The sequence below is a fragment of the Meles meles genome, chromosome 20 (assembly GCF_922984935.1).
Source record: "Meles meles chromosome 20, mMelMel3.1 paternal haplotype, whole genome shotgun sequence".
NCBI classification, from domain to species: domain Eukaryota; kingdom Metazoa; phylum Chordata; class Mammalia; order Carnivora; family Mustelidae; genus Meles; species Meles meles.
In genome coordinates this window covers 46,164,697-46,308,875 of record NC_060085.1, presented here as the reverse complement: position 1 = coordinate 46,308,875, position 144,179 = coordinate 46,164,697, and the positions used below count along the sequence as shown (strand labels likewise).

General features: G+C 40.4%; 2 protein-coding genes across 9 annotated transcripts; one reads left to right on the top strand and one right to left on the bottom strand.

Annotated features, from left to right (window-relative positions):
• The first annotated feature begins 89,269 nt into the window (after positions 1-89,269).
• On the top strand, positions 89,270-113,306 carry CRBN (cereblon). Of its 6 annotated transcripts, none has more exons than XM_045990558.1 (13): positions 89,310-89,365; positions 90,391-90,479; positions 90,577-90,753; positions 93,579-93,688; positions 94,310-94,512; positions 95,393-95,542; positions 99,371-99,530; positions 107,516-107,578; positions 108,416-108,500; positions 109,267-109,382; positions 110,031-110,095; positions 110,757-110,888; positions 112,081-113,306. In XM_045990558.1, exons 4-13 carry the CDS (start codon positions 93,605-93,607, stop codon positions 112,259-112,261), a joined length of 1,239 nt encoding a protein of 412 aa, XP_045846514.1. In that variant the 5' UTR covers positions 89,310-89,365; positions 90,391-90,479; positions 90,577-90,753; positions 93,579-93,604; the 3' UTR covers positions 112,262-113,306. The 6 variants fall into 6 exon arrangements, with proteins under 6 accessions (XP_045846509.1, XP_045846510.1, XP_045846514.1 ...); XM_045990555.1 differs by having other exon boundaries at positions 93,576-93,688; XM_045990559.1 differs by having other exon boundaries at positions 89,334-89,365; positions 90,628-90,753; positions 93,576-93,688.
• Positions 113,307-114,503: 1,197 nt separating this feature from the next.
• On the bottom strand, positions 114,504-133,215 carry TRNT1 (tRNA nucleotidyl transferase 1). 3 transcript variants are annotated; one of them, XM_045990562.1, is made up of 9 exons: positions 133,135-133,152; positions 132,305-132,410; positions 131,936-132,111; positions 125,817-126,010; positions 122,065-122,203; positions 117,866-117,992; positions 116,303-116,496; positions 115,273-115,526; positions 114,504-115,092 (listed from the first exon to the last, which is right to left on the bottom strand). In XM_045990562.1, exons 3-9 carry the CDS (start codon positions 132,081-132,083, stop codon positions 114,838-114,840), a joined length of 1,311 nt encoding a protein of 436 aa, XP_045846518.1. In that variant the 5' UTR covers positions 132,084-132,111; positions 132,305-132,410; positions 133,135-133,152; the 3' UTR covers positions 114,504-114,837. The 3 variants fall into 3 exon arrangements, with proteins under 3 accessions (XP_045846518.1, XP_045846517.1, XP_045846516.1); XM_045990561.1 differs by lacking the exon at positions 132,305-132,410 and having other exon boundaries at positions 133,135-133,215; XM_045990560.1 differs by lacking the exon at positions 133,135-133,152 and having other exon boundaries at positions 132,305-133,081.
• Positions 133,216-144,179: the final 10,964 nt, after the last annotated feature.

Sequence of the window (144,179 nt, the reverse complement as noted above, 5' to 3'; positions counted from 1 at the left end):
GAACTTATATTTATTAAGCACTTACTGTGTGCCAGGTCTGAATGTCAATGCTGGGTCTACAGCAATTAATAGCACAGAGACCTTGCCCCAGTGCTTATATATTTTTTCCTAATGTTTTATTTAAATTCAATGTAATTAACATATACTGTATTATTAGTTTCAGAGGTAGAAGTCAATGATTCATTATAGATTCAGTTGCATATAACACAGAGTGCTCATTACTTCAAGGGCCCTCCTTAATGCCCATCACCCAGTTATACCTTCCCCCTACCCACCTCCCCTCCAGGAACCCTCAGTATCTTCCCTAGAGTTAATAGTCTCTTAGGTTTTCCTCCCTCTCTGTTTCCATCTTATTTTTCCTTCCCTTCCCCTACGTTCATCTGTTGTTTCTTAAATTCCACATATGAATGAAATCATATGGTGTTTGTCTTTCTCTGACTGACTTATTTTGCTTAGCATAATACCCTCTAGTTCCAACTGTTGCAAATGGCAAGATTTCATTCTTTTTGATGGCCGAGTAATATTCCTCTGTGTGTGTGTGTGTGTGTGTGTGTGTGTGTGTGTGTGTGTGTGTTTATCTGCTTATGCTCCTTATTTCCTATTACCAAATGGAAATGGACTTTTCAACTCCTTTGCCTTTATCCATTCTCCTGTCAGTGGACATTTGAGCTCTTTCCATGTTTTGGCTATTGTGAACATTCTTATACTGTTGGTGAGAATGCAAGCTGGTGCAGCCGCTCTGGAAAAATAGTATGGAAGTGCCTCAAAATGTTGAAAATAGAGCTACCCTATGTTCCGGCAATTGCACTACTGGGCATTCATCGAAAGGATAGAAACATAGTGATTAGAAGAGGCACATGCACCCCAATGTTCATAGCAGCAATGTCCACAATAGCCCAGTACTTATATTTTCACGGAGATATTTTAAAATTTACCCATTGATCAATTCAGGAGACCAGAGGAGCAAGAAACTCTCAGAACTAAGTACAGAAGGGAGAGACTCTGTTTACATTGAGTTGTTCTTCCCTCTCCCCCAGATAGCTGCTCTTTCTCATGTGGCATAAAAATTTGGGAAGTTGGGGTGCCTGGGTGGCTCAGTGGGTTAAAGCCTTGGCCTTCAGCTCAGGTCATGATCCCAGGATCCTGGGTTCGAGCCCCGCATCGGGCTCTCTGCTTGGCGGGGAGCCTGCTTCCTCCTCTCTCTCTGTCTGCCTCTCTGCCGGCTTGTGATCTCTGTCTGTCAAATAAATAAAATCTTTAAAAAAAAAATTTGGGAAGTTACATATAAGAAAAGGCAAAGGAGTTGAAAAGTCCATTTCTATTCAGCAATAGGAAATACAGAGTCTAAGCTGCTAAATGGTTTCCCTTAGCTGTTCTCATCCCACTGCCAATATGAATTTGAGCTCTTTCATTAATGTAGTCTGTTAATAGACAAGTCTTGGTCTTTGTGGTAGAGAAAAATTTGTAGTGTGAAATTTGGAAAATAGTTTGGAGATTCTCAGTCTCTGCAAAACGGATACATTCCATCACTAAATTGGAATAATTGCTGGGCTTTTGCAATTTCCCAAAAATATAACTTAATGGATAAAATTTTCTCAATTTTAAGCTTTTCTTTGCCAAAATTTTCAGCCTTTCTGCACCTGCTACTGCTCATCTGCTGGTGAGTGGTAGCTGATAACAAATCAAATGAATAAGTAGCAAGCAAAAGTTAAAGCAAACAGCCAATCACTCTTAATTCAACAGCATGTTTTTTATGGATGTGTGTTTGTAGTTATGATTTTATATTGTGACATACAATAGAGCCATATTTTCTGCCTGAAATTGTTCCTCGAATTAAATGTATCAATATTTCATGGTGTTCTATGAAGCATATAACAACTTCCAATAATTCTGTCCTTATGAACTTTATAAAAAAGATCATGAAAGTATTGTTTTTGGGAATTGTAAGACAGATATGGAAATCCCACCCTCTTGCATATATACCCTAGTAACTCCCAACCCCAGCTTAGTCAAACTGCCAGGAGAAGGAGGGGCAGAGTTGGGTCTCTCATCTCACATTCCCAGCACCATCTATATGGTGAAATCATGAGTGGGTACTGAGCCCTCCCAAGAGAGCAGGAATGGTTCCAGTAGGGTGCTCATTGGGCCATATTTTACTAGTGAGCAGGTGTCTTAGCTTGGACTGCTTCATAGCAGAACACCATAGACCCAGTGGCTTAAACAACAGACATTTACGTCTCAGAATACTGAAGGCTGAAAGACCCAACAAGAAGGTACAAGCCGAAACTCCTCACCCGCCCTCCTGGCTTGCAGACAGCTGTCTCTTCTTGTTGTGTCCTCCAGTTGCACAGAGATAGAAAATTGACTACTCTCTTCTTATAAAGAAATTAATCCCATCATGAAGACGTGACCTTCATGACTTCATCTAACCCTGATTATCTCCCAAAGGCCCCATCTCTGAATACTATCATTTTGGGGTCAGGGACTCAACAAAGGAGTCTGGGTCCATGCAACTGAAACCACAGCAGCACAACACCTGCACTTTGTCAGGTATGGCGCAGTGTCATGCAATGTCATGCAGTGTCATGCAATGTCATGCAATGGTGTCCCACTTCACTCTTCAGTTTCTATTCCCCATTCTGTGAGGACACTCTTCCCACCACTTTTTAACTTCTTTCGTATGATAAAGATCAGAAGCTTAGGGCCAAGGGCTTGGCCATACGTTCATGTTCCAATTTGGCTTTACCAAAAAGGTCGCCCATAGGAATTCAGTGTTTACCACATGACTAATAAGCTCTTACCTTATTCACTGTTCTATGAATTATTCTTCTTCAGATACAAGCTTCTCGCATTGACAGCCTAAAGGGAAAGAGGTAGCAAGGCAAGACATGTCTCCTGGAATTCTCGCTACCAACCATTTACTTGCTTCCCTACCAGATCAGATTGCATAACTATGCACCAGGCTGCGACCTCCGACCTCAATTCAGCTGTTTCTGTGCTCTGTGCTCTAGCAAACATAACCAGTGACCTCCTAATTATTCAATTCAGTAGGCTCCTTAGTCTCCTATATTATTTGAACTTTCTAGGTCATTTAGTGTAATGGGCCATTCCCTCGGTTAAACATTTGCTCCTTTCTTAATTTCCAACTCAGCCTTATCCATAGCATCTTCCTACTTTTATGACTACCAGCATTTGTTTACTGATTTCTCTTTATATTCCCTTTTAAGGCATTGCCCATAACTCCCATCTCTGCTCATTTTACCTGCTCCCTCTCTGTGCTCTTACCCAGACCCACACATTCATATGTCACCTATATACTGGTGGTTTCCAAACCACATCAGCAGGCCAGGTGTGTCCTTGAAGCTCCAGGCCACTTTTCCCACTTATCTACTAGCTGTCCCTAACTGGATATCCCACAGATACTCTAAAGTGAATGCTCCCCCCATGAAACCTGTCAACAGTTTACCTACCTTCCTCTAGAGTCCTTCTCTTACACTCTCGATGATGATATTAATGAAGATAGAGGAAGAGAAGAAGAAGGCAAATTATTATAAACACTGAACTCTAGCACATGTATGCTAAATCCGTGAGTTCTTACATCCGTTCTACAAGGTAAATGCTATTACTATCTTCATTTTGGAGATAAAGAAATGGAGACAGGAGAGAGAGAGAGAGAGAGAGAGAGAGATACTTGCCCAAATGTACTTAACTGGTATTGGCAGCTAAGTCAGGATTCAAACCCAGAGACAGTGGCTCTCAATACCCTCAATACCACCATGAATACCACTTCTCTTTATCTCAAAATATGATGCTGCCACCCAACCAGTCACCTGAGGATGAACCTAGATGCCTCCCTCTTCCTTCATATACCATCGGCCACTCCCAGGGATCTTTGCTTATGTGCTCAGTAGAGAGGGTTGTGGAGAAGGGAGAGAAAGGCCTTACCATTGTGCTAGAATTCTACAATATGGTAAATCTATGAACAAGCATTAAAAATTATTCATAAGTTTCTAAGATGTTCATATCCCAGTCTCGGATTTCATGTCCTATTTCTGAATATTGTTCAAATATTTATTCTACACAGCATGACTGACATAGGAAATGACATGAAATTCCATGAGAGTGGAATTCAGATTTTGTGCTTATGTAAAGTGAGATGAGTTATTCTCCTTCCAAGAAGCATTTTTTCCTTTGCCGAGAACATAGAACAAAGGATGGGGCCCTTTGGCAGGGCCTTCGGATTCCAGGTACTGTACAGATAGACTCAGTACAGTAGGGTTATATACAGATAACATTGCCTCATTAATAATATTTTTTGGTCCATAGATATTGGATTCCAGAAGGAACTTATTTGAACTAAAATATCCTCTACCTGAACAGTGTTCATAACGTGTCATAATTTTCAAATTGAATATTGAGAGCATGTTATAGATGTTGATTCTGCTAAGTAAATGTTATAGATAAGGAGGCAAAAGTATTTTAATTTGAAAGTTAGGATTGTAGTAGAGACTATTTCATAAAGTTTTCCCCAATATTTGGGAAACATAAACTAACATTACTATTCTGTCTTATAACCTGAGCAATTTTCCATCCAAGAAGTATTTGTTGAGCAAAGGCTCTATACCAGGTACCCAGGTACCAGGTACAAACACATAAGTAGTGGGACAAACATGAACTTTGCCTTCAAAATGCTGGAAGATAGAGTTAAAAGGAAAAAAAAAAGGAAGCAGAAAAATCAAATAATTCTGTCATAAAAAGATATCTGAAGGAAACAAAAAACAAGTCTAATATAAAACTATAATTCACAGGATCTCTCTAAGAGCAATCAAGGAAGACTTCTCTGAGGAGGTCATATGCCAACTGGATCCTGAAGGTTGAAAAGATATATTAACATTCATCCCCCCACATCCATCCACCACACCTCAGCCCTAGGAGTGGAATGAAACACTTGTCTTCTCTTTGCTCTATCCACTTCCATGTTTATCTTCCTAGTTCCATTTGAAATTCCATTTCCATTGGAAATACATAAGTTCCATTTCCATTGGAAATACATAATGTATTTCCCAGCAATAGATAAAGTCATCCCAAAACCCCAGGCCAAGTTCTGTTTACCAAAGTGCTCTTGCCACTGCTATCAAAATGATGGGACCCAATTAAAAAATGAATAATAATCTCAATAGACATTTCCCCAAAGAAGATATAAAAATGGCCACAAGGCACATGAAGGAAGTTCTACCTCGTTAGCCATCAGGGAAAGGCAAAAGCAAAATCACAGTGAGGTACCTCTTCACACCCACCAGGATGGCTTTAATCAAAGACATGTGTATTTTTCTGTGACATTCCTTTACCTTTAAAGAGAACTCTTTCTGCCTTTGTCCAAGAGGAAATTGCCATATATGTTGGCAACATGCTAGCTCTAACATTTAAATACAGTTTCTTTCCACATCTGGAAAAAAAAATGGCCTTTTCATTACCCTAAAGTGATTTTTTTTTCTCTCTCTCTCTCCTGCTCTCTCACCCACACACAACCACATACACACAAGTGCTACAGGTAATCACCTCACACTTTAGAATCACTAATCTAGCATGAATGGAGCCCAGACATGGGGCACGACAGACGTGAGGACTTATGGTTGACAGCCCCACAGAGTCCCCATGTACTGGTGGAGGAGTTTCACAAAGCAAAAAAAGATTCTCTTACTAGAAGGGAGATGGGAATACCTGCTGAGCAGACAAAACCCCAGCCCAGTACAGTGCCCATGGGAGACAGAATGTTCTACTGAGTTCTGGAGCAGAACCAGGCAGACCCACCCTCTGAGAGGGCTGACCAGCCTGGACTCCAGGGCCATCTACCTGGGACCGCCCCCTTGAAGGTGGCGCCATTGCCCTTTGACAGTCTCCACTACCTTTTAGGCTGTATCCTCCCTTTCCCTTCTGGAATCATTTCTCATCACAGGATAGTGGCAGACGCTTGGTGAACTGCAGTGCAAATGGAAAGCATCAGCCATGCTGCCATTTGAGAACAACTAAATCAGATATCACAATACACTCCATCAAACATTTTAAATGGCACCATGAAATGAGAGGTTTATGGCTCCAAAAGCACTTATGATACATCTACACTTGTTGCAAATTGTTGTTTTATGCAAAGAGTTTGTAATACCAGCTGCCATGTTGTATGAACCGCTCCCTCTGTATCTTCGACCCAAGTAGTTCGATCAGTTTCATTCTAATAAAAACAATGACTGTGCTGCCTGCCAAGTTAGTTGAAGAAGCCTTGAAAGATACATGTAAGAATAATTGCTTGAATCAGGTTTCTTTTGGTCCAAAAAATGCTTTGTCAGTCTGGTTGAAAAGACAATGTCTTTACATTATCCCCAAGGTCCAGATACATAGGAAAGAGTCAAGTGTTTATTCATGTCAGCCTTAAATATCTAAATCTTACTAGTTAAGTGCAGAGGTAGTTTTGGTTTTTAAAAATGAGCTCTTGCTGATTAACTGTAAGCTGTAGTACAGTGAGCCCAGCTGGTATTAGTAGTCAAGGAAAACAACCGTGCTAAGATGTGTTTTGTGATAGTAGGAGCCACATAGCGAATGTTTTTCGAGAGCCTAGAGTGTTTCCACTCTGTGCTCACAAAGAGGCATTTTACGAGCTAATTTGTGGAAGGAAGGGCCATTCTGAGTTGTTTAACTATCTACAGTCCTGAGAAATGAGGAAATAGGAAAACCAGTCTTTGTCAGGGAGAACTTCTTGCTGCTATTGGTAGCCAAAAGACTGAGATGTGTGACTAGTTTGGAGAAGCTAAGAAACAAAGCCTTAGGGGCTGTGCCAGAAGACAGGATGACCTCAAAGACATCATGCATGTGATAGGCCCAAATGTCATCTGGTTAAGGAAGGCTGAGCCACCTTGTGGGCCTTACATCATATTAGAGGGCAATGGTGGCCTCAGAAGGAAAGACACCGTCCCACATGACTTGTGAGGTTGAGCCACCAGAGTACGGAGTGGTCCTTCTCCATGTGGAATCTCTAAAGCTCCGCCTCTCAGGGGTCTTAATGATACTCCAATCCTTAGACTCTTGGGGCTGAGAGAACTGGACAAGGCTTACATAGATTCTGTAGGTGCGTGGGAGTCTGTCCTTTATAAAGCCCTATAGAGTTACAGAATACTTCCACTTGCATGGGCTCGTTTAATCCTGACAGAACCCCTGCAAGCTAATTGTTATCATCCACATTTTTCAGGTGAAACTAAGCCCCCAGAGAGAAAAACCATACACCAGCCTAATAGCAAAACCAAAACTGACAGCAACAGCATATATTCTAGGTCCTCTCCACCTGCCACTCCCCTCCTGGCATTTATCTCTGGGTCTAACTCTGTATTTCTTTTTCTCCCTTATTCACTCACCATCACTTCCTTCCACTTCTCTCTGTTTCCACTGCCTCTTCATTAGTTTGGACCACTGTTCCTGATTACTTGGATTTGAATATGGCCTCTGCATTGGTCCCCTACATTCATTATTGTCCCCTTACCCTCCACAGCAATCAATATTATCTTTCAAAAACCCAGATCTGATCATAATCCATTAATCTTGCCCTTTGAATTGAATGTAAACTCCTTCAAGATTTAGACCTTACAGCTATCTCTTACCTCCACCCCTGTCCCATTCTCTACTCCAGCCATACTGGAGCACTTTCAGCCAATCCCTGCTCATTATCATGTCCAGGACTTTGCATTCTTGAAATGATCACCTTTTCTTACTCTCTTCCTACCACCACGCCCCGCCATGTCCCTCCATGGGCACTTCACCTTGATACCCACTCATCATTTAGGTATTCCTTATATTCCCCCCCCCTTTATATGTCTTCCTTGATCTTCCTCAACTCTCCTGCTCTAGTATCCCATTGCATCTAACACTTTGGTAACACTACATTCTGTTGAATTTGTGTTTTGTATTCAGTAAGTGGCCCTTAGTTTCCATACGATACAAACAAAAATTTTCATGGTTATAAGAGTGTCAGTTTTCTTTCCATTGAACCTGAACAGTGCAGGAGTTTGAGAGCAGCCTTCCAATGAGGATTCACAGACCTGTGCTCCTTCTATCCTGTGGCTTGGCTGTCTTCCACAGTCATTGGAAACAGAGAGTAGAGAAATTAGAGCTAGTTCTTAACCTAGTCAGCTCAAAAGAGACACACATTACATCATTCACTTCGTATTGGCAGGAGCTTGTTATATGGCTCAACTCAGATGCAGAGGGGGTTGTGAAATATCCCTGGCTAGGCAGCTGCTTCCTGGCAGGAGAGCTACTCCATGGAAAAGGAGCATATATCTTTTGTTAACTGATAGTCTCTGCCATCACTATGTTCTTTGTCTTCCCTGATAGCCTGAAAGTAGGGGCTGTGTCCCTATCTCTATCTCCTAGACATATTTATGAAATTAATGATCAGACAGTTATCTATCTACTTATATGTATAGATAGATATAGATATATTTGTCAATACAGATCAATAACTTTAATATTTTATAATTCACAGACACTAGAAAATATATTATATAAATGTAGATAAAGTTGTGTACATTTTCTCCAGAAAAATTCAAATTCATGAAATTTTACCTATAATTTCATATCATATGTATCACAATATCACCTGTCCTCATTTAGAATGAAGCAAGACCCAGATGACCATCAAGCTCACTCATAAAATCTCTAGGGGGGTCTCAGACGCCATGTTAAGAACTATAGTGTAGGATACATTGTATAGCTGAACAAATTCTTTGCATCTTTCGTTGGCTAGTTGGTTGGTTGATTGGTTGGTTGGTTTGACCATAAGTTTTTATTCCTGGGAAATCCCACACGATTAAGTATTCCCTCCCCTATGTTCCCACAGCATTCCTTACCTTCCACTCTCAATGCTTACTGTATTTAGAAGGTGGTCTCCCACTTAAGTTGATTAACTCATGTTGAGTACCTCAAAGTACATATCACATAACAGGGTGCACCAAACATATCTTGAAAGGAATGAGCTAGATCAGTTGAGCGTCATCACTCTACAACATATGTTCTAAGGTAAATCAGCTCAACATCTGCCCTAGAGAGAAAACCCAACATAGCCCAGGAGTGACTGAGGGGACAGTTACATACCAGAGTGACTAATTCCCAGCTACAGGGGAAGGCGGGTTCCATCTGGAAAACAGATGGAATGTTCCCTTTTAGTTCTAAACATAAATTAAATTTCACTATCTGCCAAAATGGAAAGTTAACATTGATTTTGTGGGGTTTTTTCTCCTTCAGGAAGAAAAAAAAGCCATTTGTTTATGAAATAAAACTTCATGACAAATTTTTGTTCCATATTGTGATTATAACACCTAATTTCCTAATTAAACATGCTAATTGTGAGTTACCTCACATAACTACAAAGCACAGAAGTATAATTATCTAATAAAAAGCTTTTATGAAACTTTTGTGGGAAAGAAGGCTTGCTTGAGGAGACAGCTGCTTAGCAAGAACAAAAGTGTTGCCGTCCAGGGGTGCACTGTGTCTGAACTGCCAGTGGGTAGCAAATACAATTTGGCGCCATGTTTGAGCTTCTCAGGTTTTGAGTCTGAGAAATCCTCATTCTGTAACTGAGGGCATGGCAGGAAAGCCAGTGATGTGGTGAAAAGGAGAACTTCTGTGTGGACAAAACAGGATTCTGCTTACTTCCTGGTTGAGACTAGAATAGGTGAAAACCTTCTATGTGGTATTTCATTCTCACAAGATCATTTCCAGTGCCACCCCCACCCCACCCAGTCCACACTCAGAACTCCCCCATCATCATTACACATCTCAGGAGGGTCTTAAGGACTCCACCTTCCTGAGCTTTTATGAAGCAGAATCACAAGCAGGAAGCACATCAGAGGCAGGTGATAAGTGGTGGAACGGACCTCCAGAATAATGAATTGGGAGAAAAGGAGTAAGACTAGTGAATGTAGAGTCACTGAGCTCAGATTTAAAAGCGTTTGGTGACTTGGTGTGGGAATGAATTGGACAATGCAAGAAGGAGCTTGGGAGGAACCTTGCTGATCTGTATGAATGCGATTCCTTTGAAGTTTTTCAGAAGGCACAGGCAAGGACTAGGATTTTTTTTTTTTAATTTCCTTCATTGATAATTCTATGCTTTTAAGTTAGTGTGTGTGTGTGTGTGTGTGTGTGTGTGTACTAGGATTTTTTTTTAATTTCCTTCATTGATAATTCTATGCTTTTAAGTGTGTGTGTGTGTGTGTGTGTGTGTAAATTCCAGCTGTTTTTTTTTATCATAAATCATCATTATTACCACAATTAATACAACCACAATTATTTCCATGTCCTGAAAGACTTCAGATTCAAGCAGTCCCTTCCTGTTCTCTCAGCTCTTTTGGCTTGTCTTTTTTTCTTCCCCCCCTCAGCTCACCCCCATCAAATCAATCAAGTGGGCCTTTATCTTTCTACTCAGTAGTCTAAAGGTCAAGGCAAGTAAACACTTATGCTAAAGCATACAAAAGAAATTGATAGAAAGGTTGAAACTGTGTCATGTCAACAGACTGAGCTACAACCACTGTAATGGCCCATAATTATGCTCCTGTTACTCCCTACAAGATGCTGTGTGATCCTCTCATCAAACTGTGTGTTAAAAATATTATTTATGTGCAAAACTATCAGGTTCGATTGATTTTTCCATTTCAAGTTACGTATATAATTGAAGCTGTAGCCCAGTAGCCATGAATTAAGTTGCATCACATTAAAGTGACGGTAGATTTCATGGTGTGGTATGGAAGAGACTCTTTGATGGTACCTTGTCAAGATTTATCTCCTGGCTCTTCTCTCCTGTGAGGAAAAGACCAGCTAGGCCTGATGTTTCCCAGGCAGACTGGAATGATGGCGTGGTCTCGTTTATTTATTGTGGGAACTTAGAGACTCTATGATTCATTTTTCCAGAGTGGAATACAGCAGAAATTTCCCAAACCCTTACATAACCACAACATTGAGGATAACACAAGAGAATAAATAAAATCAACAGCTACCTCGGGCATTTTTCGTGGCGCAACCTGACCAGAAACAGTTTCTTCAGAGAGAATAGATAGCCTTATGTCTGGAAAATTCCACTTCATAGGTCAGAAAGGAACATTGTGAAGTGAATGTTATACAATATAGAAGAAAATACATTCATGATATCATACTACCTAGCTCATAGTGGATGATCCATGACGATTTGTTGGATGCTTTTTTTTTTTTTTTTTTTTTTTTTTTTTTTACTTAAACAAAGGTCCCTATTGGTGGTCATTGGTTTGGATTTTTTTTTCTTTTTTTTTTTTTAATTTATTTGTTTTTTCAACGTAACAGTATTCATTGTTTTTGCACAACACCCAGTGCTCCATGCAAAACGTGCCCTCCCTATTACCCACCACCTGTTCCCCCAACCTCCCACCCCTGACCCTTCAAAACCCTCAGGTTGTTTTTCAGAGTCCATAGTCTCTTATGGTTCGCCTCCCCTTCCAATTTTTTTTTTTTATAAACATATAATGTATTTTTATCCCCAGGGCTACAGGTCTGTGAATCGCCAGGTTTACACACTTCACAGCACTCACCATAGCACATACCCTCCCCAATGTCCATAACCCCCTCCCCCTCTCCCAACCCCACCTCCCCACAGGAACCCCCAGTTTGTTTTGTGAGATTAAGAGTCATTTATGGTTTGTCTCCCTCCCAATCCCATCTTGTTTCGTTTGGATTTTTTTTCAAGCTTTGTGCTTGTTTTGGTGAATTCCATATATAATTCCCTAATTTCATGGAAGAGGGGGAAATGTTGCCTTAGATGCCATGATGTGGAAAACACTCCTGGGTTTTGATTTTTACATTCACTTTCAAAAGCTTTTTATTTGAGGATAATTTTAGCCTCAGGAAAATGTTAGAAAAGTTGTACAGAGAGTTCCCACATACTCTCTAGTTGGCATCCCCTTGTGTTAACCTCTTCAAAAAAGAAAAGAAAAGAAAAGAAAAGAAAGAAAGAAAGATGATAAAAACTAAGAAATTAAACTTCTATAGTGTTAGCTAAACTGCAGAACTTTTTACATTTTACCAGTTTCCCACAAATGAACTTCTTCTGTTCCAGCATCCAATCTGTAATCCCAAATTGCCCTTAGTTGTCATGTTTTGTCAGTATTCCCCAATCTATGATGATTTCTTTGTCTTTCTTTGTGCTGACACTTTTGAAGAGTACTGGTCAGCTCTTTTGTAGAAAATCCCTCTATTTCTGTTTGTCTGCTGTTTTCCCATATTAAATTGGGAATATGCATTATTGGAAAAGATACCATAGATGTGATGTGCCTTTCTCTGTGTCAGATCTGGAGGTTGATATCATATCCACATGATGCCGTAGGATATCAACAGGTATTACAGGTGATGTTAACTTCAGTCACTTGTCTAAGATGATCTGCCAGAGTTCTCCACTGTTAAGTTTTTTTTTTCCCTTTGTAACTAATAAATATTTAGAGGAGATCCTTTGAAACTATGCAAATACTCTCTTTCTGCTTTAACTTTCACCCACCAATTTTAGCATCCATCAGTGGATCTTGCCAGAGGCAATTTTACTGTAGTGTTCTCAAGATGATTTTCTATTTAATTTCATTTACATTAATTGAAACTTTTCTGGGAAGAAAAGTTGTCATTTTTCCCTCAATTAGGTACGGCATTATGAGCTCATGGATATTTATTTTGTTCCTTGGGTTGTCATCTCGTGTTGTCATTTATATGCCCCCGTTCTTCTCACTCTGTTTTGGTTTTTGAGTACTTTCTCAGTCTCTGGCACTCCACACCGCTTCAGGTTCATCTTGCATTTTCCCTGCCCCAACCCTGAAGTTGACCGAGTCACCAAAAAGCCCTTGGTTAGTGTTATCAGTGGATGGTATGTAGAATGATACTATTGAAGTATCATGAACTCATTGTTTTTAACATTGTCCTTGCCAGACCAGAACTTTAGGAAGTCTCTGTTATGGACTGGATGTTTGCATCCCTCCAAAACTTGTATATTAAACTCCTACCCCTAACATTTATCATCATCATATCACGAACGTAATGGTAATAAAAGGGGTATTTGCGAGGTACTTAGGACATGAGAGTGGAGCCCCCATGAATGGAATTAGTGGAATTAGTGCCCTTATAAAAGAGATCCTAGAGAGTTCCCTCATCTCTTCTGCTATGTAAGGACACACCTAGAAGGCAGAGGCTATGAACCAGGAAGCAGGACCTCACCATATACCACATTTGCTAGCACCTTGATCTTGGTCTTCCCAGACTCGAGAGCTGCGAGAGCTAAATGTTTGTTGGTTAAGCCCCCTATCCCATAATATGTTGGTTATAGCAGCCCAAAACACCTAAGACAGTCCTCCATCCCAACCACTCCCATCCACCCATAAGACAAAAACACAGACCCTCAACCCCAAACACACAGAGCAGACTGACACATGGTCCTGTTTACTAAGAGCAGTATTTTTTTAATTCATCATCATTTCCATGGGGGCAATAACGAGACAACTTAGTTGCTAGCCTTAACCCTGGGGCAGAGCTAGGTCTTGGGAACATGCTGGGAATGTGGCAGGTGTAAGTAGAGCCATGGGGGGATCCACAGCAGCTTGAAGCTAAGGGTCAAGGACTCAGGACAGCAACAATATCTAACCAATAAGGCTGTTGCTGTATTTTAAGTAGTGGGAGAGCCATTGTGATAATGTATTTTATAATATGTATAATTATTATAAAACATTATCACAATTTGATACACACACACACACACATCTTGTGTTAATATATGTATTAGTTCATGAAACCATCTGAATTTCCTATGTAGTGAGAGCAGTGAAGATGCCTTTTGTTTTGTGAATGAGGTGGCTTTGGGAAAGAACCTGAGGATGGAGCTCAGTTACCAGTGCACTAAACACCTTGTTGGAGGATGGGAATTTTCAGTCCCACCCTCAGCCTCTAAGGAGAAGACAAGGGCTAGAGTGGGAATCAATCACCAATAGCCAATGAGTTAATCAATTATGACTATGTTATGAAGCCTCCATAAAAACACAAAGGACTGGGTTCAGTGAGCTTCCAGACTGGTGATCACTTGGAGCTTTGGGAAGAGGGCATGCGCAGGGAGGGCATGGAAGCTCCGTGTCCTTTCCCCTTACCTTGCTCTATGCATCTCTTCCATTTGGCGATTCAGAGTAATATCCTTTTATAATAAACAAGCCAACTAGTAAGTAAAATGTCTCTCTGAGTTCTGTGAGCCACTCTAGCAAATTAATCAAACATAAGGAGGGGTCATGGGAACCTGCAGTCCATAGCCAGTCAATCAGGACACCAGGGAACAACCTGGACTTCGTATTGGTGCGTTGTGTGTGCAGGTGCATGTGTGTCTGTCTGTTGGGAGGGAAAGTGGGTTTGCTTGTAGGACTGAGCCCTTAACCTGTCAAATCTGACTCTATTTCCAGGCAGATAGTGTAAAAACTAAGCTAAATAGTAGGACCAGCTGTTGTCCAAGAATTGACTGCATATACAGTAAAACCCTCTCCCCCACTGGAATTGGATAACAGAATTATCAGCCATACATGTACATAGCGGCGAATATCGTCCTTCTTTTTAGTTCCTTGTAGAGCCAGTCCTCTACAAACTGGATGCTAATCCTGACCAGTGATACTATGTATGAGTCAGTATAACTTTTTCACTGAGAGCCAGGACTCTGGAGTCAGCTTGACCTGCATTTGAATCCCATTTCTGCAGTGCACCATCTGGTAATCCTAATCAAGCTATTTGACCTCTCTGAGCCTCCATTTGCTCAGTAGAAACCGGGTAGTTGGGTTACAGACATTGGGGAGGGTATGTGCTATGATGACTGCTGTGGAGTGTGTAAGCCTGATGGTTCATAGACCTGTACCCCTGGAGCAAATAATACATTATATATTAATAAAAATAATTTATTAAAAAAAGAAAAGCAGCAATGAGAGCACCTACCTCAGCATTGTGCGCATGACAGAATCCATATTAAATACTCATCTTGGTGCCTGGCACAGAGTATGGTCAGCAAATGTTAACACTATTACCGGCAGTGCTATTATTACAAGTAATGATAATAGTAATAACAATAAAAACATAATGGTAGCCATCGTTTGAGCTATCATCGGGTTTTGGTTTTTCTAACCTCCACAGAACGAGCAAACATTTAGAGAATTATGCATGTTCCCTGCAAAAGTGGAGAGACTCAGGTCTGTGTCAAAGTGATACTGCAAAAATGAGATAAAGAGTTCTCCTTCTGGTCGTTAATTACCCTGCACATTCCACAGAACTGATGAAGTTTGCACAGAATGGTAAGATAATGACATTTTGTTTTACTTTGTCTTTATGAAGCCAGAAACAGTAATTGTGTAGGAGAAATTCGATCTCTGTCGGCATGATTAGGTAGCTTATTAATTAGTTTTAATGCTATAAATACCTTGGGCACAATTTTAATGTTTGTACCACCTGTAATTATATTCATAGAATACTGGAGGCAAAAATAATCTTCATGATCATTTAGTTTCGTAAACTTGCTTTGCACAAGAGAAAATTGAAACTCTGAAAAGTCAAGTGACTTTACCAAGGTCACACAGCAAGAGCGTATGTCTACCTCAGGATCTCAGTGCCTTCTGTCAGACACAAAATGCCATTCTGCAGATAATTGATTATACTTGCTACATAGAAGTGAAAATTTCGTCCTGACGACTAATCTCTAGCTAACTTTTGTGTTGTATCCCATGTTTTTAAGCAGGCAGCGTCTTTTTTTTTTTTTTTAAGATTTTATTTATTTATTTGACAGAGAGAGATCACAAGTAGGCAGAGAGGCAGGCAGAGAGAGTGAGAGGGAAGCAGGCCCCCCGCCGAGCAGAGAGCCCGATGCGGGACTCGATCCCAGGACCCTGAGATCATGACCTGAGCCAAAGGCAGTGGCTTAAACCACTGAGCCACCCAGGCGCCCCTTAAGTGGGCAACGTCTTAATGGGTAAGCAGAGAAAGATTGATAACAGGGATAACACTATCCTTTCAGTTCCCCTCCCTCAAATTCACTGATTTTATCATCAACATAGCCCTGTGATCACTGTAGTTAAGCTTCTGAATCTGAGATTTGGAATGATGAACTCTTCTTGTGGCAATCATAGAGGACTTTATAGAAAATGTGGTATCGGGGCGCCTGGGTGGCTCAGTGGGTTAAAGCCACTGCCTTTGCCTCAGGTCATGATCTCAGGGTCCCGGGATCGAGCCCCGCATCAGACTCTCTGCTCCATGGGGAGCCTATTTCCTCCTCTCTCTCTGCCTGCCTCTGCCTACTTGTGATCTCTGTCAAATAAATAAATAAAATCTTTAAAAAAAAAAGAAAATGTGGTATCTTAGCTCACTCTGCTATAACAGAATGTCAGAAACTGGGTGGGGGCTTCAAGAGTAAGCATTTATTGGGGCGCCTGGGTGGCTCAGTGGGTTAAAGCCTCTGCCTTCTACGCAGGTCATGATCCCAGGGTCCTGGGATCGAGCCCCACATCAGGCTCTCTGCTCAACAGGGAGCCTGCTTCCTCCTCCTCCTCTCTCTCTCTGCCTGCCTCTCTGCCTGCTTGTGATCTCTGTCTGTCAGATAAATAAATAAATAAAAATCTTTAAAAAAAAAAGAGTAAGCATTTATTTTGCATAGCTCTGGAGGCTGGAAGTCCAGGATCAGCGTGCTAGAGTGGTCGGGTTCTTGGTAATGGCCTTCTTCCAGGCTTGCAGATGGCTATCTTCTCATTGTATCGTCATATGGTAGAGAGAAAAAGAGAGGAAGCAATCTCTATTCTCTTCTTATTAAGGGCACTGATCCCATTCTTGAGGATTTTACCCTCAAGGCCCAATTACCTCCCAAAGGCCCAACCTCCTAATACCATCATATTGGGTGTCAAAAAAAAATTTTTTAAGATTTATTTTTTAATTTTAGAGAGAAAGAGAGGACATGAGGGAGAGAGAGAACCTCAAGCAGATGCCCTGCTGAGTGTGGAGCCAGACATGGGGCTCGATCTCACAACCCTGAGATCATGGCCTGAACCCAAACCAAGAGTCAGACACTCAACCAACTGAGTCACCCATGCACCCTAGGAGTTAGAATTTTAACACATGAATTTAAGGGAGACACAAACATTCAGTCCATAACACATGGCAGCTAAGCTGGGACTTGAAGGGTAAGTAGAATATTACCCATTGGACCAGAACAAAAAGGGGGAGACATTCCACATAAAGGAAACAGCGTGAACAACAAGTGATATATCAAGGTATTCATTAACAAGCTTCCTCTTGTGCCTTGTTTTTTAATGTATTAAATACTGCATGGGAGGTAAAGAATGATAAAGGTCTTTTTATTGGTTGTGGAATTTCAAAGGCTTATCAAACAGTTAATGAGCAAAGATTGTGTACATTTTGTGGTTACAGCTTGAACTAATAGGCAGAAGGGGATTTGAATTTATCTTCCAGTGTCCATAAAACAGTGTTGTAGTACTGTAATCATTAACATAATCATTAAAAAACAGCTTAGTTAAATTTAAGAAAACCTAGACGTATAAAGACATAGTGTCTTCATCAAAGCAGCTCAAGTCCAGATAAAGCACGCTTTCTAAATTGACTTTGATGCTTTGAAATAAAATCCTTGGAGCACCAATTATAGTGGTGTCTGAAAAGCAATTATTATCAGCCACCCCTGGTTTCCACCACGAATTCTAATTTAATTACATCTTCTCTGTTTAAAATATAGTGCTGTACTATAAGTTACAGCAATGGAAAATGAGTTGAGGTTACTGACAAAAAAAAATTTTTTTATACTGAAGGTAATTAGTCTTGCTCGTATCTACTTCCAAAACAGACATGGGATTATGAACTGATTAATTTCAAGTAGTCATTGTTACAAAGGAATTTTAATTTTCAGAGTTGAGGGAATCATAATCCTGAGGTGAAATGGGTCTAGAGTTTAAGGGCCAGAGCTTGAATATCCTTTTGCCCAGCTGGTCTGCTCAGTGCCTTCCAGGGATCTCTTTGGATCGGCATCCCTTATTCCAAGCGAAATTATATCAACAGATCTGCTTCATTGATTGTGAGTATTTAACAACTGCATTTGGCAAAAATTGTGAGTTCACTTTTCACATTTATAATGCTGGGGACCAAAAGTGGATATGCACTTCCTGGCAGAGAACCAAGCCATATTGACTTTTTTCAGAAAAGGCTTTTCCCATCATTCTCTAACTCATTGCCTATTTGGTGGCATTACAGTTCCTCCTGGCTCTAAATCCGCCACCTCCCAGGATGGTGATGAATAATCATTGCATTTTCTGTGTGGAAAGAGTCCTTTTGATCACAAGCCTTCTGAACATTTTTATTGCTGAGGACATGGAGAGATATGGTCATTCAATGGACTTTTCAAGGTTACCAAAATGCCAGGCAGAGCAGAGACCAGAATCCAGTTTACCTGCTTTGCACTTCCACTTGAGGCAGGGAATAGTCTTTGGGAATGAAATCTGCATTTGTCCTTGACATGTAGAATGAAGTTAATCTCCACGTGTTGCCCACAGTTGTTTTTTGTTTTTTTTTTAACTTTGGTTAATCATTGTTCCTGAGTCCTCCTAACTGTGTTTCATATCCTCTATGTAAATATTCCTTTAAGAAAAAAAAAAAAATTAAGCACACACATATGAACTCAGTGCCAAACCTACTAGGTCAGAGTGTATCATGCTGAAGTTTTAAAATATTGCTCTTTACCGGAGGAGGAAGTTGAAAGCTTATGTAAAAACCAAGGAGCTTTTCTGAACTGCACATACCTAGTATTCCTATCTCTCATCACCACTCATGGTAATATACCTAAGAATGGACACCTAAAAAGAATATCCCTCAATAAGAAAACCATTGCTCTAAAAAGTACCAGGAACAAAGATAGAGCAGGTTAAATATTCTACGGGTAGAATAAATGGGTTCTATGTGCTTTCTAGCTGCTTATACTGAAAGTCACAGACATGATAGAATGATTAAAAACAAGAAAGCAAAATCAATGTAATGAAGCTGTCTTGGCAGAGAAAAACTGTACAGAACACGGAGGTTAATGAAACTTGCAGAAAGAGAGCACATGGCAATTTCTGAGCTTCCTGGCAGCCATTATAAAAAAGGAAATGCAATGTGCTATAGTGTTCATAATCTAGCAGCGGTACAAAGGAGTACTGGTTTTTTCATAAGCATGAAATTCTATGAGAATGTAATGAGGTGACATTAAGTTCACTTACAACTTTTAAACGATGCATGGTTATTCTAGCATTTGTCAAGTGTGTATTTCACAACAGTAGGACTCTGGCCGGTGTATAACCCTCAGTCTCTTCTCCTGGTGCAAGATGGGGAAACAAAAGAAGCAGAGGCAGAAAAAGGACATCTTGGAGGAGTAAGACAGCATTCTTGGATTTGCCAGCATCAAGTACATAAAGGTCTCCCATGCAAAGCAGGTGCCCAGCACAAGGAGTTTGCCAGCTGCCGCATCAGCCTGAAAGCTAATCTAGGGATCCAGTCAGGGCATCTTTGCATTAGATGCATTGCAATTCACCAACGAGTCCGTGTCCTGAGAACACGGTCTTAAAGACTCAGGGATCCAACCGATCATATGCTTCGGAGAATTCTAGAATTTGAGTTTTCTTTGACTGCAGGAGCATAACTGCAGCACCCCCTTAAATTACCAATTTCAAATGTGTCAGCATAAAAATTGAGTGCTGTTCCCTTTGGCTGAAAATTGTATGACTTGAGTGCTGTTCTGTCAAAATATTTCTTAGGACATTTCTTGAGGCTCTAAAACAAAACAAAACAAAATCACTTATTTCCAGGTCAGTAACTCTCCAGAGAGCCATAAAAATAATTTTTTTTGTTTATGTAAAGGGTAAAAAATTATTAAAAAACAAAACCACAAAACCTGGCCTACAGATTTTATCTGACTCCTTTTGAATGGTATAATGGAACTCTAAAATACAGTAAGATTGCCCTCCAAAGGAAGAAGTTATCAAAAGTAATGCCGATAGTCTATTTTAGAAATATTTTATTGAACGAGAGGATTAAGACTTATTTCACTCTTTCATAGTGACTTGCTGTATGTTTTCCAATCTGGTTTGTAAACCCTGGATCTGTCACACCGCAGATAATCTCGGACTTATCAGCATACCATCTCCCAGGAGGAGGCAGCCTCAGAGGCAGCAAGCAGTTCAGTCTGAGCTGTCAAGTGCTCTGGGAAGGAGAAATGTTGCTTCTTTACCAAAGAGATTTCACTCTGGCCATGACTCATATTGCTAATTGCTCAAGTGCCCAATTACCGGGTCATGCTTGAAATCATCCAATTCGAAAGGGAATTCCTAAGAGATTATTTCTCTTTGGCAAATTTGACGCTCAGATTAAAGGAGGGAAGTTACAAGTCTCCATGCCTCTCCTCCCTTTACTGATGTTTGCAAAGACCTTACTCCTCTGTTGTTCCATCTCAGCCAGAGATGACTGAGACTGAGGTCCTATGTCAGTCTCAATTTGAAGCCCTAAGGATTTCGCCAATGGAAATTCATACCTGAAATCTAGTGCTGAATTCTTCTTCTCCCAGAGTTGGGCTGAGCAAAGAATTGGATGGTTAAATTCAGACAGCCCTCAGAACCTTTGGGAGCCAAGTAGAAAGAAAGTGGTGTCCACATAACAAGGAAGACTAGAGCCTAAGACCTAGACTCCCCCTCCCACCCCCACTTCATAGAATCACCTGCTGCCCCAGCCATTGTCCCAGACACGAGCTTTGTGCTCTTGGACAGCCCACATCGCCTCGCTATTAGAGATCCTTCTGTCATTCTCTTGCTCTCACAAAACAGTGTAGTTATGTAGGCAGGTGTAAAATGTCTTCCCAAATCACACAAGAATGTGTAGATTCTCAAGGAGGTGAAAAGCTCCCAAGATGTTACATCCCATAAAATCTTCTTGATAAACCAAATCTGAAATAACTGTAGCCTTGAGCATCCGAACTCCAGGGCTGGGACAAGCAAAGATGAGAAGGACCCTCACTTGTTCACCTAGGGCAAATGCAACTTCTGGCATTCATTTTGAAGTATAAACGATTTCTGTTTTATCTCTTCTGTTTTATCTCATAAAGATATTTCACTTAACCTCTATAATAAGGCTGGTCAGTAACATTATCTTCCTTTTGAAGAGAGTCCTGGCACCATTTTCATTTGTTGATTTATGGATACTAAAAAAATATATCCCACCAACTCACTATTAGTTGAAAACATTATACTTAGAGTAGGATGGAAGAAAAATGAAAAAACATAGCATTTAGAGGAGTGGAAGGAGAAGTTAAGGAACTGAGAGAATAAGAAAAAATGGCATAAATGTTATGATTTCTTTGTATCTTCTAGCTCAACATTTCCTACACTGTTTGTGGGACACAAATTTCCTTGTTATAGGACTTCCTAGAGTTGCTAACATGTATAATGTATCTCTTAAAGGTGGGTAGTGGGCCTAGCATGCCAAACATTTTTCACGTTTGTGCAGGCCACTTCCTTGCTGCTTTGCCCATCAGGAATCTGAGATCTGTAGCTCTTCAGACAGTTAATAAAGTATCTCAAAGCCCTAACTGTGAGACATAATATCCTTGCTATCCTCTGTTCTGAAGGACTATGGATAAGTGAATCATATAACTAATGTGGCAAAAAACAAACAAACAAACAAACAAACAAAAAACAGCCAGTCACGGCTCCATTGACTAAATCAAGGCATATATCCACCTCCCAAAATGAAACTGCAATCTGATTCAAGAGTTTTGTGACTTTTTTTTTTAAAGATTTATTTATTTGAGAGAGAGAGAGAGCACAAGCAGGGGGAGGGGCAGAGGAAGAGGGAGAGAGAGAATCCTCAAGCAGACACCCTCCTGAGAACAAAACCTCATGCAGGGTTCCATTCCAGGACTCTGAGATCATGACCTGAGCTGAAATCAAAGAGTCAGATGCTTAACCAACTGAACCACTCAGGCATCCTGACCTTTGTGATTTCATATTAAAACAAACAAACAAAAAAAAGAATATGTATTATGATCAGTCAATGACATTTGGGTCTGAGGCAACATCATTTGTTCCCTATTGTAAAAGGTTATTTCAAATGATTTCCAAATCGGTAGGTATTTAAAGTCTTCTTTCCTGCACCCACTCTGCATCAATAGAACACAATGCTTATACTGGATGATTATGAAAAGTAAATGTCAGAAGTTTATTATATGCATACAGATGTGATTTCAAGAATATCAGATCCATGGGTCTCCCATGCTTTTATTCTTGGCTTAAGTAACTTCCCCAAAGTTCTAGTCTCAAAAGCAACCATGGGACTCTAAGGCTAACGTGCCAGTGAAGTTGACAGTAGGTACAAAGTGGTCAGACCGTATGGGAAGGGGGAGTTTGAGAGTTCATCATACCTTCTAAGTGAGGTTGAGTGATGGTCATCAATACAGTGTTATTGAGCAAAATTGTATCAGGCAGACCAAATGGAAAATTCTTTAAACAAGAAGAAAATGTTTGCAGGTGCAAACAAGCATGAAATAAAATTCTGCTAATGAGTGTCTCTAACTAGCTAAATATATAATCAAATTATTTAGGTCCTCTTCATGACAGTGAGAAATCAATTATTCATCATAAATCTGGAGATGCGTATTGACCATCTTGCTGTGTGTCTGACTTGGTCTATAATGAATGGATGTTTCAGTTTCAAGAGTGTTACAATTAGCACATTAGGTAATAAAGAATCAAAAACAGCTGAAACTTTTTGAAGTAATGAAAAATCAAAAATGTTGGAAAGCTTTCCTTTAGTATTTTTTAAATAAATATATGAAGGTGAAAATTAAATTTCTTCTTTTCAAGAAGTGATACTAGAACAACTGGGAGTCCTGTTCAAAACAATAAACCTGAATCAACACTTTGTACCTGTAAAAATTCAACACAAAATGGATCTTTGATCCAAATATAAAACCAAAAACTATAAAATTTCTAGAAAGAAACTTAGAAGAAACTCTTTGTGACCCTGGGTAAGGCAAAGATTTCTTGGGACCAAAAATAAATAAATAAATAAATCATGCATCATAAAAGGAAAAGAGTTATTAACTGGATGTCATTAGAATTAAAATCTTCTTTTTTTAAAAAAACACTGCTAAAGAAAATGAGAAGAAAAGCCATAGACCAGGAGAAGATATTTGCCAAATGCATATCTGATTAAAGGCTATAATCAATAATGTATAAAGAATTCTCAAACTCTATAATAGGACAACAAATGACCCAATTTTTAAAAATAGGCAGAAGATTTGAGCAAACATTTCACCATAGAAGACATATGATCGTTAAAAAAAAAAAAAAAAGGCATGAAAAGATGTTCAACATTATTGGTCATTAGGAAAATGTAATTTAAAGCATAATTAGGTGCTATATAGCCACTAAAATAAATTGATTTTAAAAAATTGATGATATTATACACTTGGGAGGCTGCAAACTGGTAAACAGAAAAATGCTGGGCCTCCTGTCCCACCCCCCAAAAAGATGGCCATTCTAATCTCCTCTACCTGTGAATATTTTATGTCACAAGATGGGGAATTGAAGATGCAAAAGGGAAAAATTTTGCTACTCCGCTGACGTTAAGATTATCCTGGTTTATTCAAGTATTCACTGTAGCCACAAGAGTCCTTGAAATGTGGAAAAGGGAGGCAGAATAGCACGCAGAGGACCACTGATAGAATGGGCACTCAAATTCTGTCAATTTGATCCTAGAGCCCTTCCTTACCCATTGTATTGTATAGTTTCTTTTCTGTGAAGTCCCTGCATTAAATCTCTAAGAAACTAACACATATAGAGTTGCTCTGGGTGGTGAATGCATGTGCTTGTATGTATATGAGGGAATGAGGGTCTGGCTCCTTTTGGTGGTTTCACAGTAATATTGTTCAGTGATATGATTATGTAAGGAGGAATTTGCATGGCAGGGAGGTCAAGTGACTTACTCTAGGTCACAGTGACTGAGCAAATCTCCTGATTCCTGGTCAAGTGTGCCTTTCTCAACACAGTAACAACTCACAATATAAATCCCACTTTTAATACAAATATCTATCCCCTTAACCTGTTCGAGGTAAAGTCTGCTAGAAAATTTAACCTATTATGTTGGATTCCCTCCTCTTTGTACCATATTTTTCCATTTTAAAAATAAATAGTATTATACTCAAATGAAAAATAGTGATCCCAAAGAGATGGGTTATAGAAGGGTAAATACAGACCAAGTTCTTTCCAAAATCTGGGATTGTGCCATCCCACATTCTTTTGACTCTTTTTCTAAATAGTGTTTGGTACCTGTTTTACATACTCAGTAACCTAAATTAGAAATTGTAAGGAAGAAATAAACTTAATTTGTATTTCACACACAAGACTTGCATTCCCATTCTGATCTCAAATGCACATTCTCTTTTCTGTTTCCTTGAAATCTGCACTGTCTTGGAGCCCCCTGCGTATGCCATTTCCACTGAGAACTGGACAGCAGACCTAGCTAGGAATAGACTTAGCTGATCTTTCTCCACGTAAATCCCAGCAAAATACTACAGCAATTGATAAAATAGTACAGATCAGATAAGAGCTCAGCATAGTAAGGTGCTAAAACTGAGGTATGTGAATTTCACTATACCTATTCTGCATTAGACAAGAGCAAATGGATTTCTCCATTATCTAATTACAGAGAGTAGGGATAAGTATTGGTGGCTTTAAGTAGCTTTCAGTAGAAAGATGGGCAAAATATGATCTTAGTTCATTAATGAGTCTGCTTCTATTAGTTCCACTGACCGCCTGTGGATATTCTGTGATCTAACCCAGATTATCTAGTTGGCTTATCTTTCATTAAGCAGTGACTGTATAATGGGCAGGTACTTGATTTATTCATTTAGTAAATAATTTACTGAGTGCCTACCATTTGGGAGGACTATGCTCCTTGTTTTAGATCCTAACATTCCGGAGTGGCCATCATTGTTAGTCTTCTTTTGTTCTTTTATCTTTCTATTTTGATTCATTAGTCTAATTTTAAAGATGCTAAAGAGATTAATTGCTTAAGCTCACCTGTCTTTTAAGTACTAGAATCAGAGCCATCTGTTTCTACATTTTAGGCTTCGTTCTATAGATCACGTTATCTCCAGAGGAGGAAGTAATTGCAGCCTAGCACCGTCAGACTGATCTAACCAAGACAATCAGCTTCCTCACCCAAACCTGAGCCTGCATATTCCTCAGAGACTATCTAGTGTATTTTGGCTAGGCTAAGACATGAAAAAGATACAATAATATCCAAAGAACACTAGAATCAGAAACTTGGAAGCCATCTGCTCTAACTTCCTTATTTTACATTTTCAGTCTTCCTTCAACACATGTTGACTGAGAACCTGTCGTATGCTGCCCAATGCTGAGGATATCCAAGTTCCATGCTCTCAGGAAGACGACAGTACGGTGGTAATGAATGATCAGAATATGGGTCCTTAGAGTCCTGGCAATGTGAGGGTCAGGTGGTGGGGGGCTTAGGAACATACGAACAGGCACTCCATCCAGAGTGGGGACATCTAGGAGGAGGTGACAACTTGTTGAGTCCTGAGTAAGATACAAAATAGAGGACAGCAACTCCAAAGGATTGTAATGTAGACCTCAAGGAAAAGAGAGTTGACTTAATGAACTAGGAAGTACACTGTTCGAATTTAAGCTCTCCCTCTTCCCAGTTCCACGGAGGAGGGAAGGGGACAGTGGCATTACATCTGTGCAGACGTTGTCCAGGCCAGTGCTCTAAGAATCCATTTAGCTAGCTCCAAGGACTGGGTGAGAAGGGTAAACATACATAAGCAACATTTGGTAGGTGCAGTCTCTAGTTGCTGTAGGAATTTAAGAGCATAAACAGACAAATGTCATTGGCTGTAGTGACTATTATTTTGGGCTACTCAAAATATCTATCCTCCATCAAACTTCTTGTGACAATAGAACTTATCTCCTTGACATGAGGCTGGGCACTTGCCCTAAGCATAGTCACTGTACCCTGTTTTCCTGGACACAGGTATTGTCCCAAGCAGCTACATCCCAACTAGAGTACTTCCCTGGGATTAATAAACAGAAATTGAAAAAAGATATTATCTGTCCACTGAGGTTGCTAAACTGGGAAGAAGTGGACCTGAGGTACAAATAGTCATTTTTCCTTTCCTTGTAGAGGGGGCCTGGCTATTCCCCACATCCACACAGAGACGAGCAGAAATGAGACACCATGTCCTGCAGCATTCCCGATGTAGTCGATCAGACTCACATTCCTGATGTTCTTTCAGATTTCTGAGCGTCCCCGCAGTGAGCCTCCTAGCTGGTGAGCCCATTCACCCTCTTTCTGTTGGTTGATTTGTTTTAACCCAATTTCAGATGGGGAACTGATAATTGCAAAAGCATCCTCCCAAACAGAGGGGGAAAAATCACAAAAGAACAAATCCAAATGTCAATACATGCATGCAAAGTTCTTTACCATCCTAGGGGTGCCTGGATGGCTCAGCTGGTTGGGCTTCTGACTGTGGATTTTGGCTCAGGTCATGATCTGGGAGTCCTTGGATTGAGCCGGTGTTGAGCTGCACACTCAGTGCAGAAATTACTTGATAATCTCTTTCGCCTCTCCCTCTGCCCCTCCCCCATCTCTCTCTCTCTCTCTCAAAAAAAAAAAAAAAGAAAAGAAAAGAAAAAGAAATCTGGAAGGTCTGGTTATCTCAGGGATTCAGGAAAATGAAGGAATTTTTACTTCTGAATAAGATTTTCTATTGCTCAAAATTTAAAAGTATGTTGTCATGTTCTTTTGGGGGAAAGGATGTAAGCGAAGGATCAGACCAGTGGCCTTGAGAACCATCATGTCCTGGCAGGAGATGGGACTACTCAAGCCTTAGTTAAGCCTTCCTTGAAGGAAGGATAGCTACAGATTGATGAACAACATAGGGAACGATCGTGTGAAATTTTTATATGGTCCAAAAACTAGAAGCTAATCTAATGTAATGTTAGCTAATGTCATTTTTGATTTATGAAATTCAGTGACATGACTCTATCCTTGGGATTTCCAGAGTGCTATCAGTATTTACTGGACTGGCAGAGAAGTTTCCATTTTCCCTGCTTTTCAGGTGGAACTATTTGAAATTGTCACCACCAAACCATTTTGACTTTTTTTTTTTAAAGTAAATGTATTGGTATGTCATAACACACTTCCTCTGATACAGAAATGCATACTTTATGTGATCTATATGAAACGGTTTCTTCAGCAACCCATAAATACTAATGGAGAAGGAGTATCTCTTCACTCTGAGTGGATATTTGTCCTCCCGAGTTTGGATGATGTAAAAAGCTGTGGCTGTATAATCTGAACGGTGTACGTTTGCTATCATGATTTCAAAACTGTTGGCAGAAACTCAGTGAAAACCCTTGCCCTTTGCTCCCTGTCCCACATGCATTTCTATCCCAGCCCTCTTCCTTCACACTCACCCAAAGAAACTTTTGGTGTCAATCATGTTGTTTTTGCTTCAGAAAACTCTGAAGCACCCAGGCAAAGCATGAAAATCAGACTGTGGAAGTTCTCCGAAACTAAAGTGTGCTCTGTCAGAGATGGGAGAGCAAAGCTCCATGGAGTAATAACTTGTACTTTTTTAGATGGCCCAAGTTATGAATTGCAAAGCAGCAAAGATAATTAAGAATAATGTGTAAAAAGGAAAAATCAACATAACTCCTATAAAAAGGTTAATAAGGTTTATCATCTAGACCAGTTTTGAGGCAGGTTTTGAGTTATGTGTGTTTGGAAGCTCCAAAGCAGGTGATTAGATAGAATATTTAGCTTGATGTGCAGAGAAAGCAATCGGGATGGAGCAAATCAGTTTCCTGGACTCTAATGCAGGGAACGTGGAGGGTTTTATTAAATACAGTGCGAAATTTAGATTTATGGCTCCTGTTGATCCGCTAGAATAAACTGACATTGTCCTATCATTATTTTTTAATTTCTTGCATTAGATGTTTTATTAAACAAACAAAAAACAGACTGGAAGAAAAAGTCAGCATCAGTTTCAGAATAGTTTTTGCCTTTTCTCATAATTATTTCAATCCATACCCATTTATCCCCTGCATTGGTGTCACGGAGAGCACCCTGCTAGGGCAGGACATTATCTTATGGTGTAGATGAGACACAGGGGGAAAGACATTTTCTAATATTGACCTTTTTATATAAATGAACCAAGTTATTAACATTTTAAAAAAACCTTTCCATGACCGATGATGCTAGAAGCAATAGAATTTGTCCAGAGAACATGCCTCTGGGTTGTCTTTTTCTCAGGAGGTGGTTTCCAGGAATAGTAAGATGCATTAAGGCATGATGGACACGCAAAGAGGATAGATATGGGGGTTCTCTGAGAGAGAGGTTGCCATTCCCAATTACCCAGGTGAATAGAACTCAGCTGCCTCATTCCAGCAGGTGCTTCTGAGTCCTGAGCATAACCAGGTAGCCTGCCCCTCTTAGACCAGTCATGTTTCTGCTCCTTTGCTGGGGAAACCCAGCACAGACTACATCTGAAACCATGCAGGGCAGAACCCTGGAGAAGGATGCAGCCGAGGTGTTACCACCTAATAAAGAAAAAAACAAAAATGAAAAACTACAACTATAGCTAAAAAGAACCTGAAATGTGATTAGATCATGAATGTGGAGCTGGCTGAAGAAACTGGGGGAACAGAAGCGATAGACCCCAATCTGGAATAAGCCAGATGCTGAGGCTCCATGAACAATGAGTTTCTTTTCCAGAGTTCTTTACCACTCTGTTCTTTAGTTTCCTCCATAGCTCAGAGTCATCGGAAGTCCTAGGCATTTCCTTTCGGCCCCATATGGAGGCAGGTCCACATGTCACCTCTGGCTGATGCCTAAATCCTCAGTTCCTAGATGTGAATATAAAATGAGGCAGGCCCCAGTGGTGATGCTCTTATGATCTTTTTCATATTTCTTGGATGGCCTGGTGCTGCCTTGCTGGCCTGCCCCACTCTGCCACGACTGAACTGTGAAGTCTTCATGCCTTGGTTCTCTGACCCAGACTGTCTGCAGATTCCTTCTGGTTAGCCAGTTGCTACTCTTTACCATCTCAAGGCCACCTTATTCTTTGGCCACTTATAGCTTGCTGAGGGAACAACTCCATCCTCCCCTGCTCTGAGGAATTGGAAGAGAGGCTCTTTATCCCCTGAAAGGGTGAAATGCAAGGAGTTTAAGATAGACAGGTAGAGAAATGGGTTCTGCCTTGACCATTGGTTAATTTTGTTAGCACTAGGTAGAAAAGGAGTTTCTAATCTCTTCCTTTGACCCTAGTTCTGGGGACCTTTCTATACCCCAGTGAGCCCCAAGCCCCAAATCCCATGGCCACAGTGGCAGCATCTGCTTCCCATAGTATATGTGTGATACACAGGGATAGGTTGACTGCTAAAGATACCCAGGATAGTTTTCAGCAGTAAAAATATGTCTATGATGACTCTGAGTAACAGAATCATCACAGTATCACATTGCATCAAACTCATAAATTTGTAGATTGTATTAGCATGAAGCTAACATAGAAATGGTGGGTTTATTTAAAGAATAGGAGTACAGGAGATACAGAGATACAGAAAATAATAATGAAGGGCCGAGTAGAGCAGAGGTGAAATGTGTAGCAGCCAACTTGAACGGTTTTATCAGGAACCTTGTACCCACCTGGTTCCTTGATTCCCTACATCGCCCTAGAGATTGACATGATGGCAGGCTGAAGCAAGCTTTCCTCATCCCCAAGCCTTGGCATGCCCAGTCCATGAGTCAGTGCAAGAATGCAGGGTACAGATGAGCCCAGGTTGTGTTTGCCAACTTTGGACCCAGGCATCACCTGTCTTCACTAACCTCCCCATCCCAAGGATTGGGCAGCTTCTTCTTCAAACATGACAGAGTTGATGAGATTCCTCCCAGTGTCACAGCAGTTCAGGGCCCTCCTTCCAGTGACAGTGCCGCTGACTGCTGTTGGAGAACCCTAAGGAGGTGGGGGATTCACTGAGTGACTCACAGGTGAGCTCTCCCTCACACCCTCACTGGAGACCGAGGCAGTTTGGGGCTACCATCCTTCATGGAGCCAGGGAAGGGGAAAGTATTTCTATCTGTATCTATAAAAGTAGGGGGTCAACATTTACCATGACCCCCTGAGTGAGGATCTGTGGAGTAATGTATGAAAATATCAGTGAACAGGGCATTGACATAAGCTAGGGAATTTGACTTGCTTTCTTCCTGTTTCTGGTGTCACAAGTCTACTTGAGGTTTTATGGCTGATAAGCAAGGAGATACTGAGCACTAGTAGAAAATACTTAATGATAAGTATGTTTGTTTCCTAGAGGTATTATAGCAAATTACCACAAACTTGGTGGCATAAAATCATAGAAACATATTCTCTCATAGTTCTGGCTTCCAGGAATCCAAAATCAGTATGTCAGCTATACCACAATTCCCTCTGGAGGTTCTGAGGGAGACTCCATTTCTTGCCTCCTCTAGTGTCTAGGTGGCGTTTGGCATTGCCTAGGATTCATTGACTTGTGGCCATAGCACTCTAATCTTTGTCTCCATCTTCATATTACCTTCTATGTGTCTGTCTTCTCTTTTGTCTGTCTCTTTAATAAGGGTACTTATGACTAGAACCCAGGTAATCTAGGATAATCTCTCTACCTCAAGATCCTTAGGCATATCTTCAAAGATCCTTTTTCCAAATCAGGTAACACTTTTAAGTTCCAGGGTGTATTCATTAGAATTCTTCAGAGAAACAGAACCAACAGAAGGTGTGTGTGTGTTGGTGGGGGGGGGGGGGGTGGACATAAGAAGAGAAAGATTTATTTTAAGGAATTGGCTCACACTATTGTGGAGGTTTGTCAAGTCCAAAATCTGCAAGGCAGGCCATCAGGCTGGAGACCTAGGAAGGAGTTTTTGTTCAAATCCTAAAGTGCTCGGCTGGCAGAATTACTTCTTGCTTGGGGAAGGTCAGCCTTTGTTCTGTTAAGGCCTTTGAATGATTGGGTGAGGCACACCCACATTATCGAGGATAATCTGCTTTATTCAGATTACCTATTTAAATGTCAACTCATCCAAAAAGACACACTTTGAGTAATTTTTGACCAAGAATTTGGACCCAATAGTCCAGCATAGTTGACACTTAAAATTAACTGTCATGTAGGTATTCAGACATCTTTGGGACCCCTTATCAGCTTACCATAGTATATAAATCCTAGACACTATTCTCAGCTTTTATATGTACTGATTTGTTTAATAGCCACAACAACCTTGGGGGTAGAATTCATTTTACAAATAAAGAAGCTGAAACAGAAGATACAGGATTTGACTGAAGTCACGTAAGTGTTAAGTGATGGAGTGTGGATTTGGACCTAAGCAGTCTGGTTTCATCCAACTAAGTTTGCATTAAAGGGTCATATTTCTGGTAAATCTCCATCTTTGTGCCATGGGCCTTTAAATCACCTTCAATATTTGCTATTTCTGCCCAAATAACTTTTACTTCCTAATTCATTATATGAGAATAGATAGTACTAAGGACAGGGTAGTTTCCGTAGTAATTTCTCCTTTTTCCTCCTCCTACTGCAATGACTACCTTATACCCCCATTTTGACTTTGTTCACATCCCTCAAATAGTGGCCTCTATTTTTGTTTGACATTGGATTAACACTCACCCAGTCCTGGATCAGGCCAGGTCCAATTCCAGATGCTGGATGTACGGTGAAGGACTGCACTCTTTTTCAGAGCTAGCAACTTATTCCTGACCCCACATGTGATGCCGTTGTCTTTCTTTCTTTGATCAGATGCGGGAAATTGGCTCAGAGGAGCTAAGAGAAAACCTGTCCTCTGATTCAGTTCCAACCTGAAGAGGTTGGTGAGATACTTGGAGTATCTAATGATCTTGGGAGACAGAGCAAGGGTGTTAAAGCACGGGTCTTCATCCAGGCCTTATCTTATCTCCAAACCTGGGTATGGCCAACAAGCTTAGCACATCAGGAGAAGAAGCCAAGCAGATGTACTCAGGCTAGAAGTCCAGCAGCTCTATGTTGCTTCTTCCTCTCAGGCTTTTAGCAAAACAAAGAGAATCTCCATCTTCTTAAACTCAAATTTCATCAAACAAATGTGTTTTCAATGTCTGTTTCCCTTTTTCTAAACACTTCAGGATGCTGTTCAGAAAGATGGAGATTTTAATAGTATTTTTGCACTTTCTGTTATGATTAAAGTTTAACAGTAATCCTTTTTTTATCTCAGTAGGGCTTCTGTTTTCTAAGTGCTTCCATGCGTGTGACCTGGTTCAGCCTCATAGTGATCCCGCTGGATAAATAGGACAGGAAGGGTCTTCATTTTATGGATAAACTTGGACTGGGAGGAGTTAACAACCCCCCCCCACCTCCGATACACATATACTGAGCTGACCTGTTCAGTTCATCATTAGTTTTTAGACATTCCTGAGTGAAATTTGCAGAGTACAGAGAGGAAGGGAATACAAGACACATTACATGTTCTACCTTCTTCTGCACAGGAATAGCAGGCACTTCTATTTTATAAAAGCAAAAACTGTTGTGGTCCCTTAGACTTTCTCCACAATCTAAATGATTTTCAGGGGGTGCCTGGGTGCCTCCATCATTAAGCATCTGGCTTAGGTCATGATCCCAACGTGCTGGGATCGAGCTGAGTCCTGCGTTGGGCTCCCTACTCAGCGGCAAGCCTACTTCTCCCTCTCCCACTCCCCCTGCTTGTGTTCCCTCTCTCACTGTGTCTCTCTCTGTCAAATAAATAAAATCTTTAAAAATAAATAAGTAAATAAGAATAAATGATTTTCAAGCTGGGCAAGTCCTAACAGTTCCTTGAATAAAGTCAGTTTTCTGAAAATGACTTAATAGAAATGACTTTCTACATGTAAAAATGTAAGTACTATACATATTTTCAGCCCCCTATAACCTATTATAATACCCTAAGGGAATCTTACATTATTTTTTTTTATTGCCCTTATTTTATATAGTGCTGTCTTGATGGTAGTAACTGGGCTATTGAATAAAAGTGCTCCAACCTGACCTGATTTATTGGTCGATCTTTAAGTCATAGCCACACATGAACATAAAATGTGCCCTTTGGCCTGAGAAAATGTGACTACATTTTCTAAATGGAGTATTTCTAAGTGGTGTTTTTCTTGCTTTTTTTTAATTTATGCTAAAAGTTTTCTAAATCGAATTTGACCAGAGCGTCGAGTGGACATATGTACCCCACACGTGTAGACACCTCCGTACACATGTTGCATGCAGTTAAAAGCATGCACTGTGGGGTCAGACCACTTGCATCTATCAGTAACAAGCTGATTCATCTAAGTGACCTTAGACAAATGACTTAATCTTTTGAAGAATTGTCTTCATTTTCCAGAGATAGGAAATTAATGATCTGACCTATCCCATGGGCTTGTTTAGGAGATTACATGACAAAACGACTGGAAAATGGTACAGCCATAACAATAGCCTACCCATAGTTAACACTCAGGACATATTATCTATTGTTATTATTATTCACAGGACAGACTCATTTATCCAAAGTGGCTCAGATGACAGCACACAACAGAATACAAAAGAGAACCAGGGGGAAGAAAATTAGAAGGCCTTTGTATTACTGTCCATCTGCTGCTATAACAAATTACCACAAATATAGTGGCACAAAATAACGTGAATTTATTATCTTACAGTACTGGAGATCAGAAATCTGAAATCTAAGCAGGACTGTGTTCCTTCTAGAGGCTCTAGTAGAAAATCTGATCCTTGTCTTTTCCAACTTCTAGAGTGATCTCTTCTTCCATCTCCAAAGCCAGCAGTGGCTGGTTAGGTCTTACATGGATTTTCCTCTTCTTGTTGTCAGATATCCCTCTGCCTCCCTCTTATAAGGACTCTTGTGATCACACTGGGTTCTCCCAGATATCCAGGAAAATCTCAAGATTCTTAATACCATTTGCAAAGTCCTTTTTGCCACGTTAGGCAATATGTTCATAGGTTCTGCAGATCCAGATGCGGACATCTTGTTGGGGAAGCACATTATTTAGCCTACTAAATCTTATGCCAAATAAATGCCATCATAACCATAAGTGCTCCAATTATTGCAGAGTTCCAAGTCAGAGGCTTCTTTCTCCTACTGTTGGTTCTACCAATAAACTTGGTTATCTAGTTCTTAGTAGCCCAGTGCCAACGAGAAATAATCAGTCACTGGGTGCCCGGGTGGCTCAGTGGTTAAGCCTCTGCCTTCGCCTCAGGTCATGATCTCAGGGTCTTGGGATCAAGCCCCGCATTGGACTCTCTGCTTAGCAGAGAGCCTGCTTCCCCTTTTCTCTCTGCCTGACTCTCTGCCTACTTGTGATCCCCACTCTCTGTCAAATAAATAAATAAAATCTTAAAAAAAAAAAAAAGTAAGTAAAAAGAAATACTCAGTCCTGGGAAAGGCCTGAAAGTTAGGGACCTCACTTTGGCTAACATCCCATTGGCCAGAACCCCCACATGCCTGCCCACTCCTCAGCTCAAAGGATCTGGGAAATAGAGGCTGGTGCCCACAAGAAAAAAGAGAGGTTCATAAATCCATACCAGTGTCTGTCATTCTGTGGCCACTGCAGTGGCACAAGTTAGAAATGAGGGCAGAGGAAGGTCCAAGAGGGAAATGGAAAGAGAATAGAAAGAGGGCTAAATTAACCTTCCACTTCATGGTTTGACAAAGACCCATAAGGAAGAGAGTGAGGAATACCTGAGCGTCCAAAATCAATGACACAGTCTGGCGTGACTTTGGAGACTTGGCTGCTGAGGCAAAACGTCTTCTGGAAGATCTCAGAATTACTGCAGCATGTCCCAAGCCAGCAAGAAGAGCCCCATCAAATACACACAGGGCCATCTCCTCAGTGCCCTGAGAACAATCTAACATCTAGGATAGCAAATCTATGTCTTCAAAAAGCAAAAGGAATACCTAGCAGCATTTTTTAAGTGGAGGAAAATAGTTTCCCTTTTTGCTTTTTGTAGCTAATAACTAGATATGGAAAGCAGTACAATATGAGAGAACTGAAAAGTGGCCTCAAAGCCCGGAGAGTCCAGTGGACTCTGGAGAGACTGACTTAGTGAAGATTAGTTTGCAGGCATCTCCCCCCTTCACAGGAGAAAACTTCCTGCTGCTCCTAGGAGCAATACTCTTCCTCCCATTCTTTTGTGATTTGTTTTAGATAGGTTTTGGAATATCAATTACCTTCTCTCTGGGTTGAGCGATGGAAAAATGAAGTGCGAATGCAAAGTTGTTACCAAGTTATTGAGTGTCCTGGTAAAGTAAAATGACTGGTGAGGACATAAACCAGGCTCTTCCAAAGAAAATAAAACATCAGGCTAAGGTTATGGATTTTTCAAGAGTTAGGACATCTTTTCAGCAAGTCTGAAAAATTTGAATCATAATTTGAGAGCCCATCATTTTCTGTGGTTTTAAAATAACTGTGCTATGTATGCCAGCCCACGAGCCCAATGCTAGGAGAAACTAAGGCACAAGATTGATAGGACAGAGTAGGTTTGATGAAATTTGTGCACCTGGAGACATCTAATACACTTTGCTTCTCTGTTCTAGAATTTTTTTTATCTGGCTTTCATGAGGTTTTGAGACTGGCAAAGTCTGGACCTGTCTGAGCTCAAGAATAAATCAGTACTAAATGGCATATTTGGTCATACAAGTTAAAACCTCTTCCAACCCCAAACTGCAGCTTCTTGTGTGCAGAGACCAGAGGACATGTATTTGCATTAGAACAACCCTTTATGGCCAAAGTCAAGTTCACTAGATGAGATGAGTATCTATGAAACTCTAGGTGAGCCACTCTCTGGTATCAAAAAATTGCTTTTTTTTTTTTTTTTAACAAAATGGGGGTTGGTGAAAAACAAGTGAAATATGAGATGTGAAGTTATTTTGAATGAGCTAAAATATTACACAAATGCAGACTATTAATATTTTCAGTAGATTTGTTCCTATCCCAAAGAGGCATGTCTGCTATAGATGAGGAATAACATGTACGCTGGACTCAGATCTGAATTCACATCCACCATTTACTAAACGTGAAATCCATTTTCATCTTTTATTGGGAATAATAGGAATTTCATAGAATTTTTAGACACTTAAGGAAATAGGATGCGGCATGGTGCCCGGCATCTGGCAGCATCTTTAGTCAGTGTTACTTCAATTCGCCCCTCCCCCCACGGCCCAAAGGTGGCTAGATGCCCTCTAGGAAGGTAGATGACCTTGATGAAGGATTTTTTATGGGACTGCCAAAAATCCCAACCAACACTTGAATAGAAGCCTCCACATGATCTGTTTCTTTGGCTAGCCCAAGCAGAAATCACAGCATTCCTCCAAGAACACTGAAGGTAAGGTCACCTCTTCAGGAATTGCCAACTTTGACTGGAGATGGTGAACCTTATCAAATGGAGTGTTCACCTCCTATCAGACAAGCCCTTCTAGCTACACGTCACAAACCACTTGAGTTTAAGAAATGAAATTAGAAACATCAAGGGAAGGGATTCTTTTGAGTTTTCTACACAGTAATTATTTAGAATCATATACCACATTAGCAGGAGAGAGGGGGATCTCACTTTCATGGAAGATTACTAACTGACCCAGAGACTTAGCATCAAAGAAAGACAGGCTTGGTTTTTGAGAATTGGCACTTAAAAAAAAAAAAAAAAAAGGGCATTTTCAAAAGCGTATGCCAGCGATGTTCTAAGCGTGCTGATTACTTCACTTATCTCACGTAATCCTTAAGTGACAGCTTTATGAGGGGATAAGGTGATTACCACGTTACTAGTTCACACAGCAAGGTGGCCCAGTCCTAATCTCCTTTGCATGGCACCTAACTCCTGCGGCACAGACCAGATAAATGCAGAGATAAGCTGATAGAGTATCCCCCAGAGTGTGGGGTTGTACCCACACCCCTGGTTGTTTGAAGATAATTTTGTTATAGATTACATTAAGTAACATTAATTAACCTGGTGAAAAAAAATGACTTCTCTACCTTTTATATACTCCAGAGAGAACTTCTCAGCCAGGTACTAGCATGTCTTTAACTCCTCTAACGCTTTGTGATCTCCTGGAGAGCAGACCTCAGGCCTTGATGAGATTTCTGTAGGCCATGCCACCTAGCTAGAACTTAATAACTGTTTTTGCTTTCAGTATATTTTTTAATTGCTTTCTAGTCACTGCTGTACTTCCATTTATGGAAACAGAATATAGGTTTCCTTTTAAAATTAATGTATTTCCACTTATCATAACTTCATTTCCATTAAAAATAGCTTTGAGAGATATACCTAAGACTAATACAATGCCATATGTCAGTTATATCTCAGTCAATCAATTAATTAGAAGAAGGGGAAATCAGAGAGGAAGGGGATTTCTACCAGGAAAATAAGCAGACAGAATGTTACTCAGCCAATCTACATGTGAGCCTCCCACTGTATGAAGTCAGGGAGAAAAACAGGGTTAAGAGGACAATCACATGGAGGAGAGAAGGAGATGGGTGGTCTCAGGTGGTCGCCAGGTTTTGGGTTAGACACAAACGTTCTCAACCTGGATTCCAGATGAATCAAGCCCTGCTGTCCAGAGTTATCTGCTGTGTGTGGTGCATCAGCTGCCCTCCTCGGCATCTAGAACCGTTCTATATGTGTGCAAAAAATGACAGCTTTAAGGAGTATTAGTAAATAACAGCATGGGGTGTGAAAATGCTCTAAGTTCTTTGGAGTGATACACAGCGATGAGCAGAAACACAAGTATGTCATTAGAATGATCAAGATGTAAGACATTCTCCATGAAATACAATACAGGAGCCCTCCGAGGAGCCACAGGGAAAGGGTGAGTAGCCTGCATGGAAGAGTCACAGTCCCAGCCATTGTCCGGGGAGCATTTTTGCCCACCTGGGGACCTCTGGCAATGTCTGGACACATCTCGCTTGTCACAGTTTTGGGGGTGGTTGTGGGGATGATGTAACTGACATCTACTGTGTAGACAGAGACCGTAAAGTTGTCAAACAGTGAGACGGCCCACAGGAGGGCGTTGACCTATCCTGTCTAGGGTGCTGAGGTGGAGAAACTGGGCTCTATCCTGCGCGTAAGTGCTGAAGGTGATCCGGCAAGTGCGGCCGCTTGTCTGCTGGTCTTACCTGAAGGTCAAGTCCCTAGCTGATCACGTCCATGTGTCCTATTATAGTTGGCAATTCTTGGGTGTTGTGACCTTTGGTTGAACTTTTCTGCTTGTTCTAGACAAATTATTTAATTATAAAGTGTCTTCTGTTTTAACTTTTAATTCAGAGAGTTAACTTTTAATTCAGAGTACTGGCAGTGAGCAGCATTCTTGACCCTGGTCCTGTCATAACTAGATGCACAGACCTTTTGCTACCTGTTTTTTAATTGTTTCAGCTCTAAAAAAGAACCTCATGTGGGTGATTCTGATAGAAGGAGTGTGATAGTTTTTATGTCAGCCATTTGGACTATTTCATCGCATATTGACAATTTTTGTATCCATTAGCTTAATATACAATTTTACTTGTAAATGTATACTTGAAAAAACATTTTCTGTGATGACATGTACTTGACTACATGCAATTAAACAGGTGTGATATTAGCACTCTGAGCCTTCATTCCTGTTACTGAAGATACGTAGGGGGCTTAGCTGAAATTAGACCAACCTGGGTCCACACCTGAAAATTGTATTTTCAGACTAAATATATGAGTTGGTTTTCTTCTGTCTTTCTTCTAAATAGAAACTTCATAAAGTAAACATGAGTTCATTGAGGATTTCTGTCACTAGGAAGAGGGAAGGTCAAGAGTGTTGCTCTAAGGAGATTCACCTGTGTTTGGTGAAAAATACTAGTGTCATTCACTACAATGGAGAAAAATCATGTAGCCTATAAATTCACTTTTATAAAGGAAGGAAAGAACATGTAATTGTTTAGGGTTTATCCTAGAATTACTTGAAGGCAGGGTATCTTGGAAGAATAAAAATATTAACTAATAATTAGCCCCTCTCCACAGACTCGGAAGCTTTTGTCTGTGTTGGCTGGTACCTCATTGACTGAATATTTGTCACTTCTGAGCTTCAACAGCACAACACAAATGCAAAATGAAACTCCAAATCCAACAACTTTTGCCCCTGAGATGCAGGATATTAGAAAGTCCTAAGAGGGAAAGAACATAGTCATTGACACGTGAGGATCCAGTAGAGAAACAATTCAGAGAAAGCTGACAAGAATATTTAGAAAATAAATGCTTTAGAAGAGGAAAATTTAAATATTAAAAATAAAGACAGGCTCTTGGGAAAATTGATGAAGCCTTCAAACGCTTTTACAGAAGTGACCCTTTTGATTATCATACTGTGAAAGTCAAATATGCAAGGAAGGATATTGTATCACTCTGCTGTCCAAATTAGAAAAAAAAAGCATTCTTGTCCCTTAATAATCAATGCTTGATTTAAGCTGTGCTCATTCTGACATTTTATGCAATGTTGCATTCAAAACTTAAATATTGTTAACTTTGGAATAAAATTTTGCAATATGATATCATTTTTTAAGATAGCATTCCAATCAAACATTTCACTGTGTGCTATGAATTTTTGGTTCCCATTTTAATTGTATCCATTGTAAATGATCTTTTTCTAGTACCAGTTATCCTTGGACAGCTATCACTTCTTGTTATAGAATCTCATAAAATAATAGAGTTGAAAAGAACAACTTTCAGAAACCATAAAGTTCACCACCCTTTTCCAAATAAGTAAGACTGAATACAATCCTCACCTGGCTCAAGGTTACAGATTACACAAAAAGTTTTAATGGAATATGAAATCATGATAAACCAGTAAAATAATTTCCAGTCAAGAAAGCTAACCCTTTTGAAGACCCTTGGATGGTGCTTCTGAATTTGAAATCAGTCATTCACAGAAGAGCATAAATAGGGACCCCTGAGGGGCTCAGTCAGTTCAGTCTGTCTTTGGCTCAGATTGTGGTTCCAGGGTCCTAGGATTGAGCCCTTCATTGGGCTCCCTGCTCACTGGGGAGTTTACTTTTTCCTCTCCCACTGCCCCTCTCTCTCTGCTCATGTTCTCTCTCTCAAATAAATAAAACCTTTAAAAAAAAAGAGCAGTAAATATAACTATTTTTGCCCATATATATGTATGTCCTTCTTCATATTTTTGGTAAATATGGTGAGAGAATGGGAATTAGGAACTCCCTGTCTGCCGCTTCCTCGGAATTAGTCATTCTCTGCACCTCCTAAAAATCTGTTCCAATTCGGTGTTTATTTTTGTATTCTCCTTCACTTAATGTAATCTGTGATGGATCACTGTGCAATTAATTCAAATTACCAACATATCATTATGATAATCTTTGTAACTACCTTGAAATGAATATGGTGAATATGGTCCTGATTTGACAAGTTCTCGCTGTCTGTTACAGGAAACCATGTGAATGCATCTGCTTTCTTAGTATTCTGAGGATGATGACTTTATTGTGTACTTAGCTGTGTTTTTTCTCACTTGCACCATTCTCGGCATCCTACATCCCCATCAACCAGAGTCTTCTCAAAATCAGGACTCATGAGCCAGAAATGGCTTCTACACATATTTGTCCCCACACCTGAGAGATTTTTTAAATTTGTATTAGTGGCTGGGTTCAAAAATCAGATTGTTTGTATTAACCCAACTTCTAGCTTGTCATAAAAAACAAAACAAAGCCAAAAAGATCTTGCAGAATTGCTTCGCCACCTGCACCCATCAGCTAAAACTTGGTAACATTTGGCCTCTTTTTACACAACACCCTCTTTATACTGTGCCTCAGTTGTCTCAGGTCCTATTGTCCCTATGAAGATGAAATACTAGTTGCTATTTTATATCTGTGCTAGTCTTTTTCTTATAATGGAGTTAAGGTGAAATATTTCACGTATCTGTGTCCCTAGAGAAAAATGGGTAAATGGAAAAGAGAGGGCTGCATGTTTCACAGAAACTGGGAGGAAGCCTTCTTACACTCTCTTATTTTTCCCTAAGACTCATACAGGCACTCGAGTTGGCAATCCCTGATTTAGCCCATTGTTCCCCATTATTTCGTGTTTTTATTAGTTAAAGTTCTGCAAAGAAACAGAATCATTAGAATATACATCTCTAGAAAGGGATTTATTGGGGTGCCTGGGTAGCAAAGCCCATTGAGCATTGGACTCTTTTTTTTTTTTTTTTTTTCAGTGTTCTAAGATTCATTGTTTATGCACTGGACTCTTGATTTTGGCTCAGGTCATGATCTCAGGGTCCTGAGACCAAGCTGCATGTCAGACTCCATGCTGGGCATGGAATCTGCTTAAGATTCTCTCTCTCCCTCTCCCCCTCTGCCTCCACGTGTGCTTTCTCTCTCTCTCTCAGGAAGGAAGGAAAGAGAGAGAAGGAAGGAAGGAGAAAGAGAGGAAGGAAGGAAGGAAAGGAGGGAAAGGGAGAGAGAAAGAAGGGAAGATAGATTGTAAGGTATTGGCTCGTGCAGTTACGGAAGCGGACACATCGTGTGATCTGCCATCTGTAAGCTGGAGACCCATAAAGGCTGGTAGTGTTTTTCCAAGGCCTGAGAGATGTGCAGCCAGTTGTGTGTATTCCAAGCCAAGGCTTGGAGGCCTGAGAACAAGGGAGCATCAAGGGCAGGAGACCATCAATGTTACAGCTCAAGCAGGCTGGCAGAGCGAATTCAACCTTCTTTCACCTTTTTGTTCTATTCAGGCCCTCAACAGATTGGATGATGCCCTCCCACACCCGGGAGGGCCATCTGGTTTACTCAGTGCACCAATTCAAATGCTAATCTCATGTGTAAACACCCTCACAGACACACCCCAAGTTTTGTTTAACCAGCTATCTGGACACCCTGTAGCCTAGTCATGTTGACAAATGAACCTTCTCAGTGTTCTTGTGGGGATGAAAGGTATGAATCAATAGATGAATTAATGCAGAGGCAAAATGTGTATACACGTCACAGACCAAGGCAGGCTGTCATGGGGTATCTCGTCCATGTTTGGAAGTGCATGCCACAAATCTTAAAACCAACAAATTTTCATACTGGAGTCGTGGTTATGTATATATGATTATCAGATTGTTTATTCCCAGTTCTTTGCCTTTTCCAGAGAAGCTTGAGTCCTGCCAGAAATTTACGTGAAAAGAGAACAAGACAGCACAAATGGTTTTTGTTTGTTTGTTTGTTTGTTTTTATTTACTGCTTCAGGATCATCCTGGATTTATTTATTCATTTTTTACTTCCTTTCCTCCTCCTCCTATATGCTCATCATCAGGAGGTCTCATTCTATCTCAAACTGACTTAAGCTTAAATGGAAACGTTTGCCTGCTTGTCTTGATAAGAACAGACTAAAGCTTTTTTCCTCTTCCCAAGTGAAGAAATCTCTCGAAAATGTGAAACTGTTACAGCAAGTCCCAATTCCCAACAGACAGACTGGTCCTTTATTTAACATTCTGCCTTAGGGGCTACACTGAGGAGCTCAGAGTTCAAGGCCCTAATCAACAAAACTCTAGTGAAATATTTTAAAATACAGCCAGTAACCACCCAGATAATGGCCCTACAAGACAGCCAGTAACCACCCAGATAATGGCCCTACAAGAGAGTTAAAAGCTCTCTGGCATGTTTATATCTGACCTTCGTCTATTAACCTCAAGGAAAGGTAATGAAACGTACACTCAAGAGAGATGATATTATCTACTTCAGGATAAATCTATTTAATGAATAAGTAATAAGCAGATTTTTAAAGAATATGAAATTCCTGGGGACTCTTTGGAAAAAATTTAAAATTGCAATTTGAGAGTGTGTTTACCATATAATTATGTAAATGATAATTAGCCCACAATTTCTGAGCCTGAAAGTTTCTTCATTACTAAATAATGCACTAGAAAGAAAACAAACCAGTACCACAAAATCTGAAATAGCCAACATCAATTAAACATGGATTTCTAGAATCTTACTTTAGCCGTACTAAAAGGCATTTGTAACAATACCAAACAGTAACAAAGACACTTGGAAGAAGGGTCAGAATAGAAAGAAATGCAGCTGTTGTGATTAAAAAATACCTTTATCTTGAGTGATCTGGAGGCTTATGAAAGGGATGGGACATCGTGAAACATGGTGAGGGAGATTAATTTGTGTTTGCTTGCCATTTTCCACTGGGGTAAGACAAAGATTAAATGAGAGAGCTTATTAATGCTTTGTTCGGCGCTTTGAAGACCCCTCCACCCCCAATCATTACTTACCAAGGAAATTTAAAACTCCTTCTGGTATTCTAGACCCTTCCCCATCTGGCCTTTGCTTCTGAGTTTTAAACAGATTTCTTACGACTCCCTCAGAAAATAGGAAAGCCTAGGGTTACGGGTCTGGATTTCATTTCTAATTCCACCATCAACTGTCTGTGCTACTTTGGATAAGGTTATTCAATTTCTCTTCGTATCCATCTCTATCTGTAGAAGAGATCATTCATCAGGGGCTTAAATGAGGATTCGATGAGATCGTCTGTGGCATGGACTTCGCCCCACGATGGGCATGAAGTCCGCATGCCAGCAATGTGAGCTGTTACAAGGATAAATTTAACTTCTCTCTGCTCCCTGGCCGTGGCCCACCTTCGGGCTTGTTCCCACCCCAGGTCTTCAAGTCCACATCCATCCTTCATGTTCCTCTCCGTAACGCCTCCTGGCTCCCCACCTTTACTGACTGTCCATTTTACCTCTCTGGCTTCCTGTCTTTTCCCTGGAAGATGCGTACTCGGGAATTAACCACAAGCTCCGCGGGAAGAGGAAGCACGTCCAGCCACGTTTGTTACACCCCAGCGTCCGGCGGATACGGGGTGCTGTATACATACTAGGTGATGAGCAGGGTAGACAGAGGAAAAGGTGAAAGGGGGGGAGAGGAACGGGAACCAGAGAGAGAAAAGGCAAATGGAAGGTGAGACACAAATACTCCCATAAGCAGCAGCCCCCCGAGAAGGGGAGAGAACGGAAAGCAGGGCAGGAGTGATGGCTCTGTTTCTGCACGTGCGATTGCTGCTGCCAGTCAGGAAACGGCTCCTCCAGCTCTCCAGTGGGATCTCTGCTCGGACGGAGCCGCTCTGTGTAAACAATATCCCTGTGTGGTCATGAGAGAGCGCGGAACAGGTGTATAATAGACTCTCTGAGGAGGTCGCCGCTTCGCCTGTTTGCTAGTTCCCTACGCTGCTCTGATGAAAATCCCAGAATGCGTTCAATGAGGACCACCAGAATTATAGCACTGAAGGCGGGTTGGTGGGAAGGATGAGTCTTTCTGAGGCATAGGGATTCTAAAATGATGACCCTGGTCAGCCTCAGAGTCCGTGGCATTATTCTCACTGTGACACTTGCCCGCAGTTCTCAGTCTTCCCCCACCTGTGCTTTATCGCTGTCCCCTGTTTTCTCTAAAGGGTAGATTTGGGGGGTTTCTATTTTCATCTGTCTTGTTAAAATTCAATAATCCTCTTCCAGGGGTGTTTTTGCCCGAGCCCTTCATTACTTGATGTCTAAACCAGTAGCTGGAGAGGTCCTGATAAGGAAGGCTGAGGCTGGGCATTGCAGGGGACAAGAGAGTGTCACAGCTGGAATCTTCTCCCTAGAACCCTGCTGTCTGGAGCTCGGGGTTGACTCACAGACTACAGAGACAGCTGTTCATGACATGTGGCTTCAGGAATGTAGGTAGGGGCCTTACTCTTCAATTCTCCCACGTCCCCCTCTGTTATTTGAACAATCATGGACAAAGGCAAGGCTCAGTTTCCCTTGAGATAATAGATGCTGTTCTCTCTTCTACTATGTGCCTGGTCTTTTGCTACATATTTTACAGACATTTTGTGCTTTAAGTTAATCCCTATATCAATTGTATTGATTCACATATTCATTTACACAAGAGACATTTACTAAGCATCTACAATGTTCCCCCAAAATGGAGTAAAGCAGTGAATGAAACAGTCTCAGGTCTTCTAAAGTTTACCAAAATAAACTAAATATACAACATGTCAGGTGGTTGGCAGTGTTCTGATGAAAATATGCAAAGCATAATCAGCGAACAAAGAATGTGACTCAGAGAGCAGAGGAGTGTTACTTATATAAAGGGGGCAGGAATGCCTCTCTGATAAGGTCACTTGAGCAAAGATCAAAAGGAAAGGAGAAGGAAACACTGAGTGAAGACTGGGAAGAGTGGTCTAAGCAGAAGGGCCATAAGTGCAAAGGCCCTGAAGCAGGCTATTTTTCAGGAGTAGCATGAAGTTAGATAGGGAATTAGAGTAAAGAAGACTAAGTGGTACAGGTGAGCTCAGGGAGGAAGGGAGTAGCCTGGTCATGCATGGTCTGGTGAGGGTTAGAATTTTGGTTCTCCTTTGTGCATATTATGGACCACATCTTCTTTATCCTTTGTCTGTTGAATAATATCTTAACTCCATCCACAGTTTGGCAATTGTGGACATTGCTGCTGTGAACATTGGGGTGCATATGCCCTTCTTTCACTACATCTGTATCTTTGGGGTAAATACCCAGTAGAGCAATTGCTGGGTTATAGGGTAGCTCTATTTTTAACTTTTTGAGGAATCTCCATGCTGTTTTCCAGAGTGGCTGTACTCAGCCATCAGCCATCAGAAAGGATGAATACCCAACATTTGCATCCACATGGATGGAACTGGAGGAGATGATGCTGAGTGAAATAAGTCAGAGAAAGACAATTATCATATGGTTTCACATATTGGGGGAACATAAGGAATAGCATGGATGACATTAGGAGAAGGAAGGGGAAAATGAAGTGGGAGAAATCAGAGGGGGAGATGAACCATGAGAGACTATGGACTCTGGGAATCAAACTGAGGGGTGGCGGGATGGGTGAACCAGGTGATGGGCATTAAGGAGGGCATGGGTTTCACGGAACACTGGTGTTATACACAAACAGTGAATCATGGAACACTACTCAAAAATTAATAATGTATGTATGGGGACTAACATGACACAGTAAAAAAAATATTAAAAAGATAAAAAATTTTTTTAAATAAATTAAAAAAAAGAATTTTGGTTCTCCGAGTGAGATGGGGTGCTTTGAGCAGGGGAATACCACGATATGAATTGTGTTTCCCTGTGTTCCTTCCTACTGTTGTATGACAAAGCACAGAAAGGAGGCAAGAGTCAGCAAGAGATGTAGCAGGGACTGTGGCAGTAACAGTGGGGAGAAGTAGTGGGATTCTCAATTTAATTGCCCATGGATTGAATGTGGAGTGTATGTAAGAGAAAGAAAGAAGGCAAACAGATCTCTGAGGATATTTTCCTGAGTAACTGGACAAATGGAGCTGCTATTTTCTGACATGGGAAAGGCTAAGTAAGAAGTAGATTAACTTAAATCAGAAAGGTATTACTGCCCCATTTTACATAAGGGGAAACTGAGGCATGGAATTAATACAAGTTGTCCCAGGTCATATAACTAGGAAAAAAAATGAGTGGATTTGACCCTAACCCTATTTGATTCTATCAACCTAGCTAATTCCACAAGACAAATGTCAATTATAAAATATGTATTATTTGACAATATGTATTATATAGAAAATTATGTTAAGAGTCTCTTGATTACAAGTGACGGAAATTCTAAAGCTAACTGAGGCAAAAATGTGGAACATAAAAGGAAAAATAAGAACAGGATAGTCTACCCTGTTAGCTCAGATACTGGGAAGGATACCAGGGTAGATAACGCCTAGAACCAAGAACAAGCAAGCTGTGGGAACCAGAGTTTCAGAACTGGAAATGAGACCCCAAGTCAGTAAAATTCTCTGTCCCTATGCACCTGAAATTCTGTTCTTGTCTTCTTCTCTTGAGCATCAGATCTAACATTTCCAACATTATGTTGACAGACCACCTTCACAGGATGGCAAACATGAATCTTAACGACCCTAGTTGTTAATCCCAGACAAAACAGAGTTTCTCCTTCCGCACATTTAGACACTAATCCAAGGTATAAATTATTATTCAAAATAACGCCCCCATCATAAAACGACTGTACCTCCCCACCCATTGCCACAAGACTTGCCAAGTCTCCTATGGGACAAGTGTACATCCACCTCATTGACTTTCATTCTGGTGATGTGACATGCTTCGGTCAACCGAAGGAAAGTGAACACAGTGTGTGCTGTATTTGAATGTAAACTTTAAGAGGCATCACAGTTTTCCAGCCTTTGCTTCTCTCCTCTTTCACAAGGTAAGGTATGCCCCTTATGCTCCATCGGCTTGGACCCTAGAATGAAAATATGCGTAGAGGCAGAAACCCAGTATAGAGCTGCTAATGTGTAGCAAGAATGAAAAGAAAATGTTAACTGTTTTGAGCCTCTGCTAAGATACTGAGCATGTTTGCTGTTGTAGCAAAGCTGCCTGTAGGCCACTGAAAAACTGTATTTATTATCTTTGTATCATTGCCTTCCTTGGACCAATTACCATGTCCAGGGGCATAGGCTGTAGTATGCCAATAACTCCCAAAGCTTTGTGGTTTAGCATCTCAAACTTTATTTCTAATCATACACACAGCAGTATGTTATCAGTAGGGGTTCTCCTCTATCAGAGAACTCAAGAGTCTAGGCTCTCTTCTTCTGACATGTGATCTAAATGTGGCCTCCAAAGTCCCAAGACATGGGAAGAAATCTAGAAGTTTATAAGGGATGTTTTTATACTTGCAAATATGTTTATACTTGGGCCATACTTGGAAGCTACATACATCATTTTCATCCCTCTCCCACCAAGTCACATGGCCCCACCTAACAGCAGAGCAGGCTGGAAAATAATGAAATCTTTCTATGTGTCAAAGAAGAAGAAAATGAAATTGAATTTGGTTACTCTATGGTGCAGTCTCCGCTGTAAGAGCTATGTTTGACCCAGCCTAAGCCATGCGCCCACCTCTTTAGTCTTAGTTACAAAAGGAGAATAGGAAAAACAGATTATCCTGAGCCATAGTAACCATTGTTCACTCTGTGTGATAGGTTGCAGTGAGTTGTCACTAAGTGCTTTGGCTGAGGAACCAAGAACCTTGAGCTCTGGCCCTAGATCTGTAACTTATTAGGAATCTACCTCCTTATGTATTAAATGACAAAACTGACTTTAAAAGTTATTATTTTTGAGGCCACAAGCCTTTTAAAAAATCTTGCAGAAGCGGTGGACCCCAAAAATGCATATGCACAGGAATGTTTTAGGGGGTGCAGCATCTTTAAAAGCTCGTGCATTTCAGGTCATAATCCTAGAAAATGATATATTGAGCCCCTTCCAACTTTGACATTTCATGATTCAACTGGATAGTTCTGAGGAGCGATAAAAAAAAAAAAGGTTCGGGGGAAGGAGAGGCATTTGACACTGGAGAGGAAACAATCTATGGGCTGTGTGCTCTGCAAACCTGCCCCATGGGCTGTCATCCTCTGCTTCTCATCAGCAATAAAATTTACCCAGAGACATTTTTATCATGTCCTGCTGGAACAGATCAAAAATATATATATCAGTCGGATTTATTTTCACACATTTTCAATGAGTTGACAATCTCTTATTCTTAACTGAAATATGGCTTGGGCGATATCATCTCATTTGCAATACAACCCACTTTGTACATGTGAATGATAAATGGCTGATCCTGAGGTTGGTGAATAAGGAAACAGTCATCAGCTGTGCCATGTTCTCAGTAGGTACCATGAACTGGCTTTACATGATGCATCATATATCTTAAAGCAGAGGAAAGAACACCAAGATGAGAGTCCATCTTGGTTAGAACACCAGCTTCTCTAGGGATTTTGCCACTGATCCTGTCTGCTCCTGGTTTGTCTATCAAGAAAATGAGTCTCAGCCCCTTTCATTAAAACATTATTCTCAGAGGGGCACCTGGGTGGCTCAGTGGGTTAAAGCCGCTGCCTTCGGCTCAGGTCATGATCCCAGGGTCCTGGGATCGAGTCCCGCATCGGGATCTCTGCTCAGCAGGGAGCCTGCTTCCTCCTCTCTCTCTGCCTGCCTCTCTGCCTACCTGTGATCTCTCTCTCTGTCAAATAAATAAATAAAATCTTTAAAAAACACAAAACATTATTCTCAGAAAAAAGACAACTGCTTACGGCTCCCAGGGTGCAGTGAGGGAAGAGAAGAGAATCAAGCCTCACCCTACTCTGCGGCCATAGCTTCGATCCTTGCCTTATATTAACCACTTTGTAAATGTCCCAGGTGGATTTTGTGAAGGAGAATAGATGGAGCAATTTCAAGGTATTGTTACTCCTGGAATTAAAAAAAGAAAAAGTTTAAAGGACACACCTAACGGTAGCATTTTTACATTTCAGGGTTTGTTTATTTTCTTCTTTAATAGAAGGCATTAAAAGTGACCAAAGTACATTAGGTATTGTTCTAGGAGGACAAGGGCCTGGTTCCAAAATTCAAGAGTCATACTTGAGTTGGAGGGATAAAACACATATCGTGGAGTCACCTAGGGCACAGAGAGAGTAGAATCTAAAGCCAGCATGAGAGGCAGAAAATGCCCATAGTCAGCTTTCTTCCTGAAGTTCCAAAGAAAGGTGTGGGACACGTTGAAGATCAAGATATCTCAGTAAGTCCAATACAGCCAGTTGATTTTGATAGTTGGATCAAACTACCAGTTCTTGGTTGAGTATTGTACAGAACAGTTGACATCCCAGGAAGAGGAAGATTAAATCAAATTTGATGAACCTCACTGTTACGTCTGTCTTAGGAAGGATATTCCGTCCAGCCTAAGCCATATGCCCACCTCCATAGTCAGGGTTTACTATGTGAACATCTCAGTAAACTGTGGGATTCGTGTTGGAAAGATACATATTTCTATTACAGCATGCCCTGAATGCAAGTCCATGGGGGCTGGGACCAATTCAGGAATAGCAAATTTTGCTTATCTCCCATCTTGGGCTCATTCTAGGGCAATGCCCATTGAATGGAATGATGGAATGCTGTGTAAAATGGTCTACTCTATCTCAGCTTAAAATAGGTCATTTATGTTTCTTCTTTCATCCTTTGCCAAAAGCACTTTTCTTTTTATTTTACTCTCTACGGCTAAATATAGTTTAAGTGAAGGTGTGAAACTGCCATAAGGGAATGACAAGGAAGTGCTATTGTCACCTAAGACAAGGGAATGGTTACTTCCAGGTAAGGTAATTGAGATCACCTTCGTGGGGAAGGTGGAGTTTGAACTGATAATGCAGGAAGCTGAGGTTTAAATATTTAGTGATTGGGAGGGAGACATTCCAGCTAGAGGGAACAGTGAGAAAATACCTAGAGATGGCCGTGCTTTGTATGTGTCTGAATAATATCACAAAGGGCATCCATGGGTAATAGCAGAAAGTAATTTGGAGCAGAAAATTTAAGACTTGCATGATAACCTTAGAGTTTTGGACAGTTTTTGAGGAGGGCACTGGAAGTCAGAGTTAGTTTTTCAGGTAACATGATCAAAGTTGGGGAGGCAGAGTGTTAAAAGGAATTAGCAATGGCAAGTTCAGAGATTTGAAGACCATTTCAGAGGCAGTTGGCCCAGAGGTACAAATCTAATCTAGTCAGGATATAAGAGGAAGGAGCAAAGAGGAAGAAAACTATCCTATGGGGAATGATTCCATGATTTCTGCAGTTGGCTTCATGAAGGGATGAGGAGAGAAGGAAGAATTAGAGATAATTCAGCTTCCTGCATGTCTGTCTGTTATGTCTTTGAGGGAAGGGACTCTGTTCATCTATCTCCTGAAGTGTCTAGCATGTTCTTGATACAGAGTAGAAGCTCAATGGTGTTTGCTGAATCTCATCCTGGCCCTCAACATTTTTGCTGACTGTTCCAGAAACTCTGCTCCCTACAGGATGGAAGGTGATTGGTCCCCACAGTAAAGCAATACAGATCTTTCTTCTTTCTGGGTCATGTTATCATGGATGTCCCTTTCAGGTTTTGACAGAGAAATCGAGTTGGAGATTGGCATTGGACTAAAAATTGGCTTACTATCTGGGTAGCAGGTAGAATTGAACATCTCACTTTATTTGTTATTGTTGTTTGATTATTACTGACTTGTAATAATAGGAAACTCAAACAATCCAGTAGTCCTTTTCTTTCTTTCTTTTTTTCTTTCATGATGTCTCCTGTCACAGCTAGCCTTCTAAGCTCCTTGCTTGAGGATGCCCAGGTTGAAGAGATCACCACTGTGACATTATTAGATGATCCTAATTGTAGAACACCTGGATGGCTCAGTTGGTTAGGCATCTGCCTTTGGCTCAGGTCATGATCCTGGGGTCCTGGGATCGAGTCCTGCATTGGGTCCCTTGCTCTCGGGAGGAAGACTGCTTCTCCTTCTGCCTGCCTCTCCTCTGCTTGTGTGCTCGCTCGCTCTCTCTCACGCTCTCTCTCTCACAAATAAATAAAGTCTTTTAAAAAATGATGATCCTAATTGCTTAAAAGTCCTAGAACTATTAGCTTCTTCCTGTCTGGTTTATGTGTTGCAGCTGTAGTGTACACATACACAGCAACCTGCCCACTGCCATTTTCTTGTGGTCCTTTCTGGACCCAAGGTAACTTAAAAACAAGGTAGAAACTATTTAGAAAGACCCTGAGAGACTTTACTAACATATAGTATTTCCATGCAGTAGAAATCATGCCAAATTCAAATCTAAACCCAGTTGGGCAGGAAAAACTTTCACAGATACTTTTAAGCTGAAACGTTATGATGTTTGAATTCACTTTTCCCAGTCACTGTGGCAATCCACATAGCAAAAAGACCATGAGGGGAAAGTCTAATGAGGGGTTCTATCTTAATGCTTTGGTTTTCCTAGAATTATAATATCAGATTAATTCTGCTTGCTCTGATTTTACAATACAAATTTTGCTTATCGTTGGAGTTGTTGGAGATAGAAGAAGAGGCACAATGTAGAAAATACAGAGATATTCTAAAACATTTAGCTGAAGCAACAGGAAGGGGGGAGGAAATCACAAAAAGCATTATATAAATCTGCATCAATTCATGAAAACCCATTTAAGATCCTTTTGCCTTGAACAATAGCACAGGTGCTTGGTAGACCATTGAGTGAAGGTAAAGAGTGGAAAATTTTAAGCTAACCTGAGTTCACTTCTAACATTAGACATTATGATTAAAAACGTAATAATATTCTACAGTATTGCATGGCAATAATCTACAAATACTAACCCAATTTCTTTCCCCAGAGAGAGAGAAAGTCAGCCTTTTTCCCCCACAGTGTAGCCATCTGTCACTTTTCCTTTAAGCCCTTTCTTCTGGGGTCTATACAGTCTTAATTGTTCCCAGCAGCCAGCTGCTGGGGGATACAAACATGATCCAGACCCAATCTCTGCTTTAGAGTTCCCAGTCTCCAAATTGTCCGAGTTTCCAGACACTCCTCCCCCAGCCTCCCGTCAGCCTCTTCTACATACTCTGATTTATCACTGTTCCTATGAAAATAAGGCATTTGAGATCAAAAGCAGTAACGTTTATCCAGACTGACCAGTGTAGAGGACAGGTTTCTGTGGGACAGAAACCTTCTACGTATGTTAAATACTGTGTTTTTATTAACGAAACCTGAGAACCTGCCTACTCGCAATAAGCATAGAGATAATTCAAGTTCAATGGTCCGCATATCCATGCATTTGTGACTTTTTTGAACTTACAAAAACACTATATACACATTCCCATCAAATTTTATCTTAATGTCTCGACTCTCGACTTACAGTTTATTAGTATTAGAATCCTTTTCAATGCTAGATCCAAGTCTCTTGCTAAGCAGAGGATAATCCTCTGCTGTGCCAAAGGTGAACTAATGCCCTGTAAGAGGTCATGTGCCATCAGCCCCAAGTCTCTCACCACTGAGTGCTTTTGGAAGAGGAATGAAAAGCGTTGAAGTTCAACAAGGAAAAGACTACACGCAGCCATCTCTGCCTTTGTATGGGGAAAAAAAAAATGTGGCACTCTATATGAAGAATGTGGATGTTCCTATTTGAACTGTTTTAAAGACATAAATCTAAATTTATCAGTATAACCCTGAATGGTTTGCTTAATATCTGGTACATTTGGCTCAAAGGCTAACCTCCCCATGCCTGCATGCTGGTGCCACATCATCTGGAAGGAAATGGCATTTCCATGAGCTCTTTGGAGGAATTTTTAGTGCTCCTGGAGGAGCTATATTTTTTAGGGGCTCCCAAATTCACCCCTGAGGAGCCATAAAGGATTAAGCTTGCCTCGTTCATGGGAAATAGATTTTTTTAGATCCTGATTTATCTCAAATTTGTGCAATAAAGCATTCTGATCAGCCCCACGTGGATAAGAGAAACAAAGAGGATGGAAATCATGACACAGAAAATATTTTCCTGAAATTGTTTCCTTCTCCCATCAATATGCATTTCAACAATATGCAAATTGAGTGGTGCCATTCCACGATAATTATGTTTTCTTAATGTTTCCACAACAGCTCTGCTTTTGCCAGACTTCACTATTTTAGCAGCATAATGGTCACTTTGGAAGGGATGAACATCCATTATACCTAGAAAAGGAAGACCTTGGAAAATCAAATTCAGATAATACAAAGAATACACTTTCCATTGCTAATTTGTTGCACAGTTATCTTAGCAAGGGAGAAAAACAGAATGTTCTCTGCAGAAAAAAAAAAAATGGATAAAGTGAAGTGAATTTATTAGAAACATCCTGAAATGCAAATCCCTCAAATTCTCAACATGTACAAATTCTCAAAGTGCTCAATGTGCACTCAACCCCATTCACAGGACTCTTGAACACACAGGTTGGATGGATCTCAGTGTGGTGACTCATCAAAATGTGTGCCACACGATGCAGGTCTGAGCCCTGTGAATAAATGCTATCTTCTGTCAGGTAAATTTACAGAATGCACCAGATGAAACAAAGTTAACAAAGTTTTATTCCTATAAGAACTTTCTTTAATATGGCCTTAATAGAACGTTGTCTTCCAAGGCCAGATGAAAGATGCAGGTTTCCCAAACTATTTGGAAATGGAACAGAGACTAAGGATGGGTATGCTGAGAAATGCTCTTTGAGGAACTTTAACTATACCAGTCCCTACTGTTATAATAGTAAAACTGCAGCCTAGGAAATTAGAGACTCTTCCGAGATCACCCAGATGACTCGAGACTAAACTAGAAATGCAGTTTCAGCCTCCCCAATTCTCAGAACAACTCTCTGCTCCCTCCTGTATGTTCACTTGGTAGAAGCTTCTCTGATACACCTTTATAAATTTCTACTTTTTAGAAGATTCCAGAACTTTCCTATAGGAAAAAACAGATCTATAATATCTTGGTTTATGCTGTCCGTATCCTAAATGAATTTTATCGTTTAAAAAAGATGCATTATCTACTCCTAGATAATTGTTTAAATAGATGCAACCCTTTGCAACCAGGGTCTCAGACCTCATTGCTTCCAGAACCAGAAGGTAGTACAAATGAAACCGTTGACCATTAGCCAAGTGCTGCTTTGTGGAATTCTAAGCCCTGTGTTTCTACCTCTGATTACCTTAAAGGAAAGCTAAAAATCAAAGTTTTTACATGAAGCATAACTTTAAACTGTATTGAGTAGTTCAAATTAAAAAATAAAATTAATTGTTGGCCAAGAAAACACATCTTCAGGCAGAATTTGGCTATAGGCCACCAGTGTACAGCCTCTGCTTTACATTTTGTAATTAGTTTACTTTTTCCCTTGGATCTCTGTGGACACTGTGGTGGGAAAGGGACTCTGGATATCCTCAGGACAAAGCTAGACATTCAACAGGCCAGAGCTAGAGCTTGCTTCCATTTTTCCATTACAACCAAATGATGCAAAAGAGGAGATAAAGTTAAACTTAGAAACAGATACAGAGAGAGAGAGATCAGTGAAAATCCTGGGAGCCTCCCTTTCCACTTTTATCTCTTTTTTTTGGTTTGTTTCTTTTTAGCTTTTTAATTTTTAATAGATTTTATTCCTTAGAGCAATTTTAGGTTCCCAGCAAAATGGAGTGTGAAGTACAGAGGGTTCCCATAACCCCCCCTGTCCTCACACAGCCTTGCCCACTATCAATGTCTAGAACCAGAGTGGCCAATTTGTTATAGTCAGTGAATCTACACTGACTCATCATTAATCCATAGTTTACACTACTGTTCACTCCTGACAATGTACATTCTGTGGTTTAGACAAGTGTATAATGACATGTATCCAACCTTATAATATCATGAAGACTATTTTCATTGCCCTAAAAATCCTCTGTGCTCTACCTAGTCATCCCTCCCTCCCCACTGATTCTTGGCAACCACTGATCTCCTTACTGTCATAGTCTTACATAGTCTTTCCTTTTCCAGAATATCATATGATTGGAATCATAGAATGTATTGCCTTTTCAAACTGGCTTATTTTGCTTAGTAATAGGTATTTTAGGTAACCCCCTGTCTTTTCATGACTTGGTAGGTCATTTCTTTTTAGCCATGAATAATATTCGATTGTGTGGAATTTATTCCAAAGCTTATTTATCCATTCACCTATTGAAGGATATATTTGGTTCCTTACAAATGGTGGCAATCATAAAGCTGCTATGAACATCCGGCACAGAAAGATCATATGATAGTCTTTCTCTGATTGACTTATTTCACTTGGCGTAATACCCTCTAGTTTCATCCACATTGTTGCAAATGACAAGGTTTCATTTTTTGATGGCTGTATAGTTTTCCATTGTATGTATGTATATATGTATGTGTGTGTGTTTGTGTGCGTGTGTGTATACACAGCTCATATATACACACACATATACATACATACAATGGAAAACTATATATATGTGTGTGTATGTGTGTGTGTGTATATATATATATATATGTATATATATATATATAAACACACACACACACCACATCTTCTTTATCCATTCATGTGTTGATGGACATCTAGGCTCTTTCCATAGTTTGGCTATTGTGGACATTGCTGCTATAACCATTGGGGTGCATGTGCCCCTTCGGATCACTACTTTGTATCTGTAGGGTAAGTAACCAGTAGTGTGATTGCTGGGTCATAGGGTAGTTCTATTTTCAACTTTTAGAGGAACCTCCATGCTGTTTTCCAGAGTGGCTGCACCAGCTTGCAATTCCCACCAACAGTGTAGGATGGTTCCCCTTTCTCTGCATCCTCGCCAGCTTCTGTCTTTTCCTGACTGTTTAATTTTAGCCATTCTGACTGGTGTGAGGTGGTATCTCATTGTGGTTTTGATTTGTGTTTCCCTGATGCCAAGTGATGTGGAGCACTTTTTCATGTGTCTGTTGGCCATTTGGATGTCTTCTTTGCAGAAATGTCTGTTCATGTCTTCTGCCCATTTTTTTATTGCTTATTTGTTCTTTGGGTGTTGAGTTTGATAAGTTCTTTATAGATTTTGGATACTAGCCCTTTTTCTGATATGTTGTTTGCAAATATCTTCTCTCATTCTCTCGGTTGTCTTTTGGTTTTGTTGGCTGTTGCCTTTGCTGTGTGGCACAGGTTTTTGTGTAAACAAGAGGTTCCAACCCCTTTAGGTAAATAGCAAGGAATAAGATTGCTAGATCCTGAGTATGTTTGTTTTTTGTAAAACAAACAAACAAAAACCCAAACCAAAACAAACAAACAAAAAGACCAAACTGACCTCCAAAGAGCTATCCCATTTTGTGTTCCCACCAGAAATAAGAGTTCTCGTTGCTTCACGTCACTTACCTCTTGATGCCTGATATAAGTTTCTCTTAGTTACCTGACCAATGGAAATGTACTAAGTGACTTGGAGTGGGAAGTTTCTTTCTCAGGGGCCTGAGCCTCAGAATACCTGGGGGAAGGATAGCTCTTCTTCTGTTTCTTGTGTATTTGGCTAATTTTCAGAGTTGGGCATTGCCTAACAGAACAGTTTCTCACCGGGGTCTGGCCATCGGCACAGGTCCTCCTGATTCACTCCTTGCATTTTCACTAGGAGAAATCCCCTTCCCCACTACTATTCTGAGAAGTTGAACAGCATCATTGTTAAAAATTTTCCTCTCAGGCTTTTAAAGTAGCCCATCCTCTAGTCTAAGAGCTAAGTTGAGATCTAGATAAAATTGGAAAGTCCTAAAACCTGGATGCCAATACACTTCACTTCTGTGACTCTTATACAGCTGAGATCAGGAACAGGCAGAAGACAACTCTACTGTCCTCCATTATACATTCAAATTTACCACCTGGATGAATCCTTGGTCAAGGATCATACTCAGATAATTACAAAATCTCCCCATCAGTCTCCATTCCCCAAACAATCTCAAAGCGAGGAATTAAAATCTCCATTCCAGTGCAAGAATCAAAACTCCAAATTCTTACCTGATAGCAGGGTTTCTCAGACCCCAACCTGGTACTGTGTTAAGCCTTTTAGTTTTGCTGAATCCCATGAAGGGAGAAGGGAGCCCGGCAGACTATTTCTCCCTTCCCCATTCCTTGTTAGCTGATCGATCCTTCTAGGCCCAGGACCAGCGGGTGGCAGGCAGGTGAAAAACACACAGTCTCACATGGCTGGTACTGCTATAATTTGGCATGAGAACCCTATGTACGAGGTTGATCGAAACCATCTCTTTCTCTTGGAGTCTTTTTTTTTTTCCCCCTAGGAGGGTGATTTTTTTCTTGTCATCTCCAACTGCCCTATAGAGAGATATTTCTCTTCATCCAGTCTCATAGGATCTCTCCCTCAGGCTCTGGAGTCAGACTATAGGAGTTGGAGTCCCTAATTATAGAAAATTACCAAACTCTGTGCCTCAGTTTTCCCACCCTCAAAACAGAATGATAGTAGAATTGACCTTACAGGGCTCTGAGAAGAATTTAATAGAATTATCAATGTAAGTGTCAAGACTAGAGTTCATTATATAATAAAATCTAGTTACAAATGTTATTGTTAATATAGTATCCATAGTTTGAAGACAGTTTATGGAAGATAATTACCAAAGACACAAATTCAGCATCAAAGAGGGTAGTGAAGAAGGGATGTTTCTAGAGAAATAAGTGTGTTCTTTTTTTAATATTTATTTAGTTGAGAGAGAGAGACAGAGAGTGCACGCTTGAGTGCATGAGCAGGGGGAGAGGGAAAGAATTTTCAAGCACTCTCAAGAGGGGCTGAAACTCACAACCCCAAGACCACGACCTAAGCCAAAATTGAAAGTAGAGCACTCGGGGCGCCTGGGTGGCTCAGTGGGTTAAAGCCTCTGCCTTTGGCCCAGGTCGTGATCTCAGGGTCCTGGGATCGAGCCCCACATCGGGCTCTCTGCTCCTCAGGGAGCCTGCTTCCTCCTCTCTCTCTGCCTGCCTCTCTCGTTGTGATTTCTCTCTGTCAAATAAATAAAATATTAAAAAAAAAAAAAAAAGAAAGTAGAGCACTCAACCAACAGCCACCGAAGCACCTCAAAAAGTATGTTCTAAAGTTACATGATGTCAAGGTGAAGTAGAAAAACCCTGGGTCCACCTTCAGGAGCCCTGGGTTCTAGTTCTGTATCTGCTATGCACTGCTGGGTTCTTAAAAATGTAACAGAACCTCTGTTTTGCACCTCAACTTCTTTGCTAAATTTAGACTAAGAAACATGGTCTAACTTCATTTCTTAATTTTGCTAGTTGATATCAGCCAAATTGTATAATCCTTAGTTTCTTCATCTTTAAAATAGAATTATCAGCCCAGCCCACCAGAATTTTGGTAAAGTTCCAGTGAGACACTATGTAAATGAACCCACCATAAACTTTCATTCATTCATTCATTCATTCATTCACTGAGCAAATATTTATTGAGCAACACATTCCCATATGCTGCTTAACTGTCAACTGTTGCTAACATCGCCATGAAGGAACTAGGTGATTTAGTCCTAAAATTCTTGGAATCAAATTGTTAAAAAAAAAAAAAAAGTGGAAGAAAGAGAGAAAGGAAAAGAAAAGAAAAGAAAAAAGAAATCCTTCCCATTGCCCATGGCTGGTTTGTACTTGCTAGCATAGAGAAGGAACTCAGTCAGGTGGTGAAAACTTTGTCTGCACTGACCTCTGTGGCAGCCACCAGCCACGTGGAACTGCTGACCACTTCAGATGCAGCAAGTGCTACTGGGAAATGAACATTTCATTGTATTTGATTTCAAATAACTTACATTTAACCAGCTACGCTTGACTAGTGGCTATCATATTAGATAGCACAGGATTCCAGGACCCTAAGCAAAAGGTGGTGCAGGAAGAAAAGAGAAATGCAGGCCATAGAGTCTAATTTGGGAGATTTATTTGCCACATGGTAGGAGAGTATCTTTGACTGCAGATATTTGGATTTATGGTTTTCTAATATTGCACCCTGGATAATCGTGATTTGTCTGAATGAGACTCCAGCTTGTGTTACAAAGACTTGCCTCTGCCTTGCCCTGAAAATGGAGTAGGGGAAATCCTCAGGCTCTCTGTTGTTACAGAGTATAATTGTGTGTGCTTTGTGAACTAGGAAGAATCAAGAATGTATTAGAAATTTTTACTCATTTGTCCTTAATGGGCATAATTTAAGAAGCACTAAATGCCAACAAATAGATTTCCTCCTAAGTGTACTATTGATGGGGATGTGATAATGAGAGATTTTGAAAACTTATATTCAGTATGTCTAATTCTGTAGATTCTGTAAATCAGACATTGCTGAATGAATGGTGTTGGGGGTAGGTAGGCTTACACATTCATGAGCAGAAGGTTGGCATGTCTTTATGAAAACACATACTCTGAAATGCCTGGTATGGTGAGAGGAGTGATAGACTCCAAGTTCATTCTCATGCCAGGCCTGTGCTTTTTCCCCACTTCTACAAAATGGGTAAATTTTCCCACATCTATTAAAATGAGATGGATAGGAGAGACAAGGTATATGCACAGAAACCTCTTGTTTATTCTCAACTATTCACACAGAAACTTCTGTGACCTGAAGTGTCAGTTTTTCCCTATACCAACCACCCCATACCGGTTGGGTGTTCTCCAGTTCAGTTCAGTTCTAGTATGGTCGACCTGAAGTTAGGAAGACCCCAGAGGCTATGACTGCCACCACATAGTACTCATAAGTCCCAGTTTGTCACCTGTACCTCTGGCCAACCAGCTACAAATTGGGGTTCTTGCAACCCTCCCCCTCCTTGGGCTTGATACTTTGCTAGAATGGCTCACAGAACTATGGGTTTACGATAAAGGATATAATAAAGGCTAGAGATGAACAGCCAGATGGAGAGATACATAGATCTTAAAGAGTCAGAGTGCAGGAGCTTGTGTCCCTGTGGCAGTGGGGTGTTCTACCCTGCTGGTGCATGGTCTCCAGATTCTACACGTGGGGGATCTGTAAGGCATCCACGTGTGTGCATAATCAATGTAAAAACTCAGTTACCAGCCCCTCTCCTCTCTTCAGAGAATGAGGGTTAGGACTGTAAGTTCCAAGCATCTTATTATGGGTTGGTCTTTCCGATAGACAGCCCCTACCTAGGACCCCATCAGGAGTCACCTGGTTAGAAGAAAAGATACTCTGATCACTCAGGTAATTTTAAGGGTTTTAGGAGCTCTGTTTCAAGAACTGGCGACAGAGATCAATATCTATGCTTCTAGTTATTTCGCTGTGTGACAGAGTACCTGAGATCTGCTTAGATGTGAAACCTGCTCCAATCCTTTATTGCCTGTGTGACTTGGGGCAAATTCCTTAACTTCTCTGTGCTTCAACCTTTTCTCTAAGATAAGGACAACAGTGCCTAATTCTCAGGGTTATTGCAAGAATTTATATCATTAATATACCTAAAGCATTCAGATCAGTGCCTGGTATAAAGTGAATCAAGGAATGCAACTAATTCTCTATGATGAAGAAATTTTCAAGACCAAAAGCAATAATAAAAGAAAATACACGCAGTTTAATATGGAAGTATAGATCATATGTATTCCATCCGTTCAGAATGATAGAGAAACAGCAAGGGCAGATTCATAGAATTTAGGGTTTTTTTCCATTCTGGAAATCGATCTCAGAGCTGTGAACCTAGTTTGTACAGCTTCATGTGTTCTTGAGCAGATCTAAAAAAGGAGACCCTACCAACACGTGGACAGATGGTAAACAGGGTCTACAGCAGGGCAATCTGACTCAAGCTCCCCCACATTCCAGAATGAACAAAGAAAAAGCAAAATAAATATGACAAAACCAAAAAAGAGACATTCTGTTGGATACAAACATACTTCAGAACATGATCAATTCTATGACACAGAAGAAAACACTTGGCATTTTTGAAAGGATGTAAGAAGAGTTTCTGTGATATGACAAGGCTTGTAAAAAAAAAATAGACTGACATAAAAAGCCTATAGGACAGATGCAAAGTTAGCAAGCTGGCAGTGCAAAAGGGACTGAGCCTATAGCGGAATCACACGGTGGAACTGACATTGTGCAGACCAACTTGAGAAACTTTCCAGAACACAGGAGGTTGGTTACAAAAAGGGCAAAGTGATGAGAGGCCATCAGCAGGATGGACATGGTGTAACTATTCCTGGGAGGGAAGCAGGACATGTAGAGGAAAGTGGTAGAAACTTAACTGAAAAAAATAAATGCTCCTAAAGACGGACCAGGAATGGGAGATATTACTGAGTCTGTAGATGGAGAGGCTTTACCCCATTCCAGACAAAATCAACAGAAGACAATCAGCACAGGATGTCTATGAGCCTTCTTCTGCAGTACTTGATGCCAGAAGACTATAGAGAAATACCTACAAAGTTTTTCGGATCTATCTATCTATCTTTATTTATTTATTTATTTAAAATATGCTAATAATGGGAAACTTAATGTTCCCTATCTGCAGAATTAAGAGGTAGATTAGATGATTTCCAGTTCCCATACAGCTCTATTTTTTTTTTTTTAAGCTTTTGTACCCTTCACCCTTCATTTCTCCTACCCATCCCCATCTCACTTTTCTGGCAACCACTGATCTATTCTTTGTATCTATGAGCTTGACTGTTTTTTTGGTTTTTTTTTTTTTTAAGATTTTATTTATCTATTTGACAGAGAGAGATCACAAGTAGGGAGAGAGGCAGGCAGAGAGAGAGAGGAGGAAGCAGGCTCCCGGCCAAGCAGAGAGCCCGATGAGGGCCTCGATCCCAGGACCCTGGGGTCATGACCTGAGCGAAAGGCAGAGGCTTTAACCCACTGAGCCACCCAGGCGCCCCTTGACTGTTTTTTTTAATTTTGTTTGTTTGTTTGTTTGTTTTAGAGTCCACATATGAAAGAGATCATGGGGTATTTGTCAGCCTCTGTCAGACTTATTTCACTTTGCATAACACCCTTAAGATCCATCCATGTTGTCACAAATGGCAACATCTCATTCTTCTTTATGGCTGAGTAATATTCCATTGCGTACATATACTCCATTTTATTTCTCCATCCATCACTGGACACTTAGGTTGTTACTATGCCTTGGTTATTGTGAATGATGCTGCTGTGAACATAGTGGTACACATATATTTTCAACTTAGGGTTTGGGTTTTTGTTGTTGTTTTATTTTGTTTTGGGGGCAAACAGAATTGCTAGATTACTTTATAGTTCTATTTTTAATATTGTAAGGAAAATTCCGTACTGTTTTCCACGATGGCTACACCAATCTGTATTCCCACAAACAGTGCACTAGGATTCTCCTTTCTCCGCAAACTCAAACTTGCTATTTCTTGCATTTTTGATGATTGCCATTCTAACAGGTATGAGGTGATATCTCATGGTAGTTTCAGTTTGCATTTCCCTAGTAAGTAATGATGTGTGATGTCTTTTTATGAACTTGTTGACCATCTGTATGTCTTCTTTGGAAAAATGCCCATTTAGATCTTTCCATTTTTTAATTTGATTCTTTGGGTTTTCTTTAAATATTTTATGAGTTTTTTATATATTTTGAATATTAAACCCTTATTAGATATGTGATTTGCAAATATTTTCTCCCATCCAGTAGGTAAATGCCTTTGTAATTTGTTGATGGTTTCTTTCACTGTGCAACTTTTTATTTGATGAAGCCCCACTTGTTTATTTTTGCTTTTGTTGCTTTTACTCTTAGCGGTCAGATTCAAGAAAAATTATCGGTAAGACCAATGTCAGGGGGATTACTTCTTTTTTTTTTTTTTAAGATTTTATTTATTTTTTTGACAGAGATCACAAGTAGGCACAGAGGCAGAGAGAGAGAAAGGAGGAAGCAGACTCCCCGCTGAGCAGAGAGCCCGATGCAGGGCTCAATCCCAGGACCCTGGGATCAGGACCTTAGCTGAAGGCAGAGGCTTTAACCACTGAGCCACCCAGGCACCCCATGGGGGATTACTTCTTATATTTGCTTCTAGGAGCTTTATTGTTTCAGGTCTTATGTTCAATTGTTTAATCTATGTTGGTTAATCTTTGTGTATGATGCAAAATACTGGTCTAGTTTCATTTTTTTGCATGTGGCTGTCGAGTTTTCCAAACACCGTTTCTTGAAGAGGTGGTCCTTTTCCCATTATATATTCTTGGCTCCTTCAATATAAATTAATGGCTATAAATGTATGGTTTTGTTTCTGGAATGTCTATTCTGTTCTCTTGATCTAAGTGTCTATTTTTTTGCCAATACCATACTGTTGTGATTACTATAGTTTCGTAACTATTTACGAGTCTGAAATCAAGGAGTATGATGTCTCCAGCTTGGTTCTTCTTTCTCAAGATTGCTTTCATTAATCAAGTCTCTGTGTGTGTGGTTTCATAAAATTTTGGGATTTTTCTATTTCTGTGAAAAACCCATTGAAATTTTGATAAGGATTGCATTGAAAGTGTAGATTGCTTTGAGTAGCATGGACACCTTAACAATATTAATTCTTCCAGTCCTTGAGGAAGGAAGATCTTTCCATTTATTTGTGTTTTATTCAGTTTCTTTCTTAATGTCTTACGGTTTTCAGTATATAGTTCTTTTACCTCTTTGCTAAATTTTTTCCTAGGTGCTTTATTCTTTCTCACGCAGTTGCGGTGGGATTGTTTTCTTGATTTCTCTTTCCAATAGTTTGTTTGTTGTTAGTGTTTGGAAACACAACAGATTTTTGTGTTTTGATTTTGCATCCTGCCACATTACTGAATTCATTTATTAATTCTAAAAATTCTTTGATGAAGTCTTTAGGATTTTCTAGATATTATATCACATCATCAAATAATGACAGTTTCACTTCTTCCTGTTTGGATGCCTTTATTTCCTTTTTCTTGCCCAATTGCTCTGGCGAGGACTTCAATACTATGTTAAATAAAAGTGGCCAGAGTGGGCATACTTGTCTTTTTCCTGATCTTAGAGGAAGATCTTTCAATTTCTCACCTTTGAGCAGTTAGGCCATCTGCTTGGCTTGGGGTGTCGTTCTCAGTGGGCTTCCTGAAGTAACACTGGGGAATATTCTTAAGCTTCCCCTCAGACCTGCAGAATCAGAAAGTCCAAGGAGGTGACACTTGGCAATCAGTGTCTTAGTGAACCCTCAAGATGACGTTGATGGACTGCTGAAGTTTGAGAATGAGTAGCCTAAGGAATGCTGTGGAGAATCAAGGAATGATATCCTGTTTATGCTTTTAGGACTGGCAACTCTTTCACTTACGCCTTGTCAAGGAGAAATCCCTGTAAGTTTCCTGAAGGTTATATTTCTGTAAGTTTTATCCTCATGGTGTGTTTGTCGTATTTGTTCCCTGCATTGCTGCAAATAGGATTTAAGAGGACATGCAAAAGCCAGTCATCTTCAGTAGGTAAGGTTTTAGTTCTCTTTCTGTTATACGTGGGATACTTTCGCAGGGGAGATATGATTTGGAGGAGAGACAGTGGAGGGTCCTACCCCGTGGTTCATCTCCCCTACCTTCCTTTTATCAACCCCCTACCCCAACTTCTCCATCCCCAGTCAGGTCAGCCTTGTATGTATTAATTAAGAGTCAACAAACACCATGTTGGAGAAAGCTGGGTAAAGTACAAAGCCAGTGATTTGCAGAATTAAAAAGTATTTGAAGTAGAAGTCTCTGAGATTATTTTGCAAGGCCCTCATTTTACAGAGGACTCTAAGGCCAGAAGAGGTCATATACAAGGTCATGTGGTTAATGTGGAACTGTCAGAACTAGCTGCCCAGATTCCTGATTTATGTTAGTCCGGTGGACTCCAACAAGTCAAATAAAAAGTATGAGCTCTTTGTTTGTTTGTTTGTTTTAAGATTTTATTTTATTTATTTGACAGACAGAGATCACAAGTAGGCAGAGAGGCAGGCAGAGAGAGAGGAGGAAGCAGGCTCCCTGTGGAGCAGAGAGCCCGATGCAGGGCTCGATCCCAGGACCCTGAGATCATGACCTGAGCCGAAGGCAGCGGCTTAATCCACTGAGCCACCCAGGCGCCCAGTATGAGCTGTTTTTACACAAAACAAAGAAAGTTGACTAAAATAAGGTGAATCTGACCTGCTCTCATTTTCATTAAGTTTCCACACTGTGAGGAAAATCAGTTAGCAAAATGTAAGGATCAAGTTACTGGCTTTAATGGTGGGGCAGAATAAAATTGAAATTTATCTGAGGTGTGTCCAGAACAACGGTAGGCATGAGAAATCTTTGCAGTTCCGTGGAAATGAAAATCTGTTGAAGGCAAAGGTGAGAATTTTAGAAAATAAGACCATTGAGGTACATGAGTTTTATGAAGCCAGTCGCTGGGGTGCGGGTGCAGCAAGGAGGGGGACGAGTTGTACAAAGGGGAGGACTACGGAAAAGGGGTAATTTGAAGAAAAATGGGAAAATCCAAATGCTAAATTATAAAGCTAATCCAAGGAGTTCTTGAAATCTATTTACAGAAATAAAAATATACAAGAAAAGCTGTATATACAAAGGGGAAAAGCTGAAGAATGGAGAACAGGGATTTCCTTTTATTTAACCTGGAAGATGAAAATAATGATGATTTAAACAGGAGAGTGTACAGAGATACAGTGCAGGCAGGGCAGGGAGGGGGCTGCTGATCCTGATCCAGTGTAGAAGTAGAAAATGTAGCAATTTGTCACCATGGTCTGACACATAAAAAGTGTACATTAAAAAGTGGGGCTCTTAAAATAACCAAGAGGGTATATTCTCTTGCTTGTTTGCTTTTATCTTTCTTTCTTTCTCTCTCAGTGAGAGGGAATGAGGTTATCCTAGCAGCAAATATATTTTAGGAATTGGTGAATTCAAAAATTGGCATCAGTATCTAGAGTCGGACCTCCCAGGAGGGGCCACAAACCCAGTCAACTTTAGTTTTCACAGACCAGGTTTAGGGAAATTGTTTCCATTTTTAAAAATTTGGTTGAGGATTTTTTTTAAAATGCCCTTCTTTTGTCATTTGTTTTCATTTCTCTGTTCCTTAAGTAGAAACAGAGAATGTGTGTATGTGTGTGTGTGTGTGTGCCCGTGTGTGTGAGTCTGCTTGTGAACAGTTCTGCAAAGGTCTAATTCCCTCCTGCCCAAGGCACTCTCTTAAATATCAACCGCGCCATCTTGTGGCAAACTGACATTTGTGCACAGGGTTTAAATTTCACTTTGAAAAATGAACACCTTGTTTGGGGGGATAAAAAGCAATAACATGATTTCTCATTACCTTCAGTCATTAAACAAAATATTAATTCTGAGGCCATGAATTTAAATTTAGAATGCAAAATATATCTGAGCTAGATGCTTGTTATAAAATATTTGCTGTGAAATGAAGGACAATTAAAAATTTAATAGACACAAAATGTTTTACCAGAATCTTACACACAAAACTTGAGAATCAGATCAGTGTTTATGATGGTAAAGACTTTTATGTTTTGCTGAAACTAAAGTAGGTCGTCCTCATCCTTCTCTACTTCAACCCCATCCATTTCCTTCAGATTATTTATTACAACTTCTTGTTATTTTATTTGCTTCTTTCCTCCAGGAATATTGTTAGAATGTAATAAGTTTCATGTGATGAGGGGTTGCTTTTGTGTTTTTCACCTTCGTATGCCCAATGCTTAGTAGTATTCCTGGCACATAATAGATACTCAATAAATATTTGTCAACTGAGTTTCACTGAATTAAAAATACTTCATAAATAAAATACACTCATATAAAAAGAAGTTATATGAACACACATAAATTAGAAAAATCCCTCTGACGGGGCGCCTGGGTGGCTCAGTGGATTAAGCCGCTGCCTTCGGCTCAGGTCATGATCTCAGGGTCCTGGGATCGAGCCCCGCGTCGGGCTCTCTGCTCCGCGGGGAGCCTGCTTCCTCCTCTCTCTCTGCCTGCCTATCTGCCTACTTGTGATCTCTCTGTCAAATAAATAAATAAAAAAATCTTTAAAAAAAAAAAATCCCTCTGAGGTGAACTAACATTGTTCAAGGAATCCTGTCGCACTGGTTCTGATCTATATCTCTCATACTTTGAAAAGCTGCTCAGGGAAGTGCTGCCCACAGTAAACTGCTAGAATGTATCCATTCTTCAGTGATAGGTCACTAGTAATGAAAAGCTCTCTTATTCAGGCTGGGATCTTAGCAGTAAATGGGTGCCTTTCAGAATCAACAATCAACTCAAAGAACAGCTAGGAAATTCACATCTTGATGTTTCCCAGATTTCACCGGGTTATCAAGTGACATGTAAATAATTGATCTAAGCCCCAACAGGGTGAGCATTGTAACTTACTAAGTTTGTAGATGTCAGGGCAGTGGAAGCAACCTTCTAGGGCTCTGCTTTCTTGGATATAAACTTAGTCATGTCACGTCAAATATTCACTTTAAATCCTAGTACACATCTGTACTTTGACTTCTGACAAATGCCAAGTGTTTCCCAACACACATATTCTTATCATGGGTAAAAGCTATTCAAATGCCAGCAGAAGAAATGATGGAAAGGTAGAAAGCGGAATTGCACCTGGTTTTGAATTTGACACTGTGTGGATTTTGTGTGCCCTTGTCTTCATTTAGTTTGGAGAGCATCTTGTGCATTCCCAAAAGTTCGTCAAGGGGCATTGTTTACTTCACTGCAAGTCTGTAACTTCCCATAGGGAATGGGATGCAGATCAATTAACGCACATCAAAGTACATCAAAGTCCTAGCCTTATTTGGGCGAGAGGATGTGTTCTGGTTGGTTCTTCCTTCTTCTCCAGCTCCCTCATCCCTCACCAGCGATGCCAGTAAACCATGAGGCAAGTATGGATGTGGGGATCTAGCAACTGAACTGTTTCTATTTATAGCAGTAGGATTCAAAATTTAATGTGTATTGAGATCACCTGCAATACTTGCTAAAATACAGAGTCCTAGGCTCCGTCCCTTCTACCTCTATGGATGTGTGGAAGTCAGAAATCTGGTTATCAGGTGAGGCATAGGACACCTGAAATTACTACTTTCATCCCGGTAAATGTAGGGACTCTTTTCTTCACCACTTTTTCTTCACCACTGTATTCCAATGCCCCTGGCACATGGTTGGTATGAAACAAGTAACATGTAGTGTGGGACAGTAGATGGGTGGGATGATGGATCGAACGATGAATATGTAGATCTTATGGACTCAGAGTAACCAAAAGTAAAATATCCAAGGTCCAAAGATTCTTTGAATTTATCCTTAAATTTCTGATACATCGTATGTTGCGTTTGCCCCTGATTTTGTGTGACCTTTATTTAAATACCATCTCCCTTTGGCAACAGAATAATTTTGTCACTTGGGATTAAAAGTGATTTTTTTTTTTTGCAAAATGGCAAACCATTTTGACATTTCATTACAAATCTTTTAACAAATTTCTGTTCTCATTGAAACTGTTCTTCCAAGTGGAACAGAGACCACCACCCCCCATCAAGGGTTTTATAAAAACAAAATGCCTCTTTGTGGGGAATTTTGAATGTGATACTATATAGATTTTGTGTGCACTCGTTTTCATTCAGTTTAGAGAGCAATCTTGTGGGGCCACAGGGAGTGGCTAGGAGCAAGGATGGCTGGATTCCACGTGAATCTCCTCTGCTAGTCCCACCTGTGACCTGGGAATGGCTGAGCCCCAGTTTCCTCTTCTGTAAAGTGAGAGGTTCAGCCAGATGGTTTCTAATGCCCTTTTTAAATGGTACATATTACTTAATATCACTTTGTAGCTTTGAAAACCCTCATCCTCGGTTGAAAAAAAAATAGACTTTCTCGAAAGCCTCCATTGATTACATTTTGGGAAGCAGAATAATGGCTCCCCCAAAGATGTTCATGTTTTAAATTCCCATACCTGTGAATATGCTATCTTACATGGAAAAAAAGGACTTTGCAGATATGATTAGGTTATGGGCCTTGAGACAGGGAGATTATCCTGTTCATCCAGGTGCATTCAATCTAATCACAAGTCTTCAAAAGCTGATCATTTTTCCTGACTGTGATTAGAGACAGATGTGATTGTGGAAGGGGAGTCAGCGAGGACACTGGTGGCTTTAAAAATGGAGGAAGGGAGCATGAGCCAAGGAAGTTGTGCAGCCTCTAGAAACTGGAAAAGACAAGGGAACAAATTCTTCTCAGAGTTTCTGAAAAGGAATGCAGCCCTGCCAACACCTTGATTTCAGACCTGAGTCAGGCTTCTGACTTGAACTATAAGGTAAAAATTTATATTGGTTAAGCTGCCAAGTTTGTGGTAATTTATTGTGGCAGCAGTAGAAACCAAATATAATTTAATAATACGGGTAATATTCAAAATCCTGGCCCTTTGCATAGCATTTATGGGCAAACCAGGGCCATCTGTAAGCGAATCCTTGAGGGTCATTTAGCCTGGGACTCAGTCTGGGCAGATATTTGATGTCCTCAAGAATTTCAATTTAAAAATCCTCGAATTTAGACTTCTTGACACTGATCTCCAAACAATCTCTTTGAAAAGTGAACGTGTGCGTGTGTGTGTGTATTCATTCAAATATATGTGAATATCACATATATATCATATGTGTGTGAATGTCACATATATATCATATGTGTGTGACTATCACATATATATCATATGTGTGTGAATGTCACATATATATCATATGTGTGTGAATGTCACATATATATCATATGTGTGTGAATGTCACACATATATCACAGATATGTGTGAGTATAAATACATTCAGTCATATATATTGAGCCAGGTTAATTTTTCCACACTCCTAGAAAAACCACTGGATTTTATACTGGATGACCAATATAAAAACTGAATTGATAACTCGTAACAAATGTCACTGAGGTTAAGCCAGTTGCAGTGGGCATGCCCGGTGTAAATAGTAAAAGTACATCCTGAGGCAAGTAGCCTCTGTCATGAGGTTCTGAATCAGAAAGATAGGTGGTCTGGGTCTGAGAAACTTGGAGGCCACAAGCAGCATTTGGATACATGGGATAGAATGGATACATGGGATAGATAGAATAGAATAGAATAGAATAGAATAGAATAGAATAGAATAGAATAGAATACCTAGGAGGTCTCCCAGGCCTCCTCCTAAATTTCTCAGGTAACCAAACCAAGACTCAAAGATCAGGAACTGTCCCAAAACTGAAGTAGAATACACCTGAAGTATTCTTTCTGCTGTAATAGAAGGTCTTATGATCAGAAGGAAAACAAGATTGCAAAGTAAACTTCGATCACTAGGATCACTAGATCCTAGAATCTGCTTGAGCCTATCTTGCAAGTTACCTGTCACATCACATTTTGAGGTCTTGCTACTCAGACCAGGAAGCTGATCATGATTTTCAGAGTCAGCAGGTGAAGGAGGAGGCTGTTGGGATATGAGAACAGACACAGAAGCTCTCAACTCATGCTGGCTACAAACAGGCATGCATATCTGGAAATATTAAGTAGAATCTCCAAAGCAGGCTATAATCCACCTTGACCTAAATTATCTGGGTAATTTGCATACTATCACTGGTTTGATTCCATAAGAAACACTAATGGGCACCGTCTAGAATGTTAGAGGTGGAAGAAACCTTATTTATCCCTAGAGTTGCACGAATGCCAACAGGGCCAAGAGGTTAAGGGACGCATCCCAGTGGCAGGGCCCAGGATTTCAGCCCCAGTTGTCAACTTGCAGGCGCTTCCTTGTCCACTGTGCTCTGCGGAACCTAGATGATGCTTTCGTGTGAAGACCCTCAAAGCCTCATGAAATGTAGGTTCAGTCTCAGCCCTACCCTTTGCCTGTCAGTCTGAAAGTTGTGCCTCCAGAGTTCAGAAGTCATATGCAATGATAGAGAAGAAAATGGGCTTCGATTTCCAACTTCTGGGTGAATAAATAAAAGACAGTTTACCTGTAGGCTGAGGACATAACTTCTTCAAGGAGACTGAGATGGAAGGCACTAATGATTCACCAGCGATCTGATACCCTAATGGCCACAGTGTTGGGAAAACCAGACTTCACTTCCCTTTCTTCCACCAAGTAACAGTGTGTTAACAGGCTGTCAGTGAGTCTCTAGACATTCCGCTTAATATATGTAACAGTAAAGGTGTCCATCCAGAGCCATTAGATAAACTAAATTTTGATAGTAATTTGACAATATTGTTCTATTACTTCAAACCTCAGGCTTTGCTAGGGCAATTACTCATACCTTTATTCCCAATTTCTCTAATTTACTCTCTGAATGAAGGAGCACACGGGATGCTTACCTGCCAGGTGCTACTGTTCTAGGAAAATTCATTTTACTGTTAACACTCAAGGGACAGGACAATTTCAGATTGGGGGTATCTGAATTCTGGTGGGGTACTGGATATGTGTCCCTGTGCTCATTTCAAATCTCTTTCTAGAAATGAAATGCACAGGTAGGAAGAGTTGTGTTAAATGAGCACTATCCGTGGGTTATTCATTTGCAAAGATTGATAATGCCATAAAATACTCCTAACTTTGAAACTGTGAGTAATAAAATGTAATCTTTCTTTGATCATTCTGAGTGCACTTTAAAATTATGCAGTGCCTCAGAGTCATTGAAGAGAATATTACATTTTATAGATCATAGGACCACAGAACTTCAGACTTGAAAGGGACTTTTTGTGTCATCTGGTTGATAATTGACAACTAGGTTTTGTATTGTTGCAGCTACGGTTGATGGGTACAGGTCTGGTATGCCATGCTGAGGCTGGTTATGGGCTCCGTAGACAAGTATAATATGATTAGCAATGTCTGCCATGGGTGGAGGGAAAGAATAATCACTAGTAGGACACATATATACTATCCTTAACAATTCCAGCACTTTCATTTTAAACATGAGTAGCCAAAAATCTAAGTATAGCTCAGAGTTACCAGAATGAACCAGCTGGTCTATGGTTGAGCAGGGCAAGCCACTACTGTTTCTGTCATAGCATGCTAGCTCTGTAATATCGACTCCTAACTTCTACAAAATAGAAAATAAAATAAGGGTTTCTTGGGTATCTAAAATCTTTGGCAGGGCGGAAAAAAAGTGGGGGGGGGCAGAAAATATCTTTGGACGGTGATGTACATTCCCTAGGAAACTGGTGACAATTCAGCGAATAATTTTTTTTTTAACTTTAAAGATTTTTATTTATTTATTTGACAGAGAAAGAGCCAGAAAGAGAGGGAACACAAGCAGGGAGAGTGGTAAAGATAGAAGCAGGCTCCCCACTAAGCAGGGAGCCTGGTGTGAGGCTCCATCCCAGGACCCTGGGATCATGACCTGGGCCAAACACAAACGCTTAACAACTGAACCACCCAGGTGCTCTTCACCGAATAATTTAGGAAAATTGGAAGTTAATTTTCCAGGGAGGTACCATGTACTTTATGGAGGTACCATAATCATGCTTTCAGAGTTCATTTGTATGCAGTCAATAAAAATGTTTTAGTGTCTTCTCTGTACAAGGTACTGTTGTAGAGTCATGAGAATAGTAATGAGACAGTCTAGGCAAAGATCCCCTAGCATTCATTCAGCAGACATTTACTGAGCACTTGCTCGAGTCAGACAATGTACTCTGATTCAAAACCAAGCAAGATTCTGCCTTCCATGAGTTATCTTCCTGGTAGGCAGTATCTGACGCCATAACCAATTGTGTTAACCAAATGCAAACCAACTTTCTTTGGTGTTTAGACCCATAGGAAATTCCAAGAAACCGAAGATAGAGTTAATGCTGTGAAAAGGGAGATGCTGGCCATCTTTTTTAAAATAAATGCCCAATGAAGATGGGAGACTTCAGGCTTTAAATATTTTAAATCTTTGTTATTGAAGTATGGCACATGCACCTCAGTTAAAATGCAGAGCTCAGTGAATTCACACACAATGAGCGGAACAATCAGTCATCACCCAGGTCCAGAGATAAAACATTTCTGGGGCGCCTGCGTGGCTCAGGCATTAAGCGTCTCTGCCTTCAGCTCAGGCCATGACCCAGGGTCCTGAGATCGAGCCCCGCGTCTGGCTCCCTGCTTGGTGGGAAACTTGCTTCTCCCTCTTCCACTCCTCCTGCATGTGTTCCCTCTCTTGTTGTGTCTCTCTCATCAAAAAAATAAATAAATTCTTAAAAAAAAAAAAAGTAAAACATTTCTAGCACAGAAGCCCCCCTTGTCCTCCTCCCCAGTCAGCATCTGCTACACCCGCCCCCAAGGATAAAAACTATCCTGACTTCCCACACCAGCCTGGTTGTATCAATTCTTGAACTTTATATAGATAAAATCAAATTTAATTATTGTTTTATATCTGGTTCTTTCATTCAACAGTATTTTTGTAGTAATTATCCATGTTCTGGAGTAACTAGAGCTTGTCCATTTTTACTACTATTAAATACCCTTGAGTTTCTTTATGTATGTGTTCTATCACTGTGGGATATTTGTCTTGCTTCCAGATTGGAGTCATTACATAAAATGCTTCTATGGACATTCTTGCACTCATTTTTCTTGGAAATATACCTAGAACTGTAATTTCTGAGTCACGGGGTCTATTTATGGTGACCTTTACAAAGGTCACGAGAAATATATGTATATACAAACTGCTTGGAAGCATATATATATATGCTTCCAAACAGTTTTCCAGAGTAACTGGTAATCAATTTTAACTCATACCCGTAATGCTGGAGAGTTCCCAAAGCTACACATGCCCACCAATGGGTGGCATTTTCAATTTATTTAATATAATCCATCTAGTAGTTATTTTGTTAGAGTTTTAATTTGCATTTCCCTAAATTACTAAGGAAGCCTAACACACTCCCACTTGACTGGGCATTCAGGTATCTTTCGTGAAGTAGGTGTTGAGACCTCTTGCTCCTGTTTCATGTGGATTGCCTTCTTTTTTTATTTGTGCAAGTTTCTGATAAGGCGGATTATATTTAAAGTCAGAACTTGTGTGCCTCAAAAGACACAAGTGTTTCTGGTAGAGCTGAATCAGGTATACGATCCACCCCAGTTATTTGGAAAAAGAGGTTGTAATGATACAGAACTCTTAACTAGATTTAAGGAAAAAAAAAAAGAAAAAAAAAAAAAAAGACCTGCTACCCGGATAACTGAATAGGCAACAAGAAGGCACTAAGGCATCAGGTAGACAGCAACTGCGGAAATGCTAACTCCCTGGAATGGGAAGAACAAAGGGAAAGGATGACATTATTAAACTCAGAGCCTGGCAACGTCAGCTGATACTGGAGCCTCTGAGAGGGACGCCTAAGGCTCCTCTGTAAGTGCTGGAAAAACAGCCAGCTGGCTCTGATTGCCCCCGTGGGAACAAACTGACAGCTGCCACAGTGAAGCCTGGCTAGTGCAGGGCTCAGCAACAGGAAGCCTGCAGGAAGGGGCCAGTCCCCGCTTCCGTCCTTGAGGTATCCCTCGAGCACCCCTACTGGCAGCTGTGGAAGCTGACCCCTGGTTTGCAGCATTCAAGCCCCAACATCACAAAGCCAGAGAGAGGATGATGGGGTTGGTGCTGAGAGGCGATAGCTTGGTACCTAGCTAGAGAACAGAAGAGCAAACAGAAGAGCGAGGGAAGATGTGTAGCTGCCGGTAGGTGTGGGTATCGCTTTGAGTGATGCCCAGAAGTTAATAACAGCCAACCTCAAAGTCACTGCGTGCCAGCTTGTTTCAAGGCTTTACCACATTATCATTTCTCCCCTCACAACAGCCTTTCAAGTGAGAACTCTCACTATTCCCACCTGAAAGATGAGGAAATAAAGGCAGGAGAGTTGACATGACCTGCCCAAGGGCACACCTCTGGGAGGTGCCCAATAGTGTAAGTAAAAATTCAGATCCATCTAATTCGTTTTTATCTTCACACTCAAGTTCAAAAATAAAGAGGATTTACTGTAAAAAAAAAAAAAAGCTATAAAAGATTATGGTAAGTGAGACATGAAAATTAATAGCAGGTCTCCTGACTGAAGGGAACTTCTACAGTAATCAATATGTTCTGGTCATATTAGCTCGTAAAAATATGGCAGATGGCATCAGTATCTTTCTTTACCTTCTACCATCTTTATTTTCCTCCAGTTGTTCTTTTAGGAATCCTTGTCACTGTGGTGGGAAACCGCAGATTCTATTGATGGGGTTGTTTAAAATTACATTTGCTGCCAGTTGCTTTGATTTCTGTACTTTGTTCTGACAGATGATAATTGTGTTTGGGTGAGGACAGTCCTTCTTTCTCTCCTCTAAAATCAAAACTTGGGCCCGAGCTGCTTTCAGAGCCGTCACCCATAGGACAACTCTCTCACGCTGGCTGCACACAATCGTTTGGATGCATTTGAACCACCTATGAACAGGGCACTGCCATATTGCTTTTCTCACTCACAGACACTGTCTCAGTGTGCTGATCTGCCAGACATTTGGAGAAAAATATATGAATTTATTTATTCTCAGACTGAAGTGTAGAGTCAGCTGCAAATCTGACCTCCTGGAAAAGACAAACCAAACTAGCATGGGAGCTAACATGAATAGGGCATCCTCCGGGTCTCAGGCACTCTGGTGGGTACCACAACTGCCTCCTAATGGGGGTCTGCTCATCCATCCCACCAACTCAAATGACCCTCCACCCTGTAGCCAAATGCAAACCTGATCACCTGACTCATTGTTACGGGGGAGACTGAAAGTCTTCACTCTGTGCACCAGACACTGCTTTCCCTGGAACTTGACTTCAGCCAATTTCACCTTTAGCCCCTGACCTCTATCCCACTAGGTCCCTTTTGCCCCAGGGCTCTTGCATATGCTTTTTCTGCTTTTTGTCTCCTGTTCCCCATATACACCCCTTTCCAATAGTCAGCTCTTACTAATGCTTCAGATATCACTTCCTGAGGGAAGCTTCTTTGACTTCCCTTTCCAGACAGGTGAGGTCCTCCAGTTAGAGGTTCACAGTCCCCTGGACTTTCTCTTTATGTCATCTGTCATTTATGATATATGTTCACATGTCTGTGTGAGCCTTGTCTGTTTCTCCCACTAGACTGTAGGTTCTAGGAGAGGATGGGCATGCCTGCATTGCTCACTATCATGTGTCCACAGCACCTAACACTGTAGGAACATGGTCACCGTTCGAGAAGGGTGTCATGAGGGAGTCATTAACATCCATGATCACAGCTGGTAGGGTACACCGAGCAACCTGTTTATTCTGCTTCTGGTCTGAATTGCTCCCTCCCCAAAGGCCAGGGCACATTCATATTCTCATGTCAGCTGTGTTCATTTATTTATCTATGTGGGCTTTCCTTGGTCGTCACTCTTCTGACAGCAGCCCACATGAGGCCATGAGGGTCACTGCAGGAGCAGTTGGACTGTGAAGCTGCGGTTGTTCATTTGAGCAGGTGCTCTGGGTGTCCTGGGCCCACCTTGAATGGCACTGCCTCAGCCCCTCACCCTACTCCATCCTCACTCCCAGACCAACTTGACCTCAGAAATATCTTCTCTGCTTTAAGACCTCTTCCCCTTGGGCCCTGCATTCATCTCCTTTCCCTACCGTGCCAAATCCCCACAAGCTCCAGGCCTAAAATGGTGCAAGTATAACTATCTTACAGTTCTGGAGGTCAGAAGTCCAGAGTCTATCTCTGGGCTGAAATCAAGTGTTGGAAGGACTGTGTGCCTCCTGGAGGCTCAAGGCGAGAATGTGTTTCCTTGCCTTCCCCAGCTTTTGCTAGCTACCGTGTGCATGGGCTCCCACCTCACTGGTTCTCCGCGTCTCTTGTCATGACTCCTTCTCTGACCCCATGCATCCTTCCTATAAGGACCCTCGGTGATTCTGTTGAGTCACTCAGGAAGTCAGGATAATTTCCCATCCCAAGATCCTTACTTGAATACGTCTTCAAAAAAACATACACCTTTTGCCATGTAATATATTCACAGGTTCCAGGGGTAGGATGTGGCCATCTCTGGAGGATTGTGACACAGCCTAGCACACACTCCAGTCGCCACCATATCATTCTTCCTTCCTACTACTTCTAGGGAAGACATGTCCCCTGTATTTGCCAAAGTTTACACCATAACCCTCCCGCACCCCCGCTCTTCACATCCTCCCACGTTGTGTGCCCATCATATTGTCAAATACTGCCTCTCGTTGTCTTCACCTGTAGTAAGTTCTTTTTGGAGACAGACTGGTCTGGGCTTGAATTCCCAGCTCTGCTACTTTAGTGCTGGGTAGGCTTCATCTCAGAACTTCAACACTGGTTCCCTTCTAGTAGACTTACAAATGTCTCCCTTTAGGGCTGTTGGAAGGATTAATGGAAATAGTAGATGGAAGGTCTCTCTCCCACAGCCTATCCAGTGGAAAGCATTCAGATAAAGAAAATGCCCTTGTGATTATCTTCATTGTTTCTTCCTTCTGTCTTAATTTGGAGTGTGGAGGTCTACCACCACCCTTAAAGATGGTTGGGTTCTGTCTATAAGCCATCACTCCAGTAGTACATTCCATGACCGGACAGACACAGGCTGGCCTCTTCTGTCTGCCTCATTGTTTTCTAAGCTGAATTGAGTCCAACAGTTGTTTATTAAGCCCCACTCCTCCCCTGGGCTGTTTGCTGAGTGTGCACGAGTCAAGCACAGTCCCTGCCCTCAGCAGGCATTCCTCAGAGTTAGTGCAGCCACTTTGGAGAACAGTGTGGAGATTCCTGAAGAAATTAAGAATAGAGCTTCCCTATGACCCTGCAATTGCACTGCTGGGTATTTACCCCAAAGATACAGATGTAGTGAAAAGAAGGGCCATCCATACCCCAATGTTTATTGCAGCAATGGCTACGGTCACCAAACTGTGGAAAGAACCAAGATGCCCTTCAACGGACGAATGGATAAGGAAGATGTGGTCCATATACACGATGGAGTATTATGCCTCGATCAGAAAGGATGAATACCCAACTTTTGTAGCAACATGGACGGGACTGGAAGAGATTATGCTGAGCGAAATAAGTCAAGCAGAGAGAGTCAAGTATCATATGGTCTCACTTATTTGTGGAGCATAACAAAGAACATGGAGGACATGGGGAGATGGAGAGGAGAGGGAGTTGAGGGAAACTGGAAGGGGAGATGAACCATGAGAGACTATGGATTCTGAAAAACAACCAGAGGGTTTTGAAGGGGCGGGGGGGGGGGGCGGGGTGGGAGGTTGAGGAACCAGGTGGTGGGTAATAGGGAGGGCACGTACTGCATGGAGCACTGGGTGTGGTGCAAAAAAATGAACACTGTTATGCTGTAAATCAACAAACAAACAAAAGAATGTATACAAATAAAATTTCAAAGTAAAGTGACAAATGCCATAGTTGCCGTAGACATCAGAACAGATTTCTGGATGAAGGGATACTTGAGCTGAGTGACGTAGGAAATATTTTTTTGCAGGAAAAGGGTTATTTCTCTTTGTATTCATCAATTATATCACTGCCCAATGCAAGGGGCCATACTCTCATCATCAGCAAGATTTATGCTTGAGCGTTTCAGAATCGTAAGAGCTTCACCATTCTGTTCTTTCAAGCCCCAGCCTGGCACAGAGAAAGCCTGTGGTGTGGGCCTGGTTAATCCCAGGATGCCTGCTTTTTCAGGGATGGGCATGATATAAATTTCCAGCAGCAGCTTGATTGGAGTGTGGTGATTGTCCAAGCATCTACAGCCAGCACGGAGAGACTCCTGCCAACAGGAACATGGCCATGTAATAAAGTATCAAGAACATCGGGTTGGGCCGTACATCAGCGGCTGTCCGAATTTTTAGATCTTGACTCATTGCAGCAGAGCGAAAAATGTACCTCCACACATCCTGAGCGTGCCAGCTTTCTAAAGCAAAAGAATTCTGTGATGGCTAAGTATTGAAGCGAGCACATACCAGTAAAATCCCTGAAAGTACATGTCACCAACCCAGTGATCAACCAAAGCAAATCCCAACATAATTTCTCAACAAAATGAATGCAATAAAAGAAGCAAGAATCCAAAACCAGACCAACTGAAGGCAGCAGGGTTGCTCTCCCTTTAACACGGCACCCTTCCAGAAAGCCATGGAGTCCCTCCGCTTCATGCTTGCGTGTTCTCAGCAGAAGCTTTGCAGGATTGCCAAAGCATTGGGTGGCTTCCAGACTTGCTGATAGAATATACAGTGGAAGGTTTTTTTTAGCATATTCTAATAATGCCTTAATTTTAATTTATGAAAGCCAAGTTTTTGTTATCCATATTTTTAAACCTTATTAATAAGCAATCCTTAGTTGTGCATCCAAGTGAAAAATCGATGGGCTTGTGTCTACTACCTGCAAACAAATAAACAAAAAGACTTAAATTCTCAGATCCATTTATAATCCATCCAGGAAAAGCCTGGTAAGCTGGAGTGGACTCAAGCGATACTCAGAGATACTCTGAGCGAATGAATGAATGAGTGAATGAAACCAACATGCATTCCTCATCTCCTAGTCCCCTCATGTGGTTCTCTTTTCGTCTCTCTTGGGAGAGGCTCAGTGTCACACAGCACTGCAAGCACGAATCTACAAATCTACGGTAAGAGCAGGAATGTGGAGGGAGATCCAGGTCCTGGAAGTCCAGGGACAAAGAGGATAGGACAAAGGTCAAGGAACACACTGTGAGCTAAGATCTGTGAAGACTTGAATTTACAGATTTGTAGACAATGAAAATCATTCATCTTGAACCTCTCACTTCATAGGGAGAAAGGGACTTGTGATCATACAAAATAGAAATGATGACATGAACCTCCCAAGATTACTGTAAATTCAGTGAAAGGACACATGCAAAGCACATGGATTGATTTTGAGGTCTGTCAATGTTTAATAAATGTTTGTTCATTCCTGAGTGACAGGACCAGAATAAGTCTTCTCATTTAGAGGAAGTGTTTGGTCAGGCTGCTAACAATCCCCAGCATACAGGAAATTCATATTAAAACAGTGGTAATCTCAAGAGCATGTTCCTGGCTCTGAGCTCTGGTATACTATGGGGGAGTTCATGTTTCTGTTCAGAAAGGCATGAATCTCAGGCACAGTTTAGGACTCCGTCTAGTAAAGTAATTCTTTCTATGCTATCCTCCTGTGGCAGGAAGTTCTGCTACATAGCTCTTGCCACAATGTGGTTTATACAATTATTTATATGCATCTCATCTCAGCTACTCCTGTGACTTCTCTGGAAAAAAGTACACTTCCTTTTAATTTGTTTTAATTATGAAAGTAATTACCAATAATTTCATATACTCATAAATTACTTAGAATTATGACCTATTGGAAAAATAAAGGGGCACCTGGGTGGCTCAGTCTTTTAAGAGTCTGCCTTCAGCTCAGGTCATGATCCCAGGGTTCTGGGACTGAGTCCCGCATTGGGTTCCTTGCTCAGTGGGGAGTCTGCCTCTCCCTCTGCAACCCCTCACACTCATTCTCTCTCTCTCTCTCTCTCTCAAACTAAATAAATAAAATCTTTTAAAAAATAGAAATGTTTTAGATGCTGTAGGGGTTGGAAATCCCAGCATCCAGAGGCAACCACTCTTTCAGAATATTTCATCATTTAGGCTGTACGTTGTTTTGTTTGTGCTGTTCTTTCTGTACGCAAGGCAGGGTTTTCAGTAATGAACAGAAACTGACTCTGGCTTACTTAAGCAAATAATATTTTAGTAGGAAGATAGCCGATCACTTACAAAATATTGGACATTTTGTTTCTACCTTCCATGTTGTAAATAGTACTGCCAAGAACAATCTGTGCACAAATTTTTAATCTGTCATTTGAATTATTTCCATAGGATTGAACTCTAGGAGGAAGGACTAAAGGTGAATTCTTTTAGGTCACGGGATCCCTATTTTGGGGTCCTGAATTTTTATTAAGTTCTTGGATAGATAGTCTGGAAGTAATTTTTATGAAGGAGAATGAGTGGTAAACCTCTTCCATGTGCTTTCGTGTCTAAGATACATATAACGTCAGGCCTACCCACTGCTCTTTATCCCAACTGTGGCTCCTGCTGCAGCCAGATGAAGGGTTCTGAAGTCACTGTTGCAACGTGGGCAGTTGGAAGAGGGGCATCCCTGCGTGGTGGCTGCCACACCAGCCCTGTGTCAGCGCTGCGTGCAACTGTTGAGACAACGTGGCTGAGGCCCCCCCTTCCACTCAATCCCTCTCCTGGGAGAAGGTCCCTGCCCTTCTCGTAGAGAAATGTGCCCCTCCCTCTCCAGCAGCCGTCATGGTTCACTGGTCATAGAAAAAGCATGCACTGTGGCCCCCAGCCCTGGGTACCCTGCTACGTTGTTCATAGGCCTGCTTCCCACACCTCCACCCTCAAACCATAACCTAGTCAAGGACAGAAATTCCATCTGGGTCATCTTTTTCCTCTGCTCACTCATCACCCGCTCTCTCCCGGTGAAATGTAAGCTCTGTCAGGACAGGCACTTCTGTCTGGATTTTTTTCTGATCATTTCCTCAGTTCCTGCAGCAACCCCTGGCCCACGACATACACACAGTGAATGCGATGATTAACCTGAGTTGAAGAATAGCCAAGCAATAGAGAGTCGAGAGTCTCAGTGTGATTGTTTTTCTCTCTGAACACATCAGGATTCGTTTCTTAGCTCTGGCCCTGGCTTGCAAAGCATCTTAGCCCTTTTTTTTTTTTTTCCTTTTCTTTTTGGTCTTCCTGGCTCTCCAGTTAGCTCCTCACTGAGCACATTATTAGACTCTCTTTTGTCCATCTTCTATTTTTCATTAGTTGAAAGCCACATTGTTCAGGCATATAAGGTATTTTTCCCAATGAGCACTGGTTATACATTTTTCCTACTGCTTCCTAATATAAATGACAAACTGACATCAGCTGCAGATCCAGATACATGTACTAGAACTGGGGAACCCAAATTCAATTCATGCATTTGGAATTATATGTATTCAGACCCTAATTTGATTGCTTTTCCGTCTCTCTTCGAATTTCCCTCATAAGTTTCTGGACTTTCTCATGCACAGATACAAGGACATAGATTATTCTGATTACATCTGAATTTGGTCATTGTCCTGGTGTCTTATTTTCAAGCCAGCAGCTTATGAAGTTGTTCGGTTCCAGGCCACTGGATCGCATCACAGCATTTTAGAACCACCAGGATCCTGGAACTTGGTTCCTCTGCAAGTGTAGAAGGGTGAGGAGAGTTAAAAGTGTCAACCTCAACCATTCCAGTTTCCTTCCTCATAGTTGTTTATGCGTGCATGGGAAACTTTATTTCAGCGAACTATTTTGAAATATGTATACTTAGGAATACCTATGTGAACATATGCGTGGATACAAATAATATACCTTCGCCCACGCGTACATATGCACACACAGGAAAACCTCTGATGTCCTTCCACCCTGTGGCAGATGTTACAAAACACGGAACCAAAATACAGAGTAAGTATATTCCTTTCCTGGCCCCTTGAAGTCAGGCTTGGCCCTCCAATTCAGGGTGGCCCTTGAAAGAAGAGTGGAGGTGGTGTGAGTCACTTGCAGCCAGAAGCACCTAAGAGGCAGTGCTCGGTTCTCCAGAAGCTCGTGCTGAGATGCGGGTGCCCTAGATGGAAGCAGTCTACACTGTGGGTACATCTCCAAGAGTTCCCGCACCCAAAGCAGACTTGATTTGAGCAAAAAATACCCTTGCTGTGTTAAGACACTGAGATTTTGTTGCCGTGGCAAAACCTCCTGCTTCCTGGTCATTGCAAACCTTGAATACAAGGCCGAGAGAAGTACTGAAATGACCTGGCTGTGACCCAAGGTCACCAAAGGAATCGAGGCCATGGGTTAAATGTAGGACTCCTCTCCCCCGGCATTGTTCTCCTCTCCCTGCAGCACTCCGTACTCCTTGCTACAGTGGGAACACCCCCATGCAGTCAGGAAGAGCTAGAGGGTGAATCATGAAACAGTTTTATACACAAGTTTAAAAACATAAGTTGTTCACCATTTTACGATCTTGCAAAATCTTCCCTACTTTCCCTGTCAAACCAGAGATGGATATGATGGCAAGAAGTCTCAGTAAATTGCAACATTAAGTAGCGTCACAAATAATCATTCTCGCAAATAATCCAACAGGCCTAAGATTTGAATAGGCTCCGGGGTACCTGAAAATATTACCAAAGCAGTGAGAGACATATATAAAGGTGTTTTTTTCAAATCCCAAATTATTCACCAATATTACTGAAATATGAAAGTGAGTAGTTAATAAAATTGTCAACCTTTTGAAAGGGCTATGAAATATCCTTACTACGCCTCGTTCTTATGCCTGCTCACAGAGCAGTTTTCCCTGTTCTCTCCCCCGCAGGTCTGCATAAAGCAGACGAGATCCGTCTTTCATCCCCTTAGAGCCCTGGACTTGAAGGTGAGAAGTAGACTGAAGAAAGGATGTAATCCTGGATATAGGGTTTTTTTGGTTTTTTTTTTTTTTGGTTTTTTTTTTTGTTTTGTTTTGTTTTTTTTACCCCTGATAGGTAGGTTGCCAAAAACTTTTAACTTTCTCCACTTGGACAAGTTTAGGAAAGTATTTGTGGCTTCTGGAGACCATAAATAGGAGAATTACCACTGGTGACAGCACCAGTAGAAGAGCTCGCTGAAACGAGGGGGAAATGACCCCCTTTCTGACTGCATCACAGGGCGACAAAGAACTGAACCATCCCCAACTTCGACTCGTAATTGTCAAGGGAGACCTAATGTGAACACGAAGTCTTGAGTGATGGTCATATCAGCCCTCAAAGGCCGGGCCCAGAGCTTGGAGCACCTTTGAGGGGCACAGAATTCATGGTACACGTGAGCACACTTTGGAGACAGGATGGGGGAGGCAGAGGCTGCTCTGGCAGTAATTACCGTGCTACACCAGACACAGGCCAGGCAGGGCTGCCCGGGCAAGTCATGGGGTGTCGCTCTGTCGATATGTGCTCACACAGGAGGTTGCACACCCAGTTACCTGCCAGATCCAACAGGTAACGCAGTGGCCCCAACAGGCGCTGCCCATCTGCATGGAGCACCTGCTGCTTCCTTCCAGACAATGTTCCCCTGCGTGAATCCCACCTACAGCCGCCAAATCTTCCTATTAAAAAAAAAAAAAAAATCAGTATTTATATGTGTACTTTTCAATTTCCAAATGTCGCCCACAAATTGAAAAACTCAAAATATCACAAAGACCAAACAAATTCTCATAATTTGAGCTGGGAGGCCACCAGTATTTGGCCTCTTTCTTGCGAATGGAAGAGACGTGTGCTTTTGCACCAAGGAGTAAAGAACAGGAAGGCGTGTGCAGTTTCAAATTTAATGAATTAATCTCTTAATTAAAAATGGTAACAGACGAAACATCACCCTTTCCTGCCCTCTCAAACAGCAGTGTGGAGGCTCCGGGGGCTCAGGTTTCCCCTGATTCACTGATCTGGTGGCTGGGCCTCTTGCTGGAAACTGAAGTGTAAGCTGTGGCTCTTTGCTCACAGAGGCTCCACGGTGCCAACCCTGCTCTGTGCAAGACGGACCCCGGAAAATACCAGAAACAGCAGGAGGGAGGAAGGGCAGCCAGTGGAAATCTCTTGAGCACAGCCCAGCAGAAGGGAGGCTGCCCTAGCCTCCGGAGGGCTGCTCATCCTGCCAGCGCCATTCCAGGTCTCCAGCCTGCTGGGTGGCCCAGGGAAAAGGTGGAAGGTTTGGACACAAACCTGCCACTGCCCCTTGGGTCACCCAGGCCTCACCTTCCAGCTGGTAGGGCTCCTCTCCCTCTGGTGGGCACAGCCTGCCCTCCTGTACCATGAAGGTTGCTGCCCACCTGGGGAAGGCCACTTTGGGCCTTACCTCATAGATTCAGCAGCAGCTCTCAGCCAGGGAGCAACAGTGGGGCCAAGTTTATGGGCTGGGACTCTGGCCTTTCGGCTGCTATGTCCATGCATGGGGGGGGGGGGGGGGGCGGGGACAGCCGACTCAAGGACTCTAAGGCTGTAACCTCCAGGTGACCTTCAGAAGAACCTGGACAGTCTGGAGGAGCTGGAGTTGAGAAGTAGGACATGGGTACCCTCTGCCCCTCTTTTCCAAATGGGCACGCCAGCTGCAAGGTCCCAGTCACTCCCCTATATCCATTGATCATGAGGGAAGAGCCCAGAGCCAGAGCTTTTAAACACCATTAAAGAGCTAAGCTAAAAAAATCTCAGGAAACCCCAAATAGGGCCTCCTCATCCAGACTGTCAGGAGAATGAACAGAAAGTTCCACTACCATTCCTGTTCCCCTGGGCTGGTCATCAACATCCTGTACAGGGTCCCAGCCAGGACTGCCTCGCAGTGGGAGGGGGCAGAGCAGTGGGAGTCCGGGGTGGGGCAGGGGGGGTGGGAAGACCAGCACAGCAGAAGCACAAATTCAAAAATCTTCATTTACCCCAGACTCTTTCCTTGTGGTATAATTCCAGTGTTCTGAATATTAAGAAATAGCTATTTGTTTTTAAAAATGGTAACAGAATACATCTACGGGTAAATCTCACATTGCTTTCTCTAAAATCTGTGATTTCCTTTCAAAACTCTTTCGGCTATTGGGCTGGTTTTAGCCATCAAACTAACTAGAGCTTAGTTTTCATCACAACAGAGTGAGCAGGAATGAAATCTTGTCTGGAGGTGTCCTTGCCTTCTTCGTATTCTCCATGGCTGCCCAGCACACTTTCTCCATGTCACGTCAGCACATGCCGTGTGGGCTACCGCTAGCTGCAAAGGATCATGGGGAAGACGGAGGCATGCAGCTATGGTGGGCTTGTGCAAACATGACCCCACTGGGCTGCCTACACTGTTGCCCCCAAACAAATTGAGGGTTGTCAGCAAGGAAGAAGAGAAAAATGATGTCAGGTCAATCAATAATGTCTGCCATGACTACACACTTCACCCATTCACTTACTCATTCAAGAATAAATATTTTTTGAGCACTTATTAAATTCTGGGCCCTGTGCTAAGCCTTTGGAACGCATGAGTAAACAAAAGAGGCAGAAACATCTGACCTCCCAAGGAGCTTACATTCTTGGAGGGGTGAGTGCGATTTTTAAGATGAAGCTTTATAGTAATTTTAGAAGTTGACAAATGCTTTTGAGGGAAAATACAGCAGAGGAAATGGATAGAGAACGATGGGACTTGGTGTCGGGTTGCAGTTAGATACTAGGTGATCTGAGAAGGACTTACCAGGAAGGGGTGTTTGATCAAAGACCTAGAAGGGATAAGGGAACAAGCTGTGAGTCTAGGGGTGGGGGAGAGGGAGAGAAGCATTCCAGGCAAATGGAACAGCCAGTGCAAAGACTTTGGTCTGAGAGTGGCCCCTACTCAGCTGTGAAACATGAAGGCCAGGATTGATGGAAAGTAGTGACAGCCTGGAGAGTGTAGCAAAGGGGAGCCAGAGCAGGGTTTGGAAGCCCACTGTGCATTACAAGGCCACCGTTAAGAACTGCCTTATACGGTGATGGCAATTGAAGGAAGTGTTCTAGGAAGGGGAGTTACGTGATCTGACTTGTGCCTTCCTGGGATCATTCTGGCTGCTGTGTTGAGAATGAGCTGTAGAGGACAAGGGTGGAAGGCCTAGGCAAGAGATAATTGACTGCTTCAACCAAGGTAGCAATACTCTGCAACACACTAAAAAACAAGAGAGCAATAATACAGAAAAACAGAAAGAAGTCAGAAATTTCTCTTCCCAGTGTATTTATCCCTTGCTGCTAATAAAGTGCAGAAGTCAGAAATTTTAAGAGCAGTGGGCTTTTTCATTCTCATTTTCTCTCACCTAATACCAGTCTTAATTATGTCCTATTAAAGTCAAAGCTTGAGCTACAAGGCAATCATCTATGAATGTATATATTTCCTTCCCCTCTGGTTTGCAGAGCTCCTGATCAATGAACACATTTCATGCAAACAAGAAGAAATGTGAGGAATTCAGTATGATACTTTGTTTCACGATGAAGTTACTGAATTAAAAATAAATGGGAATGATCATCTTTTCCTTTTTGGTTTTAATAATCAAGGCTTAATCCAGGAAACTTGCTTACATAGATGTTTTTGTCCAGTAATCATTTGTTATCATTCTTATTGAAAGATGTAGCTTTGGGTGACTGGGTAGACTCTGGAGAGATGACATGAAGGAGGGAGCAGATGGTGAATGGGAATGGTTGGGAGAAAAAGGAGGAGAATGGGGAGTAAAAGGTCTGTAGATGGTAGCATTTTTGACCCTGGAGCAGGGCTCAAAAGAAGAAAGAATGAGCTAATGCTTTTTCAGCCGCATCTGCTGACCCCACCAGACTTAGAGCTGTCCTTTCTTGTCCACAGGGTTTTTGGCTGACCCAGGATGCAGATCACAGTTTTGCTGTCACCTCTGGGGAAGACCATGGGCAGGTCACGTCTTCTTCACGTCAAGGCCAGATGCTTGATGTGCAAAGAAACGTCTTTACAGACGTACAATGTCTTGTACAGGTAAATGCAGTTTGTTGAAATTCTATAAATCATAGTGAGGTTGATAATGGTACAGCATCAAACATGTTTATCTGTACACTTGCTTTCATCCTTTCCCCTGGTTCACCCTCTCTGATGCCCATTCCCTCCACATTCTATCCTGCATTTTCTTTTCTGTCATTCTGGCATACACTCATCCTTCAATTGACTAGAGTGATCATCTTACCACTAAATATCACAATGATGTATTCTATGTAATTGTCATTAACCCAAATGTAAAAGGTGATACTGTCATAAATATTGCCTACATTTTTAACCAGAACAAATCTGGGGCAGTACTGGGTCTATTCTCATTCTGCAATTAGGTAAACAGAGGCCTGAGGCCATAAATGACTCTACCAAGGCCACACAGTGATTGCGGGATAGAAGGCAGGATGACACCCAGTGGATTCCTGAATTTCACTCATTAGGAGGTTTTAGCTTTAAACTTTTTCAGTGAGGCACATTTTCTGAACTTCTGTTTAAATCTCAGATGTATTTTTGTTTTCTCCAGAGCAATGCTGCTGGTTCTTTTTAACCCCTCCCCTTCTTACTATGTTGAGATATATTATTTAATTTCAAGATTTCTCAGCTCTCCTCTGCAGCAGAAGAAATGGTGATGACGACACTAGAAAAATTTTTGTTCATTCTCCAAAACCAAAATCTTACCAGTCACAGCGCCACTACTATAACAGAATTATGTTCGTTGTTGCATACCTTACTTCTTCTTTCGCCATATAATAACTTATTTTTACTTAACTGAAGTCATAATGACTCAGCCATTTTATATTCAGACAGTCTTACTTACCAGTCAATCATAAGTCTTTTTCTATTCTGTGTAATCATTTCAAGCATTTGCTTCTGATTAATACATATCAATTTTGGAACACATATGGAAACTACTGAAATTTGTTGAAAAGAGTATCAGCTATAAGCTGACTGCGCTCGGAATAACTGATGCATTTTCCCAGTCTTCATACCTATACTTTGTATTTTGGGAATCAGAGTTAATGCCCTATAAGCAGGTTTCTATTTGGTTCCACGCCCCCTTCATTAAACGCAAGGTGGAGACAAGGACCCAAGCCTCAGTTCCCCCACAGGTGAAATGTCACGCCAGGGGCGGGAACCTAGCAAAGGCTCCGCAAAGACCGCAGTGGGCAGGAAGTCACGAGTGGCAGGGACAGCTTTCTGAGCCCGCTGCGCGTCCGCCTTTGGGCGGGCTGCACGGTTTCCCGCCGCGCTGTGGCCCTGGGGGCCGCCAGAGGGCGCTGTGGCCCCGGTGCGCGGCTGCGGCGGCGCGGTGCGGACTCTCCCCAGGCTGCTCGGGCACCGCCCTGTCCCAGCCTCCTCTGCGGGTAAACAGACATGGCCGGCGAGAGAGACCCGCAGGACGCTGCGCACAACATGGGCAACCACCTGCCGCTCCTCCCTGGTAACCTCCCGGGGCTGGTCCCCGGCGGCGGGACGGGGCGAGGCTCGAGCCTTGAGCGGCGCGGAAGGGCTAGGGAGACGGGCGGGGGGGCACCGAGGCCTGCCGGGGCGCTCCGGAAAGGCGGTCGCACGTCAGGCCTCTGGCCGGAGACCGGTCCCGGCGCATCTCTCTCACGCCGGGTCGCCCCAGGCTATGGGCGAGGGTTTTGGGATTGGGGAGGGGCCTGCTCCCAAGGACAGAGACCCTCCCCTCTCTGTCCATTGTGTGTCCAGAACTTGGCTCCAAGAAAGCGGCTTAAAACTGAGGGGGAAACGGGGGTGGGGGGATATGGGGGACCCGGGCAGGTTAACAACCGTTACTTTTCTGGACTTCTTCCGTTTAATAAGAGTGACAGCTAACAAGTATGAAGCACTTACCATTTCAGGGGCCCTACAGTAAGCGCTTTGCATACATCTCTCTGTTTAATCCTCCCCGCATAACTTTTCTGATCCCGATTTGGTAGGTGAGAAATGAATTAGTGGATTAGTTCAGTGACTTGCCCAAGGTGACACAGTTGCAGAGCCGGAACTGCAGTTCTAGTCCTTCAGTCAGCATAGCCTTGGTCGCTTAACCACTTCACTGCCAAGGCAGTATTGGTATGTTTTTCTCAAGGCCTGTAGCTCAAGCAGGTAGTAGAATATGCTTGATAGAGACTTAGGAGTGTCATCTTATATTCAGTTTTCTTTTTCCATTATATTTCACGAAAACTTAGACCTTGGCTTTATATTAGACGCCTGGGCAGAAAAACAGCGTATGAATTCATTACAAATTTGTCATGGAAAGCAATAGAAGAGTGATGCTTTTTAAGAGGTTACTAGACAGACTGGGTCTGTTACGGGAGTTCCTTCACCTCATGCTGGTTAGATGTTGTGGAGTTGAAAATAGGTATGATACACAGTCTGGTAGTTGAGGAGGTTTATAATCTCAATGAGGCAAAAGGTAGTTGATTTAGGACCTGATAAATTAATGCTGGTATTCTTCTTAAGAGAGATTGAGGTAAAGCATTGTGAAATGGATCTGAAGACATCCAAAAGCATACACTTAGGATGGGGTTGTGGAAGAGAAGGTCTATGAGGTAGGTTGAGTCAAATTTGTTGGGGGGCGCTTGAGTCTTTTGCCAGCGGGTTGAGGCTTTTTTCCGTGGGTTGCCAAAAAACAATTGTGGGTTACAGGGAGTTGCCCAAGGAAAGCTTTTCTTGAAGGATTATTTTGTCCCCTGGGAGTTGTGTGACTTGAAGGAGAAGACTGAATGCATGCCCACCATATAGAAGGGTCCTTTTATGTAAAAATAAACCAGAGTCAGAGTCGGTGGTTGTTCCTGAAGCCAACCTAACTGAATTGACATGAAGGTAAGTGTGTCAGCCTTTGACTGAAGAGCTGAGCTGTTTATTTCAGAGACATCAGCCCCACTCTGAATCTGCCAGATCCAGTGTTTCAGGAGGTTACTGATGTTCTGTTGGCATTCATGTGGTGCTCCTGCATGAGATGAGTCATCAGGCTTCACCCTGATAGTTCCAAACACAGTGTGTGTTTTGTTGAAAAGAATCAGGAGTGAGGGGGTGTCTGGGTGGCTCAGTTGGTTAAGCAGCTGACTCTTGATTTCTGCTTGGGTCATGATCTCGGGGTCCTGGGATCTAGCCCCTGCATCAGCTGCGCACTCAGAGGGGAGTCTGCTTGAAGATTCTCTCCCTCTCCCCCCTCCACGCTCCCATGCGCACATTCTCTCTCTCAAATTAATAAATAAATCTTTAAAAAAGGAAAAAAAGAATCAGGAGTGAGAAGGCCCACAGAGGTTGTAGATATGATAAAGCTTTTCTAAATCATATGAGTTTTGTTTGTAAAGAAACATTGGATCACCCATAAGTCCATGTAGTATGAGTTGTTTATCCTCTGTAAACGCTAAGGAAATAGTTTAATATTTAAGATGCATAGAATCCATCTTGGCCAAAGGAAACATTAAGAAATAAACAACCGAGTACAGGGAAGTGGGTTTTGGCCATATTTATGACAAAGGTGACTGTATATAAGGAAATTGATTGAGATTCTTTTTTTTTTTTTTAACTTTTGGGGGAAATTCTCTGTTTTTAGCAAAAATATGTGTAAAGTGTTAGACAACTACCAACCATTTAAATGTAAGTTGAAATAACTATTACTCTTTTTGACCAATCCCTGTATCTAGGAATTCCTGAGAATTAAGAGAAAGTCCAAGGCAATTACTACATTGAAAAACTTTTTTTTTCTTGTCAGGAACCTAGCTGGAAGTAACTTGATTTAAATAGTGACATACACAAAAGAAAATGACAGTTTTGTAATGACATTTTACCTGTTTAGAAGTGTATTTGGGGCATTTAAAAGTATAGGAAATATGAGGTAAAAAATGAGATTCAGTTTTTCTAGGCCAGGATTTCTTAACCTCAACACGTTAGATTGGGGGGGGGGGGGTGGCTGGAAAATTCTTTGTTGTGAGGAACTGTCCTGCCCGATGCAATCCTTATAAGATATTTAGCAGCATCTCTGGCCTCTGCCCACTAGATGCCAGTAGGGCTCTCCTAGTTGTGACAAATATATTTCCAGACATTTCCAAATATCCCTTGAGGGGCAAAATCGCCCCTGGTTGAGAACTGCTGATCTAGGGTAGGAATTTTACCCACAGCTGGCGTTAACAGGACGGACTCCCAATTAGTAGAATAGCACCTATTTTTCTAACTTTCTATTACTAATAACATCAAGGTTTTAAAGTAGATCGGCTTAGTTTTCATAATTTAAAAATTATGTGTGGGGAGAGTTTTCTAAAATAATTACTTTAAAATATGTTTTAAGTTCCATGTGATCTTTATTTTTAATTTAAAATTCCAAAACAAAATTGGAATGAAAATGATTACAGACAATTCATTTTTTAATAGTACAGTGACAGCCAAGGAAGTGATGTCCCTGCTATGAGAATATTTTTGCTGGGTAGTAATGTTAACTTTTTCTATTTTAATTAAAGGGCTTTCCTTCCTTCCTTCCTTCCTTTTCTCCCTCCCTCCTTCATTCCTATCTTCTGTAAAAACTCTTAAAATTAAGAGTTTGAAAGAAGCTTAGAGATTCTCTTGTTCCTGCCTGTCATTTTTCTCAGTGGAAACTAAGGCATAATCAGGTGAAATGAGTTGTCTAAGTAAGGCGTCTAAGTTAGTTACTACTGGCAAGAGGGAAGAAACAAATCTCCCACACTGAAGAATTTAAATATTTATGTAGATACTTCCTTTTCAAGGAGAAGGGAGCATAGTCCCTCACCTCTTAAGTGTGAGTTGTGCTGTGTAATTGGCTTCCAGAGATTACAATGTGGAAAGGAGGAAAAGAGTAACTTTACAGTAGAGAAACCTGACAAAGAATACCTCAGGCGGGTGATTATGGTCAGCATCCACAGTGATAAGTCATATTAATAGTTGCACCCTTGATACGATGTGAGGAACACAGCCCTTAACCCCTTGTGGTCTTCTCTCCAAGGTACATAAAAAGTCAGTGTAATCATGAGAAATATATCAAATTCTAATTGAGGGACATGCTACAAAATGCCTAATTAGTACTCCTCACAAATGTGAAGGCCATTAACAATAAGGAAAGTTTGAGAAATCAGCCCCAAGGAGGCTAAGGAGACATGACAAGTAAATGTCATGTGCCAACCTGGATGGGATCCTGAAACAGAAAAAGGATAGTGGGTGAAAATAAGAAAATTCTAATAAAATGTGGCGATTAGTTAGTAGTAATGTACCCACACTGATAGCTTAGACAAGTGTACCATACTAATAGAAGATGTTAGCTTATAGGGTAAGTGGAGGGGAGAGCTACAGGAAAAGGAAATCTCTGTACTGTCTTTGCAATCTGTTTGCAATCTTTTTTTTTTTTTTTTTGGTTGGTCTTTGCAATCTTTATGTAAATCTTGAACTATTCCAACAAGAAAAAAAAAACCAAAAAACAAAAACGTGGTTGGTGACAGAGGCCGGCATAGACCCTAGGCTCCGGCTGCCTCTTCACAAGATGTGGAGATCACCACATGCGAGGGGTGTTTAGAAGAAGCCCTCTCATGGGCTCAGAATCCTCATGAAGGAATTATGCATTTGGAGGGAAACATTGCTTTGACATTTTCTTGCATCCATTTTTTGTTTCTCATACTCTTCTACTTTTACAGCAGAGAGTGAGGAAGAAGATGAAATTGAAATGGAAGTCGAAGATCAGGATAGCAAAGAAGCCAAAAAACCGAACGTCATAAATTTTGACACCAGTCTGCCGACATCACATACAGTATGTACTGTAACAAATCTTATACAGTAGATGCATACATATGACAGTAGATGGAGGTTCCTTACAACAAGTGACTGAGGTTAGCCTTATTGGATATTACTTCATAGTAAGAATTGTGGATGAGGACATGGGCATTTGCCAGTAACTACACATGCTTAACTCTAAACACATGCTAATTTTCAAGCGATTTGATACTATGTCCTGGACAATTCTTTGAAGAATTGTCTTCCTCCGTATGTTTCTGCTAGTGATGAAGCTACTAAAGTACTCCTTACTCTCTGCACTACTTGGTGCTAGGGTGTTAGTTAACATTTTAACATTTTATAGTTGTCATGTGTGATATTTGGACATAGAGATGTTTTTTATCTTAGTCAAAGAAAAATATTTTGAACTAAAAAATGCTCTTGAATTTGTGAGACATTCCTCAAAAGATAATAGAACTTCCACTCGTAAGAATCAGAATTAGATTCTCATGTGGGAGGCTGATGCACTGACTTTGTTATTTAAATAAATACTTGTGTCTGTTTATATTTCTTTTAATCTGATTTGCTCTTTAGTCTGTTGAGTTTGTACTTTTATTACATGTCTAAAATGACAGCATATCTGTGTTTTCTTAAATAGTATCTGGGCGCTGATATGGAAGAATTTCATGGCAGGACTTTGCACGATGACGACAGCTGTCAGGTTATTCCAGTTCTGCCACAGGTGATGATGATCCTGATCCCTGGGCAGACCTTACCTCTTCAGCTTTTTCGTCCTCAGGAAGTCAGTATGGTGCGGAATTTAATTCAGAAAGACAGAACCTTTGCAGTTCTTGCATACAGGTAAAATATTAGAATGAATTTGCTTAACACATTCTCTCATGTACAGCCACAGCAGAGGTCACTGTTAAAGCCAAACCTGACTATTATTTTGCATGCACAGGAGACTAGATAAGGATGTGAGGTGAGAAATTTTGATGAAAAGATTGAAAGTGCAAGTTGGAATATTTTTACTGTTCTTATTACCATTTAGATCAGACATTTACTGTAACACACAATTAAACTTTCTGATATTTGAAATTTAATCATTTCTGTCTAATGAAAATTTCTGGAATCTTATTTTCAAGCACTATCATTTAAAGAGAAAGAGGGCTTGACATTTTAATGTAAAGGATTACTTTTACAAAGGAGTAACTTGTTCTTTTCTCTGTCTCTCAGAATTCGTAAGTTGTCCCGTTATAGACTGTGGCAAACTGATATTTCAGGTATTCTGTGGCAACTGAAGGAAATCAGTGGTAGAGGCAGGAAATGAATGCAGGGATTTCCCACCCAACTACAGTGCTGCTAATATTAAGCAGCAGAAATGATGGTCTACTGAAGTAAAAGAATGTCTCATTTGGAAAATGAGAGTTTAAACCCCTATCAGTCTTAGATCATTTTCAATGACTAGAGACCTATTATTTTCCTAAAGAGCTCTATTTGTAATTCCTTTTTTGTTTGTTTGTTTTTTGCTCTCATTGTAATACTGAAGCCTCCTATGTCTGCATTCCTCATGTGATTTCAAAATAAAATAATAATAGCTTTGCAGTAAGGGCTGAATGCTGTAACTTTTTTATCATGTGTATTGCTTTTGCCACTTTGCACATTTAAATTTTTTTGCCAGCTTTGCATATTTAAAAATTAAATGTTCAAAATTATTTCCTTTTGAAATTTATCTTGGAAGTAATATACAGGAGAGGGAAGCACAGTTTGGAACAACAGCAGAGATATATGCCTATCGAGAAGAACAGGATTTCGGAATTGAGATAGTGAAAGTGAAAGCAATTGGAAGACAAAGGTTCAAAGTCCTTGAGCTAAGAACACAGTCAGATGGGTAAGAAATACCATGGATCTTAAAGCTGTGTGTACATCATTAAATGAAGTGGTTTTCTTATTTTTTTTTTCTATTGTACTGATCCTTCACATTTTGCAACTTTGAATTAGTTGTTCTCTTTCCTTTGAAGGTATAGCCTGGTGGTTTCCATTTTGGCTATACATCAGAACCACTTAGGAAGTGTTAAAACTATAGAAGCTTGGGTTTCATTCTCATCTCCCATCCCTAAAGAGTGGTTTAACCTTGGGTGAGGCTTTTTTTCATGATTTCCAGGTGATTCTCATGACCCTCCAGGTTTGAGAAGAGTCATATAAACCCAAACTGCATTGTCTTTGGGGATAGGGCCTCTTTGGGATTGAAGGCCTCTCTTCAGAGTGGGGAGGCCACAAGCTTCTGAGCACTCTGTGTGCACACCGGGACAGCTGTGGTGTTTGCAGTATTCCTGTGATATTTGAAAACCACACTGGTTGCACCTGCCAGCTGTTCCATCTGAACTGTAGAAGCCATTTGCAGTTAGCACCCATCTCTGGTGTGAATTTTACATCACCCACGAATGTATTAACATATAATAAGTGGTCAGTAAATGTTTGTTGTCTCTGTACCTTACAAAGTTTGGAAATTCTCTGAGTATGGTGCTTTAACAGTTATTGAGGCATGGTTCTCATGGTTCAGGCTTTTAAAGTATCACTAACCTCATCAAAAAAAAAAAAAAAAATCCAGTTCACCTTTCTTTATCCTTTTAAAAACAAAGCAAAACAAAATAAGCATTTGTCCAGATAATCGATGTTACCTCTTGAGGGAGTGGTTCTCAACTCTGGCACATAAGAATCACCTGTGATGTGTTACAAGGATACAGATTCTTGGGGTTCACCCAGTCCTAGTGAATCGGTCTCTTTATAGAAGCTGAAGATGTTACCTGACCTCTGTGTTGAACAGATGATATCTGCTGAACACGTGCAACTTCAGAAGTGTTGTCTTGTTCACATGATGGATATTTACAAACATCACTGAATTATGGGAGTATAATGGACAAGTCAAGCCACCCTTTGGGGCTAGAGAAAGCATAGAAAAATGAGGGATGAGATGCCAGAGCCCTCAGTGGTACCCTCAGAACATTCCCAGTGCAGACTCTTGTGTTGTTAATACACTGTACTATCATTATAGGATTGTATATCAGTCTCCATCAATAGATGAGCTGCCTGAGGACAATGACTAACACTCCTGTATGTTCTACACTTAGAACCATAAATGCTATGTGAATGAATGAAACAGTGTGCTCCTGGGGGCTCTGCATTGTGATAATTAGCAAGCTGTTTTGTTACTGCAGATTTTACTAACAGTTCCATATTTAAAGTACTTCTTATCCTCCTACTTATAAAATTGTTATTATTTGTGGATACTATATTATAGGAACCATAAAAGAAAAATGACTTGGGAGAAAAGTATGTTTGTGAGGCTTTCTTCACTTTTGATTGTAGAAAAACTCTTTTCAACACAAGATGGCAGTAGACCATTAACTCTGAAAACAGGTCAAAGATTATGTTTGACTCTAATGAAGATAAACATGAAACTGATAGGGTTAGACAAGATTTGGCATGGGAACATTCTCTTTATTATTCCATAGACCCACTGCTAAGAACTCTCACAGAAGTGAGTCTTTCTTACTATAAAAGGCTTCCCTAGAATGGGGTTTCTCTCATTGCTTTGCCCCTCTGGCTTGTAACTCCCTTTAGTAGAAATGGTGAGATGGAGATAATATAGGGCTTTTTCCTCTTTTTCCAAATAAGACAACTAAGTACTAGAGAGATGAAGCGATTTGCCCAAATTCATGCAGCTAGTAAGCAACAGTTAGTTGATTCTAAGTCCCCAAACTTATGCTCTTCTTACTCTACTTGAACTCCTCCATAGCACCTTGAAACTCAAGCCAGTTTCCTTTTCTCCAGTCAAGTAGTGCTAGATAATAGTCACATCTCTTTTATGTAAATGACCCTTCATTTAAAAACTATATAGCACTGCCTTCTGACCTCTTCTGAGTTAGGAGTCTTTATTTCTTCAGCATTTTCTGAACACATGGAAGTTTTGTTTGTTTGTATTTGAAAAGTTAATGAAAAAGTAGAAGTGTGTCATTGAATCACCATAGAACCCTTCAAAAATTCCTGAGGATTCCTTAGTATGTGGAGAGAAGGAGATTAATACCCTATTGGGAATTACAGGACAAGTTCTCCTACAGGTCATATCCAAAACCAATAATCAATAATTATCTGAATTATTAGAACTGTCTGAACCTAATTTGAAAGCAGTTTTTATTGCTCAGCTTTATTCATTAAAGCCATTTTATTTAAGTCATATTTCATTGGTTTTTTAATATTACTTACATAAATTATGTAACTATAATCACAAAACAACTGCTGTAAACAGATTGGAAAGAAAGAAAAGTAGGTTTGTTTAAAACAGAACCCACCAGGTGGGAGAACTAGCACGTGTGTGCAGCAGGCCCTGGGCATGTCTAGCAAAAGCAGTGGAGAGCGTTTCTCAGTCCTGCAAGGCAGTTGGGGCAGCTGGTACTGCAGACTAATCAGTAAAAGGATCAGAAAGCCGATCTTTCAGTAACATTGATATTTTTATCAAGATACAATAAAATCGTACATGATAGTTGAGTTAAACATCATTCATAATTTAGTTGCTGATGACCTTCAAGAAGACTCCGATTTCTAAACGTTTCTGTAGAATGGCACACGCTTTTGTTTTTAAAAGTAAGATTATTTGTGTTCATGTGACAGCTGAAGAAAGAGATTTTGAGCTTGCAGGAGGGAAATAAAATTAGTGGAATGAGTCTAACCAAGTTAGCCATTTTCATTTAATAAATAAGTAGAAGTATCAAAATTTCACTCCTAACTTTTTGTGGGTCAAGGCAGTGAATAATATGAAAAACCACTTGAGAATTTCTAAACATAATTAATAATAAAGCAGAAACTGTAATACATTGAATTTTGTCAGTCTGATAGTGATTTGTTCCAGCATTTGAATGTACTAATACATTCTGCATTTCAAGAGCTGTACTCTAGGAGAAATGCCTCAGAAGAAAATAGCTCATAGGTACAGTATTCCTGTTGGCATTTGTTCATGATGAGATGTTTGTGGGTATGATATTCTCAAGTAGCAGTCTGGAAATGGTGACTTCACTCTCATGGGAGTTTAAGTAATTTTTAGGTAAGAAAAGATAATACGCATATTTTGATTCTTTGCATTTTCAGGTTAAATGTTTGAGGAGGAGAAAAAGAACGCACGTATCAATACAGGGTACATGTAATTCTGTAGTCTTATTTTAACTATCCATATAAGTGGGTTCTTGATTTTCTGTTCCTTTCTCTACCTATTCTTCCAGTTAGGTTAGACTCAGGAGAAGGGACAGGTGTAAAAGCCAGGCAGCAGATGGGAATCTGGGAGGGGGTGTAGGGTATTTAAGAATGTATAAGAAACTAATTTAGAAGTATCAAGCAGTAGTAGATGGTTGTAATTTGATTTTTTAAATTTTCTTTCATCAGTAGACTCTATATTTATCTGAAATATACAAATCTCCCTTTACATTTCACAGTGAGATTGAAAATCTATGCTTTAGGTTATCTTTGATTTTTAACATTGTTATAATTTCTGGAATAAAGTATTTTCTGAAAATTCTTGCATCTTAACATCAGTATCCTATGGATATGTTTAAAAAAGAAAACTGAAAATCTTAGTATTTAAAATTACCCATAATGTTTAGAAACTTAATAGTTTGAGTTAGTTTATTTTAAAAATGAACACCATGCTTGGTTCTCTTTATTTTAGAATCCAGCAAGCTAAAGTGCAAATTCTTCCTGAATGTGTGTTGCCTTCAACCATGTCTGCAGTTCAGTTAGAATCCCTCAATAAATGCCAGATATTTCCTTCAAAACCTGTCTCATGGGAAGACCAGTATTCATGTAAATGGTGGCAGAAATACCAGAAGGTGAGAAACTGACTTTTTATGCATCTTCAAAAAATGAAGACAGGTTGCTTTTTTCCTGTATTTAAGAAAGGAACACAACTCTCATTATTCATTACCCAGACACCTTCTGTGGTAATAATCTAGCTGCATTTGATCAAAGCTAGAGCTTCTGAAAATTTCATGGGCAGCCATTTATGTAAAAGCAGTTTGCAAAAATAGTAGAATGTCACAGTTCTGTAAGGTGTTCTTGGTGCTATGCCTTTCAGTTGTATATTAATTAATAGTTTGTGATTTTTTAGTTCTGGAGAAATCTCTTACTAAATCTCTTACCATCAGATCAGATGTTTGGCTCTTGAATCACAAACACATTACCTTAAAGAAGAGTTTCAAGTAGCACATAGTAGTCATGTATTTAAGTTCTTCTGGACTTCTGAAAAACTTTTTAGCTATCTGTTTATACATTGTGGTCGACACCACAAAAGTTGGCTTGAGACTGTGTGCCCTGTTAAAGCATTGGTTGTTTCGGCATTATTCTTACACATACCCTTTTGGCTAGATCACTCTAGAAAATAATTGATGAAGCCTGTTTCTACTCATTTTTGAGATGTATCAGTTTTGAGTATACAATTCCTGCCTAAAGAAAATGACTATCCATTTTTAAATTTAGGAAGTATAGGTTCTTTGAGGTTTATCTTTTTAAAATATGGAGACAGTTTCTATTTTAACCTGAAAAATTGTGCACTAATCACCTCTATTCTTTTTCAAGTCATGCAGGTTTTAATTGTGAGTAAATTACCATAGGATCCTGATTGAATATCAGTATAGACAATTGAAAAAGGAGTATTCTACACTAGTCCGTGTACCACCACTTTTAATGTTCTTGAGGTCGAGTTCGTCTAGTTTTCAGAGAGGGCCTTGTGAGGATGGCTTCTTGGCAGGCAGCAGGCTCATAACCAGGTGTCTGTGGGCTTCTTGATCTTGTTATTCTGTTTCTCGGTTGGGCAATCAGAGACATGGTTTTGTGTGTTTTAACAAGTGTTTCTAGAAAGAATCTAATAAATGTTTAGAGTGCTTAAGGATTCCCATGCCACCTTAACACTAATATTTTTGAAGATTTAAGAAATACTGCCTTAAGTTTGCAGGCAACTTTTGTATAGTTAGGCAATCCTTCTTTTTTCAAACCTGATATAGACATACTTTCACCCCTGTTTTAGTTTAATGGTAGAACAGTGGAAGATTCTGTCACCATGGTTATTTTAAATATCACTTGAAATAAGTATGTCAGAGTCAGCTCTGAGGTACATGGGCTCCAAGGGAGTAGCTTTGGAATTTATTAAGTTGTTTAATGCCTAATAGTGTGTTCAGCACCGGGTGCTAGTGTGATGTTATGTGGCAAGGAAACTGTGTCAAGATGCTGCCTATTTATCATATTTAGATAGTTGCATGTTTCAACCATGGACTTGTTTTTTAGGGGATATCAAGTGTTTTGATTTGTATCATTCTTCTGCACTAAGATTGGTTGTTAAAAATTAACCATGAAAAAAATCCTAATTTTTCTTTGTTAAAGTGGTAAGGGTAGGGTGTGACGGTCATTCATTCCTGGCTTAAGTGCTCCATGCTGGCTGTGTGTCCTTGTCTGTGGGATCTTGCCGTCTTAACCCTGAACATGATGAGTTAAACAAATAAGACTTTATTCTGATCTTTGTGTGAATTACTGATTGACTTCCTGTCCTGTGGCTACAGCACCTTAGCTTGTTCGCAGTAAATTCTGAATTAGGCCTTTGCAACAGGGCTGCCACTGGCTTACCACAGGCAAGGAGAACCAGACCTGAAAAGACCAAGGAAGCATGTTGGTTTGGAACCAGGTCCGTTTTTCCCCTCTTGTCTTACTTGTATAATAATAATAATAATAATAATAATAATAATAATAATTCTAGCCCCTCAAACATTAGCACTCGGTTACTTTCATGTTCAGAGTTGCCAAGGACTAAACAGAAGGTGCTAAGGAAGAAGAGAGGCATAAAAGGTTTTAGGTTTAGGAAATACAATTCCTCCATCCTGTGTGTATTGCAGATTGTTAAATGTGTTCCCTTGCTTAAAATTTGAGTAAAGTCTGTTAGGTTCTGAAATTTGGATCTAGATCACTAGGCAAGAAAAATTGCTTCATTTATTTTGGACTACAGATGGCCTAAAAAACTGTTCTCCGCCCTGAGCCACTCACAAAGTGAAGGGAAAGGGGATGATAGGTGTCCTTGGCAGTCCACGTGTGCTGGTCCTGTCTCTGGTTTGGCTTACCGCACCGTTAGCCGGGTGCTACATACCACAGGACTAGATCGCATAACACCGCTTGTCTTTAGATGGATCTAAGGCTCAATTCACTCCTCTCTTCATAGAGTTTATTCGCATCTGCCCCATACTACCCACCAGCATCTTAAGCAGTGCATCCGTTTGTCTTCCATGTCTGAGAAGTAGGTAGTCAGAATTGGAAGATGCTCATGTGATTCTAAGCCAGCCCAAGCTTACCAAACTGCCCCAGCTTTTTAGCAGAAATGATATTTCGAGGGTCTCAGAGTGTGGCCTTCCTGAAGTATATTCAGTGAACCTTGAAACTGCACACACTTCTCTTCACATTTGCCATTGAGAACTGCACATCCCAAATGACAAAAAATTAAGCTTCCACAAGTATTCCTGTGTCATCTTCCACTCCAGCAGGGCAGCATCAGAGAATGTCCCTAATCCCTAAGGAGTTCAGCCAGGATACTCAGGGAACACTCTTCCAGAGCTCATTTCCATCTGGAAATGTTGCTTGTTCTATGATTCGATCTTTGAAACTAATGTTTACTTATTTCCTATCTCAGTGCCATTCACCCCTCCCTGGGTTTCTTGTAGTGGGGTTCTCAGTGAGGAAGCTTTTCTTTAGCCTACTCGGGAACATGATGTACACGTTTTTAAGTACACTCCCTCCTTACCCAGACTCTCTCTTCATTCCTTTATTACAGCCCTACTGTGTTCATCAGTAAAGAGTTGACTATGAAATGTAAAAAACTGAAATGCAGAAACAAATTAAGAAAGTGTTTGATGCTCATCTTTCTAGTCTTGCTAAATTTATAAGCCATGCTCATACGGAACAGGGAAGAACTGAACATCGACTGATTCCCAAGGGCAAAGCCCTCCAATGCAGGCTCACACGTTGGTTTCCAAGTCTGCCATACTTTCTCTGTGAAGACAGAGATATTCTCAGTTTGTTCTTTCTTATAGGAGATTTTCTGTATTGGCTTTTGGAACACAGCTTCCTTGTTACTGCCAGAGCTGCAGTGTTCTCTGGTGTGGCCGCACTAGCCTGTGTCTAACCAGTTCCCAAAGATGACCGTGTACTGACCCTTCATACACATAAATACCTATGATAAATTTTGAGACGTGGGATTATTGGAGGATAGGGAAGCTGCATTTGTAATTTGGATGGATATTTTCAGACTGCCTTAGTAAAGAGGTTGTTCCTAAGTGTACCCTGGTATCAGCTTCACAGTGTAGTGTTCAACGTAATTTTTGATGATCTGATAAGTAAAATACAGAATCTTGTTTGAGATTTAATATGAATTTCTTTGGATATGAATGAGGTATAACATTTTATGTTGAATGGCAATTTGTATTTTCTCTACTAGGAAGCATCTGTTCATTTTATTTGTCCTTTGTAGATTTTTAGGAGTTCTTCATGTGTCGGGAAACTTACCTTTGTCTGTACTTAATGGGTTCCAAACATTTTCCCTGGTTTGTGACTTGTCTTTAGCATATTTTAGAAAGGTTGTTGTTTTTTTTTTTTTGTCCTTAGGTAGTTGAATTTACCTTTGTTAATGCTTCTGCATTCTAAATTATATCTAGAAATTACTTCCCCAGAGGAATCTTGTAAAAAAAAAAAAATACTAAAAATGTCATCTTTTACTTTTGATTGTTGATTTCATTGATCTTAATGAAATCAAAACTTTTAAGCTTTTATCCATGTATGGTTTATCCTGGTATGAATTCAGTTCTATTTTTTTTCCTGATGGCTCCCTATTGTGCTGTTAGCATTTTCTGAAAAACTCATAATTTCCTTCACTGCTATGACTGGATGTCATGTAGACCAAATTCATGATTCTTCATTTTCTTCTGCTTTGTTGTCAGTCTCCATAATAGTGTTACAGTCGTTGACAATTTATAATTTTTGTAAATATAAATATAACTGGTAACCCCCTTGCTAGTTTTCTCTTTTTTCAAGGTGTTTGTGGCTACTGTTGCTTTGCCTTTTCATAGGAACTTAAGAATCTGTTTTTGTCTTGTCCCAGAATAATAATAGGGGCAGTAAAACAGTAACAGCCTTTGCCTATTTTTATAATAAAGAAGAAAAAAGTCTTGAAATCTTAGGCTCTGCGTGGTTAGGGACTTCCGCGGACAGATTTGTGATTTCCCAGGCATACATCTTATCCTTGTAGTTGTGTATCTGCCTTGAGGAGTTTGGAACTCTCAGAGTAGGAAAGAGCATATCTTTCCATTCCCGTTTTTTCATTCAAGTAGGGATTTGGTAAATGAAGGAAGGAAACAAAAACTAGTAGCTTTTGAATTACTTGAATACATTACTTTCATTATTTACATTGCTGATCGTGATGGGATTTAATACAATAAATGACCACCTTTGGTCACTGTGTATATCAGTGATGATGATTTACTATTCATGTTTAGCATTTTACATTACTCTTCCAGTTTCACTGTACTTCAAAGAACCATTTAAGTGGAGTTTCACATTTTTTAAAATATTCCACATTATTGGAAGACAAAGGTGGAGCTATAGTTATTAAGTTTAAAATGGAAGAATGTGATGAATTTCCTTCAGGTAACAGATATTTCATTTTAAGGGGCTTTCTGCCTTTTTTCAGTAGTAAATCCTGTTCCCAGAGTGACTACATCTTCTCTAGAGAGTCAATCAGTGGTCATTTTTAAGCACCTAACTTTTGGGGCTGGTACTACAATTTTTTTGAGGTATAGCCCTTTTAAGAAGTAAGTCATGGCGTTGATATATGTGAAGAATGCCGATAAATTGCTAGAACTTACCATCACTATTATCCAGATACAAGACAGGAGCCTCTGCTTACTGTGTCAGAAGTCTAAATTGGACTTGAAATTGGAGATACAGAAATGCCCTAATTTGGGGCATTATTTGCTGTGTATAAGCTAGCTGGTCTTTTTTGGTATACTTCAGTTTGTATAGTTGACTTTATAAAACACATCACAAATATGAAGGATAAATGTATTTAATTGATCTATGATTAGAACTTTAGAGTCTGTCATGATAATCCTGATAAAGAATTTTAATGGCCTTCTCATTGTAAAAAGGTACAGAACTGAGACACCTGTGTTGCAGGCTGATCACATTCGCCAAGCACGCATGGGCAGTAGGGCATGTGGTTACCATCCTGACCCGCTGCTCTGCTCTCAGTAGACTAGCGGGCCATGCTCTCTGGTCACCTTATGTTCTCATGGGAAGGAATGTTTATAGATGAATAAATTGGTTTGGCTTCTATCTTGACATGAGTGCCAAATAAAATTATATGCTTTTGTATTACAAAATGATCATTCTCCCATCATTCTAAGTGTAGCTTAATAACTGAACAGGGAGTGTGTAGTGTGTGTCAGTCAGCCACACTGAAGCTCTGTTGGATTTTTGTCGTTTTATAATTCTGAGTATACCACCAGAAAGTAAGCTTCTCTGCACTAAGTATATGCTCCACAGGATAAGAATTTTAGTCTTTGTTTTAATCCCTGGTTTACCCCAAATGTGTAAAGATAATTAATGCCTGACACATGCTGGGTGCTCAAAAGTTTTTGAATATTTGAATAATGGTTAGTCAGACTCCCTGGATGCAGTCTAGCAGTCCCCATTTATGATCTGTGACCTTGGGCAAGTTTTACCATCCTTCTGTGCCTCTGCTTCCCTGTCTTTAGAACGTGGATGAGAATGCTGCCAAACTAGAGAATTTTTGTAAGACACATACGGACATAGACGCCTTTGTTATTCCTGAATAGTCAGGGTTGCCTGATAGGCTGCTTTAGTGTGTTTTATTTTGTTTGTTTATTCTGTAGTATTTATTTGTACTGTGACCAAAATCCTTAGTCTTAACTTTTTTTGTCTTAAACATAAAGAACTGACTGAAGAGTAACTTACGTGTCTTATGTTCTGGCTCCTCTGGCTTAAATTACTTTTCAAACATGTACTTGGAGGCCATCCCAGACCTATCTTTTGGTAGCTTCAAATACAAGAAGGATTATATTGAACCAAAAATTCATCTCATTAAAGAATCCATTGGTTCATGAGCCTTGAAAAACAGTCTATCTTCATCCATGTAAGTAGTTCCTGAAATATTTAAAAGTAATTATCATGTCCCCTTGAGAGGCAGCTCCAAACTGAACATCTGTAGAGCAAACTCTCGGCCTCCTCCTAGCATCCTGGTCCCTGACAATTGAGGTTCCCATTTCTGTCACAGAAGGGGAACAGTGTTGTCTCATCTTAGATTCTGGACTTCTTCAAGCACAGGATTGCAGCGAGAGTAGGATATGAGCTCTGCAGCACAAGGGTTAGTTCGTAACTATCAGCTAAGTCCCAAGTCTTTCCTACATGAATCGTGTCCCTTCCCCGTTTCACATTCATTTGGTCTTGCGAGTACAAGCATAGGACCTCCCTTTCATTTTGTTAAGTCTTAAGAGCTTGCTTTGCTTGGGACGGTCTGTATTGAGCCACCTTCCTTCTTTCCCACCCACTTTTCATGTGTCATACCCAATGTCAGTTAACAGTTTCCAAAAGTATGAATATCTGGATCTCTGTAGGTTTTGTTTTGTTGAAAAAGATGTAATCATTCTTTACTCTCCTTGGGTTTGATAGGCCTTGCTTGATCAGGTGCAGTACATCCTCTCCTATATACATACACGACAATGCACTACTGCAGTATGTTCTCCCAGTCATATTTTTGTGTCCTATAAAACACCTTGTTTTCCAGACTTTCTTGGTAGGTTTTACACATTTATTTTTCCAAATGAACTTTAACTTATGCTTCTTAATTCCAGTCATGTTGGTATTACATTGAATATAAACTTTGAGGACTACATCTTAATGATTATTGAGCCTTCTCATCAAATGTAGAAATTCTACTGAAATTTAAGTATAATTCACATTTTTCTATGGATTCAGGCACACTCTCATTTGGATTCCAAAATACAGCAATTGGAAGACATACCCAGTGCTTTTCCCCTTTCTCTGAATCCTGTTAAATGGAGACTTAACCATGCTGAGTCTCAATTGTATGATCATTGTTTTCTTTGAATTGCCTAATTTCTTATGTTTGCCTCTTGGTTATTCAGTTGAAAGCCATCGAAAGTTTTACACAAAGAGCATTTGGATGATATTTTCACTGTGCATACTGAACAACAAATAATAGTATAAAGGCAGGTAATGTGGTTAACAGAAGTATGTTTAGTCACTCTTCAAGTTCATCTTAATTTTACTAAGTTTGCTTGGCACTGAAATTTCATGAACTTTGCCAGTAAGATTGACAATTCTAGGGCACCTGGGTGGCTCAGTGGGTTAAGCCTCTGCCTTCAGCTCAGATCATGATCTCAGAGTCCTGGGATCGAGTCCCGCATCCAGCGCTCTGCTCGGCAGGGATCTTGCTTCCCCCTCTCTCTCTCTGCCTACTTATGATCTCTCTCCCTCTCTGTCAAATAAATAATTAAAAAAAAAAGAATGACGATTCTAGTTACAATGTAAATTGAAAGATACATGAAAAACATGCAAGATATAAGAAAACATGATTGTCAAATTTAATAGAAAACCATCAGATACAGGGTTATCTACAAAATGTTCCATATTTTTGAAAGTAAAAATTTTTTTCCAGGGCCAAAATTAATTTTCAGGTATTTTTTCTTTCCACTATAAGAATCTTTATAGAGTTTCTTAAGTAACTTTTTTTTTCTGTTTTCAGAGAAAGTTTCATTGTGCAAATTTGACTTCATGGCCTCGCTGGCTATATTCCTTATATGATGCTGTAAGTATTACCTTGTACTTTTTTCTGGGGTAAGCCTTGTCATAATTAAGGGTCTTTCATACTCAGTAGTATCTTATTTTCAGAACTAATCCCATCCTTTACATTTAGGTAGAGCATGAAGGAATCAGATACTACTGAATTCACTTTGCCTTTAGTCTATAGAATTTTTCATTTTCCTAGTTTCTAGTGGCTTATAAATTTAGGACAGCATGAGACATTTTTGGGGTCTATTAGGGATTTGAAATGTGAGCATAGGTAGATTTAGAAAATTAAAGAATCCCGTAATATTATTTTGGTTTTTTTCCTATACGAAAATATGAACTTCTCTCCTGATCCCCAGTTAGTCCTCTACATCCTCAGGTGTTTTGCTTCTCAAATTGTAATACTTAGGCATCACCGTGCCTTTCAAAACTTAAACTGGAATTGTTCAAAGAATCAGGGTTTTAGACACAAAAGACTGTGTTTGAAGCTCTTCTATCATTTCCTCTGTGGTTGGGGCAAATTACTTACCTAAATAATTGGATTTTAAAAATGGGAATAATGATAGTTACTATACTTGGCACATAGTAGGACATTCAACAAATGTTAGTCATTTTCCCTAGTGAAGACGGTGGAGGAGAGGGGCCTGGAAAGCCAACTTAGTGCTGGGCCCATGAACTGGGGCTTTGGTCATCGGAGCTTAAGAAAACAAACACTTTTAAACAGGGATTCAGATTTTAGTACAGTGAGGACTTCAGTTGCTACTAATACATTAGTTTTATTTTATGAGTTGAAAATCTGGCACTAAGTTCTAAAAAGTCTGTGAATCTTATTATGGCTGCTTTTATTTTAAACAAGGAAACTTTAATGGATAGAATCAAGAAACAGCTGCGTGAATGGGATGAAAATCTAAAAGATGATTCTCTTCCTTCAAATCCAATAGGTATGCAAAGTCTACTTCCTTCCTATGGCCTTTGATGTTTTAGTAAATCATTTTTCTGTTTAATATTTTTATTTGTTCTGAAAAGCATATACATTTGTTTTGGAGTAGTTAACTGTAACAGAGTTCTTCAATTTTATGAGCAGTCTGATCTTAAGCAGTTTTCCTGTTAAGTTCAAATTGCAGACAAGATCAGGCATGGTCAGGGTGTTATGGCCATAGACCAAATTGCAGTAAATGGGGCACGTTCAAAAACTTGAGTGTCAGGACTCTCCATGTTCTTTAAGATGACTTTCAAAAGGACCCTAGTTCTAAGACTTATTTATCTCACGTACATAGAATCTCTCTGGTTGTTAGGTCCAGTTACTGTAGCCATTTTTCTAGTCTTGTAGCAGACTGACTCTTAAATCATGGGTTTGATTTTCATGTTTAAAAGATCAAAACAAAAAAAGTGTTAATAAAAGAAACCCAAACTCCGGGGCGCAGCTCTTTGGAGCTTGCCACTCTCACTGCAATAAACTTTCCCACCTATATTGCTCAAAATAAATAAAAGACATTTCTAAAACCAATTATGGGAAAATAAATTAATTTTGGAACTTCCTAAGAATATATACTCAATAGCTAGTGTATTTTAGTATTGTTTATAATTATGTCCAATACATTCTTTGGGAACTCTGTAGAGAGGGTTTATTTCAAAAAGACACTATTATATGGTTCATATCTGCTTCAAAAATTTAAAAAAACTTAAAAAACCACCATGTCCTTTAAGATTTTTCTTACAGAGTAGCTGCTTGTCTTCCTATTGATGATGTATTAAGGATTCAGCTCCTTAAAATTGGTAGTGCCATCCAACGACTTCGCTGTGAACTAGATATTATGAATAAAGTGAGTAAAGTTACCATGTTCATGACACCCATATTTTAGGCTTGATTATCTATGGGACTCAGTCTTGTAGTCATGCAATTAGAAAACTAGTTGTTCGCTAGTTTTACATGATTTATTTTTTTCAAGATTTTATTTATTTGAGAGAGAGAGTGCCCTAGAGAAAGACAGCAAGCATCAATGAGGGGAGAGGGGGAAACAGACTCCCCTCTGAGCAAGGAACCCAACGTGAGACTCTGTCCCAGGACCCTGAGATCATGACCTGAGCCGAAGGCTGACACTTAACCAAATGAACTACCCAGCCACCCCGCTAGTTTTACATGATTTAAAGGATAATTGAGATATTTCACTGGGGATCATACAGACACTTAGACTGTTCTTACATCACTCAAACACGTCCCTTTCTGCACAAAGCATTTGTGCTTATATGTATCTATTACTTTTTGTCCTACAAAGTCAGTAGTTTTATAAGTGAGTATGTGTCAGATCTCAGAGGTTTTCTCAGTCCTACTTTAAAACTCTGTTTTTGAATGGTTGGAAGGAAAGCATGGTATTTAGAGGGAGCAATACTTTAGTTTCTTGATGGGCTGTGTAATTACGTAATTAAACAAGTGTGAATTTCCCCCATTAATTTTCTCTTAATTTTTTTAGTGCACATCTCTTTGCTGTAAACAATGTCAAGAAACAGAAATAACAACCAAAAATGAAATATTCAGGTGAGAAATGTTCAGTATACTTCTGAATACATTTTCCCAACTGCTCTAACAGAGTTATACTCAAGGCTGTATTTCCATTATCCGTATATCTCCCTTATTAAAAACAGTCATTCAGCAAACGCTCTATGGGAGTTTAAGAAACCCTTCCTGACTGGGTGCTCAGCAGCAGTGGTGATGTAAGATATGATTCACGAGTAGTGAGCATGGAAAAGTCAAACAAGGGGGCAATTCTTTTTTTCCCCATTCCTGCTAGATAATTTATTTTCCTAGTGATTAAGGACCTAAGATGAACACCTCAGGTAGGATCTTCTAGGCACACATAGGGCCCTTCTGAACATGTACTGATCCTGTGTGACATAAATATGTAAGAATTACTTTAGTACAAAATGATAATTATAAATGAGGACAGTAAGGAAACCGTTGCCTACAAAGTAATCAGTTACCCAAGGATGCCTAATAGGACCTTTTCACTGTACTTCCACTCTCAGAGACTCCTTCAGATGAGCTCCGTTTTACAAACATGTAGACTGAATGAAACTGGGCTGACTCCCAACCTCCTGTTCACATACTAAAGGTCTGATGTATAGGAGGTATCCTATAACCTCGTTAGACTTTCTCCTTCCCATTTTGACTTATCTTCTATGCTGATTTTCTCTTGTAGTTTATCGTTGTGTGGACCAATGGCAGCTTATGTGAATCCTCATGGATATGTGCATGAGACACTGACCGTGTATAAGGCTTGCAACTTGAACCTCATAGGCCGGCCTTCTACAGAGCACAGCTGGTTTCCTGGGTAATGTGGTGGTTACTTTTGTGGGGGCCGGGGCGGGGGTTGCCTTAACTGGACAGAGTCCTAAGCAGAGTTGTTAGAATTGTAATCAAAAATAGACAATGAGATGAATACTATTTAAATGCTCTTCATTTTATGAATAGCTAGTAACAGCTTCTTTGGCATACTCTCACTAAATATAAAGTTAGAAGGTTGCCAACTGCAGTTATCCTTAAATTTACTATGCATTTAATCCAGACTTTTCATTTTTCCTTTTAGCTCATTCTGAAAACCAGCTGGCTTATAACCCAGTAAAACTATCTAAACCACATTCTGTAGTATGTCAAACCAGAGAGTATTTCCCAAGCAGTGACAAACAAAACAGCTGGAAAAGCCATTGAATTCTGGTTTTCTTCATTTTTTTTTTTCTTTAGCACAGTGCTCTTCAAAGTAGGAGCCTGGGACCAGCAGCACCACCTGGGAACTACTTAGGGTTCTTGAAGAGAGTAAGGCTGAGGGAATTCTGGGTCATTCTTTGATTTTGAAAGAGGCAAGCAAAGATTTTTGGGGGGCACCTGAGTAGCACAATTGGTTAAGTGTCTTTTAGTTTCTGCTCAGGTCGTGATCTCAGGATAGTTGAGATCAAGCCCCACGTTTGCTTAAAACACCGTCCCCCAGGCTTTCTCTAAATTTAAAATAATTGCCATTTTGGACATAAGACCGTATCACTTGGATTGTCCAATCTTATTTATAAGGATTAAAACTAGAATTAACTTTTAATAAACATGTGGGAATATACCTAGGGAATGGTTTCAGTTACATGATTTGGTTTATTTTGCTAGTTATAATTTGAGTTTCTGGATGAATTTTCTGACAAAATCATACTTACTTCAGTGAAGTAGTTCTTAGATTTTTAGATGAGAAATTCATGTATCTCTCCCTCCCACCACCTATTTTAACTCACGAGAATGTATTTCTGGAGGTGGATGGTGTACAAAACCACCAAGGAAAGGTACCTGCAAGTTAACCCATATCAACAAGATTCAGTTTTTTGTCCAATGCCAAGAGAGAAAAAAATAAACACAGCTTAAGAGCACAATCAGGTTTGTTTCAGGAAACAATACAGAATTTAGCTCTTAGTAACAACTTTATACAATGATAGGCTTGCGGTAAAGAAATGTGTTTCCTTAACTGATACCTTTCTTTAATTTTGTAGATATGCTTGGACTATCGCCCAGTGTAGGATCTGTGCAAGCCATATTGGATGGAAATTTACGGCCACCAAAAAAGACATGTCACCTCAAAAATTTTGGGGTTTGACTCGATCTGCTCTGCTGCCCACTATCCCAGACACTGAAGATGAGATAAGCCCCGACAAAGTAATACTTTGCTTATAAACAAATGCAGTAAAGATAAAGTTAATATTTATTAAGTTGCTCTTGTAAAATCAGATCTGCTTTGGAAATTACTGCATTTGATGCATACCCAAGTAAAAAGCAACATTACATGGAAGGTTGCAATTTAGTCATAAGGTATTTGAAGTTTTAAATTAAAATATACTATTGAAAGGATGAAAACGGTCTAGAAAACTTGGTTTTTAGGATTACCTACCTTACCTTAGTTCCTTGGTATCACTATAGTCTGGCCTGCTAGGACATGAAGACGTCTCTGAAAGGGAGGAGATGGGTTTCCAGCACAAACTACTTGTAATTCCTCTAACCCGAGGTTAGCCACTTGCTTATGGTACATGGAACCAACAGCAAGTTCTTATCTGTGCTCTGACACAAGTTCCCAAAGCTAGGGTGCCAAATACAAGGTCCTTTAATTTTCTTGAGTTTCTCTCGTACTGATTTGTAAATTTTGAAAATATTAAAGAGTTAAAATATGCAGTTTGAGCCCCAAAATAGTGTTCATTTCCTTACGCATTTGTTAGTGAGAAACACCTTATTCGCTCAGCGTTTGTCTGAACAACCTGGTTATTCTGTTCCAAATTCCAATTTGAACCTAAATTAATACGGAAGAGATATTTATTAAAACATACCTCCCTTCTATCTGGCTAAAAAGTAACTATTTTGTAAGCACCTCCGTTCCATGTAAATTGAAAATCTGTAAGTAAAATTAAAGAGCAAACAATATTACACATCTTTGTTTAAATAATGTAAAATATTTACTCACAAGCTGATAATTTAAGCATTAAGATGAAGTTTTAGATAGACTGATTAGCCACCTACCTCTTTGCTTCTATGTTCAAATGTTGATTGGATCCTTTCACATTTGTGTAAATATGTCAACTTCACTGCTTTACATAATTGGGGAAAGTTCAACGAATGGGGAGAAATGTATGAGGCCAAAAACAGACTGTTAAATATCTTACTTTATTAATATTTTCTTTTTCCAAATGTGCAATGGTTATGACTGCCTAAACTAAAATGCTCAACGGAAGATCTCATGTTGTGTATTTATGTACAGGAGGTAAGTGAAAAGCATCTCAATACTGTCCGTTCTGTAGGACATCCCCAAGCTGTAGGGGCTTTGTAGTACTGGGTTTATAGGACTGGACCAGTTGTTCAGACAGCCTTACACTGTGCCAGCAGCACAGTCACAGAGGGCACACTGCTTTCACTTTTGCCACCTGCAGGGTGTAGTCTCACAGTGTTCTATTTTGTTTACTGACACTGGCCAATAAAATTTTCAGATATGTAAAAGAAACGCGCTTAACACTGTTTTAAACTGGTTTTATAAGTAACAAAACAAGACCTCTGAAATAACCTATCTCTCTACATACTTCTGTTTAGAAATACAGATTCTCTGATTTTAGTAAGACTTAAATTACTGACTTGTCCCCACAAGGGACAGAGATGCTAGGACTGGCTACACAAAAAGTAAAATCAGTAATAAAATGTCAGAATGTAACAGCTGAAACAATACTTGCCACTGTACACCCCTTTACCTACTGAAAGCATCTGGGGTTCAAGCCTTTAAAAAGCATACATACAAGTCTGGTCATGGATGTTTTAATGTAGGCCATATCTTTTTGTGAAAAAAAAAAAAAAAAAAAAAAAATGAGGGTACAGGAGTACTGTTGCCGTATATAAACCTGATGTATACTATCAAATACCACATAAACACATTTATCTTCCAATTCCAAAGGGAATGTTTATTAAAATAAAAGGCTCAAGTATAACTGTCAAGCCAGTCTTTCTCAGGCCTAGTACACATAAAGAAATCATTGTAACAAAGGACGATATGGACTACGTACTGCCAGAACAAGTTTTGGGTGTAGGAATGCCAGCCACCAGGGACATACCTGGTCTTTATAATTTTATACAGGATATTTTGTCAGCCACTTTCAACAATTTTATTTTGAAATTCAAGTAAGAATTGACACTTAAAGACAATGGTAAAATAATGTGTTATTTCAACTGCAAACACTTTTTTTTTTTTTTTTAAGATTTATTTATTTATTTGACAGAGAGAGAGATCACAAGTAGGCAGAGAGGCAGGCAGAGAGAGAGGAGGAAGCAGTCTCCCTGCAGAGCAGAGAGCCCGATGCGGGGCTCGATCCCAGGACCCTGAGATCATGACCTGAGCCGAAGGCAGCGGCTTAATCCACTGAGCCACCCAGGCGCCCCTCAACACTTCTTTCTTAAAGACAGCACTTTTTAAGATCAGTAACGCGTTACACTGGGGTAGGAGAGAGGGGACGCCTAGACAGATGAAAACGGGAAGCCAACTACTATCACAGCAGGAGTTATTCCAAAAGAATCACAAGGTTCAAGGATATAAATTGAGATAAAGAGGAGGTAGACTTGAGTTTATTGCCTGAAACTCACCATAGAAGACCTCTGTTGATCTGAAAAGGTCCTCTAAGCTGGCTTTCTTTAGCCTACATATTCAAGTCTCTTAAATCTGACAGGGAGAGAAGAAAATCTAACTTTACCCCAAATTCTCTGCTATTGAGTGCCAGCTCTCATCAATTTTCACTCTTCTTTATGTAACTTAGGAGTTCATCTTTCTCCATTTGGTAGCCGCTTTTTTTCCACTGTTCTCGCAACTGCTGCAGCAGAGCCCCAATTTCTTTTCCTGAAGAAATGCCCACTTTTCTGATGTCATGGCCACTTACAGGAAACGGAGGAACACGCCACTGCTGCATCTGCTGCAGAAGCCCGTGCTCTCCCTGATACTTCAGGAGCTCACACACGCGGGTGCTTGCATCAGATTCCCTAGCCTAAGAGCCAAAATCAGACATTCAGTTCCAGTACATGTTAGAATGCCTGCTATTGATCCTATCCTAAAATGCAAATAAATAACCAAGGTGAAATTTTTCATTTACAGTCAATGAAATCCACAGAACACACTGGGTTTTAGTGTTAATAAATTAGTTCTGACCAAGCCTGTATATACTTACGTCTATAATGTAGTCTTGATAGGGTTTCAGTGGCTCTGAACTATCTGTTGCTTTAACTAAATCTTTCCTGTTTTTAACTATGAATATACCAAGGTTCTTCTCTTCTTTTGAAATCTTCAACCTCAAATCCAGTTTTGTGACATCATCCTGTACTTTGAATAATGAGGCCAAGAGAGTCATTGGCTTTGGTGAAAAACCATCAACATTTTTACTAACTTTGTTAAATTCTTCTAAACTTGCATTAGTAGGTAAGCCTGGAAGGAGAAAAAATTTTTCACCGATTTTTACTTTTTACAGTGCGTAAATTTAATAAAACACATTCATATCCTCAACCAACCACAGTTATAGTACAGAAAATGCCCTGTCACTGGAACTCACTGGTTCAGTCTGATGCTCCATCTTAAAGGTTAACCACTGATAAACACGGCTGCTATTCCCGCCCATAATGTCCCCAAAAGCTAGGCGAGTCCTAACACATGAGTTTCCATTAATGAACTACATCCGGAGGTCTGGAGGCAGTGGCGGTGGAGTCAGACTTGCAAGAGATACTTACTCATGACTGCCACTGACCTACTCTCACAGACCATCCACCCACCCCCCTACCACCACTCAAAAACTGTATTTGACATACCCCCAAGTTTCTTGAAGTGTGCTTCAGCACAGATCACTGTTCTTTCTGAATATATTAATTTCTATGTATGTCACTCTTGAAGTGCTCTACATGTATTAACTCACTGAATCTTTCATCGCTTCTCTTAGACAGATGCTGTTACCTTCACACCCCTTTTTTAGATTCAGCAACTAATAGTCGAGGAAGTAATCCAAACCACAGAGCTGATATGTGGCAAAGCATCATTCAAAACCAGGTCTGACACCAAAGGCCACCATGTCCTACCTCTGACCCCAAAGTTTATCTTATTTTAAAATACTGCATTTCTCCTTTTGTATTAGTCAAACATTTTTCCCTATGAAATTTTAAACCAGATGTTTCACTTTGAAAAACTCAAATACTTTATAACTTGGCTCTCACCTATGTAAGGAGCCACATCAAGGTCATAGATGAGGTGAATCAAATGATTTACATGGTTACCAACAAGAATTTTTTTCAGTTCAACCCAAATCCTCTCTCCTGATATTCCAGCCAAGCCTTTGGCATTTTCTGCAATTGCTTCCAAAGTCTCAGGATCATGGTCACCAGGTTTGTCTACAATTCTCCCGTAAAACCTGCAAAACAAAATTCTCATGCCATGTTACCTCTGTGTTGGCATATCACCAGAAAAATCTCATTTTGCATTTTACTGGTACTATTCTATACATCTGAGACAATACAGATGATTTAGGTTTAAGAGGGGCTTTAGACATCTGGTTAATTCCTTACCTTCTTTTTGCTCCCAGGTGACAAAATCTGAGAGCCAATAAAATTTAAACTAGCATGAACTAGAACCCTCTGCTCACTTTCATTTCCAAATCAGTGACTGATTGGACAGAATGGCCATCAAATGTACTTCCTAAAACTGGTTACCCTTACTGGAGGAATAATGCAGAACATTCTTGGAAAGCCTCGAATGCCATCAATGGAACAGTGTGTACAAAGCTTACTTGTCTGTGCCCATCAGTACTTTGAAGAGTTTCAAGTAGGACTGATCTAGCTGTACAGAGTGGAGTGTATTTCTAGCAATCTCAGAATTGGAAGCCTTAACGTATGCCTGTACTAACACTCATCTTTAAAATTCAGTTCATTAATAATGTAGATTAAATTACAGTAACTATGGATGTCAGCCTGCGTTCTGTTATTTGCAAGAGTGTTACAAGTACTCAAATTTAAGGGAACAGCACTGGGGTGCCTGGGTGGCTCGGTCGGTTAACCATCTGCTTCTGGCTCAGGCCATGATCCCAGGGTCCTGGGATAGAGCCCCAAGTCAGACTCCCTGCTCAGCAGAGGAGTCTGCTGCTCTCACTCCCTTTCACTCCAATAAATAAATAAAATTAAATAAACAAAGAAAGGACAAGCATTTACTGACAAAATATGTAGGCTCCATTACAAAATATTCTAAATATGATCCCAACCAGTGAAAAAAACTAGACATAAACTAGCCAGTCAGAATCATTTTTAAAAAGGGTTACAGCTCAGAGTTTAAAAATCAGTGCTACCCACAACACCATCCAAATTCATTTCATACTTTTAGCCAGCTCATCTAAGGGTTACCCATGACCACCTAAAACTGTAAGCCATATAAAGGCAAAGGCACTCATTCCTCCATATTCAAAGCACCCAGCAAGTGACTGGCCTGTGGTAAACACTCAATCATCTATGTAATGAATGATCAGTGCAGGGAAAAAAATGGACATTTAAAAAATGATTTAAAGCTGAATTTTATACAAGACCATCACAGAATTGAGTATCTGTGTTTTGGGGGAAAAATAATAGGAAATATCCAAGTACTATCTCACAGTTAGGTCACACTTTACTAATCAGTCTATCAGAGATAGACATTTGGGATGACTCCATGTTGTACTCTGACCTGCGCATTTCACATGATTGGAATTGTGCTCTGGGATATTAAAATCTGTATTATTTTTTAAAAATTCTTACCGGAAATATCTTAAAATTCGAAGATAATCTTCTTGTATCCTTTGTTTAGCATGTCCAACAAACCTAACTTTCTTATTTTTTAAATCTTCATAACCATTGAAGTAGTCAAATAAGGTACCATCAAAACCTAATCATTACCAAAAAAAAGGGGAGAGATCACTGTTAGCAAACAGGTGCTGGAAAATAAAATTCTCTTTTAAAAACTATTAAAAACTATTACAAACAGTAAAAACTAAGTGAAGAGTTACAAAGTAAAAATACAGACATGACACCATTCATAAATACCCACTATCAAATGAAGACGTAATGGAATAAAAGGCTTTATTCACAACAGCAACTAAAAAGATAATACCCAGAAGTGAAATGAATTGGTGTGGAGACACCAAACAAGCTGATTTTCAAGTTAATATGGAAAAATAAACAAGAAGAGCCAAATAATCTGGGAAAAAAAAATAGCAAAAAGAATCTGGAAGAACTAAACAATAAACCATAGCGGGGGGGAAATTTATGATCTTAGAATGGGGAAAACCTTTCAAAATATAGTTAATTATTAAACACAGGTTTGCACTCTATGGGCCCACTGAGAGATAAATTTCTTTTTTCCTAAAGATTTTTTTTATTTATTGGAGAGAGCAAGATGAGCACAATGGGCAGGACTGGGGGGCCAAGGAGTGTGGTGGGGAGAAGCAGGCTTCCTGCTGAGCAGGGAGCCCAACTCAGGGCTTGATCCCAGGATGCTGAGATCATAACCTGAGCTAAAGACAGACACATCTAACCAACTGAGCCACCCAGGTGTGCATGAGCGCACGTATGTGTGTTTTTGTTTTTGTTTTTTTTTTTAACAAGACTATAGACTTTTTTTATAATTTTCTTAACATTTTCTTTTGTCTAGATTGCTTTATTGTAAGAAAGCAGTGTATAATACATACAACACACAAAGTTTGCATTAATCGATTGTTTCTGTTATCAGTAAAGCTTCCTACCAATAGTAGGCTATTAGTAATTAAGTGGGGGGGGGGGGCGAGTCAAAAATTAATATGCAGATTTTAGTCTACATGGGGGTTTACCAAGAAAACACACACACACACACACACACCACCAGAACCTTAAAAGAAACAATCCAACCACCTAAACATCAAGTATGTCTGCATGGCAAGAACCACCATAATGAAAAGCATAAAATAACTGACATACTGAGAAGAATATGTAAGTCAAAGTCAAATACCTAATTTCCCATACACAAAAAGCTCTTATAAACAAAAATACCATATATAAATTGAAGAATTAGCTAAAAATATCCTAAGGAGACATAAAATACCTTTGAAAATGCAGATTTTTTTTGGAGTACCTGGGTGGCTCAGGTGGTTAAAGCTCAGGTCACAATCTTGGGGTTGTGAAATCGAGCCCCCATGGAGCTCTGTCTTAGCTTAGCTAGGTGTCTGCTCAAGATCCTGTGTAAGGTCCTCTCCCTCTCCATACTATTCAACCATCCGTGTGGGGAGGTTGATGATCCCAAGAGATACTGCCACTACTACTGAAAAAAAACTACACAACTGAATTGTTTGAACTTCAATGCTCTTTGATAACCCAAATGCAGAATACTAGTAAGCTCAGGCTTAACACTTCCCAAACTGATTTATATGGCATCTTGAGATGTATAGCAAATTTAAAAAGCTCCAAATTCAAAGAAATAACAGAAAATGGGAGGGTGGAGAGGAAACAGGCAAAAATATGATTACAAAGTTGCAACTACATGTGGTATATCTGTTTCTTAATGATAAGACTGGACTCTCCCTGGTGAGCATGGAAGTACTAAAGTCATTTTCAGTTAAAAAAAAAAGTTTCTGCAGGATATTAAAAAACAAAAACAGGGGCGCCTGGGTGGCTCAGTGGGTAAAGCTTCTCTGCCTTCAGCTCAGGTCATGATCTCAGGGTCCTGGGATCAAGCCCCGCATCGGGCTCTCTGCTCAGCAGCGAGCCTGCTTCCTCCTCTCTCCCTCTCTGCCTACTTGTAATCTCTGTCTGTCAAATAAATAAATAAATAAATCTTTAAAAACAAAACAACAACAACAAAAACCAAACATAAGATAAGACAAGAGCAAGGTTTGAGAAGCAAAGTAACCAGAAATGCCAGAACCCGTAATGATTCATCCAGTAAGGCTTGAAAAAAGCCTGGACAGAAAAATGGGTTGAAAGTTAAAATTAGTGAGAATATCCTATCAGTGTGCACTTTGTTTTTTGCTTTGAATAGCACTTTCAAAATATGGTGCATAAAAATAAGAAATAAAGTTGAGCTGCTAAGAATAATGTCGTGGTTAAGAATGTGACCTCCGGAGCCAGGATGCTTAAGTTGGAATCCTAATTCTGCAATCTACCAGCTGCACAACTTTAAGCCAATTACTGTAGGTTAAACAGCAGTCTGTGCGTCATAGGGATGCTGGGAAGATTAAATTCCTGTGATGTGCTTGTGCCAGTGCCTGGCACATTATAAGGGCTCAGCAAATGTTAGAAAACAGTAGTAGCACTAAGAATAGTTTGTATTTCTATCAAGCAGCATACTGGAAAGGAATATTAGCTTCTCTCTTTTAGTTAGATATGCTTAGGAGAAGCCAGCTAGCAAATTTTACACACTGCACTAGCTGGAGCAGTTTACCCTAAGTGAGAATGAGCTAAGATGAAATAAACATGTGGAGTTTGGTCACATAATGGAGAGAAAACACTGCCCAACTGGGCTCCCTCTGGTCATAAATCACCTAGGCTTTGGAAATCCAAGCTCCAATCATGGCAGTCTGTGACTTGAGCTAAGCTCCTTAAAATCTCAGCCTATTTCCTCATCAAATGGATTTAATATTTAATGAAGTTTTTCTGACAGTTCAATGTGATAAAGTGTATCAAGTAACTGAGAACCTAGTAGCTGCTCTAGAAACGCATTCTTAATGCAGTAAGCAAGAGATGCCCATCTTGGCATACAACCCCCTTCTCCATCCCATGTAGCAAAGCCTATTTACAGGTTTTCTCCACTGTCTCCGAGTTCATTTTAGGCCACATCACCTTTATAAAAGACCTACATTAATACCTGTTTTTGCTAACCAAAAGAAATCTGGAAGATGATTTTCATTGTGATGACAGAGTAATCGTTTCCACACCTTATACCACCTTCAGCTTGAAAGAGGTTACTAACACAGGATACTTTTGGGTAGCAAGGAACCTGTCCTTCGTCCTTTCACTATTACAATTGCCACAACTATGTTATAAAGAGTGGTTGCTTCAGCTCTCTTTTCTAATCCAAAGTCTTAAATACAAAGGGCTTGACTACAATTTAAAGGACAAAAAATAATGCTTCAATAAAGCACTAATTTAATCCACCTATTACGAATCTCAATTTTTTTAACAAAAAAAATCAAGTTGAGATAAAAGGGTTTTCTCTTGCATGCCAACTGATTACAGGTGATTCCTAAAATGCAATGCTATGAAAGAATCTGACCTTGTGTCCAGGCACAGCAACAGAAAAGGTGCTGAGGTCATTCACAAGTGTGTGCCGTGGGCACCAGAAAAGAGGAAAGAGAGCCTAGGGTAGGCATGTACAAAAGACAGAGCAATGGAGAATGATATGGGGAAATGCATGTGGGTGCATTTTTCTTACCTAAAATGTTAACCATTTTTAGATGCAATTAGTAAGTGGACACAGAATGTGTACATGTGCCAGGCACTGTTCTAAATACCTAAAATTACTAACACCTTTAATCCTCATAACAGCCTTGCAAAGGAAGCAGATATTAGCATCCTCAGTTTACAGCCAGTGAGGCAGAGTCAGAATCTGAACCCAGGACTCTGGCTCTAGACTCATCTTTTAACCCATATACTACACTCTCAGATGAAACTAATGCAACCTCTCAGGGTGGAGAACATTTCAAGGATTCACTTGAAAAGGAGGCTTTCGGCGGCACCTGGGTGGTACAGTCGGTTAGGCATCCAACTCTTGGTTTCTGCTCAGGTCATGATCTTGGGGTCGTGGGATTGTACCCTGCAATGGGCACCTCACCCAGAACAGGCTCAGCTTGGGATTCTCTCTTTTTTGCCTTCTGTACCTCACCCTGCTCTCTCTCACATAAATAATCTTTACCAAAAAAAACACAACAACAATAACAACAAAACAGCTTTCAGAAAGATTAGATTAAAACATTATCTCCAAATATTACCTAAAAACATGGAATTTATAGTGAGATCTCTGCGTTCAGCATCTTTTTGCCAATCAGTTGTGAATTCTACCTCAGCATGTCTTCCATCAGTGACAACATCAATCCGCAGTGTAGTAATTTCAAAATTTTCTTCATGAAGCTGTAATGAAATGTTTTTTAATTAGTTTTTAAGTATCACTGGATGAGTTGAAAAAAATAAATGAGTCCTGATATGTGTATGTATATATACACATATATAAAAATATATGAGTCCTGATAACTTCTTTCTTTTAAAAGTCACCTACTGCACATGTATTCTGAAACAGAAGAAAAACCACCATATTCAAGATAGATCCGAAGAATATTTTTTAAGAAGTAAATCCATCTCAATTAAAAAGGATGAGTCTGACATTAAAAAAAAAATGACAACTCTAACAAATGTTGTGACAGAGAACAGAAGAGGCCCTCAAAACAGTGTATTCCAGTTCTTCATTTCCAATTAGGCTATTCTGAAATAGTTAATGGCTCCAGTTTGCAAAGAGCTGAATTCAATTTACAACAAATACCATTGAGCAAAGGACTGATAGAAGAAGAAATATGAACCACTAAAACCTTCTGCAATTCTTTTACTGGTAACCATCAATGATGCTGAAATAAAGTAATATATTTATCATGGGAAGAGAGATGAGCTCCAGCTGGCAAAAGCTGAGTAGCTTCAGGACAGATGACATATATGCTAACCCCTGAAAACTAGTAGGTGCCGGGGTGGCCCAGTTGGTTGGGCAACTGCCTTCAGCTCAGGTCATGATCCTGGAGTCCCAGGATAGAGTCCAGCATTGAGCTCCCCACTCAGGGGGAGTCTCCTTCTCCTCCTGACCCTCCCCCCTCTCATGTGCGCGCGCACGCTCTCTCTCTCTCTCATTCTCTCTCTGAAATAAATAAATAATCTTAAAAAGAGAGAGAGAGAGAAAGAAAACTAAGTAGAATCTGCACGTGCACATGTGGAAAAAGCATTTCAATGAAGAGAAAAGATGACCAAAGGCACATGGAGAGAAAGAGGGATATATGCACAAGAAGTATTGCTGACAAATAGCATGTTAGCATTTAGGGGTAGACAGCAAAGGTTTTTACATGCCACTGAGGAATTTGGAATCTCAGTAAGAACTGAAAGCCAATAATGATCACTTGAAGTCTGTTCTAGAATTCTTCTGAATCTCATTTCTTTTCTGGAAACAAGTTAGAGCTCATTCTAGGGTTCTAGAACTCAAGAATTTGAAGCACAACTTTTCTCTAAAGATAAGTGGTAAGAAAAGGGTTTGAAATATGGAAGACTGAAAATCACTGTAGGAAACAGACCCCTGGAATGTCTCCCTTATCCAGGCAGAGAAACATAGATTAACTCAGCAGAAAGACTGAACTATAAATAGTCACAATTTGGGACACCAGATACAGATGATGGTGGAGTGAACTACCACAATGAAAACAAGATAAAGTGAAAAAAATCAACAAGACTCTCATTCTCTTTCCCCTTTTGGTTTCTCAAACGCTAATAACTAGGCTTGTTCTAACCTGAATGACACTAAAGGATTCCCCGGATTTCCCCTAATGAAAAGACCTTCTGATACTAAACTGGTGATTCCATAACAAACTGGCTGACATTTCCTACACAAAATTACAGTAAAGTTCTCAAGTCACTTTACAAACACCAAAGGCTCACCCAAACTTAAGAAGAGAACCAAACCCCCATTTAAGGAAAGCCAACAGGAAAGACAGAAAAAGCTCAGAGGAAAGAGAGACAGTGTCAAAGTAACTATAACTGATATCCTAAAGGAAATAAGATAATGCATCTGAAACAAGAAGAGGAACTTTTCAAAAGAAATATTCTGAGAAACACCTCTTAAAAATGTTAAAAATAGGGGCGCCTGGGTGGCTCAGTGGGTTAAAGCCTCTGCCTTCGGCTCAGGTCATGATCCCCGGGTCCTGGGATCGAGCCCCGCATCGGGCTCTCTGCTTGGCAGGGAGCCTGCTTCCTCCTCTCTCTCTCTCTCTGCCTGTCTCTCTCCCTACTTGTGATCTCTGTCTGTCAAATAAATAAATAAATAAATAATCTTAAAAAAAAAAAAAGTTAAAAATAGCAAATGTTGCAAATATAAGAGACTGGATGACGAAGCTAAGGCAATCTCATGGAAAGTAAAATAAAGATACTGATATAAAATAGGAGAGGGGCGCCTGAATGGCTCAGTCGGTTAAGTGACTGACTTCAGCTCAGATCATGATCTCACGGTCCTGGGATCAAGCCCCTAAGACTCTGAGCACGACAAGGAGTCTGTTTTTCCCTCTTCCTCTATCCCTCCCCACTGCCTGTGCTCATTCTCTCTCAAAAGAATAAAAAAATCCTTAAATAAATATAAAATAGGAGACAAAAAATAAAACCAGAAGATCAGTCCCCGTGGTCCAACATCCAGCGTCACAGTAGATTCCAAAGGTGAAAACCCTGAGCAAAGGGGACGAAATTAGGAGAGGATCACAGAAAGGCTCACTAAGTGTCCCTGATACAAAAACACATCCAAACCAAAGCATAGCTTCTCAAATTATTAACACTACCTAAAAAGATCACAAAGTCGTCCTAAAAGGGGTGGAGGAGGGGCTCTGATCTCTGAGGAGAAATCTGAATGAGCTCAGACTTCCCAGAGGCAGCACTGACAGGTGGAAAAAAAAGGCTTTCCATTTCTGAGTGAAAATGATCACCAGCCTGGAATTCCACAGCCAATAAAACTATCAGACCAGTGTGAGGGTAAAATAAAAATATCTGCAGACGGGACGCCTGGGTGGCTCAGTTGGTTAAGCGGCTGCCTTCAGCTCAGGTCATGATCCCAGCGTCCTGGGATCGAGTCCCACATCAGGCTCCTTGCTCAGTGGGGAGCCTGATTCTCCCTCTGCCTCTGCTCACTCTCTCTGACAAATAAAATCTTTTAAAAAAAAATCTGCAGACACATAAGGCTTTTTCAGGTTTCAGACTATTAAAAGGAGAGCCATAAATAAACAAGCAAATAAAGAAAGAAAGAAAACAAGAAAAATTATCACATAGGACTCGAGAACCAGGAAGTCTAACAAGGAGGAGGCCAGGAAATTCCCAGGATCTGGTGCCGGCCAATCTCAGGACGAGGAATGCGGAGCCAGGCCACACCACAGCACGCACATGTGAGAGAAGAGAAGGCACCAGGTGAGGTGGCTCAAAACACGGGAACTGAAACTTGATGGGTTTCGTCTACTGAGAGGAACTTTACAGAGTACAGGAATGAATTAGTGGCACACAGAGAGCTACATAAAAGAAAAATGCTGTCAAGTGCACGGGAAAGCAAAATCACCTAAGAAAGACATGCAGGCACGATACACTTCATAATCCAGCCGTACAGTCACAGATGAAAACACCGAACATGAATTCGACCGGACATGACGGTCCAAGCATAGTGCGACTCTCCCGGGCAGCAAGTCAGCACACGACTGGGAAATGTGAAGCAAAGACCAACACTGCAGCATAGAAACGACTTTCTTAGAAATGTGGGGCTGACAGGTAAGTATGATAAAAACTGGTCGAAAGTGGCTGTAGCAAAGGAGGATGCAGGGCGTAAGAGGGAGGAGAGATGGACATATTTTTAGTAGTTTTTTGTCACTTGCTCTTTAAAACTAAAAAAACAACAAAAAAAAAACCACACAAAACTTTTAAAAATTACAAAAAAGACAACGTAATTGCTGTCAAACCCTCCACTCACCCTGGCAGTAATCGTTCCATGCTTTTCTCCTTTGTTGTTTATCATACGAATACCTGCGGCCTGAAACATGTCCTTCATTTGAGCAGGGGTCGCAGTGGTAGCGAAGTCCACATCTTGAGGCTTGACTCCATTTAATAAATCCCTCACTGCTCCTCCTGCTATTCTTAACTCGTGATTTTCTTTGACAAATAACTCTGAAAGGAGAAAGAATATTTTTCATTTCAATTTATTTACGAATTACAGAAGCACAAGGTTTTTCCAATCTATTAGGGAAAGCAGAAATTATTTAACTGTGCCTTTCCATATAAAAATTAGAATAAGGCCCACAGAAATGAAGTGACTTACCTAGAGTAGAATGCCTCTCACAACTCTGAGAGTAGGGAATCTGAGGATTGTTTTTCTTGGCAGATTCAGAATATAATTCAGAATTATCTTCTGAATTATCTTCCGCAATCCCCCAAGGTCACCGATACACATTTTAATTACAATCAAAAAGTGAACAATTCTGCTTTTTCGCCAAGTTTCTGTGCATACTTCAGAAATTTGAGGTGTTTAGACATATTTCCCTTTCTGTATTGATGCTGAGGCTACAATGTTCATGCATGAAACTATGACACTGTCAAACAACATTAGTCTATCACCCCAGGTGTGAAGATGTTACCGCTAAGAATCCACCAAGAACTAATCCGCATACGATGTTTACTTCTGCTCCTCTCTGAGCTCTAGAAAATCCACAGGAAATCTCAAACTACTGTGAGGGCCTCAGTACAGGAGACCCAGAACGGACTCCTCTAGGTACTAGATAAGACAAAGTCCACTGTTAATTACTCATGACCAAAGGACAGCATATGGCACCCAGGGAGAATGACATCTAGGAACTGGCCTTATACAACTCCCTGAGCCTTGGTATTGCCACAAACTGACCTGGCACCCACAGTCGGGCCCTGCTGTTCTCCTGTTGAACACAATGTCAGAGAACATCCACATCAGACAAGTCCACTCGGTGACCACGACGGATCAGTTAAAAGAAGACAACTAGTAATGGTGTCTGAACACAGAAGACATGAACACTGTCAAGGACACCACCTTATGACAATACGTGTGACTTATTTACCCATCGGTTAATAGATCATAGCACTGTGTTCTCATCTTCTCACCTAAAAGGTGAGAAAGCAGAGAGCCGTGTTCTCACCTTCTAGGTAAGAATCAAGATACCCATCACAGATTTATCCTTGCTTCCTGATACCACCTAACCCACAGGAAAACTGTACTTCCTATACTTGCCCCAACACAGAATACAAGCACAAACCCTACAAGAAGTCCTTTCTAAAAACCTTTGGCTGAGATACTCCAATGTTCTCCATGGTCAGTATTCTCCCTCACTGCAAGGACTAATAACTCACCTGGTCTCTAGCTGGAGGGCACTGACCTGAGCACTGAGGGAAATACATCAGAGTTCTGGCATCCCTAATCACAAGCCAGTATGTTAACCTCCACCCCTACCTGAAATCTGTGCTTGCTCATCCTCTTCCTCTTCCTGTTCTTCCTAAACCTTCAGCCCAACTCTGGAGACTACCTAAAATGATCTGCTACTAAGTAACAAATGCTCCTTCCCTCTACCTTCTGGCCTTAAATTTTTAGCTGTCCCAGACCACCCTAAGTCCCTTCCAAGAATATGTGTTCATTTCTTTTCATTCCACATTTCTAATCAAGTCCTACTGACTCTGTCTCTAGTAAGGGTTCTTTCATATAGGGTTCATAGTCTCTTAAAATATAAAAACCTAGTATGGTAGTCAGAAAAACAAAACAACACAAAAAAACATATACGTTACTCCAGTTTTCATGAGATTATTATAGAGGTCCATGACCCAATAAATTAAGGACTGCCAAAATGTTTCTGGACTCTATCCTCATTTTTCCCTAGTTCAGGGCTTCTTCGTCCCCTTCCTGAACTGGAGTGCTACACCAGCCCCCTGAAATCCCGCTTCCAACATCTAGACAGAGGGTTCTAAGTTACTCGCTTCATTAGGCCATGCCATTGTTGCTATGACTACTCCCAGCACAATATCCACATTTCTGCAGAACATTATACCTCTCTCCTCTCTCACTAATCTCTGCATCACACATTACCCTCAAACTCTTCCTGTAGTTTCCCTCGGGTAACTTTGCTTGCACAGGTCACTTCACTCAAACACCTTCCCAACTTACTCACCTAGTGAGCAGCTGGCCATGAAATATCTTGGTGCACTACTCAGACCAGAAAGACATTTTGCATGTCAGTCACTCATACCTAAACTAAACTTTCAGGAAATACTGTTACTTCATACCACACAATCTCATCTATTCCACCCTCTTTTCCTCTGTTTTTCTAATGTTGGTCATGACCACCAAACTGACTTTAAGGTCCACTCGTGGGTTACTACCCACAATAAGAAAGACACTGATCTAGCTCATCCTTACTCATCTTTTGTGATTCAGGTTAGTAAGCCTCTCCTAATGGTGGAGTTAAATTAATCTCTTCTAAGCTACTACAGAAGCCTTTTTTTTTTTTTTAAAGATTTTATTTATTTGACAGAGATCACAAGTAGCAGAGAGGCAGACAGAGAGAGAGGAAGGGAAGCAGGCTCCCTGCTGAGCAGAGAGCCCAATGTGGGGCTCGATCCCAGGACCCTGGGATCATGACCTGAGCCGAAGGCAGAGGCTTTAACCCACTGAGCCACCCAGGCGCCCCCAGAAGCCTATTTTTTATGCATACTAATTATATTAAAATTACCTGTTCATTCTCAGGGTAGAATACCTATCTCACCCATCTTTACACCAACACGGCTCATGATGGAACCTAACTGTGATATCCCTGCTTCAAAAAAAAAATAAATAGATCAGAGTGACCTCACTGGAAAGTGTATTTTTTAAAGGTTTTCTTCCTTCACTACAGTAGGAAACTATTGTGAAATGCAAAAAATGAGTAAGTTTTACTTTCACTTGAACCTAGTTTAACAGGATGAAGGTCAAGACTGAATACAAGATAACCTGTTTTAAGTCTCATGCTAACTCAACTAAAATAAAATTCTAAGTTCAAAGGCACCTAATAATTAACTGCATTACACAAAGAGATCCAAAATTCAAAGTAATCTATTCATCATTTTGATTAGCCACATAGAAATGGATAACTGTTGCCAAAAAACTCACAATTCTAACATTATAATACAACTGAGAAAGGCGTATTAAGGCATATGTATGTGCCTGTGTGGAACAGCCATTAAAAACTGTAAATAATGCAATGACTTTATACAGACCTAGAAGAGTAGGAATTATCAAGCTTAGACACACTTTTTCCTCAATTATTGGTAACTGCAATCTCACAGAAATCCACATTCCAATGATATACTCAGAAAAATAATACCTACTACAGCTAAATTTAATTGTAAATTTAAGCCTGAGACTCAAGAAATGCATAATCTAAAAAAAAAAAAAGAAATGCATAATCTCATGATTCCAAACTATTAATAGTAAACTCTTTGTAATTATTATCATCAGCAATCAAAAGGATATTATGTCAAAAAACTTTTATGACTGTCTTTTTTTACTTTTCAATCTAATTTTCATTAACTTCTTCCCTTTATAATTTTGAATTTTAAGTTTTGGAGGCAGGGGATGCAGAAAGTAGAACTAAAATGGGGAGACCATTTCATGTCATGACTACTACTACCAAAAAAGAAACGATCTGTTCTTCAATGTTTCCAGGAGCTCCCAAACTTGAAGAGTGATCAGGTGTTCCTACTGTCCCCAAAGTAACTATGATGGCTTTATGACAGCACATAACAAAGCAGTTAAAAGCTAACCACTGAGTGCTAATGCCCAGCATTTCTTATGGACCACAGCCAAGTGGCCAAAAAAGCCCTGGTTTGTCCAAACAATGTTTGGAAGTTCAGCCTCATGTATAGAATGGGGGAAATATCTCCTATGGCCCTAGCATGCCTCTACGATGTTGTCCTCAAGCAAAAGGAAAAATAAATTACATGAAATAAACCGACAACTGACAAAATCCTATACAGTGTACAGATAATCCACTCTCTTAGCTTCCCTAAGTCTTGCATGCTGGACTAATTTCACACGTGGCAAAACAGCTACTAGGACTCGAGAACCGGTACAGTATTCAACTGCATAGCATCACCACACAATAGCCATCGTGTGTGTGTGTGCGTGTGAACTGTTTTCATGCAGAACATCTTGTTTTACCAGAATACGTATCTTAGAAAGTAGCAAAAACCAGGTAAAACCAACTATTTGATTTTCTAACTAATGAGCTTTGTGCTAAAAGATTCCATTCTTGCCACTTCCACTCTACCCTAAAAAAAGTCAACTTTAGAATATGTCCACACTACCATTTGCCAGGCTTTGGAGGACAAGACCCTGCGGTAAAGAGATCTGTATCTTCTCACCATACTGAGTCTCTATATCCATAGGATTTCCCTCTTAAGGTACAGACAATTCCACTCTTGAGGTAAGGGTTAGTAAGCCAAATGAAAACGGTTAAAAATAAAAGATGTTCAAAACCTACAGCAATCAATATCCAGAGCCTTGTTTCCAAAAGAAAAATGCAGAAGGACCTGAAACAGGCCACTAAGAGTTAATTACCTACATCCAAGCATTTGGCACCTTTCTTCCAAGAGGCCTCTTGCAACTGAAGATGAGAAGATTAGGAGCTGGGAAAGGCATATAAAGAAAGAACAAGCTTGAATTCAACTCAGATTTGAAGCTTCTCAATTTGTTCTACAGTAGGCATATGTAGTTACTGAACTGAGCACCTGAAATGTAGCGAGTCTGAATTAAGATGGTCAGATGTGCTAACCTCTAGATTTCAAGGACTTGCAAGGAAGGATGTGAAACAGCTCAATAATAATGTTTACATAAATTTATATTTAAATGATGGTGTCTTAGATGATAAAATGAAATGCTATACAAAAATAATTATTAAAATTAATTTCACCCGTTTCTTTCTACCTTGAATGTGGTTAGTAGAAAAGTATACATTGCACATGTGACTGGTATTTCTACTGGACTGGAGTTTCTAGCATTTTTCACCGTAATGACAACTCAGCATCAAGTATCAGCTTTAGACCCTCCACGTCAAGATCACATGAAGAATCTATATGAATCAACAAGTTCTGGACCACAAACCTCTGACATGGATCTAAAAAAAGCATCTAAATTCAGGAATAGAAAAGTAGCTCTGGGAATAAACTCATACAAGGAAAGACAATTTAATGCCATGGTTCCTCCACCTTCTGTGCATCAGAACTAATGGAGTAGAGTTCTTACAAAAATTTAGAGATGCCCATCCGCCCGAGATTCCAGTCCCGCAGGTTAGGGTGGAGCCCCAGCCTCTGCTTATTTAAAAGCTCCCCAAGTGAACCTAATGCACAGCCTAGGTTGCCACTGTACCTGTCATGTTTCTACACACAAATACCTTTATGTATTTCTGAAGGGTCCATAAAATACAACCGGCTTGGAAATGCAGCTGTGTGGCTGCTTCAGCAACAGCACAGCTGATACTGAGGACCTAAGTAAGGAATGGTAAGACTGTGGTAAGTAACATAAAGCTGCTGTAATCGGGGACTTAGCTTAGGTCATTTCCTGTGCCCCTTCCAGTAAGTCTGGCATGTGCACAAACGGAGGAGACTCCGATTTCCTTCTGCCTTCAGTTCACTCAGAAGGCATTTATGATCAGGAAGGACATATAGCTTGGTGGTTACAAGCTAGGTACTGAAAGCAGACTGCATAGCTCTCTAGTTATTATAAAAAATTTGGCACGTCCCTAAGCCTCTTTCCTCACCCACAAAACAAGAAAAAAATGAATCTACTCATGAAGTTAGTAGGCCGAATTCTGTAATGTAGTCAGCATAACATACAAAAGAACCATGCTTTTTAACTGAAGTCACTGCCTGACTCTTTTAGGTCTGGCTATAGTTTTCGAATGCCTACAGTAAACCTTTCTTTCATTAGCTCAACAGCAAAACAAAAACAAAAACAGCCCTGAGTGTTGGCTAAAAAACATTAAGCCTCCATTTCTCCATTTACCGGGCCTTCCAATGGAAGAAAGCATCCTAACCTCTCACCTGTCAGACTCTTCAATCCTTCTGTGAACAGTGACTGGAATTCTGGAGACTGCAACTTCATTGTAAATAGATACTGCTTGAAAAGGCACAGCCTACTCCAACTACAGCTCAGTAATGGCCCGCGCCAGGGATTCAGGCACCTCAGCATCTGGGGGGCAGAGTCACCGACCACACATCTACAAGACAAACACGCAGGTACGATAATGAAATTTACAAGGGAAGGAAAATAAAGGGATATACTGCAATTTTATTTAACATCTGAGAGACCCTCATCTCCCGTTCAGATGAAAACACTGAAACCAGTGACAATTTGAGACCAGATCTAGGCTTGTGGCTGGCGGTGCAGTCTTGTACTCCTGAAGCACTTACTGCTAGAGTCGCATCACACATTTTACTGTTACTCTCTGGAGCGATGGGTTTCAGTTAAAGCTTCAGGAGAGCAGACTGCCAAGACCAGAGGTAGCAGAAAAGGAAACTCAAAACACGGCACATTTACATGTTTACCACTGTCCTTCCCCACCGGCACCGAAGATTATGTCCCAAGGGCATTTCCTAGACACTAAAACATTTTCCCCAAGACTTGTCTTCCTGCCCGCTTTTTTCTCGTTCACCATTCCTTCCCGTCCTGCCGGCTCCTGAGTCTCACCCACACTCTCCCTGTGAAGTGGGTCTCCGTGAGGGACCAACAAGATTTCAAGTGGCTCCTACGCCAACCACTAGGGAGCCATTCCCTTCCGTGGTAAGCCCGTTTCAAAAAGCGGCGTTTCCCGCCAGGGGGCGAGATGCATCCTCCCCGCCCAGACCACGTGGGGAAAGAAAACAGAGCGCTTCCAACTCCGCCTCAAATCAGAAAAACCCGCTGAGGACCCTGGCCTTGGAAGTGGCGTATCCGCCCCTCACACCAGGTGCCAGACCAAAAAAACCTTAGTGCGACCTCCGGGGGCCCGGCCATTTCAAAGAACGGAAAGTGCCCGGGGAAGCCCTATGATTCAGCCTGCGGTCACTGGAACGTGGCAGGGACGCGGCCCCACGACCTGCACGTCGAGCTCGGTTCCGCAGTGGAGAGAGCGCCTCTCACCGCCCCAGGCTCGCACCCTCCCCCCACCAAGCGTCCCCGCGCGAAGGAAGCCTAGCCTCGCTCATCGCCCTGCTGCCCTCCCTGCGACGCGCACCCGCATGCCCCCTGCGCGCCCGCTCACCAGCCCCAACGCCGTCGCCGTCGTCGCCACCCCACGCACTTCCGGACAGCGGACGCCGTAACGTCACCGCCGCGCGTCTGTTGTCAGCGAATGGGGAAATCGCAGCGGGACGTGGGCGGGGCCCGAGTGGGCTCTCTCCGCCCCTCCCCCCTCCCTACGACAGGGCTAGAGGCGGAGCGCGGTTTTCCCACGCCTCTGAAGCCAGCGACCCTTCGCCCCAAGCCATACTCCTGGGGAATTCGAGGAACCGCAGTCTTCCTTCTTTTAACTACATCTCTCTACACCTCTCTCTCGCGCTGGGGTGGTCAAACGGCCACCTGCGTTTCATGCCTGTGTGATCTTGGACAAGTATCACTCTTTTCCTTTGTAAAATGAGAAGGTCAATAAAACCTATTTCAGGGGGTTGCCAGGCCCTAATGTCATGTTACTTCCCAGCAAGGAGGGAATGCACAGTGAATGTTATTATCCTTGCCTGAGACACTTCGTCAAGACCTATGCAGAAGGTTTCAGACACACTACTTCTAAATTTAAGCCCTCTGGTTCCTTGAAATTACTGGGAATATTTTATTTTCCCACCCGGTTTTTGTCAAGTCTGAAGGCTATTGCAGCTACAAAGTGAAAAACCTGGATTTGATTCAGTTCTTTCATTGTTTCCAAGGCAGAGAAGAGTAAATAAAGTGGCAAAGAAGTAGAAGTAAAGCTCTAAATCCTTTAAAAAATGCACATTTTCAATTAATTTACCCATTATCTTTAAAAACATAATAAAATAGGGGCACCTGGGTGACTCAATAGGTTAAGCTTCTGCCTTTGGCTTAGGTCATGATCCAAGAGTCCTGGGATGGAGCCCTGTGATGGTCGCCTTGACCAGAAGGAAATCAGCTTTTCCCGCCCCACCTCCTCTGGCTCCTGCACGCTCCCTCTCTCTCAAATAAATAAATAAAATATTTTAAAAATAGATAAAATCTGCATCATGTTTTCAGAAGTATAGTCTTTTTAATAGCATTTTAATTTCCCTAAATTTTTCCAAAACAAAGTTCATGTGCCATAGTATTTCTGTGGTTTCCAATGATCACCCCTCTTATCTTCAGGCCTACTAGGTATCCCATTTTGAGAAGCACAGGACTAATTTTCCAAGTTGCTGTTCAGAGGCCAAGCATTGAATGAATATACTCATTCAATGGAAATGAATATATTCATATATCCTAATATATATATAGGCTGTCCGAGCAAAAAAAAAAAAAAAAAATACAGAGAATTCAGTGTGAAAGAGCATAGCCCCATAGACACACAGACTTTAACAAGATAACAGAAGATGTTCTGGACAATTTTATGCCAACAAATTTGACACTGAGGATGAAATGGACAAATTCTTTGAAATAGACCTGAAAACTGAAACAGAATGAAATTTAAAAATCTAAATAGTCCTTTACTATTAAAGTAATTGAAGTTTGTTCAACCAGCTTCCCACAAAGATAATTCCAGGCCCGGATGGTTTTAGTGGTCAATTTTATCAACCACTTAGGGAAGAAATAACACCAATCTTGCGAAATTTTTGTTCAGAAAATAGAAGGGAAAACATTTATTCTCTTATTTGGGGCCAGCATGACACTGATAACAAACCTGAAACAGATATCACCAAAAAAGAATTTATACATCAATATCCACATGAACATAGAAACACATATATTTAATGAAATATTAGCAAACTGAATCCAGCAAACTGGATTTTGATCAAGTTTGGTTTATCCCAGGAATGCGAGATAGGTTTAACATTTGAAAACCAGTCATTGTTATTCACCATATTAGCAGACTAAAAAAGAAAACTGTATGAGCATCCCAATAGGTACAGAAAAGGCACTTAAAGACCACACCTTGGTCTTTAAGTGACGATAACTCTCAGAAAACTAAGATTAGGAGACTTCTTTTCTTTTCAATATTTACCATAGTTCATAACCATTAACATGAGAAAAAAATAATCAGGAAAGAAGCGACATTGTCTTTTCAAATGCTATAACTGCGTAAGAATCAACAAAACTACTAGAATAAGTGGATCTAGCAAGGTCTTGGGATTCAAGTTTAATAATTTAAAAACAATGTATTTTTATTCAGTGGCAGCAAATATAAATAAGTTTTAATTTTTTTAAGGATTTTTGTTTATTTGACAGAGAGAGAGAGAGCATGTGAGTGAGCAAGGAGAAGCACAAGCAGAGGGAGCAGGAGAGGGAGAAGCAGACTCCCCACTTAGCCAGATGCAGGCTCCATCCCAGGACTCTGTATCATGACCTGAGAAGAAGGCAGACACTTAATTGTATGAGCCTCCCAGGTGCCCCAGTTAAGTTTCACTTTTAATAAGAGCTTAAAGTATAGAGATACAGATTATAATATAGAAAGAAATGTAACAGAAGAAGCTACATGATTAGCAACCAGTCATGTAAAGACAGGCAACATCATCAGTTATTAGGGAAATACAAATTGAAACCACAATGAGATGCCATTACATACCTATTAGAATGTTTCCGTCAAAAACCTGGTAACGTCAAGTGCTGCGGACAATGTGGATCAACCGGAACTCTTACACTGTTGGTAAGAATACGAACTGCTGCAATTACTTTGGAAAACAGTTGGGCAGTTTCTAATAAAGTTGTATCTAATCTTAATGTACAACCCAGCAATCCTACTGCCTGATATTTAACTGAGCGAAAAGAAAGCTTATGTTCCATTAACAAATGCATGTGGGGCCCCCAGGTGCCTCAGTCAGTTAAGTGTCTGACTCTTGATCTCAGCTCAGGTCTCGATCTCAGGGTCGTGAGTTTAAGTCCTGTGAGCCCACAGCATGAAGCCCACTTAAAAAAAAAAAAAAATATATATATATATATATATATATATATATATATATATATATATGAATGGTAGTAGTAGCCTTACTGATAATCACCCAAACTTGGAAAAAAGCCAAATTTCCTTCAACAGATGGATGGATAAACTGCAGTACATCCATACAAAGGAATATCACTTAGCAATACCAAAGAGTTAAGTCCTGATATGTATCTAAATCTAATATAAAGAAAGCCAGACTCAGGGGGTACATAAGGATTCTATTCATATGACGTCCTGGAAAAGGCAACAGTATAGAGACAGAAAACAGCCCAGTTGCCACAGGGAACTACAGATGGCCAGAGGGCCTCACTACAAAGTGGCAGAAGTGAACTTTGAGGGGGACGGGATGGTTCTATATCCTGATGGTGGTGTTGAGCGCATGACTATGTGTCTGTCAAAACACATGAACAGGACACTAAAAAGGGTAAATTTTCCTTTATGTAAATTATACCTGAAAAAGCCTGACCAAATATTTTCTTTCCATATCTTAGCCAAAAACTAGAACATGAAAGTTTAAAAATATATATTTAAAAAGGCTCTCAAGAAATGCTTATTCAAATAAATTCAACAATTAAAGTATTTCCATAGGAAGGTAGAATGAAGAACTTTGAGGCCATTAAACTAAAACAGAAGTCTGTAGACAGAATACCACTCATCCCCGTCCCCCATTCCCCCATCCCCCACCGCCCCAGGATAATGGTGAGGACAACCAAAGCAAAGCAAAAGTCCTCTCTGTTGCATCCTAGAGGTTTACTATTACCTCTTAGTGCAGATCCAGCCTGAGGGAAATACAATTTTACCTGCTAAGGAACTGACATTTATTACACAGAACTCCTACAGGAAGTATTCTCATCGTATGTTATCTACCCCCCCAAAAAATGCAAATAGAGAGGACTGGTAGAGTAGGGCCAGTTTCCATTATCTTATAGAAACACCACTGCCAGGAGTATTATTCCACAGTTAGAAGATAACATGTTATTAAAAAGTAAAGAAAATGAAATTAAAAACAGCTTAGCGTTATTTGCTGTAAATACAAACCCGCTCTTACTTACCAGTGCTGGTTAGTCATCACATGGCTGGCCTGCTCTTCAGTGCTGGCTGAAGATTCCCTTAGGAGTGGACACCTTTCAACTTTCTTGAGTCAATCAGATTTTTTAACTCAAGTTTATATACCTAGTAGCCAAAATGTGGCTCCAAAATGTTCAGTAGTCTCTGTTCATCTGAGTTTTGCTTGTGTTCCTTTAAAACTGAATCAATCTCTGCAAACCAGAGAGAAGTAACAGAGTATGTCAAACAGTTGTGACTGCTATGCTGCTTCCAGTCAGCCACCCATCCGTCCATCCATCCATCTGTCCATCCATCCAGGGTTTGCTTAATGTCTACTATGTGTCAGTCACATGTATGAATGCTCACAGGAATGATAAGGCTACATAGTCATTTATAGTATGCTTAGAACAGGGTCAAGCACTGTATTTTTATTAATCCTCAGGAACAAGCAATAAGGTGTTTTCCAATGAGAAAACATAAGCACAGAGAGGTTAATTTGTCTAACGTCACACAGGTAGTGAGGAGCACAAGCAGAATTCAACTCAGACAGTCTGACTCAGAATCACTAGTGAACGCTGATGAATCCGGAAAAGCAGGCAGGACCAGACCATGCAGTGCTGGGCACTCCACAGGGTGCCCCTTGAACGTCATTTTCGTGGTAATATGAAAGCACTGAAGGTTTTTTAAGAAGGCGTTTTCATCAACCTACTGTGTTTTCACGTGACTAGTCCGGCTGCAGCATGGAGAATGGGTGGAAGGACCTTGCACATGAACTTATTACCTCCCAGTTCTGGAGGTCACAAGTCTCAGATGGGTCCATGGGGCTGCATTCGCTCTAGAGGCACTTGGGGAGAATCTCTGCTTGTTTTGTTTGTGGTCCTTTCCAGCCTCAAGAGAGAGCTTCCCTCCCTCCATCTTCAAAGCCGGCAATATAACCTCTTTCCTTTCTGACCTTCCTGCTACCTCTTTATATGGACCTTAAATGATTACCCGGAGCTCCCTGGATAATCCGGGATAACCTCCCCATTGAAAGAGCCTCACCTTAATCACATCAGCAATGTCAGGTGATATGTTTGCAAGCTCCAGGAACTAGGAGGTGGACATCTTTGAGGGGCACTATTCAGCCTACTGCAACCTTCAAGTGTGTGCTTTCGTGGTTAGGGGGGATAGGAAGGCATGGGAACACCAACGATTATAATGTCACAAAACAACTGGCTGATCAACTTGGGGCATTCATTGTGTCGACCTTAGTGCTATATACTTTCTCCATTTCTTCCTAGTTCTGGTTTTAGGCAGAGGGACGGATTACAAGCAAAAACACATGGCTGAACAGAGATAAAAACCATTAAAGAGCAGAGTGATCACCCTGAGATGAGAGCTCCCCACCCCACCTGCCAGCACCCAACTCCAGGACCTATGGCATCCGTGTCCTTAAAACATCACTGCTTCAAGGAGCATCTCTATTTTGAAATAGGACAGAGAAAGGAAAAGAATGCTTCTCATAAACATAATAATTTATAATAACATTTTAAGCCCCTTGAGGAAGATATTTGAAGTGATATTTGGACAAGTCAGATAAAAAACATAATTTTGACCTAATTTTAATATTCTGCAATTTGGGAATTGAGGCTGGTTAAACCTCAAACCCTTCCCCCACTTCCACCCCCTTTTTTTGGGTAAGCAACACTGAGTAATTTGTTTAAGAGACATGTTCTGTTTCAAGAATGTATTCTTTCTTCGAAACAACAAAAAGTACCTCTTTGAAGGAAAAGTCATTCACTCGTTTTGTTCTCATAAAAGTTTAATAGAAGCCAACTAAAGTTTAAGATCTCCCAGAGGACAAATAAAGAGATTTCTCAGAAAATGTAGAATCGCAATTTTCATTGGTGCTAGGGGATTTTACACACAAATGCAATTTTATCTTACATTTAAAAGAGGTAAGTAAATAGACAAATCAATTTTAGCTGTTCTGAAATTTCATACTGGGTCATTAATTTTAAAAGATGGGACTTCAATAATAGTTAAAAGAACAGAGGCCCAAGGGTAAAGACTGAGAATAATCACCTTCAAGATTCTGACTTACCAGCAGCCTCAGATGGGAACCAAGAATCTAAACCAGCTTCCTTGTGATGTTCTGCATTGCATTTCCACCGTCAAATAGAGAAACATACGGAATTCCCTATTGTAACACACAAACCCCCTCTTCTTTCCTTAAAACTGAATACTCATGGATTCTGACAAAACCAGGCTAGATCAAATTAAGACCTGCCCTCTCATCTAGTGGTGGAGACAGAGATATAAACATAATATTCAATACAGGATAAAAATAAAATAGCTTCAGCAGTATAATGAACATTCCCTTGGGAGAAAGAGTAGAGTCAGAGAGATCTTCCCATTGGAAATGATGTTCAGACTTAACCTGGAATAATTGGAAGTTTCTCAAGAGGCATCCCTCCCCCGCCCCTCACCAAGTAGGAGACTTAGTCCTTGTTAAGTAGTTGTTACACTGTTTCTCTTAAAATAATCATGACAATTACACAAATGAAGTGTGTCATTGTGGGCAATGTGACTGTGGGGAGTATCACAACCAAAATGGGCTAAATTCTCTGAGTTTCAGTTTATTCATCTGCAAAATCGGCTTATAGGGCTGTGCTATGATAATGTATATAAAGCAACTGACACTTCCAGGCATGAGTTAAGTCATCTCCTGATTTAAACAGGGTACTAATTTACCTTAATAAAGTAAGCTTAATTATATAGTTCATTTGTTTCTACATTCTGGTTGATTTCCTGTATCTGGCTTTGCATGTAAAAAAAAAAAAATGGTCCCTGCAAAATTATTTTGTAATATGTAGTTACAACAAATCATTACATCGTACACCAACTTAGATAATGTTATATGTCAATTCTACCTCAATACAAGTGAAAAAATAAGAAAAGCAATAGTAAAAAAAAAAAAAAGAACTGGTCACTAACAACTCAAGATGCTTAAGCCACTGGGATTCTTTTTTGAATCAAAATATGTTCTTCATTTTAGCTATACGTGGTAAACCTGCACATTGATTTTATGCTGGAATTGTTCTAATAATTACCTAGGATTCTATTTAAATCCTGTTAGGGCATCTTCCAAAAAATATAAATAAATAACAGTTTTAATGAGATATATTCACATCATAAAAGTCACCTCTATGAAGTATATAACTCAATGATTTTTAGCCTACTCTCCAAGTTGGCAATCATCAACCACCATTAGGGACATTTTCTTTACCCTCTAAGAAACCTCACCACCATTGGAAGTCACTTCTCATTTTGCCCACACTTCCCCACCCATACTGAGCAATCACTAATATACCTTCTATCTCTATGAATTTGTCTATTCTAGATATTTCATACAAGCAGAATCATAAAATATGCGGTCTTTTGTGAACTGGCTTCTTTCACTTAACTTCAGATTTTCAAGGATCTACTTGTTTTATTTTGATTTTTATCTTTTTAGAGAGAGAGAGAGAGAGAGCAAGTGAGCAGGGGTGGGAGCTGGCAGGATAGGAAAAGAGAGATTCTTCAAGCAGACTCCCCTGAGATCATGACCTGAGCTGAAACCAGGAGTCAGATGCTTAACTGATTGAGCCACTCAGGCCCCCTGTCCATTGCATATGGATATACCCCGTATTTTTTTTTTTTTGTCATTGATTGACAAACATTGTGTTATTTCCACTTTTTGGCTATTATGAATAATACTGCTATGAACATTCACATACAAACTTTTGTGCAGATATAGATCTTCAATTCTTATGGGTATTTGCCTAGGAATGCAACTGCTGATTCATATAGTAATTCTATGTTTAACTTTCTGAGAAACTGCCAGACTGTTTTCCAAAGCATCTGTACCATTTCACATTCCCACCAACAGTGGTAACCAACAGGTTTCACCCAGAACCTATGAAGGTTCTAATTTCTCCACATCTTCAGCAACACTATTAGCTGTCTTTTTAATTTTAATCAACCTAGTGGATGTGAAGAGGTATGTCCTCATGGTTTTGATCTGCATTTTTCCAGTGGATGATGTTGAGCAGCTTTTTATGTACCTGCTGCCTAATGGGGCATCTACTTTGGAGACATGTCCATTCAAATATTTTTGTCCATTTTTCATTGGCGTATTTGTCTTTTCATTGGTGAGTTGTAAGATTTTCTCATTTTTTTTCCTGGTTACAAGTCCCTTACCAGACATATAATTTGTAAATATTTTCTTCCATTCAATGGATTATCTCCCACTTTCTTTCTGGTGTCCTTTGCAGCACAAAAGCTTTTAATTCTACTGAAGTCTGACAGACCTACCTTTTCTTCCATTGCTTTTGGATCATGTTCAAGGAACCACTGTCTAATGTGAGGTTACTAAGATTCATGCCTATGTTTTCTTCTATGAGTTTTAGAATTTTAGTTCTCACTTTTAAGTATTTGATTTCTTTGAAGTTAATTTTTGTACGTGGTATGAGCTATGAGTTGAACACCATTCTTTCACATATTTACATGCCATTTGCTAAAAAGACTGTTCCTTTCTTCATTGAATTGCCTTGGCATCCTTTTCAAGAATCCAATCATAAAAGTGAGAGCTCATTTCTCAACTCTCAGTTCTATTCTATTAGTTTGTATGTCTCTAGTACTTTATTTTTTCCTGCATTTATACAGCATAAAATATTTATACATATAGGAACATAAGAAGAAAATTGAGGGATATGTTAATCCCACTGCAGTAGACGAGCCATTGGTTCCAATTCTTCACTGCCCTCTAGCAGTTCTACACATTCACACCCTTCTCATGGCCTTATCATGGTGGGGGAGTACACTGTGGGCTGGGTTCCCTTGATTCTGGCTGAGGCCATGTCATCTGTCCTGGCTCTTGGGATGTCAATGAATGTGACATAAGGAGATACTTAAAATAGGCTTGCACAGTCAGTCCTGCTCTCTTGCACACTTGCTATCACCATAGAAAGAATTCACCTTGGGTAGCCGTTGGTTCCGAGAGAATGACAGATGCGTACAATACACATGACCCCAATCTGATCTGGAACCCAGCCAAATTTAGCCAGAGTCTAGTCAAAACTCAGACACTTAGGCAAGAAATACATGCTTATCAATGTTTACCACTGTGGTGTTTGCAGGTGGTTGTTTGCAGCAATAGCTAACTAATAACCTACCACTTAGAGATAACCACTCCGATCAGTCTGGTCTTTTGATTAAAAACGAGATTATAAAAAAATCTATCTATATATGTATATATCCATAGATAATTTTTTTACATATGTAAATATGTATACTTGGTCTGTTGATATGTATACTTGGTCTGTTGTTTTTACTTAACATCTTTCCATAATACTCTGTATTATTAAAAGTTCTTGATAAACACTATTATCTACATATTTCAACCTTTAAAAGTTATCTTTCTCCAACTGCCCCCATATTATTTTTCCTATGACAAGTAAAGGTATAATGAATTTCACTCTTTTTCTCTCATATAAATCTTGGTTTCCATTTCACATTTCCATGGAACAGATTCCTATTTATAGACACCTGCAGTAAACTTCTACAACTAGAGTCCAAGGTGGGACCGCTGAATCCTGCGTTCCTTCCTGTTCTTCTATTCGTATTTTCATCTATGCTATTTGGATGAACTGTGATTCCTTTTCTTCTAAAAGAATACAGGCAAATTTGACTTTACTTTAAAAAAAAAAAAAGCAAAAACAAAAATTTGGGGGATTCCTCCAGCATGTTCCACCATACTATCTGTCGACATTTACAGTTTATTCTAAAGAAGAAAACTGTTGCCAAGTAAACTACACAAAGCACTCATTTTTCTTCAGGCTACGGTGGAAATAGGACATGGAGACAAAATGTGAGTGCATTTTTAAAGTTATTATTGATGTAGTTAATAGAAGATCAGATATCCAAGAAGATGGTATCCAGGCTAATAGCCAAATCTATTTCTATGTCCTTAACAGTGCCTGGTGCTGTGCACAGATGCATTCAGTAACTACTTCTCCAGTAACTGAATATAAGAAATAGAACATGAAAGCAGACTCTCAGGCCAGAAATTCTGGCCCTCGCAACAATTAATACCTATTTTAGGGCTTCCATAGTGACAAGTACACTACAGCTGACATTAGATGTGCGGGATGTCCTAGAATATAGGTCAGAGGCTGATGCTCTATTTCAACTCTTCTGGGTGCTTCTTAGCAAATAAATGGATGTCTCTCTGTCACTTCCCTTTTCTCCAGGGAAAAATCGCATTTTTTCAGGTCATCCAATAATGATTGACAAGTTTCATTCTGGCAACTGCTACAACAGGTACCTTAAGAACCCCACTCACTGTCCTTACACATTATCTACACTGAGCCTCCTGGAAGTCTCATTCAGGGTGTGGGTGGTTCCTCGTCTTGCAAGTAGAACTGATCTCACCTGGCAACTGCTTCTTTGCCTCCCCATCCTTGCTCCCTCTTCCTCCTGCATTGGCTTCTCATTGGCCATTGTCACTCAACTCCTTGGGCTAAGAGCAGGGGTCCCCTTACAAAGGCAATAACTGGTACCTGGCTCAGATACAGTAAGTGCTATTCTTTTTTTTTTTTTTTTGAAGATTTTATTCATTTATTTGACAGATGGAGATCACAAGTAGGCAGACAAGCAGGCAGAGAGAGAGAGGAGGAAGCAGGCTCCCTGCTGAGCAGAGAGCCCAATGCCCAATGCGGGGCTCGATCCCAGGACCCTGAGGTCATGACCTGAGCCAAAGGCAGAGGCTTTAACCCCCTGAGCCACCCAGGCACCCCCTCCTTTTTTAAGATTTATTTATTTATTTGAGAGAGAGAAAGAGAAAGAAAGAATGCACACAGAGGGAGAGAGAGAAGCAGACTCCCTGCTGAGCTCACGGCTTACAAGAGGCTCCATCCTAGGACCAAGGGATCATGACCTGAGCAGAAGGCAGACACTTAACCAACTGAGCCACCCCAGGTGTCCTAATAAGTGCTATTCTTTTCCATCCACACCCTAGGCCCCATTTTTTTTAAATTAGCTTTGTTAGTCAGTCACCTCAAAATTCCTAGACAGAAATGAAACAAAGAAAAGGAAAAACG

Coding starts and splice junctions, on each gene's coding strand:
- CRBN (XM_045990553.1), top strand. CDS start 89,299: ATGGCCGGCGAGAGAGACCCGCAGGACGCTGCGCACAACATGGGCAAC. Junction 94,513..95,392: donor TTTGCAGTTCTTGCATACAG/GTAAAATATTAG, acceptor TTATCTTGGAAG/TAATATACAGGAGAGGGAAG. Junction 95,543..99,370: donor CTAAGAACACAGTCAGATGG/GTAAGAAATACC, acceptor TCTTTATTTTAG/AATCCAGCAAGCTAAAGTGC.
- TRNT1 (XM_045990561.1), bottom strand. CDS start 132,083: ATGCTGAGGTGCCTGAATCCCTGGCGCGGGCCATTACTGAGCTGTAGT. Junction 126,011..131,935: donor AGGATTGAAGAGTCTGACAG/GTGAGAGGTTAG, acceptor TTCTCCTTTCAG/AGTTATTTGTCAAAGAAAAT. Junction 115,093..115,272: donor ATCAAGACTACATTATAGAC/GTAAGTATATAC, acceptor TTTGGCTCTTAG/GCTAGGGAATCTGATGCAAG.